The sequence below is a fragment of the Peromyscus californicus genome, unplaced genomic scaffold (genome assembly GCF_007827085.1).
Source record: "Peromyscus californicus insignis strain IS unplaced genomic scaffold, ASM782708v3 Scaffold_23__1_contigs__length_62951481, whole genome shotgun sequence".
In the NCBI taxonomy this organism is placed as follows: domain Eukaryota; kingdom Metazoa; phylum Chordata; class Mammalia; order Rodentia; family Cricetidae; genus Peromyscus; species Peromyscus californicus.
In genome coordinates, this window is record NW_026294534.1 from 17,132,835 (window position 1) to 17,277,013 (window position 144,179).

The following is a 144,179-nucleotide window of genomic DNA, read 5'->3' on the forward strand; positions in this document are numbered from 1 at the left end:
GTCTGAGTCAGGTCCAAACAGGAAGGCAGATGTGTGTAAGAGATGTCATATTTAGAAATTATAAGTGAGTCAGTAGTAAGACATACAAAGTTTTGTGTGAATGCATGGAGATAGCTTCTTTTTTGTTCCTACATCGCTCAACAGTAGCTACTGAAAGGATGTCATATTTATGATGGGGCATAACTGGATTAGTAAATGACTTCTTCCAAGGGTTTTACTAGTGCTACATTTGTATCTCAAAAAATAATCTGTAATAATCTGGACATGAGGTCAGTCATGAAGACTGGAAGTGGTAAGTCCACTTAGAAGAACGATGCACAGTGAGACCACAGATGTCAACCCATGAGGAGGACTCTGCACAATCAGACCACAGATATCAACCCATGAGGAGGACTCTGCACAATCAGACCACAGATGTCAACCCATGAGGAGGACTCTGGACAATCAGACCACAGATGTCAACCCATGAGGAGGACTCTGCACAGTCAGACCGCAGATGTCAACCCATGAGAAGAAAAAATGGTGAAAGATACTGTTACCTTTGTAAATAAAACTTTTGCAGAGAAAAACCAAATAAATCTCTCATTTATCCTTCAAAGTCCCCTCTTAATAAAATTTGTGTTTCTTTTTATACTTATTAGATATGCATTCAAGGAGGTTATGGCAGACTAATGATGAAGAGAAATCCCATCCCTTTATAGCCATACAGATGCAATCAATTTCATAGGTAGTCACCATATTTATTAAAGGGTGAATTTGTGTTTCTTAGAGATGACCACAAAGATGTACTCAAACCCAGAAACCAAGACCACCTTGCTGAGAAGACAGGTGAATTTGTGTTTCTTAGAGATGACCACAAATATGTACTCAAACCCAGAAACCAAGACCACCTCGATGAGAAGACAGGGATTAAAGACCTGGCAGTACTTTCCTGACTGGGCTGTCTCCGCCTTAGTGCTTCTTCATGGTAAAGACGGTCAGAATCCTTTTTGAGTCTGGTGTGACCGGCAGGTCCGAGGCTGAGCTGAGGATGAGTTAGAACAAAGGGGTGTGGGATTTAAGCAATGAAGTCATTCGATTCAGTGAGGTGTTCTGAAAGTGTGTGGGTTCTTTAGAACCTGAAGGAATGCTTAAAAAGCAACTTAGAGAGAGTGGAGAAGACAATCTAAACAGAAATACATGGGGGAAAGTGGTATGTATAAACGTAGTACAAGTATAGCCGTGCAAGAATATAGTGAAATGTTAACTGTGTGTCACGGATTTATTATGACTCGATATGGTTGAATGTCATATTAACATCTTGCTGTGGACGTCCTGTTTTCTATATTTTAAATTATTAACTATGTATTACAATTTACCATATCCTATTGTTGCTCTTCTTACCCTCTTTTCTAGATTTTTTTTAAAATAACTACTTTGGGGGGAAGTGTGGAGTCCAGGTTGATCTTGTGTGATACTTAAAATAGTTAGAGATTTTCAGGAAGTTGTCTAAAACCTTCTGCAAGGAGATGGGGCTGGCGAGGTGGCAGCACTTACTGCTCTTGGGGAAGACCCCAGTTTGGTCCCCAGCATCCACGTCATGGCTCACAACACCCAAGAGCACTTATGCACACAAGGTGCGTATTAACTTATGAAGGCACACACAGACACATACACATAATTAACCAATCCACACTTGAAAGCTTCTATAGGGAGAACCCACATGCTCTTCCTTCACTTTGTTTCTTCTTGTGATAAGACATAGATACACACAGCTGATACGTGTGTGTGTGTGTGTGTGTGTGTGTGTGTGTGTGTGTGTGTGTGTGTGTGTGTCAGGGAAAGGGTACTATGAAACTTAATCACAATTACTTTCATGTAACTATAATCACACCAAGAAGAACTGAACAATGAAAATCAAGCTTTTTGATCATTCACTTTACAAACATGCCTACCCTTCCCCCACCTCCTTAAACTTTCTCATCTAATCTCTTCCCCATACCAAGAATTTTTAATATGCAATTAAATTTATCAACATAATCATAGGTTAGGTTCTAACTTGGATATAATCTACTAAGTATGCGTTCCTTCATTTTTATTGTTGTTTTCGTCGTTTTATTCACTTTTATTAAAGTGTAGTCTTGTGAGAAAGATTTTCCCAGTTTGAGCAAACATTTATCTGTTAGATTTTTTTTTTTAAGTCATTTCCAGCTTTGGGCTGCTATGTGCTTGAGTGTTACAAACGCATGTGTGGTAGTTTGAATGAAAATGGTTCCCATGGACTCTTACGGAGTGGCACTATTGGAGATACGGCCTTGGTGGAGTAGGTGTGGCCTTGTTGGAGGAAGTGTGTCACTGGGGGGAGGGGGACTTTGAGGTTTCAGAAGCTCAAACCAGGCCTAGTGGCTCACTGTCTCTTTCTGCTGCCCTCAGACCCAGATGTAGAACTCTCAGCTACCTCTCCAGCACCATGTCTGCCTGCGTGTCGCCATGCTTCCTGCCATGATGATGATGGACTAACCCTCATTTTCCTTTATAAGAGTTGCTGTGGTCATGGTGTCCCTTCACAGTAATGGAATTCTAACTAAGACAGCATGTGTTACAATGTCTGTGTGAGTATAATTTTGATTGGGGGAGTGTCTCAGCTCTGGAGGGAAAGGTATCATGATTATTGGGAAGCCAGGCCATACCTAGAGCCAAAATAGGACAGCTCTGGAGGGCAGAGCCACGGTAGGACACCTCAGTCCTAAAAGGAGAGGTATCCTGACTTGTCAGGAAGTCAGGTGATACCTGAAGCTGGGGTGTAGTGGGGGATGGTCTCCCCGCAGGATAAAGCATTCCTGCTCCTCTCCTAGGAGAGAGCCCTTACAGCTGAGCTTTGCTTTGCCCCCACCCCCCTTAAGGGGGCTTCCCAGCAGAGCTCTGCTTCTTCTCTCTGCCCAAGACATTGCTTCTTCAGTTTCACTCTGCTAAAGGGGAAACCCCTGCAGACATGTAGCAATCTCTTCCGGCTCAGGTGAAAAGTTGTTACTTTTTGTGCTCCACCTTGCTCAGTCCTCTAAGAGATGGCTCAGCAAGGTTCTTCTGTTCAGCTCTGCCTTGCTCAGTCCTCTAAGGGACGACTCAGCAAGGTTTTTCTGGTCTTCTGGTCTTCTTTTCTGCTATGCCTTGTTCACCCTCCCCCCGCAAAGTGAATGTCTCAGCAAAGTTTTCTGCTCAGTCCCCTAAGGGTTGTCTCAGCAAGGTTCTTCTGTTCTGTGTCAGGCAAATGAAGATCTTCACCCAAGACCCTTTTGAGAAAGATATTTATTTGGGAAGGAGATTCCAGGAGAGTAACTGTCTCTGCCAGGGTGGGAAAGAACAGCTAACAGCTGAACAGGCAGAGGGGCTTATATAGAGCTTCTTAGGAGCGGAGTTTCTCCAGGGAGAAGATTTTCTGCCCAGGGATTGGTTAGTTTCAGTGGTCAGCAGCAGAGATGGATTTCAGGCCAAACTATGTTTCTTTCACTGAATCTGATTCTAGGGACAAAGTGTGTTTCTTTGGCACTGGTTTCAGGGTCAGGGCATGTTTCTTAGGTTCTGGGTTCAAGGCTAAAGTGTTTCTTTCTTTCACTGGCTCAGGTCTCAGATTCAGGATGGGTTTCTTTGACTAGTTCTGGTTTCAGGACCAGAGTGGGCTTTTTTCACTAGCTCTGATGGGTGTCTTTAGCTGGACCCCTTACCCTATAGGGGATAAATAGCCAAGAGTTATTTACTGATTCTGAAGGTCTTCTAAAGCAGCAAATTCCAAATAAAGTAAGGAAATTCAAACATAAAGACCATGCCAAAAACATCAGCAACTGTTGTACTCAGATAAGAGAAGTTTGGCAGCTCCATGAGACGGGTGGAAGCTGATTAGAGAAAGAGAAGGTTGGTGATGACCCCAAAGTCTGCCCTTGAGGACAACCTCAGCAAAGGTAAGCAGCCTGATTGGATGCAAATATTTGTGACCGAAGACATGCTGACATCTATCTGCACATGGTGCACACCATGACATACAGGCAGCCTTCAGTCTTAGTAGCTAAAATCACGTGAGCAGAGGCCAGCCGCCTCACAGAACCACAGCAGCATGAAATGTCAATATGTAATATACAAATACAGGGTACATTCACCAGTTCTAATTATATCATTTCCCCTTCTTTAGGGGTCATACACCCTCCTAAATTAGAAATTAAACCAGAAATGAAAGTGAAGAAATCTGAACATGGACAGAGAATTTGAATAGTTTATGCCTATGTCTAGGCATCATCTGCATACTATCCTCATGTGTATATGAAGGTGTTACTTAAATATGCTATGGGCTGACTCTAAATAAACCATCTGCTATATGCTCTGGTAGTATAGCTATCATGATGAATAGCCTTAATCATGTGTTTGAAGTCACCGTATGTTCCCATGGCTAAATCTGGATAACAGGAGTTAGTTATTCTTGAAATGGATTAATAATTCCTTAATAGGCTGATTATAAAGTGAAACTGCCAACAGTGAGAGAGACATAAAGTAAAGTCTACCTTGGGGCTGTATTCCAAAATACTATCAAATCATTCAAGCATTCTAAGTGGAATAATGATAGATTCTTCCCCTACAAAGATAGCTTGTGTATGGCTGAGGTTGGTGGGGGCGAGATCATTCATCTGGAAGCAGCGTGTTTATTTAGGAGAATTCCGTGTAGTTCAATGCAGAAACATCTATAGGCCGTGAACCAGAGAGCAGGAAGAAAGGCTGGAGTACTGAAGGTACCTGAAACTGAGGTAAAATACCGTTGTGCGTGGGGGTTTCTGATTTCGTTAGGTGGATAACTGGATGTGGAAGTTGATGGTTTTTAAATGACTGGGTAGCTGATGACAGTAGGTGATAGTATCAGGACACTAAGATTCATCCAGGGACTGAGAGATCTGATAAATTAAAGATGTGTTGAATTCCAGGTGTGTCTGAGAAGATTAGATGGCAAAAGGATATGGGAATGCTTGCTTGAGCTGAAATATAGAGGTGTATGGCCACATAAAGAGGAGCTTTCGGAAATAAACGAGGAAACAAGATTATCCCAGAGAAATATATAGAAAGAAAAAAATCCAAAGTGAAGACTGCAGGGAAAATGGAACTAAGATTATGATGACTAAGGAGTTAAACATAGAAATCACAGTGATTGTTCAAAATAAAATACAGTTCTAGAGGGGAAGACTCTTGGCATCCACAGAATCAAGAAGAGTAAGGAGAAGAAAGTGTGTTAGTGCTAGCATTGGTGAAGGAAGAATGTCCCAACATACTCACCCAGAAACCATTCCACTGCAAATGATTTCTCAGGAGGGATATGTCAAAGCCAGGAAGACCCGGGGTTACATAAAAATGAGGTTTGCACCAGAAAACCAGCAACAAACCTTGACAAAGTTTCAGGCCCCACACAGCTAAGATTGGAAGCCCCACGGGGGAGACTTGCCCCTCAGAGCGACACAGCTTAGGTTGGTGTTTGTCTGAGTTAAGTTTTCTGTTGCTGTGATACAACATGGTGACCCAAAGCAACTTGTGGGGAGAAGGGTTTATATCATACTTCCAAATAACAGCCCATCACGGAGGGAAATCAGGGCAGGAACTCAAACAGGAACTGATTCAGAAGCCATGGAGGGGTGCTGTTTACTGGCTTGCTCCCTATAGCTGCTCAGCCTGCTTTCTTACAGCACCCAGGAAGACCAGCCCAGGAGTGGCACCACCCATAGTGGACTGGGCACTCACGCATCAATTGTCAATCAAGAAAATGCATCCCAGGCCAATTTAGTGGGGACGTTTTCTCAATTGAGGTTCCCTCTTCCAAAATGATTCGAATTTGTGTCAAGCTGACATAAAATGAGCCATCCCAACACTACTAACTTCCTGAATAATTGGGTGGATGCCACCCCTCAGAAGGCCGTGTACCTTGTTCAAAACTGAGGCAGCCACTAAAGCGCTAGGACTTTGATGTGGCTTCGTCTTTCCATATGTCCCCATGAGGCAGAAATCTTCCTTTGTGGAAGATCTAAGGGTGCATTTTCCCATCAATAAAAAGACCTTTGCTAGAAGCTGGAAGAATCACCATGCCAGGGCTTAGGAAGAAAAGGGAGAGATATGCAGATGGAAGAGGTAGCCAGAATTTTCTTACAGGCCCAAAGAATGCAACTTAGAAAGGAAAAAAGTCTATTAGTGGTAAAGGTAGAAAAGAAGGAAGTGTCAGAAAATAATGTAAAAAGAAACTTCAATCAGTCTTAGAAGATATAATTATTAAATTCATAGATTGAAGGGGTTTTTTTAAATTACAAAGGCAAAGATATTATACCAAAAGATGAGAAGGTGGTAAGAGTGGCCACCCAAAGTCATTGATTATTCTCTGAGGTCTACAGAATGCAGGAAGGAAGGGAAAGACGTCGCTAATTACAGTGCAGGTTGCACGTGCCCAGACATCTTCCTGTGCTGTGTAGAGTGGCAGTTTGAACTGTATAGTAAGAGGATGGAATGTGTATTCAAGAGTGTTCTGGGAATAGTACATGCAGTGATCGTGATGCACAAGGAACACAGACTTGCCAAAGGCAGGAGAAGAAGAAACAGGGATGTGAGAGCAGATTGATCATCAAAGGGGAAGAGGTATATCTCTCCCTCCATCTCTGCATATTCCTGGTAGTAAACAGAGAAATAGAATGCTGATGCAGAGGTATGCTAGTGAATAGCCAACTTCATTTCCCCCCATGTATGTAAATAATGAGACTAAGAGAGTCTTGAAGATGAATAGTTATAAATCAATTTTATATCTTGCCTATGTAATTTCTCATTTGGTAAATAAGGAGAGAGACTTGGTTTTCTTTAAGCTGTGGTGAATGGCCACACACCCATGGGTTTGTGAACAGCACCAACTGGACTCAGTGGGTTATTATTTTTACAGACATGAAGGTGTTAGAGAGGTGGGGCGGATATGGGAGGAGTTGGGGGTGGGATTGGGAGGTGAATATAATCCAAATATACTGTACAACCTTCTCCGAGAATTAATAAACATTAGATATGTAGGTAGGTAGATGGATGGATGGATGGATGGATGGATGGATGGATGGATGGATGGATGGGTGGATGAATAGATGGATGGGTGGGTGGGTGGGTGGATGAATAGATGGATGGATGGATGGATAGATAGATAGATAGATAGATAGATAGATAGATAGATAGACAGACATACAAATAGGTGACAGACAGATAGCATGCAGCTTTCTTGAAATAAATTCTGAAAGAAAATTCCCTGGTACAAAAATAAATCATCAAAATTTGTCTAAGAAAGTAAGAGAAATTCTCAACAATGAAAAGTGAAGGGATAGAAGTCAAAATTATAAATAGCCATTCAATTTTGTGATGGTTTTAGAGATCCTGCCCATTATATTTTCATTTTCTTATAGAGTTATGAACATACAGGCAAAGTCAGATAATTTGTACATTAAAAGTATACATTTCAATTAGCTTTGACTTACATGTAACAATCTGAAATCACAATCAAAATGAAGATACCCTTCACTTCAAAAATTTCCTCAAACTTTTTATAATCCATCCCAAGCTCCAAGATCTATGTAACCAATCACTAACTGGTATAGTCTATGCTAGTACAGATAAATTTGTATACTTTATTTTTTAAATACAGATGTAATCATAATGAACATATTATATTATTTTCTTGTATAGCATTAAGTATTTTAAGATTCTTTATGTTTATATATCAAAATATTTTTCCTACTTATGGATAAATAATATTCCATTGTATGGATATACTACAGTCTGTTTATTCACTCATATATTTATAGATATTTATGTATGCCATTTTGACTATTATAAATAATGCTATATGGAAGTGTCATGCATCACTTGGTATTGCAATATGCTTTCTTTCCCATTAGGTAAATACTGAAGAGTAGAGAAAGCTGAATCATAAGATCAACATATGTTTAACTTCATGAGAAACTTCCAAATTATTTTCCCAAATATCTATGTACATGACTCATAGTTGTTCTGAATTTTAGCCAGGCGGCGGTGGTGCACGCCTTTAATCCCAGCACTCGGGAGGCAGAGGTATGTGGATTTCTGTGAGTTTGAGGCCAGCCTGGTCTACACAGTGAGTTCCAGGACAGCCAGAGCTGTTATAGAGAAACCTTGTCTCAAAAAACCAAAACAACAACAACAAAAAAGAAACAAAAAAAGTCACTTGTTATTGTGTAGTGTGTACTTGAACAAATGTGCCACAAACACGGAGAGGGCCACACATATAGTGACGGCCTCACACGTGGAGGTCGAAGGACAACCTGAGAGAGTCTATCCTGTCCTCCTTGTGAACCTGCCATCATCAGGTTTTTGTGACAAGCACTTTTGCCTGATAATCCATCTCACTGCCCTGCTTTTCCTCCTTTTTAACTTTAATGATGCTAAATGTTGAAATAATATCCTATTGTACTTTAATTTCACATTTGCGTAGTGGTGGTGGAAGGAGGGAAACCAACTCCCACAAGTTGTCCTCTGACCTCTACCCATATACCGTGGCATGCACACGTGCCTGTGTACACACAATAAATAAATGCAATTTTAAAAATAAACAAATAAATTAAACAGAGAGAGGCGGATCCGTCCTACAGCCAGTGGCATGCTGGGAAATATACAGCTGTCTCCACAGGGACAAAAGGAACACAATGTGTTTATCAGTTTCAGTAAAGAACAATGGATTGCAAGCCACTGGTTGATATTTGTAGAACTGGAAAAAGGAAATTCCAACACAAAGGCGGTGCAGTCACCTTCATCTCAAGGACAAAGATAAGATTACAATAAGATAATTAATAATCGTTACACCTTGAGTGTTGATTTTCACTTATCTCAACAATTTAAGTCAGTTTCACTGACTTGTGCAAGTTTGGAAACTTTGATGATTCATTTCACTGTACCGGTGTGCAATGCTCACAACACACCAGTGCCAAGGGACTTGGTAAGCAGCAGAGGTGGAGGAACTCAGTGTGGCCTGAGTTATATCAAGTTTGATGAACGGTAGTCACATCAAATAAGCCTTTGACTTTAGAAAAGCAGCCCTGGACTTTTCCCTGTATTTCCTGCGTGTATGTCTGTATGTCTGTGCGTCATGTGGCCTGGTGCCCATGGAGGCCAGAGAAGTGCATCAGAATCCCTGGAACTGGAGTTACAGACAGTTGTGGGTGCTGGGAATCGAACCTGCTCCTCTGGAAAAGCAGCAAGTGCTCTTAACTGCTGAGCCATCTCTCCAGCTCCTTTGAACAGAAAGCTTGGCACAGCTTAGCATTTATGAAGAAGAGAAGCAGTAGCCTAACAGGAACTGGGTTTGTTCTCATGTGAATACATGTCTGAGGTGGAGAGGTTAGAGGGAGACAAAAGAAGAGTCAGGCCATCCTATCTAGTGAGGAAACAGGGGTGGGAGACCCTGGGCCCTCGGGCAGTTAGGGCGCAGTGGGGTCTCCTCTGACAGCTTCCAGAGTGTCAGGTCCTAGTCTGCTCAGTACAGAGTGATCATTTCTGCAGACACAAGTAGAGGCAGATAAAATGTAATAGAACTGAAAATGCAGAGAAGACACCAGACCTAGGTTCATCCATTCAGGCATAGGTGATTTATTAGTTCATGGTTTCAAGTGCTCAGTCATCTTCGCAGAAGTAGAAGAGAAGCTGTGGGTTTGGAGTTGTTTTTTTGGTTTTTGTTTGTTTGTTTATTTTTTTGTTTTTTCCTCTTCTTTCTTCTTCCTTCTTTCTTCTTCTTCTTCTTCTTCTTCTTCTTCTTCTTCTTCTTCTTCTTCTTCTTCTTCTTCCTCTTCCTCTTCCTCTTCCTCTTCCTCTTCCTCTTCCTCTTCTTCATTTAAAGGCCGGTTTCTCATGGTCATTCCAGAGTGCCTTCTTTTAGGAAGCAACATTTGGACTGGCCGGACTGGCCAGAATGGAGCTGTGGGAGAAGCCAGATCACAAACAGTGAGCCAGTGGTGCTCAATTTCTTTTGCCTATTTCTAGCTCAAATGATTTTAAGGACACAGATAATTGAGGGGGAGAGATTAATAACAGATTAATTTAAGAAAAGAAAAATTACCTGATACCTCAACAGCAAATGCACTGAATTGTGTAATACAATTGACTTCTGAAGACACTCTACATGTTCAGTCACAGGAACTGAGTTAATAAGGAAGCACCTTGTACCTTCATCCAGTAACTGATGGATGTAGATGCAGAGATCCACAGCCAAGCACTGGGCCAAGTTCCAGGAGTCAAGTTGTAGAGGAAGGTCAAGATCATGATAGGGAAACCCACAGAGACAGCTGACCTGAAATAATGGGAGCTCACAGACTCTAGACTGACAGCTGGGGAGCTGCATGGGACAGAACTAGGCCCTCTGCATGTGGGTGACAGTTGTATAGCTTGGTCTGTTTGTGGACTCCCTAACAGTGGGACCAGGATCTGTCCCACAGGAGCTGGCTTTTTGGAACCTGTTCCCGATGGTGAGATGCCTTGCTCAGCCTTGGTGGAGTGGGGAGGAGCTTGGTCCTGCCTCAACTTGATATGCTTTGTTGACTCCCATGGGAGGCCTTACCCCTTCTGAGGAGTCAATGGGGGGTGGGGGATAGGAGGAGGGAACGGGAGGAGAGGTGGGAGGGGAAACTGTGGTTGGTATATAAAATAAATTTTAGAAAAATTAATAAAATAAAATGAGGGGGAAAAAGCACCTTGTACTTTATATTTTCAGACACAATTTTAATTAAAAGAAATAGAAAAGAACTAGTAATTCTATGTGGTTTTTATTCTTTTACATTAGATTAAATACCACTATGCATACATGTGCCTGTGTCCATATACAGGTGTAGACATCCATATGCAGAAAAGTTTTAATGCATAAGACTGATGTGTCAGGATAACAGTAATACTTTGATTTTGCAGACCTGTATACAACACACTGTTTCCATCCCATGTTCATGCTAAGGCTCCCCTGGTTTGTGAACACTGCTTTTACTTCACAGTGCCGATGCTAAGGTTCAGACGGATTTGTGCAACACTCAACTTTTGGAAATATGTCTTTTCCAACCCCATGCTGGCTTTTTCGTTGTCCTAATGGTCTGCTTCAATGGCTAGAAATTCTTGGTTGTCACGAAGTCACAGAGTTTCTTTTGTGGCTAACACATTTTGTATCTTTCTACTTGTAATGAAGACATCTCTCATGTTTTATTCTAGACGTTTTCTTCCCTACTTTCCACATTTATATCTAGAGTGCATCTGGTGGACATTTTGCCGGCTAGGTCTCTGAAGATGTGATCTCTGTGTGTGCGTGTATATGTGTGTTTGAGGTAATGCTAAAAACTTTCCAATACAATTATCCTTTCAAAAACATATTGAAACAATCATGCTTTTTCTATTGTACTGAAATGTCTCCTTTACTATAGAACAACCATATATAACAAGGTCCATGATCTTATTTTGTTTTTTATTATTTTTTACCGATAATTTACACAATGTATTCTGATCATAATTTCCCCTCCACCATCTCCTCCCCATCTCCCCACCCATGCAACTCCACGTCTTCTTTCCCTCTCTCTTTAGGCAAAGAGAGAGAGATTAAAAAAAACAGAATAAAACAAGAGAAAAAGCGCAGCACACACAAAACAATAAAAAAAAATCACAAAATCGGAAACCACAGTATATAAGCAAAAGACCAGTAAGGTTAAAAACAAAACTGCCCCCCAAAAAGCAATATAAAGCAAAAAAAAAAAAAAAAGTTTTTATATTTGTGGCACAGTGGCTGCACCTAACCCTACTGCTGCCTCGGCTGCTGACTGCATCTCCCAGCCACCACCTAGCTGCTGAAGCTGCAGCTGGAGGAGTCTTCATGCTAGCACCTTCAGTAAACAGTCCTGGCCAAGCTGGATTAAATCAGCTCCTGATTTCTCACCTTGCCCAAGTAGAGAAGCAAATTCAAGACGTAGGCATCGGTGAGGACTGCCTCAATAGAACTGCATGCACTCAGAGACTAGAGCCAACAGCCCACAAAGGGGACTTCAAGAAAGGAAGTTTTTGCCCAGGTGGTGGTGGCACACGCCTTTAATCCCAGCACTCGGGAGGCAGAGCCGGGCGGATCTTTGTGAGTTCGAGGCCAGCCTGGTCTACAGAGAGAGATCCAGGAAAGGCGCAAAGCTACACAGAGAAACCCTGTCTCAGGGGGGGAAAAAAAAGAAAAGAAAAGAAATTAAGTTTCTGTACAGCAGAGGAAACAGTTCATCTAATCAAGACAGCCTGCAGAACAGCAGGAAATCTTTGCCAACTAAACAATGGACAGGAAATTTCTTTCATAATTCGTGTTTTTTTCTTAAAGTAATGAAAGTAAATACATTCTTTTCCATCTCAAGACGTTATGACTGGCATGGTAGCATGTACCTGTAATCCTAGCACCCACGGGGCTAAGATGGAGTTATCATGAATTCATGACTGGCTGGAGCTACAAACTTGTTATTTGATTATGATAATGCTCTTGACATGGGGTTCAGCATCTTAAGGAATGTTTAAGTGTGGTATATGGTATTGTTTATCATGAGGCTGTGCTGTTACATGACTCTAGAATTTGTTAATCTTGAATGTTTGAGGCTTTATTTCTATTGACTACCAATGCTCCCATTTGCTCCTCGCCCTGAAATCACTACCACCTTCTAAAGCTGAATTCACTTCATTGATAAGAGCCTTCCGGACAGATGGGATACCTCACATGATAGGCATGTCTCTGATGATGATGCTGTTGAGCATTTTTCCATACACCTGCTGGCCATCTCCCTGTATTCTTTGCTTGAAGGGGTGTCGAAGGCTTCAGTCCTCAGTTTTTGCTTGAGTCCTTAAAGCATTAGCTATCAAGTTGGAAGCATGCCTTGTCTTTGTTTGCTTTGGATGGCTGGTTGAGGTTTCAGCCAAAGTTCTACCGAAGTAATTGACTTGCTTTGACAATCAAGTTATTCTCGCCATTAGCAGGAGCGCTGCTTCGGTGCTGCGCTATTGAATTGTTTTCTAGTTTTGGAATGAATAACTTATTCTAGTGCTTGATCTCCAAAACTGTTTTTCAATGTCTTTTCACTCTTATTTCCTTCTCTATACTGAAGACTTTTTTAATTTAATGTTGTGCCAACTCCTCCTTTTGCTGTCAGTACTTTCAATTCTAAAGGTATGAATGATCATTCCGCCAGACATGCAGACCTTGGCACAGGACTGCAAGAGCCATGGAGAACGAAGGGAATGGGACAAGAAAGCACGAGGGCAAGATAGCACCTCCAAGAGGCTGCTCAGTGGCCTCCCTACTCTAGCTAGACCCCACCTCCCATTTGGCATGATCTCCATGTCATCATATTATACATGCACCAGGGAGTAACTCCATCGATAGGATCCAATCAAAGCCCAGATTCTGGAAAGGAAGCCTTTGATACATGAAGAGAAGGGGACAATTTATGTTCACACTTTATCAGATGTCCAAGGACAGTTTTGAGAGAGAAGTCTTCAACAATAATCGCTTGCAATAACGAAGGAGGATTCCAAATAAAGCCTAAGAATATACATTAAGAAGAAAAAAACTAAGCATGCAGAGAACAGGATAAAACGAACTGATAAACACCACAGCAGACTAAATCAAACACAGAGCAACAACAACAACAAAGCATACATCCATCAGGAAAACAAAGAATTGGTTCTTTTACAAAGTAAATGAAGTAAATAAACTATCTAGACTAAGAATAAAGGAATAAGACTCAAGTGAAATCATAAGGGTAGGTGCTACCAACAAAGGCAAGTCATGGAACCAGCCTAGATGCCCAATGACAGATCAATGGATACCGAAACTGTGGTATAAACGGGACACTCGTGAGGAGGTAGCAGAATCAGGATTTGAGGTTGGGCTCCACTGTCTAAGTAGTTAGTTTGAGGCTAGCCTGGAATACATGAAAACCTGACTTTGAAAAAAGGAAAGGAAAACAAGAAGTGATTAATACTTTATTTAACCACGGAGAAGAGTAAGATAGAGAGCATTTGAAAAGGCCAGCGTCATTCCGGTGCCTCCATTAGTTTCTTTTCTGGTGGCTATGGTAAAATGCCACAACATAAGCAACTTGGGGAAGAATTCTTTAGCACACAGTTCTAAGTTCCAGTCCATCATAAGAGCAAAGTCAAGGCAGCAGAAATTTGAGACACATTTAATCATGTCCACAGCCAAGAGCAGAGAGAGAGTGAATGCATACACCCTTGTTCTCAGATCTTTCTGTACTCTTAGACAGATCAAGATCTCCTGACAGGGAATGGTACTCTTCACCACAGTGGGTGCATCTTCCAACCTCAATTAACATAATCAAGATAATCCTCCCCAGGCATGCCCATCGGCCATCCTGATCTAGATAATCCTTGTTGTGACTCCCTAACAATTAATATCATCATCGGGATCTTATTGCCTCATCCTGCCAAGGTATGTGCTACCATAGCTGACAAGGAGAGAGTTTAAATTGAAGATTTCAGATGTTGAGTAGAGATATGATAATTGGTTGATTGTTTTCACTATTTCATCCTGTGGGGCTAGAGACAGACATGTTTGGGGAAGGGCATGTATTTCGTCCAAATATTTTAATTTACTAACTTGAAGTACTTCTAATGTCCAGAAAATAAAAATAAAACCATTTTACATTCATAATTCATATCATTTCTCTTTTGATTTGAGTTATGTAATAATTTGTGTAAATTATATGAACTTTTCAAAGAATCATCTTTTGTCTTTGCTTACTCCTTCAGTTATTCCTCCTATGTGGATTTGTTTCTACTCTTCTTTCCATCCAGTATCTTTGAGTACAATTAGCTTGTCTTTTTCTGTGTTGTTAGGGTTTGCAGTAAGTACACATGCTTTATATAGCAATTTTATTAGGAAGAATTAAACATTCTTCCTAAATGGAAGTTTGTTATGACTCAAGAAGTTGTAAAGATTAAGATTTAAGATTCAGGAAGCAAACAACTTACAAGTCTTAGGAAGTCCCTAAAACTTACTGGACACAAAGACTCCTCCCTCCCCAAGGTTATATGAACAATAAGGACTGCTGAGGAAAGAGACTACCCAATTTAAGGATCTGCCTGCAAGTTATACATAGAGAAAAAGCCAGGGTTCCAACTTTCATTCGTCATGACCAATGTTGAAGTAAGCTTTTGGTGATACAACTAGCTAGCTGTCTTTGAGTCATTTCTCATCCTGTGATTAAACTTTTCATCCATATTCCTTTAAGTCACCCCAATAAACTCATTATTTCACCAAGTCAGGTGTCTGTAGTATCATTACTTTGGTCTGTCATTGGTTCCTTATGTGGGGTGAGCACACATGTAATCATGTCTCCCCCAACCCTCAAAAAATGTGTCATACACAATATATTTCCTTATAATTCAAATAAAGACATTTCTAATTTTTGTAGACTGTAAAACAGACTTTTAACAACAGGATGACAATGATAACTGCCAGTACATAATCATACATCTCTCCCAATTCTCCCAACTCAGTCATTGATGTCAAGCTTTACTGAATAAACCATCATACTATGTGACTTCATGCTACAGTGGTGAAGAACTTATAATAATCATAGGGTCTGCATTGAACAGTTTCCCCTCTTATATCCTGCCTATTGCTTTGTAAGGGGAATTTTTATAACTGATAGCCTGGGGGATGCCTAATTCATGCAATTGATTTATTTCTTCATAATCTGATATCTAACTCTACTTTCCTAGATGGATTAAGAGAACAAAACCAATAACAACTCCAAGGTCAATCTTGCTAACACCCATTTCTTTGAGATAATCTCAGACTATATGTGTAAAGGACATCTTTATCAGACATCTTTTTATGTGACAGTAAAATGTCACCAGAATATAGATCCTCCTTCCCTCTGCTAATAAATTCTTTCCTCTACCCACAATTGGTAGTCTCATGTATGCTACCACAGAAGTCCAACCATCATTCTTCTGGACAAATCAATGGGAGAGACCAGGATATCATGCAACCACATTTCACTGCTTACGATTATAAGATAATCTCTGATAACTGTACAGACTATCATAAAGAAATGTGTGGACTATAAACTAGCCATTTTCAGCAGCCCTAAAAGCTAATCACTACAGAATGATTAATTATATAGTTCCACACTTACCTTCCTCCAGTGGTGGTCAACTTGGTGTTATTCCTACTGTCTTCTGATGTAGATCTATAGAATTGATAAAGTCCATTTCAAACTAGAGAAAACTAAATCTTAAACATTAAATACAGAAATGGCTGTCCAAGGAAACAGCATGATTCATATACATGAAATGTCATTTTCCAGTGTGAACAGGCACTGTCTCTGCATGATTCTTCTCACATTAAACTAGTTCAAGTATTTACACTGTAAATCCACATCTCTACACTCAGAAAGATCATAGGACTACCTATGATTTCCCTGAGTTGGATTAAGGCAAAATGATTAGCAACATGCAAAAAAATCAAGTTAACCAAAGCCCATAAAGCTTTGATGTTTTTGTGAATCTGCCAAGATAAGTATGAATTTCAGAAAATCTCCAACAATCATATAATAAATAATAAACACTTTTGAGAATTTTTGGGTTTTGTGTCCATTTAAGCAGTATTTTGGATTTAAAAAATGATGTGAAATCACTTTTACTTTAGACACTAACAATGTTTATGTAGAGAAATGTGTGTTTCAACCAACTCACAAATGATATTGCACAACAAACAGCAAGCATTTCTTAAATGTTTCTGAAAGACAATATGTGTGTGTGTGTGTGTGTGTGTGTGTGTGTGTGTGTGTGTGTGTGTGTGTGTGTGTACCTGTTCATGTATGGGTACATATGTGTGGTGATGTCTTCTTTACTCATGCTGTAACTTTTGGGGGTTCAGGGGGGCAAACACAGAGTCTCTGAGCTCTCTGAACCTGGAACTCATTAATGCAGCCAGACTGCCTGGGCAGCACCCCAGGCTTCCGCCTGTCTCTGCCTCCCAGGTTGGGATTACAGGTACATGCCACAACACTCAGGTTTGTACGTGGGAACTAAGCATCTAAACTCAGGTTTGCATGGTTTCATGGTAAACATTTTTCTTATTGAACCGTTTCCCCAGCCCAGTGGTAAGCATTTCCATTTCTAGATACTACTTAATGATCATTTTTACTCTGTTTATTAAATAAATTTATAGTTCTAGAAAAAAAACTGGTATTTTTTCTTTTTCTTTTTAAATATGCTTTTTTCCTTATCATGAAAAATCCTTAGGTTGAATCTTCCTATCAATTCTCGAAAGGTAAAACCAGAGAAAAATATTATGGCAAAATACTATGAAATACACATGAGATTGTCAACATAATGGTAACTATTTCTGTAACTGGTCACATAATAGGGTGGTTTTACTTATTAAATTTATGTTCCTAAAGATTTGGGATATACTGGAAAGCCTTCTTTATTCCATGGTTATAGAGTTAATCAAAAATAACTACCAGTGTACAAAGGTTACATCATTTGATCAGGATATAGTTTTGCATGCAAAACTTGTAAGGTAAAACCAAGTTTTCTGAAATTAAGTGTCAATAAGCTGTCTCCTCTCTCTCAGTCTGATACTATTAAGTATTTGGCCAATTGCTGTGTGAGGAAGCAACACAAATGTTTAGGATAATAAATTTGGATTTTTTTATTTTGATATTACAGTTCTTCATGATGTAAGCCTACCTATGGACACATGACTAGTTGACAGGGTCAGTGACCGAAGAGGCTAGATTTGCCTCCAAGTGGCCTATGGCAGCACTCTCTCCTTCATGCTGGTACTAAACTGTGATTTTAGTGTTGGGAATGCACATGGAAATCAACCCAGTTTGCAAGGTGCCTCTCTTTGTATTGCCTTGCCTATAATCGCATTTTAAATAAAAACCAATAGTTTTGTCTTGACCCATTTAATATAATAGTAAATATATGTGCATATCTAACACATACCTGTCGCTGTCACTTCCTTCTCTGTAACATAGCTGTCTCAGTTTACTTTGCTTTATAATTACAGCTGTAATAATGATAACTGCAGGTAGCGATATATAGAAAATGAGCTGAAGCCGCTGTTTTGGAAGAAAACCAGAAGATTGTTGCATGAAGCTTTTACCTAGAATGGAAAACACCAGTTTTAAATTATGTCGAGATTTTGTTAACAAAATGGAAAAGATAGCATTACCAGAATTATTCCCCGATATTAAACACCTCATTCAAATATACTATAGTGTAACTGTAAAAAAAGAAAAACCATAAAATTGAATCAATGTATATAATGAAGTGTTAGTTCCTTTTTAAGTTATTTTTCCCTTTTGAGATTATAGTTATACCATTTCCTCTTCCCTTTCCTCCCTTCTAGCCCTCCCATATCCTCCTTGCTTTCTTACAAATCCATGCCCTCTTCTTTATTTACTATTATATAAGTGGGTGTATACATATACATGTCTATATACAATCTGTTAATTATTTTAATCTTTCAGCATGGTAATTTCTTAGATGATAAAACAATTACAAAGATTTATTTAATTCCTTTCTAGTTTATCAACCCACCCTGCCAACTTAAGGGACCTTGGCATCCACATAATAGTGTGAAGCAGTTTCACATCTATCAAGGGTGGGAAATCCATCACTATATCTTTGTACATTAACTGCTCATTCTGCTTATCCAAAGATGCCTGACAATTATAGGTTTGTTACTTGGAATAAGATGGTTGTTCTTCTAATGAATATTTAAGAATGTGGATGCAGACTCAGAGAACAGTAATAGTAAAGACTGGAGTAGTTGTCAGGGGCAGGCTAGAAAGTGCCTCAGTTGCCACGAAAGGACTGCTGGTGGGATTCCCAAGATTATCAAGACAAATAGTGCTTTTCACGTACGAGCTCCAATGGAAGCTGCCTTGCTAGGTCCAGATTTGCTCTCACCCATGCCTTTCCTTCTCTTCATGGTCTCCCCTTCTGAACTTCAGTCCCTCTCCTAGTTCATCACTGTGCTTAAGGATTTAGCTTTGGTTTCACGGGACAACAGTCCCTGAGGAACTCTACCTCTATATGAATCATAATTTAAATGTAGTTCATATTCAATTCAGGCAACATTCATATGCAACTTTGGACTTAGAATTGGTGCTGGAACTGGTGAAGATTTGGAGAACGAAGACAGAATGAATGTATTTACAGATGGAAAGAACATGAATTTGTAGGAGACTTGTGGTTTCATAATGTTATAGTTGATATTGACTCTTCCAAAATTCAAGTTTTAAGACTCAATGGCTGATGTAATGGTGTTTAGGAACTGGGACCTTGGAAGATTAATAAGGTTAAACAAGGCTGTATGTAGGAGTCCCAGTAGCCACATGATTCATGAACTTTCAAGAACTGCTGTTATCCACATAAGGCCTACACAAGATAGAATAAGTCGAAATGTTTCAAGGTAAAAATTTATTTTATGGCCAGGCCAAACTTGCAATCTCCTTGGAAATAGGGAAGACTAAAAGCAGGACATCTTTTTATAGTCAAGCTCAAGACTGAAGTATACAGCAAGTGATTACAAAAGCAGAATTTAGCCATATATTTTTGTGATCATGGGAAAAGTACCTGTTGTGGGTTTATGGTGAGCCAGTTCTCAGAACATACCATGAAACATTTTATGGTGAGCCAGTTCTTGGAACATACCATGAAACAATGGAAACAATTTGCCAAGTGTAAATCACAACAATATAGAGAAAGAACAAGTAAAAAGAAAAAAGCTGACCTTTAGCTTGGGACATGATTAGAAAAAAATACCATAGGGAACAATACAGAAATAAATCAAATTCTACCACTATGTTTAACTAGGAAAGGGAAGAAAATATGGAGTCAGCTGACCCTTAACAATATCTACAGAACATTCCATCACAACACCGAAGAATACACATTTGGCTCTGAAGTCCATGGAAGCTTTTCTAAAGTAGACTACATTCTGGGACATAAAACAAATCTTTAAAAATTTCAGAAAAATTACAAAAATTTCAAGTATTCCATCTGATCACAATGCAACAAAATTTAAAATCAACAATTAAATATCTACTAATTACACGAACCCATGGAGATTAAACAGCACATTGCTGAATGATGACTATATGTATCAAACAAGAAATTAAGAAAAAATACTATTTATGGAAATAAACCAAAAGAAGAATATGACACAACAAAACCTCAGGGACACTTTAAAGCTGCCATCGGGGAAAATTGATAACCCTAAGTTCCTAAATTTAAAAAATCAGAAAGAACACAAATAAATGAATTAATGGGGCAACTCAAGAATTTAGTAAAATAAAAGCAAATCCAAACTAAATCCAACAGATGGCGGGAAATAAAAAAAAATCAGAGCACAATTTAATAAAATAGAAACAAAGAAAACAATACAAAGAATCGAGGAGTCTGAGAGTAGCTTCTTTGACAAGACAAATAAGATTGACAGACACTTGGCCCAATTAACATAAGGAAGGAGGGAGGGAGGAAGGACTCAAATGAGCAGATTCACCAATGAGCAGGGGAAGATCGTGACAGACATCAAAGACTATAAGGGGATAGTTTTTAACCCTGTACTCCATTAAATCAGAAATTCTTGAAGAAAGTGATTACTGGATTCCATCCAGTCCGCCAAAAGTAAACCAAGAAGATTCAACAACCTAAATAGACCTCACAACAAATTAAGAGATTGAAGTGGTAATAAAAAGCATTCCAGCTTAAAACAAACAAACAAAAAAACTAGGCCAGATGGATTCACAGAAGAATTCTACCACCTTTGCAGGAAACACTAAAACGAGTGCCTTTTAAATTATTCAAGACATAGAATAGGCTGTCAAGTCCTTTATGCACATGCCAAGAAGTGGTATAGCTGGGTCATACAGAAGATTTAATTTTAGCTTTCATGTGTAAAGAAAAATGAAACCATGGACTTTGCAAGCAAATGGATGGAACCAGAAAATATCATACTGAGTGAGGGAACCCAGACCCAGAAACACAAACATTGTGTGTTCTTTCTCATCAGAGGACCCTAGCTCCAATCTTCAGATGTGAGTATATAGCCTGTCATAACTACAGAAACCAGTAAAGTAGAAGAGGACCATTGCCAGGATAGGGGGGTTGGAGAGAAACAGAAAAAGGAGTAGCCAGCTTCAAGTGATCTGATCAGGGAAATGAGAAAGGGAATTTTTCAGGAAGGGGAGAGGTAAATACAGAAGAAAGTGGGGAGAGAATAAAAGGGAATAGCAGGAAACACGTGATCTGATGGGGTCATAGGAAAGGAGGTCTCCAGGGAAGGGATAGGAACGTAAACACAGAAGAAAGAGGGTAAAATAACAACACGCATGTCTAAAAAATTCACAAGGAATCATACCACGAACTAGTTATCTAAAAATAACCCTATAATAAACAATTCTGCATATAAATATCCATACATAGTTTTAGTGAACTTTTTTCAAATGGGCTGACGATGCTCCCTACAAGAGCCAAAAACCACCTAACCCCGCCCCCCCCCAAAAAAAATCAATGACTGACATGGGAAGCCCTCTTTTGAGTTGTTTGGGCAAGGCTGTCCAAGAGACTCCCCAAATATACAACTTCTTGCTGCTGTCCTCAGTTACCACTGGTGGAAAGTAAGTCTCTAATGCTGAAGACACAGTGCACCTCAGAAGCAGGGCCCAGAGACCTCTGAACGGGAATTGATAAGAAAGCACCCTCATGGAGGACTAGTTTTCATAGTATCAGAAGGCAGCATGAAAGTATCTAAAGAAGGGAAGCAACCAACATCCTACCCAACTCTGATGCCTACGAACCACATCGACAACTGGCATAGCATGATAACCCTACAGGTGGCAACAGTGGCACACAGACCTTGGCAGCAGCCAACAGCTCTCTAATTGGACTTCAGACCTGCTTGGCAAGAAGGTGAGACAACGCCTGACACTGGACACCTAGCTGAGCCCTCAGTGCTAGCGAAGTCCTGGTTACTGGAGAAGAGACTACAACCACTAATTTACTACCTCCCTACCAACAACCTATGAACATCTGTCCTTCTACCACAGAGAAGTGCAGTCTTCAGCCCTCATCAAGGAAACTTCTCTTTGTAACAACCGGAGACTACTACAGAAAACCACAACCAATCAATATGCAGAATTGTGGGGCCCAGTCCAGTGGACACATCTACAAAACACTCCTATACCTAAGGCTCAGGGAACATTTCAGAAGAGGGGGTAGAAATATTTGTAATTTTTTCATTTATTTTACATACCAACCACAGTTTCCCCTCCCTCCCTTCTTTCCATTCCCTCCCCCACCTGCTGTCTACCCCACCCACCCACTCCTCCTTCATTCAGAAATGGGCAGGCCTCCCATGGGAGGCAACAAAGCATGGCAACATCAATTTGAGGCAGGACCAAGATTTTAAGAGCCAAAGGATCAGGGAGTTTGCTGTGAGATTGTGTCTTCTAGTAATATCAGAAGCCACAACCATAAAGTCTCACCAATACTACTGTCCAAACCTGAGCTGAACAAGGTTGACACCAACGGACGTGACAAAGTCAAGGGAGAAAAGTTTAGGAGATGTCAACTCTACACAAAGAACTCTAAACAACGGAGAAAAGCTGGGAGTGGGAGAAGTGGGGCCCCCAGGGAGGAACACAGCAATTGGTTATCAGCGCCAAATAATCAACTCTGAAAACATACAGATAGATAATATTATATGGACTGAGAAGTTTCTATTCAGGGGTGTGTGTCTCTGTGTGTGTGTGTTTGTGTGTGTGTGTGTGTGTGTGTGTGTGTGTGTGTGTATGTGTGTATGTGTGTGTGTGTGTGTGTGGTAACAATTAATAGAAGAATAGGCCATGAATTTGAACAAGAGTGCAGAGGGGTATATTGGAGGAGGAAAGTGAAAAGAGGCATAGTGAGATCGTATTATAATCTCAATAATTAAGAAAAAACAAAACAGTATTGTTATAATACCAAAACCAGGTAAACACAAACACACACAAAAAAGTCAACTACATGCCAGCATTCCTCATGAACATAGATGCGAAAAATCCTTGATTAAAATATGTGCAAGCAGCCGGGTGGTGGTGGTGCACGCCTTTAATCCCAGCACTCGGGAGGCAGAGCCAGGTGAATCTTTGTGAGTTCGAGTCCAGCCTGGTCTACAAAGTGAGATCCAGGACAGGCTCCAAAGCTACACAGAGAAATCCTGTCTCGAAAACAAACAAACAAACAAACAAAAAATATGTGCAAGCTGAATACAGGCCTATATCAAAAATATCATCTACCAAGATCAAATGGCTTTATCCTGGAGATACAGAGATGGTTTTACATACACAAGTCAATAAATAGGAGAAATCTTACAAATAGACTTTAAGACAAAAATCACATGATAATCTGAACAGATACAGGGGAAAGCCTTTGACAAAACTCAACATGCCTTCATGATAAAGTCCTTAAGACGGTAGAACTGCAGTGAGCATACCTCATCCTAATCAAGGCTCTACGTGACAAACCCATATCAACCATCAACCTAAATAGAGGAAAAACTCCTAGAAATACCATTAAAATCAAGATACACCTTGTCGACAAAGTGCTTGAAGCACTATCTAGAGCAATATAACAAGATAAAGAAATCAAAGGGTTACAGACAGGGAAAGAAGTCCAAGTATCCCTATTTGTAGATGATATGATATTATGCATAAAAGATCCCCAAAATTAAACCAGAGAATGTTTAGAAATGCCTAGAAATTTCAGCAGTGTAAGGATACATGATTAACCTACAAAAATCAGTAGCCCTTCCATATACAAACAAGACAGACTCGGAGAAAGAGATCATGGAAACACTCCTATTTAAAATAGCATCAGAAACAATACAGTATCTTACAATAAACCTAATCAGGTGGGAAAAAGACCTCTGCAATGGAACACTGAATCTCTTAAGAAAGAGACTGAGGAAGACTCCATGTCCTAGTTTGTTTCTATTGTGATTAAAAACTGTGAGCAAAAGCAACTAGGGGAAGATATGGTTTATTCAATCTTCTACTTTTGGGTAACAGTCCATAACAGAATAAAGTCAAGGCAGGAAAGTGGAGGCAGAAACTGAAGCAAAGACCATAGAGAAATGCTGCGCATAGGCTTTCCCTCATGGCTTCATCACCTTGCATTTATACACAACTCAGAGCCACAAGTCTAGAACTGGCCTAACCTGCAATTGGCTAAAGCCTCCAACATCAATCATTAATCAAGAAAATGTTTCCCCAAATTTAGTCTACAGGCAATTTTATGGAGGCAATTTCCCAATTTATGTTTCCTCTTCCCATATGACTCTATTTTGTAAGAAGTTGACATAAAAAAAAAAAAACCTAGCACATACTAGAAAATGGAAAGCCCTCTCATTCTCATGGATTGGTAGAATTAATATTGTGAAAGTGACCATGCTACCAAAAGCAATTTATGGATTCAGTACAATTTCAGTCAAAATCCCACACCGTTCTTTATAGAAATAGGGAGGAAATCCTAAAATTAAAAAATGATGAAGAAGAAGAAGAGGAGGAGGAGGAGGAGGAGGAGGAGGAGGAGGAAGAAGAAGAAGAAGAAGAAGAAGAAAGAGAGAGAAAGAGAAAGCAATTCCAAGCAAAAAATAATATAAGATGGATTTACCAATTCCAGATTTCAAGATATATTATAGAGTTACAGTAATAAAAACAGTCTGGTGCTGACACAAAAACAAGCATGTACACTAATGGAATAAAACAGAAGACCTGGACATAACTGCACACATCTACAGCCATATGATATTTGACAAGGATGCCAAAAACATACAGGAGAAAAGACATCTTCAACAAATGATACTGCAGAAACTGGATGCCCATACATACAAGACTGAAATTAAACCCATATCTGCTGCCCTGCATAAAACTCAACTCCAAGTGAATCAAAGCTTCAATGTGAAACCCCCAAAATACAAAAACTGCTAGGAGAAAACACAGGCAGCGTTCTACAAGGACACAGGAGTAGAGAAGGACCTCTGAAGAGACCTCTATCTGCCCAGGAATTAAGGCCAGCCAACAGTTACCAAGTGTGGTCTAATGAGACTAAAAGTTTCTGTAGTGCCAGACGGTAGTGACGCATGCCTTTGATCCCAGCACTCGGGAGGCAGAGCCAGACAGATCTCTGTGAGTTCAAGGCCAGCCTCGTCTACAGAGTGAGCTCCAGGACAGGCTCCAAAGTTATACAGAGAAACCCTGTCTCAAAAAAAAAAAAAAGCTTCCATAGAGCAAAGGAAACAACCAATCAAATGAAGAGTAAGAGAGAATCTTTGCCACTAGGAGAGAATCTGACAGAGGATTAACATCCAGAATATATAAAGAAAAAAAAAGAGAGTCAAAAAAACAAGTGACCCAATTAAAGGGGGAGGGGCTGTAGATCTGGACTCAGAGTTCTTAAAAGAAGATATAATAACAGCTATGATGCATCCCAAAGGATGTTCATTGTTCCTAGAAATTATGGGAAATGCAAATAAAAACAACTTTGGAATTCCATCTTATCCCAAGTCAGAATAGCTAAGATCAGCAAGAGTTTACAGCAAATGCTGGTAAGGATATGGTAAAAGGGAAACCCGCATTCATTCTTGGTGGGATGGCATGCTGGTGCTGCCACTATGTAACTCAATGTAAAGGAGTCTCAAAAAGCTAAAAATAAATCTGCCACCCGATGATTTTCCAATAAATCTTGTCTAATCAGGGAAAAAAGGTACAATCACATTCCCCATTTTAAAAACAAAAATTTATATCAGATAATACAATCACAAGGTTTCTGTGTCGGGCAATAATGACAGTTGTCTTGTTCATGTCCAGGAAGTCTATCTTCTGTTTCATATGGCAAGAAAGAAATCTTTACATTCCTTTACATATTCCCAGGATGCTAAGAGGGACCAAAATCTTCTGTTACAAAAACTCTATATCACACAGGAGTGAATGTGCTGTGTATCCAGCAGCTGGGATCTTGGTTTTCTATAGGAAGGCTTGAATAGTTTGAATGGAAGTCCCAAAACAAACAAGCAAACAAATAAACATACATTTCTACTGTCCCAGACATGTACAGGTAGGTGAGGAAAGCCTGTATTTGCTGAGAAAAGCCAGAGTTCTCTACTGTGTGTTCCCTATGGTTTTAGTAAAATATTTTATGGAAATTGAGGCAATACTTGAAATTCTACTTTGAATCTAGATCATTTTAGGTAAATGTACAATAATGGTTCTCAATATCTTTTTCAAAGATTCTTAGTGCCATTTCTTAGTGTTGCCCACCTTCCACCTTCCTTCCAGACCCTGTTATCTGTTATGCCCCACCTACCCCTTCATAAGCACCCATGTCCTGCGGTTCTCCTCTCTAGAGCTCCCCATCCACATGGTCCCTTTTGCTTTTCTGGTATCTGCAATTATTCCATGTCATATACACACATCTGAAGATCAGAGGTAAGAATAAGAAGAGACAACACGTGCTGTTTGTCTTTCGGGGCCTGGGCTACCTCACTTTGTGTGATATGTTTTAGCTCCATCCATTTGCCTGCGAATTTCATGATTTCATTTTTCTTTACAGTTGAATAGTATTCTATTGTGGATATGCATCATATTCTCAATATACATTCAGTGGCGGGAAGACACTTAGGTTGCTCTCATTTCCTAGCGATGGTGAAAAAATTAGCAACGAACGCAGCTGAGCAAGTATCTGTGGAGTAAAATTTTGAATCCTTTGGACCTATGCCAAGGAATGGTACAGCTGGGTACACTGGCTGATTCTGTGTGTCAGCTTGACACCAGCTAGAGTCATCAGAGAGGAGAGAACCACAGTTGAAGAAATGCCTCCATGAGATCCAGCTGTAAGGCATTTTCTCAGTTAGCAATCAATGGGGGAGGGTCCAGCCCATTATGGGTGGTGCCATTCTTGAGCTGGTGGTCCTGGGTTCTTTAAGACAGCAGGGTGAACAAGCCAGGGGAAGCAAGCCAGTAAGCAGCAGCCCTCGAGGGCGTCTGCAGCAGCTCCTGCCTCCAGGATCCTGCCCTGTTTGAATTCCTGTCCTGGCTTCCTTCACAATGATGGACTACAATGTGGAAGCGTAAGCCAAATAAACCCTTTCCTCCCCATCTTGCTTTTCGGTCACGGTGTTTCATCACCACAATAGAAACCCTAACTAAGACACTGGGTAATGTGGTAGATTCCCAAAATTTGAGGGTAAGTCCCTATTGCTAAAGGCCCCAGAGTCTTCAGATACAGGGCTTGGAGAAACAGAGCTGGATCCTATCCATAAGCCTCCTCCACAAGAGTTAGTTCCTATGGTACACCAAAGGAGCTATGCAAACTCCCAAAGGGAAAAAAAAAACAGTCAAGAGTTCTACCCAGCTGTGAAGCCTATGGACTATGACAATGACCAAACTAAATATCCCTGGAGGCACAAGAGTGGCACTTGCAGCTAGCACATAATCAACTGCTGTCTAACTAAACGAAATTCACGCCTGGAACTGTAACTCTACCCAACTGTCCATGGCTAGGGAGGCTCTGGAACCTACCTAGAGTGGAACCTACAACTACCGCTCGCTCAAACCAGTATAATCTCCAGCTGTGTCCTTAACACTTATCTTTATGTGCAAAGATAAGCAAAGCTCTCGCTCCTCATCAAAGAAGTTTCTTTTTGGAGTTTGGAGAGTATTATAGAAAGTCACACTGGTAAAAATGCAGAAAATAAACAACTCTGTGGTGTCCAGCCCCAACTGATAAATCTGTACTGCAATGCAGACTATTAACTGGTTCTTTGCTTTGTTTAAATGATTACATTCATTTGATTCAAAAGCAATCGATACAGAAAAATATATGCTTAAAAACATCTATTTTTATATATATTATAAGATAATATATATATTTCTATGTTATATTCTTTCTGAAAAGCTGGTCATTTTGTAACATCCACAGAGAAGTGCATTCAAGGCTTCCACAAGCCCCTTGTGAAATCCAAAGCGAAGGAGGCTAAAGCTTCCCGAAATGCCAGTTCTTTGGAGTGAGCTGGATACCATCTCTCGCTAAGGAACCCTTAGTTTTCTCAGTCTCATCCATGATTGTTTCATCTCAAGATACTACTCCAGCACAGCAGAAGGGAGATATCAAATAGAGGGTCCCTAGATATCACCTTTACAGCAGGAGAAAGTCACCCAATTTTTAAGACAATTGGAAGAAAAGGCAGCCTGGAAGATTGAAAAAAACAAAACAAAACAGAACAACCTATGTTATTCCAAACTAGGACTTTTGGAGACAATGCTATGCCAACAGCTAAAATCAGCTATTCATATTCTATGGAATAAATGAATTGCACATTAAAATTGCTGACACGGGGCACGATTTTACCTTAGTATGCAATATCAGCCCTGACAGAGAAAGAATCTAAGAAACTGTACGGTCCAATTTTTTTTTTGAATCTTATGAAAAGCCCCATTTGCTATATTAGTTACTGCACAATATAGATATGAACCTTGAGTTTATCCTCTTACATACTACATTTAGTCAATAAGATCTGAAGCACTCTAACCAGAAACAAAGTGGTGTCCGTCATCAATGCTTCCAAACTGTCCAATTTTTTTTTCACAGTTAGGAGGGACATATCCATTATCACAATGGCAATGATGAAAATTGTTGCAAGTCTGAAAAGATTCAAAAGAACAGTTGAGTTCCGAGAAGCACTGCCGTCCAGGAGACTGAGTTTACATAGACAACTCCACCCAACTTCCTCTTGTAATTGTCCATACTCTAGAGGGTACATCTAAGCTCCTGTGAGCAAGTCAGCTGTGTCTTTTTCTTTCTAATTTTTTTTTCAACTTCCCCACAACCATACCCAAGTGCCACAACTACCAATAACATCCAACTAATTGTCACTTAATACTTGCTAGCTTTGCAGGGCCACCCATTCTCCAGTAAGGCCAGCAATGACTTTCTAATAGCATTTGTTCACTGCCTTGTAAGCAGAGGGTTGCACAGTTCTATGGCCGCATAAGGATGCACTCCCTGTACATCCTCCAGTCCACACAGTCAGCAAACATTTTACATATCCACAACTATATTCTGTGGCTAGCTGGCAAGTTCCTTAAAAAAAGAAGGCTGGAGTTACATATTATAATAAATATGATAAATATAATAAATATAAATAATATTTATATGCAACATGATAAATGTAAATAATATAGAAATAAAATACATGTATATAATATATAAATAAAATATAAATTATTTATAAATTATAAATTTATAAATACATATCTGAATAAAATATATTACACTTATATGATATATGATTTATTGTGTCTATTATAAGATAAAATATGATATACTAGATACAAAACATAATAAATATGGTAAATATAATAAATATGGTAAATGACACTATACACAATAAAATGGCAAAAATCCAAATAAGTTTTAATGTCTTGCTTATTGGATTACTAAAGCCATATTGCCAAAATAAATACTTACCCCATGGCCAGAGCAATCTCTAGAAACATTGCAAATCGAAAAATCTGTGAGAAACCTTCTTTCCTTGCACACCGTCTCCATACAGTACTAAAGCAAAGCAGGGCAAAGATTAAAAAAAAAAATAAAGGCAGTCAAACCATGAAACTGAGAGCATGGACAAAACACAAGACACTTTTAGGAAAATCAAAATTCATATTACCTATAATTGGGATTCAAATCTATGAGACTATAGCCGAGAAAAAAGGTAATTTTTATTGAAATGAGTTTTGTGCCTGCAGACTGAAAATTGGCAAGGACTTTTGAGTCCCATTTTAAACCTTCTATCCTAAGGAGTCCCCTTGGAAAGATAAAGGAGTGATAGGAGATGATATAGTTTTGATCACAAGTGGAGAGAGGCTGTATGGCCTGAAGTGAGTGGAAGTTTACAGATAAATCATCTTTTTGATGAGTTATTACCAGAACTAACTAGCACATAAAACTGGCTTCAGAAGTGAAGTCATTGCTGATTTAAAGTTGTTTGTAGGCCTTTAAAAGTGACTTGCAGGGATGATATGGAGCCTGGAGCTAGAACATCCCTGGGGTGTTATAGGCACAACTGAAAAGGCCATTCTACTGGGAACTTGGAAACTCAGCACCCTGAAGGGAACATAGGCCATGGGGACCTGACTCACTAGGTTTTGAAAGACCACAGAGACTATTTCTGGGAACTTGACTACGAGCTGTTCCTGTGATAGTCTGGCAAATGTTTGAAATTTTTGGAAACTCCAATGAAGCTAAATTGTATAATACAAACGAGTTTGTTTGGTAGGGGACATGTCAGGCAAGGGCATTCAGGCTGTGTTATAGTTACTGTTTACTGTGCCCTGGTATAAGTGAGAGAGAGAACAAGCAGAGCTGGGAGACATGATGTTTGTCGGGGACAGTATGGGTTTAATGTTGTAGACAAAGGCAGTACTGAGGGAGCAACTGGAAGTCTTAAAGATTAGCATCATTAAGTAGAAATCTGCTCTAAACTGGTACAACAGGAAAGGTTTCCTGAGGGAAAGTCCTGGTCCTTCAAAATTTTGATCCTGTGAAAATCCAAATTCGTTTGAAAAGGAGAAAGCTTAAACGTAAGATGTGGAAGAGGGGACTTTCTCAGAAACACCCCAGGGCAGTGGTTCCCTCGGACCAGCACATGGAGGCCATGTATCTGTGTGTGGTCCAGGAAAGACAGACCGCATCTCAAGCTGGCAGCAAACCTTGATGGCATCATCCACGAGGTACTGTTTTCACAAGTGTAATGAGTGCAAGACAGAGGGGGTCAGATGTGTGAGCCCACAATGACCCCAGCTTGTACCCTGATTCCATCTTGACTAAAGGTCAGAGAGTTCAAGCTCGTCTTTGCCCCTTAGGCTGGATAACAGGATGTTTGGCCAAAGGCGTGGTTCCTGGGTGTCTTGAGAATTAAGGAGATGTTTATGCTTGTTTGTACCTTGAATCATGGTGTCCTTGAAGGGGGGAGGTCTTTTCCCCCCCCTTGCTTTGGGTACAAAAAGACTGTGAGAAATAAACCCAGGGCTACTGTGGTGTTGACTCAGAGCCTTCTCGAAGCTATCCTATGTCTCTGTCTTTTTCTTTTATGTCTACATCTCTATTTTTCCTATTATTTCTCAAGCCTCACTCACCTATTTGGGATTGCTCGACCTGCTCCATAGACAGAGAGGGCAGCTTATGGTAGGCAACATGAGCCATGATCAGATTTATTACAAGGAGGCATGGAGAGACCACTGCATGAGACTGTAAAGGCAAAGACTACGTTGCCATTAGATCGTGGGATAGAAGATATCCCAGAAAGTGGAGCATCCACTGATGAAAGCTACAGACGCAGATTGGAGCTGGCCCGAGAGAGAGACTATGTGTGCTACAGGCAACAGAGCTGGAGAATTGAGGGTACTAAGCACTTTAGATTTCGTTTGTTTCCATCACGAGTGCCAGATGCCCGGTATAGAGCTGCAAGAGTTAGTGTTTGCTGGATTTTTGTCTCTGTTTGGTTTAGAATTTCCCTTGCCATACCCCTATAAGTCATCTCTGGAATAAAATCTCTATGCCATTGTAAGTTGGAAGTATGTAACTTTTTTTTAATGTTACTAGGCTGATGGGCAGGTAAGACACTGCCTGCCCCAGGAGAGACTTCCACTCTTGAATAATGTTGGGACTGTAAAGACTATAGAGACCTTTGCAACTGGACTGAATGCATTTTGCATTTTAAAATGGTCATGAGCCAATGGGGAGGGGAGGGGGAAGTTGTGGCTCAAAAGTGACATGCTGGATGTGGAGTTGATAAGGGGTGGACTTTGCAGTACTTAATCTCCATTACCAACTTGATAGGCTATAGGGTCACAGAGGGGACGGGTCTCTGGGACTGCCCGGGAAGGAGTTTCTACATTGGGTTGAGTAGTAGACTGAATAAGAAGGAGAAAGGAAGTTGAAGCTAAGCATCCATTGCTCTCTGCTCCCTGGACAGTGGACATAATGTGACTAACTGTCCCCACGCCTCTTCCTCGCCATGATGGACTGTGTGAGCCAAAACTAAACCCTCCCTTACCTTGGCCCAGTCACATACATTGTCACAGCATGAAGAGAAGCAGCGGACACAAAGACTCACAGCAAGAACGCAAAGATGATTCATGAGACCCAGATCTGTAAGTGTGATCTACTACCCCAGCACAGTACAGCAACATTGAACGGGGGAAACACAAGACTAGAAAGGAAGTTCTGGAAGAGAACTCAAATAAACAACAGATCTTCATAACTTTAAAAAAAAATGTAGAAGGGACAACAAACCAACCTACAACTGGTAGGAAAATGGAACCAAAACCTTAGAGCACAGGGAAACAAATTAAGAGGACAGAAACAATGAAGTCAATAAAACCAAATACTGAGTTTCTTTGAAAGAGGCCAAACTTGACAAAGACTTCAGTTGCAAGTAGTGGTTTTTTTTAATTTTTGTTCAAGTATGTAAAATCAGAAATAAAAAATCAGAACATTACTGCTAATTGTACAGAAATAAGGATGAAGGGACCTTTTGCCAAACGAACTGGATCATGTTTGGAACAGACCAGTTTCCAGAAGCATAAACCCTGGTGTGAGTTGTTACCCTTTCAATCTTCAGCCTTACTCAGCAGCTCCTGTGTTAAAGGTTTCAGATGTCCACTGAAGAGTTTTGAGGAAAAGACTACATCTCAAGGGCTCTGTTCTTAGAATTGCATCAACCTATTCACAGATTCATAATTTGGTGGCTTTATTGGGCATTGGTAGAGACTAGAAGATGAGACCTCATTGAAGGAACCAGGTCACTGGAGGTACGACCTTAGCGGTCATACCTTGTTCCCAGTTCCATCGAAACTGCTTCCCAGATGGAAAGAGATTCCTCACAGTGAAAGTGCTGATCATAGGCAGAAACCTCAAAACTCAGGAAACAAACAAACAAATAAAAAAATCCTCTACCTGGAAGCTATTTTCCTCAGGTGACCACAAGTGACCAAAAGGGCCTGGTGCAACTATACAAGGAACACACGAGCAGGTGTGAACAGAGCCATGACCAGTAAGGATTCTGAATCAGTAACCAAATACACCTCTATCTAGAAAACCCATGAACCTGTGACCCTGCCTTCACAATAGATTCTAAATAGTTAGGAAGCACCACCAGCTCCCCTCCAAATTTTACTGCAAGTGGAAAGGTAGAACACTTTCTGATTTTGTGAAGCCATTGTTTGCCTGATGACGAAACCAAAATACAGACCAATATCTGTTTAAAAGATTAAAAAAAGATACAAAAAGGCTAAAACAAACAAAACCAGACAACAGCTTTCAACAACATATTCAAATGATGCAGCACAGTCAAATATAAGTTATTTCTAGACTACAAGGTGCTTTGATACGATAGAGAGAGAGAGAGAGAGAAAAAAAAAACACTCACCCAAGACAGGTCAGACCCCCATTTGAGAAAAAAAAAAAAAAAGCCTTCATAAGATCAGGCTGTGCACAAACCTGTTGGCCATTTTCTTAACTAGTGATTGATGGGGGAGGGCCCAGCCCATTGTGGGTGGGGCCACCCCTGGGCTGCTGGTCCTGGGTTCTGTAGGAAGGAAGGAATAGGGAGCCTGCAGTAAGCTACACTCCTCCATGGTCTCTGCATCAGCTGCTGCCTCCAGGTTCCTGCCCTGGTTGAGTGGCTTTCTTGGCTTCCCTCAGTGGACTGTGATCTACATAAGCCAAGTAAACCCTTTCCCCTCTAAGTCGCTGTGGTCCTGGCATTTCATCACAGCAAGAGAAACCCCAACTAAGACGTACATTGAAGACTTTCAAATATTTATTGGTCCTTTTTATCTCTTCTTTGGAAAGCCATCTATATAATTCATTAGCCCATTTATTGTTCTGATAATTTAGGGGTTTTGTTATTTAACTTTTGGAGTTCTTTATAGATTCTAATACCCCTAGGTCTATTCCTAAAGAATTCCCAAGTCACCATGACGTTGAGATACAGTCTTCACAAAAGTTAAGGGCTGTCTATTAGTTACTTTTCTACTGTTGTGATAAAACACCATAACAAAGGCAACTTACAAAAGAAAGTGCTGTTTGGGGGTTGTTTTGTTTTGACTCACAGTTCCAGAGAGATATATGTCTATTCCCATCATGGTGAAGAAGTACGGCAGTGGGCAGGCACAGTGACCAAACGAAGCTGAAAGCCTACCTCTTACACCACAAGCAGGAGGCAGGGACAGAAAACCTGAAAACAACACGTCTTTAAACTCTCCAAGGCCACCATCAGTGCCATATTTCCTTCAATAAGGCCACTCCTCCTCCTCCTCCTCCTCCTCCTCCTTCTCCTCCTCCTCTTCCTCCTCCTCCTCCCCAAACATCAGCAACAGCTAGGGACCAAGCATTCAAATGCCTGGGGCTGTAGGAAGACATAACATTCAAACTACCCCATGAACCAAAGCTACATGTCCATCAACAGATGAATGGAAGAAAATGTGGTACGTGGACACAATGGAATATTTCATTCAGTATCTAGGAGAATTAGAATGTGGTATTTGCAGGGGAAAAAAATGGATGGAATGAAAAGCATCATCATGCTAAGGAAAATGAACAAGAAAAGAAGCATCATACAATTTCTCTCATGTTCAGAATCTCGATTTAAATTCACACACATATGTATGTGCACATGTGTGTGTGTGTGTGTGTGTGTGTGTGTGTGTGTGTGTGTGTGTGTGTGTGTAGGAAATGGAAGTATAAAGAGGACTCTAGGAGGGAAGAAAGAGGTTGAAAGGTAGGGAACATCAGAGGAAGAGGAGACAGTGGAATGAACGTGGTCTAAATGCAAAGATGATCATTTGGGGAGGAAGAAGAGAAGCAGCAAAAGGCATGGGTAGTGCGGGGAGAGTGAATAGTGGCAAAGTATAGCAAAACATACTTATACAGACACCATCATTGAATCCATTGCTTTATGCACTGATTAAAAGTCCACTAAACATGCTACCAATACTCTATCAGGCAACACACAAAGGGGGCGGGGTGGTATCTGAACATAGTGGACCACACAAGCTATCAACATCCAAAACAGAAGAATTCCTAAGTTCAACAACAACCCCATTAAAAGTGGGCCAGTGGATTAAAATTGTATTTCCCCAGGTAAGATACACAAATGTGCAGTGAGCTCTGAAGAGAGGCCCCACGAGACCAACCACCAGTCAAACACAAACCAAGACAGCATCGCACATCCTCTAGGATGACTGATGATACCATGGAGGAACTGGAGGGTGTGCTCTTTCCTATTTGGGCTGTGGCTAAGATGCCTGACAAATAACTTAAAAGAAGAGAAAGTGTAACAGATATTGGGGTAAAAGTTGAAACATGAGAGAGGCAGAGCAGCAAGCCACTAATTCTTACCCCTATGAAATCCTCTACCAAAAGAGAGCAAGCTCCCCTCTCCACCCCGCCTTATCACTTCCTCTCTCTGCCCAGCTCTATCACTTCCTGTCTGTCTCTGCAGACCTCCAGACCTCTGTGGTTAACTCATGGCTAGCTCCTCCTTCTGATTTTCAGGCAAGCTTTATCACCACAAGAAAGTTGACTCCCAGTTTGAGGGGATACAATCCATCATGGCAGAGATGGCCCAGCAGCAGGAGGTAGCTGGTCACACTACTGCCATATTCAAGAAAAAAGAGAAAGGTGGAGTAGAGAGAAAGAGAGCAAGAGGCAGAAGAAAGGAATAGAGTGTTCGGTCTGGAATCCCAGCTTAGGAAATGGTCTCACTCACCTTCAGGGTATGTTTTTCTATCTCAATCATCTATTAGGGGACTCCTTACAAATATGCCAAAGACTTGTTTTTGAGGTGATTCTAAATGCTGTCAAATTGAAACCAATTTAATTATCACACACACACCACACACTATTTAAAATGTTGGTAGGAATACAAAATGCTCTAACTATAATGGATAACAGTATAGTAGTTATTCAAAATATTGAAAACAGAATTACCTTATAAGCCAGAAATTCTACTTTTAAGTATATACTCAAAGTAACTAAAATCAGGATCATGAACATTTTTGATCCTATAGCATTATTTACAGTAACTAACGTATAAAAATAGCCATGAGCTGAAGAATAGATAAACAACATGTGATATATACAAACAGCAAAACAGTACAGCCTTGAAAAAGAAATTGTAATTTCTGCTACAACGTGGTTGGTCCCCAAGGATCTCAGCTAAGCGAAACAGATCAAACAACAAGCCTTGACTGACTCCACATCTGTGCCCTATCTATGATGATCACAGAGCACAGAAAGGGGGCTCCAGAGACTGCAGAGGGGAACCAAGACTTGTCCCATAGGTAGAGTTTCAGGTCTACAAGATGAAAAGGCTACAGAGACACACAGTGGTGTGGTGGCTGCTCAACTTTGGGAGTGAACTTGATACCACTAAATTACACACATCTATTAAGATGGGAATCTTTGTTATGAGCATTTTACCACAACGAAGACACTGTAGAAAATACAGTGTCAAGATGAGTCAGACCACAACATAATCTTAAATCAATTTAAAGTATCTCAAATTACCATTTCAGGGCCACAGATAACTCCGTCTTCTACAAATGTTTCATCTCTTTCATTAAGGGAGGTATATGTTGTCATTGTCTTCTTGGGTATCCCATGACTTCTATACAGAGATATACATATGTCATCTCGTGCGTGTGTATAAACCGCAGACATGTTGGCGCTGAGGAATAAGTACTTGAATGGCCACGTGCAGACTAACTTCCCACACAAAACGTTTCTGGAAATTTAACAGGAAAGGTCTCTTAGCATTTATTTAAATAAGTAGCTGACAGCATGCCCTAGCAACTAAGGTTCCACACCAGGAAAATCAGCAACTGTAGCCCCTCCCTGCCCCCACACCTCCTCTACATTTTTATTTCTGTCTTAGCTCCCTACACATTGTGAAAACAGAATTTACTCTTCTTTAACTTAGTATACACCTAAGCTAAAAATAATGTCTTACTAATATAAATCCAGGTTGAATAATTTTTTTCCTCCATAAAAAATTAGCATAACATATGACTCTTTTTTTAGAATGAGGCAATGTAGAAGTAAAAAAGTTCATCATCATGAGAGCTCTTTTATGCTTTATTCTAGCTACTGGAATTTGGACTAATGGTCATTGATTATAAGTTTTAATAAGTAAAACAAGGAAACTTTTATTAGATACATTTTGTGAGGTATATCATGTTGATCATAAAATATATATATGTGTGTGTGTGTGTGAACTATTTAACACATTGCATAGTTCACCATAACTATTTATGGAAGTTGTTTCCGAGGTCACTGTAGCTTTAACATTTGAGGCACTGAACAAATGTTCCCATGGCAAGGGACAACAACCATTCAGTTGAGATCATGTGACAAAAGAAACCTGGCAAAGTACCCCCCTGAGGTTCACACAGGATACATTCTAGTATTTGAGAATCTACGTTATAAACAAAAGTATAATTGTCTAAACACATACTCCAATCTACAATATTGAGCAACACAGTTGCCAAATCTGTCACCTCTGGAATTCAACTCTTCAAAACACCAGAAGGGAGCCCCTCTCACACCTGGAGATAAAGACAAAAAGAACTGAGATAGGTTAAGAGTTCAGCTCATACTGCAGAACCGATAGAGCCAGACTGGAAACTGCAGTGTGACCCCTTAGCATCAGTACATTGTTGGTATTGAGATACTTACAAAGAGATATCTAGGTTCTATCACAGCCTAGGAGACTGACCAAAAAGGAAGGAAGGAAGGAGGGAGGGAGGGAGGGAGGGAGGGAGGGAGGCTTAGATGTTAACAGGCTTAGATGTTTCATATTTTCAGAGAGAGGGGCAGATGTGGTCCTCTCTATTCCCTTTGAATTGTTTTCTTTCTTAGTTCTTTATTTACTGGGAAAAGACAATTCATTCTCTAAAGTAGAGCCCAGTGCCCAGAGTGCGACCCAGGCTAAGCTTCCCTTCTACGCTCCCTGATAGATTCCTCATCCCCATGCCCTCGTGTCCTAGTGACCATAAAAGCAGCACTGGATTTTAAAAGTAGAAAGCACACTATCACTCATCTACATCAATCCACATATATATGAACAGACAGACAGACACCACACACATACAGAGGGGGGGAGGGAGAGGGAGAGGGAGAGAGAGAGATATGCCTAGTCTTAAAAAATAGCAAAATTTCAACTACCTGTACCAGATACCCCCAGTGCTTTGACTCGGAGGTTTAAGGGTGGGCTGCACTGTTCATGTCAGTCATCTGGATGAGAACTGAGATCTTTGCTTTCATTGCTATTCATTGACAAGTTCTCACACCTGCGGGAACTGATCTACGAGTATCGCCTCCAGAGGGACAGAATCCCCATGTGTAGATACACTTTTAAAGGGAATCCCTATGTAGATACACTCATAAAGGGAATCCCTGTGTAGACACACTCGTAAAGGGAATCTACTACTGTCTGCAGTTCTTTTCTTGAAAAGAGCCTTCTCTTTAACAAACAACAGCAATGAGCTTCTGTCTAGCCCATCCCAATTGAGCTGATGCTCTAAATCTAATTTAGACCCTACCCATTAGAATCTGAACCAAGATTAGATGACACAAAATTTAAAGGGATGGGCAAAAATTCAATAACCAAAGTAAATAACATCTTCGTGCATCTTTGTTTTCTTACAAAAGCTGGTAGCAATCCTCCTGCATCAGCCTCCTGAGTACTGGGATGACAGGCATAAGCCACAACACTGTTTACATTTTTTTTTGTTTTTGGTTTTTCGAGACAGGGTTTCTCTGTGTAGCTTTGCGCTTTTCCTGGAACTCACTTGGTAGACCAGGCTGGCCTCGAACTCACAGAGATCCGCCTGGCTCTGCCTCCCGAGTGCTGGGATTAAAGGCGTGCGCCACCACCGCCTGGCTACATTTTTTTAAAATCAAGATTAATACAATAAGCATTCATTACGAATGAATCACTGAGCTTTTTAGAGGGGAACAGCGTATTGGCTTTGTAGCATTGAGAACTGCCCAGTGTGGGGTCCCTGGCTGGACACCTTGCTCCACATCCCTGCCCCAGGATGCTCAGAGCAGTCAAACGCAAAATGCTCTAAATCGGTGATTCTCAACCTCCCTAATGATGCAACCCTTTAACACAGTTCCTCATGTCCTGGTGACCCCCTCAACCATAAAATTATTTTCCTTGCTACTTCATAACTGTAGTTTTGCTACTACTATGAATCGCAATGTAAACAGCTGTTTTCTGATGGCCTTAGGTGACCCCCGTGAAAGGGTCGGTAGACCGCTTCTACAGGGGTCGCGACCCACAGGTTGGGAACCCCTGTTTTAAGGCGCTTCATGAATCCCCCACAACCCTCACTTAGCACCTCAGCTTTCTCTTTGGTATCCTTTTCCTTTCAGGTTTTTGGGGCTGAGCGAAACAAGCCTGGCAGCATCGTCGTTTTCTTGGTGATCCGGCAGCTCTGATGCACCCACTCCTAAGTGCCCTGAGGTCAAGATTTTCTTCACTCCTCCCTCACCCAGATTGCCAGAGCTTCAGCCATCTAGTTTTCCTGGTGTCCTAGGGGCCGGGATTTGGGCTCCCCTGAAACGGCAGCTTTTGTATTTCTGCCTCAATTTTGTAAACTTTGGACTGAGGTCTACCTCAAATCTAAAAGTACGACTCAGGGAAGGAGACGAGAGTCCACTGCTGCCGCCAGGGGCATTTCTAGACAGACCCTCCTAGCTGTGCTCCTGAAGTTCCAGGATGCATCGCGCTGGCCCACAACTGCAGTCTCCTGCTGTAGGAATGTTCTCAGAAGAGGTCGGTAGAAGGATGCTCCGTGTTTGAGAGTGAAGTTGGCGGGAATGACAGTTCTTAGTTGGCTCTCGCTTTTTGCCTTGCCTGGAGGGGAGGTGGTGGCACACGCCTTTAATCCCCGCGCTCAGGAGGCAGAGGCAGGCAGATCTCTAAATTCAAGGCCAGCCTGGTCTACAGAGCTTGAGTTCCAAGACAGCCAGAGCTACACAGAGAAACCACGTCTCAGAAAACGAACAAACAAACAAACAAAAAGACTAGACAAGAGGCATTTACTCTGCGGGGTTTTTGTTGTTGTTTTGTTTTTGTTTTTGTTTTTTTTCGAGACAGGGTTTCTCTGTGTAGTTTTGGTGTCTGTCTTGGATCTCACGCTGTAGACCAGGCTGGCCTCGAACTCACAGAGATCCACCTGACTCTGCCTCCTGAGCGCTGGGGATTAAATGCATGCACCACCGCCACCCAGCCACTCTGCGGGCTTTCTATATAAATCTCTGTTCACTTCATTAGCAAATCAACCCTGTGAGTTAACAGGTAGGAATGTGCAGATTTTCCCCTTAGAGGAGGGGGCAGGTTTCTGCACTTAGTGACATGAATGAAGTCCCCTTCTAAATTTGGCCCTTTCAGGGGACTCAAAACTGAGGTGTAGAGCAAATAAAACTTTTAAAAAGCATCAATATGAACAACTGCTACGATGTCATGAATCTGATACAGGAAACAGGTAGAGATGAGCTGAGATGGTGCCCCTCCCACCCCCAAGACATGCATGCTTCTGTCACTGAACTGTCTAATGCAGCTCAACGTTTCAAAAGTCAATAAAACAAGCTCCGGGTGAAGGCAGTAGGCTTGCAAACACTGTCTCTGGTCTGAGGTTGAAACACATTGCAGCCTAGGCGGGTCTACATGTGCATAGCCTGAGCTGAGGCTACAAGAATAAATAACACACTCAAGAGCTGGAAACCTGTATGAATTCCATAATTAAAAATTAATTCAGGTGGTGGTGGTACGTGCCTTTAATACCAGCACTCGGGAGGCAGAGGCAGGTGGATCTCTGAGTTCAAAGTCAGCCTGGTCTACAGAGCAAGTTCCAGGACAGCCAGGACTACACAAAGAAAACCTGTCTTGAAAAAAAAAATTTATGGAAGCTGTCATATAGATACCAATCAAAAAAATGCGAGAATTCCCTATCCAATTACTTTTCCTTTTATTAATCAACTTACTGAACTGTTCATCCCAGCTGTTGCTATAATGTGTGACCCTATGTTTACTGTTTTAAAAGAATACTTGAAATCTCAGGCAGGGGCTGGAGAGGTGACTCAGTGGCTAAAAGCACTGACTGCTCTTGCAGAGGACCGAGATCAGTTCTTAGCTCCCACATGGAGGCACACAACTGCCTGCTACTCCAGCTCCAGGGGATCCTACCCCCTCTTCTGGTCTCTACAGGTACTGCACACATGTGGTGCAGACAACATGCAGGCACTCACATGAACAGATAAAATAAAAATGAATCAATCTCTAAGAAAAGGTTTTTGGTTTTGGTTTTGGTTTTGTTTTGTCTTGGGTATTAATATAGATGGCATAAGGGTATTGTGAGTCTCACATGTCACTGATGGGAATCACAGAACTGTACTTAACCCTGAGCTCCTCTAAAAAGCCTTCCCAAGATGTCCTCGTCATGTTTCTACAAAGATCAGTGATGCTATGGATGACTGACCGGTTATAGGCTTCCCTTACGCATCTGAAAACTAGAGTTTGGATCTCTGGAACCCACATAAAAATCTGGGCATGTAGTTTCAGTAATGGCAAGATGAAGGACAGAAACAGGCAGATCCCTGGAGTTCCCTAGCCAACCAGCCTGGCCTCTGTAACCAAGTCCCAGGTCATCCTTTTAGGATAAGAGTTCCATAACCTCATCACATTTTTGGCCAGAGACAAATAATTTGGGGGAATATGTTGATTTTTTTTTTCTAAGTCATGCCTTGATTGTCTCTTGCCTAAGGAGGACTCAGGATGAAACTTGTTCTCAGTTAACATGAACTTCGCCCTTACAGACACTCTATTTTTCCATGCAGCAAGTGAGCCAATACTCAAATACATAACTGAGTTGTCACCTGTCAGAGGACCCGTGGCTCATCAGCAGGCTCTTGAAGCCCCACTTTGCTCTCCTAGAAACCAAGCTTCCTTTAAATTTAACTAAGCCCTGTCACTACAGATCCTTTGTGATATTGTGGAAAATTGCGTTTCTACTGGCAAGTTCTTCCTTTCACAAACCGGGACTCAGCGTAACTCAGGGATCCTTTTTGTTGTCTCTTGGAAACAAGAAAATGAGTTTCCTTGAAAATTAATGATTCCCAAGCACGACTTTGGCCACTAATAAATGACGTGTTTTTGTCCTATAGAATTGAACAGTGGGCTTTGGGATAACTATATTTTAGAAGAACATTATGATCTTTACCTTTTCCAAGCAATTTCAGGCATTGTCGGTCAGTATATCGGCACTCCCCTTCGTAACAGAAGGCTTCACCCGAGTTGCAATATTCCCCATTACGTACGAAGGTGTCGGGCACACAAGAGGCATGGGTCCCATTACAGTACTCCGCAAAGTCACACTCATCGCGCTTTTTTCTACAAAGTGAGTTTATTGCTTTTATCTAGAAGAGAACAGAAGGGATTACTTCTAAGGATGCTTCTTCTCACCCCTCCCTCTCTCTCTGTCTCTCTCAAATTTCAGTTTCCATTCTTTTTTTAAGCTGCCAAGATCAAAAAGAAAAAAAAATCTCTGGATGCTTGTAAGAGAAACTTATGTTCAAATCCCATCACCTAAGGCCTCACATAGGATCATGTAGCAGAGGACACAGGAAAACCTGAAGGTTGTCTATTAAAAAATGTTTCCATAGCTGGAGTCAGGGGGGATGTGAATCATACCCATTATCCCAGGCTCAAGAAGATTTGTTCCTACACCTCTGACTATGTGTGGACATGGCTGGTGCGATCAAAAGTTCCCTTCAGGTCTAGCCATGACCAGTAATTTGGCTATCTTTAATGCTTGCCCTAGGTAGGACAGAGTCAGTGGACCAAAACTAACTTGATAGGAATAACTAAATCAATGCTGTGCCCATTTTTAAAGGATTTATTTATTTTACTATTTTGTGTGTGTGAGTATGTTGACTGTAAGTATGTATGTGCACTGTGTGCGTGTCTGGTGCCTTAAGAGGGCAGAAGAGGCACCAGGTTCCCTGGGACTGGAGTTACACATAGTTGTAAGCCAACATATGGGTGCTGGGCATCAAACTTGAGCCTTCCACGTGATAGCCAGTGCTCTTAACCACTGAGACATCTTTCCAGCCCTATGAGGTGATTTCTAATGAAGGGAAACTTCTCAATATGTACACAACAATACAGAAATTTTTACAAAGTTGACTTTCTAGACTGTATTTCATCACATCTTTTTTTTCTTAAGGTCTAAAGGAAAATAGTAAAACGAGTTAGAATCTGAGAGGAACAACAGAGACCTATGATAAACTTTTAAAAATGAAATTTTTAAAAATTCTAGAATTTAAACTTTTGAAACTTCTCGGATGGAAAGTACACTGGACAGGACCAGTAAAGCTGAAGGTGTGGCCGTGGAAGCCATTACAAGTGAAACAGAAAGTCAGTTTTTAACAGTTAGCAGAGAGGAGATGTTTTCACGTGCCCAATGGTGTGTATGTGACATTCTCAAAGGAGAGCACAAAGAGGTAATGACTGAAACAAGTGCTGGAAGACCTAATGGTTTAGTTTTCTTCAAATGTAAGAAAAACTGTAAGTTCAATGAATCTCAAGCAGAAGACACATGTAGAAAACCATACTGATATACACTGTCACCAAATTACTCAAAATCAGTGACAAAGAAAAACCTTGAGGCGGAAAGTAGAAGACGTTATATGCAAAATAACAAAAATAAGCATAGTCACAGATTTGTCATTAGAGACAGTCCAAGCAAGAAAACAGAATAGCAGTAACTTTAATGCACAGCAAGCAAAAATGTTTTATTTCAATATAGCAAGAGAAATATTTTTCCAAAAGAACAAAGATCAAGGGGGGTGGGAAGCAGCTCAGTCAGTCAGGGACTTGTCAAGCAAGCTTGCCAACCCGAGTTTCGATCCCAGCACCCACATAAAAGTCTGGAATCAGCAGCCTGTATTTGTAACCCCAGCTCTGGGGAAGTAGAGAACTGTGGAGCTTATCAACCTGCCTAACCAGCTCCCTGAGCTATAGGTTAAAAAAATAAGACAGAGAGAAATCAAGGAAGACACTACCAGCCTCTGGCCATACCCACATACCTGTGTCACACAGATGCGGGCCCCAAGAAAAAGTGAAAGCAAAATAAAGCCTGTTTTAGAGCTTCAAAATCTGAAACCCTTTAAGACCTGAAAGCCTAGACAACACACACATACACATACGTTATAATATGTACCACACATACTTGCATACACATGCACGTACACACATACCCAAAGTTGGAAGCAAGAAAAACAAATACCCAAATGTTATATTTGAATCAAATTATTCATCTAAACACAGCCATATAATAAGCAGACAGTCAGGCTGCATAGAAAGGAAGATCCTACTGAATGCTACTTAAAAGGAACCATTTGTATAAAGATAGTTTGAAATAAAATACTATGAAAGTAAAATAAAATGTCCAATGTACCACGCTTAATACATCACGCTAGCATTAATGATAAATTGGATAATGATAAAATGATAAAAATTGGAAGTGGTGATATCAGGAAAGGCAGATTTCAGAATAAGGAATATTGTTATAGATGAGAAGCTTATTTTGAAATTATTTAGGGAGCTAATGCAATGATGATAATAATAACAATGCAATATAATAACAACAACATGAACATTTATGCAGCAAGTAACAGAACTTCAAAACACATGAAATAAATATTAAAAATCTCCAATAAAGAGTAGGCAGATCCACAATTGACAGTTATTTCAAGGACTGATGTAGTAAGAATATAATCAATGTACCAGAACTAGTTAGCAAACAATTTTATCAAGACAAAAGACCTGTCCTTTCATAAAATGTCATTTCTTTCTTGCTCCAAATGAGAATGTTTTGGTAGGTATTTGGTAGGTAGCAGGAGGTCAAGGACTGTGCCACTGTGGGTACTGCTGCGGACATACCATAGCTTGCCCTTATATACACAGAACATCCAAGAGCACTTGCTACAGTCTCTCCAGATTCCCAAAGGAGATGCTACTGGTCTCTGTGTGGGTGCAGAACCGACCTCCATGGTTTGACAAGACCCAGACCCTTAAATGTCTGGATTTCACTTCTCCAGTCTTGCAATGGTTTTCCTAGATGAGACCCCAGATAAGAGGCAAGCTCTGCCATGGCATTTGGATTGGCAGAGGCTGTTCACGTTAGTATCGTTATCACAGGACTTGATGGGAGGAGGGCCAATTTTCTTACATGGAAGGATGTCGTAAGTAAACATGTCTTATGTAGCATCTGAGCAATACGGTTTGATGATTTAAGTAGGTCTGTATTTCCCTTCATATCTGTTGACACTGTTTTCGTGTCTGGGTGCTCTACTGTTGGATACATATGTACTCGCGATTTTATATCCTCTTGATGAATTATCTCCTTTAGTATTATATAACTACCTTCTTGTCTTATATGAAAGGTTTGTAGTTCTTTTGTGTGTGTGGGGGGTGGTATTTGTTTGTTTTACTTAAAGCCTCAGTAGTCTGGAATCTGGACCCAGTGGGGTCTTCCACATCAACCACTAATAAAAAAAAAGATGCCCTACAGTCAGATCTTCTGGATGCATTTTCTCAACTGAGGTTCCCTTTTTTTAGATAACTTTAGTTTGTGTCAAATTGACATAAAACTAGCCAACACCGTGTGTGTGTGTGTGTGTGTGTGTGTGTGTGTGTGTGTGTGTGTGTGTGTGTGTGTATGTGGGTGTGTGTGTGTGTGTGTGTGTGTGTGTGTGTGTGTGTGTGTGTGTTCCTCTAGGTAACCATGACTAATACAATCCCACACTCACTGACTTATAAGAGCACCATTTGCCTCAATCTTTGATTTTAGGCAGTTTACTTTGTTCAGCATTTTTTTTTCTTAAGATGTAAATGTTAATGGAGCTCTCTTCAAATAGTTTTAATACTAAGGCAGTGGACTACTGCAATGTCAACTGAGTACAGGCCAGCAAAGGACTTTCCCAAAAGACAGTAAACTGACTTGCACAGGTACAAGGAAGCCCTCTAACTTCTTACCCTCGTAGAAGCTACTCACAGAACATATGAATGAGAAAGACTTGCAGGGGCACATGTTGATCAGACATACGTGTTGGTGGTCATGGAGAAAACTTCAGAAAGCCAAGTTAGCAGAGAAGAAACATAAGAAGTGATACACAGGAGAGCACAGGAAGTGATAGATTACTGAATGGAGCCAAAGCGTGGAGTGGATACCGCTGCACCAGAGTATCATCGAATTGTCAGCCAGGAGTGGTAAGTGATGTTTTCCATCCCTTTGAACTATGTGTTTTATCTCATGAAAATAACTGCGAGGCTGTTACCAAATGTGGGTTTCCTCTTACCTTGCAATTTTGTGTACAGCACCCTCCAGAGCCACATACAGCACCGGGTTTTAGTCGGCATATCAGAGGGTCACAGCATGCTCTGTGTGTACAGTTCTGCGGAGAAGGAAATGCAAAGTCCCACTCAGTTCTGCATGGCCCGCGCAGCACCAAACGAAGCCGCAGCGCATCCTCTTGTAAACCTTATAGTTTTTCTTCTGTTTATAGCTTCAGTAACTCCACTCTCCTGGAAATACCATCTCATTCAGCAGTTTGTAGAGGCCTATTTCTCTCTACGTGGCGCAGTTTAAGAAGGACTGCCGTGAAACCACCCAGCAAAAACGTCACTCTTGTTCGTAACCACTCTCTTTAAACATTCCTGTATTCCGGGGTCTAGGCCAAGCCTCATCCATTGTACTGTTTACGTGTAAATCCCAACACCGAACAGCCTCAGTGTTGCTCAGGCACAGAGCCCACTGTCTGTGGACTTTGCTTGGCTCCTCTAGTTTGGTTTCCCAGAGAGAATAAAAAACTGGCAAATCTAGAGCTGCCCCACCCGGAAGATAATCCCTAGCCATGTGGAAAGGCTCAAATTCACTAGAGGCACATGTAGTTAATAATATTCTTGTCCAGTTCTGTATCTGCATGTGGCCAGTTACACGTGTCATGGGTCAATAGACAGACATTGCCATCATCACAGAAGCATCTCTCGACCTAGAAGACTCATATCATAAATAGATGCTTTATTTTGTCTAGCATTTTTAAGCTATGATTGGGTTGTATACTCTATTATTTCTTTTACTGTAATGAATAAGACTGATTATTAAATATTAAATGGTTATACCCCTGAAATAAAGCCAGACTTACCACACTAATACTTACTCATGTTCCTGTTACAATCTGCTTCTCAAAGACATTGGATTTGATATTGTCTTACTATACCCTTGAAGGTCTTGATGTTTACTATAAACTCTTAGGGGAAACACTGTCATATGCTCTACCCAGTCATAACTGTATTCAATTACATCACATTTGTCACCCGACACTGGTCACCTCAGGGTATTTATAGGAAGCTGTTCAGCCGTATGCAACAGATGAAGGTCTGTTTATGGCCTTGTTAATTGTCTCAAGGAGAATATTGAAGAGGATTGGCTTTAATGAATACAAGTCAACAGCTGCTAATATTCCAAAGGTGAAAATAAATGTTTAGCGTGGAAAAGGTTAGCAAACCACAGCTGAGTCACAAAACTGCATGGTATCTAATGACATACAAACGCGCATGTAAAGGGCAACGGTTGCTCTCTGGGAGGGAAAACTGGCCCTGTGGGTGTACAGTGGAGCATGTTGTACACCCCAATATCAACATTCACGATTGCGTCACCTCGCCTCAGCAGTTCCAGCTGGGGGCTGACAGCCTGGAGGGCTCTGGGAGTGCTATTGGTCTTCAGTCCATGTTGAAGCTGGGTTCCGATGCAGCCGCCCTGGTGGCAGCTGCGTGGACGCACTCAGCAGCAGAGGATGAAAGCAGGCGGGCAAACGCAGCACCCATTTGTCTCCTCCATAATGTAGACACTGCTTGCCATAAAGCTCCCTCTCAGAACTGCTTTTGCTACAACTTAGAGGTTCTGAGAAGTTTTCTTTTCTGCTCTCGTTCTTTCGTGTGTCCATTGACCCATTAGTCACTCTGGGGCATCTGCTTACTTTCATGTGTCTGGGATTGTTCCAGTATTTACATTGGGACGTTATTATAGTTATAGTTTAGTATTGTAGTTGGTCCATATATACAAGAATGTGTAGTCTACTGCTACTAGATAGGAAGGGGTGTGTGTGCGGGTGTGTGTGTGTGTGTGTGTGTGTGTGTGTGTGTGTGTGTGTGTGTGTGGTGTACGTGGTCTAAAGTGAAATTTGAACTACTTCATCACTTACTCTCTTAATAGTTTTCTGACGATTGAAAGTAGAAAACTGGAGTCTACTACTACATAATTATATATTTCTACCTTCATATCTATGTGTTCTGTGTATGTAGTTGCTCCAATGTTAAATAAATACATGCTTACAACCATTAAATACTCTCAGTGATTTGACACTTGAGTTTCTCGTGACAAAGCTTTGGACTTGGTCTTCTTTGAGAGGTATGGGCCATCACCACTCTTCTTGCGTGTTTGTATGGAGTACCCTTTAGTTCCTTCCCTTGAAGTGTGTATGTGTTCTTAACTCTAACTCCATTTTGAGTCGATTTTGTGTTGCTCATATGTAATGCGTTTAGGGGCAGCCACTATGGACTGGATAACTTATGAGGGAATAGATAGACTCTTACAGACAACTGGTCATAACATAAAGAATGAGTGAATGTGGGGTGCCCAACCTTGTAGATGTAACCAATCCTCTTATTAAATAAGAAACACAGAGCCGATTCAGAGAAGAAAGCCAATGGGTCAGAGTTAAGAGCCTCACCCTTCCTGCTTCAGTGATCCTCTTCAGCCAAGAGAGCTCTCCGAAAGGGGGCTACTTCCTGTCTGTTCGTCTTTATATAGACTGTCTGTTCTGCCTTCTTATTGGTTGTAAATCCAAACACATGACTGCCTTGTCACTGCCTTTATGTACAGCCCTCCAGGTCCTCTATGGTATTGAGATTAAAGGCGTGTGTCTCCAATGTTGGCTGTATCCTTGAACACACAGAGATCTACCTAGCTCTGTCTACCAAGTGCTGGGATTAAAGGCATGCGCTACCACCGCCACGCTCTTGCTATGGCTCTAATAGCTCTGACCCCTGGGCAACTTTATTTATTAACATACAATTAAAATCACATTTCAATACAAATAAAATACTACCATACAACCCTGGTTTGTATGTCTGCAGAGTAACTCCTGTACCTAGGGCTCAGGGAGCATTCTGAAAGAGGTGGCAGAAAGTTTGTAAGAACAAGAGGACCAGGGTGCTGTTAGTGTCTTCTAGACCTGACAGAGATACTATCCCATGATATCTTTCCTAGGCAACCTTTTCTCTAACAGATGACAAGCCCGCTGAAGTCCCTCTATTCTTTTTCCTCTGAGGCTTATTTTGATCTTATTCTCAGACTTTGTATCTTCTATAAGTGATAGGTAGGTTTTATTTTGGAATATGTGAATTAAGAACAATTTTCTCAGTGTATTGGGCAGGCACACATCCTACCACCTTATCTTAGTCTAGGTCTTGCCTTTTAGTGTCTTGTTAGTGTTCGTTGCAAAGAGCAGATTATGTTGACAGATTAAGACAGTTTAGTAATCAGTTTTCAGCTGGCACAGGCAATAGATAATGTCAGAAGGCACTAGTTATAGAAAGTTATCATTCAAAGAACCCATATGCTAACTCCCAAAAGGAAAATGGGGAAATTGAAGATTTTAGCTTCACAAAAGGGAAAAAGTCTACTTCAAATTGATTTGACTAAAAGATAAAGTCTTTTCTGCTTTCCTTCCTACTAAACTGAGAAGAGAGGGAGGACGAAAAGGACTACCCACCTGCGACGTGCCACAGTCACATTGCTCTTGACCTTCTATTATCCCATTGCCACATATTCGTCTCGGCTTGCGGCGAGCTCTTCTCTCCATAGGCCAGTCCCGGAGACATCCAAGGTTTTTGCTCATTGACAAAGATTTAAATTCATCCAAGCTACAAGTACTGAAATCCTTCACACCCCTAGAGTATCTAGAACATAACAATGTGCACGTGGTCAACATTGCTGCTACGTATTCCAGTTCCAACAACGTGGTATTTTGACAAAGATTTCAAGAGCGCCATCCTTCACAGAAAACATTAAGCACACTTCTAAATGCAGAGATTGGATTTGCTAAGATGTTTTCTCAGACTTTTTTATTTTTACCAAGAAAAGTAAAAACTAATGACACAATTCAAAAAAAAAAATTTTTGTCACATACTGTGCTTGTGTAGAATCTGGTGCAGGTGACCCCTCAGTACATGCAAGGTGCTGATCCAGGGTTCCTGACTTCCACTACCTAGATAGCAACATCATAGCTGCTAAAGTCTCTTCTCTCTCTCTCTCTCTCTCTCTCTCTCTCTCTCTCTCTCTCTCTCTCTCTCTCTGTACAGTGTGTATGTACAGTGTGTGTGTGTGTACAGTGTGTGCATTTGCACATGTGTTCCCTTATAAGTTTGGAGACTTTAAGCACAGGAACTGCTATTCATAATTCTCTTCCTAGTGCCAAATAATTTGAACTTCAAAATTTCAGCCTTAATCTTCAGTATATTTTAAAGTTATTTAATTCTATCCTATACTCTTTCTATAAACATCAGAATAAGCATATTAACTTGAACAATTAAACATTTTCAAATAGAAATCAGTCATACATAGCTTATCAAGACAATATGGCATACATTTATCATCCCTGCTTCTCCTCACCAAGTATAAGTTAATAATCATAAAATAAAGTGAGAAGAAGTCTGCAAAGCTGAGATATGAATTAACAAAAACCAACTCCCAGGACCAAAAGGACCACCTAGGGACTGGACATTTTCTATCTACCTGCCCTCAAAAACAGTGACTTGGGAATCATGACTTTAGAACTACAGACATCGGTAGGAAAAGATAGCTCGGGTAGGTTCCCTCCTCCCCATGATCAAATGGGAAACAGGAAAGTGGGTACCACCAGCCAGAGAAAGCAATTAAAATGCTGCTTCCATACTGTGACAGAAATAGAGATCAGTGCAGTTATTATATGTAACTACACGACACTCTCTCAAGTGTGTGTGTGGGGGGGGACCTACTGAGAGATCCAGAAAGCCTGCTGTGTATATAAACAAAGGAGATGGATCAGATGTCAAAGGGACACCTGGGTTCTCATGGTTACTGCAGCACTCTTCACAAATGCCATGATATGGGATCAACCCAAATGTTCATCACAAAATGAGGAGATAAAGAAAATGCATGTTTTTGCAACTACTCAGCCACAAAAAGTATATAACCCTCTCATTTGCAACGATGTGGGTGGACTTAGAGGACATTCAGCTAAGTGAAAGAATTCAGGGACAGGAAGAAAAATGTCACATCATCTGACTCCAAAGTAGGATTTAAAATCTTGAGCCCATATAAGTTGGCAGTGGAATAGTGGCTACCAGATGCCAAGGTGAGCAGGAAGAAGAAAATAGGAAGAGAGGTCAGTCTTGATGGAAGAAATAAGTTCTGCCTCCCAGGTACAACAGGGTGATTAGAGTTAGCATTAATATATTACATATCTCATGTAGTTTTTAACGTCATCACAGTAAAAAACCAAAATGTAAAATTATGGATATGCTCATTATTCAGAGTTAATCGATGTATAATATACTCATGAGTCAAAATTTCATAAAAGGTAAGTGCAGGTGGGGGCTATCAAGACACATGCACACAGTGAATGGGGCTTAAAATCCACATGTTCACTAAGGAAAACAGCATAAAAGCTCTTTAATTCAGTTAACAGATTCAGAAAGCCAGTCAAAAGCAAGAGGGAATGTGTGTGTTTGAGAAAGAAGGTGGTCTTACATTGCTTTGGACGTCATCAGGCAAACATCTCCCATACAATGGCAGGTGTCTGTGTTGTCGTAAGTCAAGCCCATACCAAGGCTCAGCAGCTGTGTGACAATGACACTGTATGACTCCAGTGACAAATCTTTTGGATACTAAACATGAACAAAAGGGAAAGGAGTTAACAAAGCTTCACTGGCTGCATTGAAAACTAGTTCTTGACACATTCAAGACACCTCTGTGGACGCAACTGCAGTAGTTATAGAAACGTTTTGATGAAAATTGCATTTATTAACACATTAGAGACACCTCCATGGATGCAACTGTAGTTAGTTACATAAACGTCTTGATAATGGGTTCATTAAACATGGATGGATCAGCGAAGTTTTACTTCCGAATGTTATTATTAAACGACAGCAACACAAGCTACCTTAGAAAAGTTGACACATGAAAACCATCTCCTTTTTCAGGCTTCTTTGCTTTACTTTCAACACAATGTCTTTAATCTATTTAATAATCAAATCTGCATTCCTCGATGGGTCCCAGACACTGAGATTTCCTGGTGTTAATGCCCTCTATGATGTCATTCTGTTGTTGACCTGCTATAGGGAATCGTTTATGAATAGCTTATGCAAAGACCGCCTTCTTGGATTCTCTGTCTTGACTATTTTAAGGAAATAGTAGCTATGTGGGGAGGGAGGGAGACCTTTGGAGAGGCCTCTGTGCATGAGGTTGGAAACATGTTTCCTGCACTGGGACAGCTGCCAGGTCCCTGAGCTGGGATTTTGAAAGCAACAACAGCTTTACGGGGTGTTTCTTGCCCACAAGCTAATTTCAAAAAACTAACTGGACCAGTCTCACAGATGCTTTTAAAGTGAGCATTATGACATTGTTTAAGATAGCACATTCGTTTAAATGTTTTAAATTTAATCATAAATTCTTATGTATCTGCTAGCTGTGGAGTCCAGTTTGTACCTGTGAGGACAGAATGAAGGGTGGGTGAGTTGAACAGCACTCAACAATAATGTCCATATTTATGCTCTTAATATCGTAAACAGAGCTTGCCCTCTAGGACTTGAAACAAGGAAGGGATTCCTTCTCTCACTACTACCTTCAATATACAGCACTGAAAATCTAGCAAGAGCTGTCTGTCAAGACAGGGAAAGAGCGGCCATGCAAGAAGAAAGGAAGAGGAAGTCACTGTATCCGCAAAAGGCATTCTCTCGTGCTCAGGAAGCCTACGGATCCCGCTGGAAGGAGGTCAGGACACAAGAACACAGTGAGCTTGAAGCAGTCAAAACTAGCACGATTTAGTAGCATTTACAATAATAAAACAGCAGATAAAACAAGAAAACAATGCTACTCATGACACTCAACCAACACAGAATGCTTCGACAGGGGCTTACTACACCCTAAGACATAGACTAAAGAAATTAAAAGTGACACAAATAATCTGAAAGCTATCCCAATCTCAGCTGTTAGAAGAGCAAAAATGGTTAAAATATCCACTTCATCTAAAGTTATATGCAGTTTTTTTAATCCCAATTAAATTCTTCACATAAGCAAAAGAGAATCCTAAAATCTGTACACTATTACAAGACCACAGACCATAACCATCTAAAGCATGAAGATCAAGACTGCTGTCATCATTTCTTCATTTAGTTATAATTCAGAGTTAAGTCAAACAAAACAAATGGTGCTTATACAAAACCAGACAGACAGACCGACAGAACTCAGCAGAGGGCCCTCACGTGAAACCATGCATATAAATAAGTTTCTGATTTCTTTTTTTACAATAATGGCAAGATATCACAGTGAGAAAAGAGCGGAGTCCTCATTGAAGGCTGTTGTGGATGCTGGAGATATTCATCATTCACAAAAGCCAACTTAGAATGGATGACAGACCTAATATTAGCACCTTGGAGTCAGCAGTGTGAAGGTTTCTGAACCTTGGCCTTTCCAAGGTTTTCTTGGCTCAGATGCCAAAAGCCCAGGTACCTGAGTGAAAAGCAAACATCAAACTAAAGCCCTTAAATAAGATAATTTTTTTTTTTACAGCCAATGAATCAATCAGCAAATCAAAAGGCAGCCTGTGGAAAGGAAGGAAGCTTAGAAAGTATGTGTTGTTAATCTCCAAACGTGCAAGGAACTCCCGTAACTCAATGGGAAAATTAACTAATATGCGACAAAAATGTAGACATGTGCCGAGACCCAAACTGACACTTCTTTAAGACATACAAATGACCAACAGTGTGAGGCCCTTGGCACGACCATTGAATGGGGAAATAGAAGTCAAAACTACAATGTCACATCATACCTAGGCCAAAAGTACTGACAAAAAAAAAATATAGAACCCAAAAGAAAATGACTAAAGCAGAACATAGGTCCAAAAGGGTGGACATTCTAAAGCTCTTGAACATCGGTAGATGCCTGCCAATCACAATGAAGACATTAAGCCAAGCCACAAAAAGAAAAGGCCTGATAGCTTAGCCAACAGTAAGCATGAGAGAAAAAAAAGATAGAAGAGAGAGAAAAGAAATAGATAGGTGCCACATTCTTCCACATCTGAGGAAGAGAGAATAGATTCCTTCATTGAGAAACTCACAGAGAAGGAAAGCAGTTTCCATCCTTTGGCTAAGGACAAAATTACTCTCAAAAAAAAAAAAAAAAGGTATCCAAGGAAGATACACATAAGTAAAAAAAAAAAAAAAAAAATGAAAACTGACAGAAGCCAGGAAGTCTGGATCAGGGTTTTCTAGTGTTGTCTAGATATAAAAGCCCTAAAAAAGACTCTAGAGAACAAGTCCTTGTGTTGAATCCAGAATGTTCCAGAAAGGGAGTCACCAATCGGGTATAAGTATGTTCAGACCAACAGGGTTTGTTCACATAAGATGGAAGCTGTTTCAGGAAAATTGGAAAATGCTGTGGACTTAATTATGAAGCATCACGATATCTAAGATATATCTAAGTTGATGTAAAATGTTCATAGCTTTAAATGCCTTCAGACAAATCCACCATCAAGGTTTAGAGACTAGGACCAGGAGACATAAAATTAGAGCAAAGTGATAAAAAAAAATTACCAATAAAATCAAACATTATTGAAACAAGTCAATCATATCTTAGTCACTTTAAAAAGGAAAAGAGCTAATAAACCCTAGGGAAACAACCCCGAAGTCAGGCCAAGGTGGAGGAAGGCAAGGGAAAATAATATCATGAGCAATTTGATTGTGCATATGAAACTGACACATCCTTTGAAAAACAATGTACCATCGCCCACACAACATGAGGCATCAAATCACCCATAACAGTAAACTGGATTGATTTCTTTAAAACTTTCCAACAAGGAAACTTCTTTAAATGGCTTTTAAAAGAACATTTAATGAAAAATAGTAACTATGTCAAAAATAAAGGAGGAGATGGGGTACTTTCTACTTCTATGATGGGTCTATAATTTGAATTAAAAAAAAATCTAGCAAAGAATTGTAAGACAAACAAATATGACCAGTAAGCACTTAAAAATTAACAAATGGAATTCACAAAGGCAAATGACAGTGCGCTTTTAAAGCAGCGGTACACAGTTCAGGTTGATGCAGTGAATGGTGACATTAGAGAGAGCCCAGGTTGGAGGTCTCCATCCAGTCCCTCCCCTCAGAGCTGGAGGAACACTGAAGAATCGGGGGAGGAGGAACTGTGGGAGCCAGAGGGGTAGAAGATACCAGGAGAGCACCACCACAGAATCAACTAAGCAGGGCTCATGGAGGCTCTCAGAGAATGAAGCAGCAATCACTGAGCATGCATGGGTCTGCGCTAGGTCCTTTGCTTATATGTTATGGTTACGGTGTTTTGGGGGGACCCCTAACAGTGGGAGTCAGGGTGTCTCTGACTCTTTTGCCTGCTCTTGGGACCCCTTTTCTCCTACTGGGTTCCCTCACCTAGCCTTAATGTGAGGGTTTGTGCTTGGTCTTATTCTAACTTGTTATAACGTATTGGGTTGATGTCCCTGGGAAGCCTGCTCTTTTCTGGAGGGAAACAGGGTTGGGGGATGTGATGGGGTGTGTGTGGATCTGGGGCAGATGGGAGGGGGGAGGGGAAGGAGTGGAAGGAGGGGAAGCTACAGTCGGGATGTAGTGTATGAGAGAAGAATAAACAAACAAACAAATAAATACAAGATTTTCTCCTCTGATAAAATATTTAGGAATTTTTGAAACATGGAAAAAAAAAGAGTGGGGGGAGAAAACTGGATAGCAATTGCATACCAGGGCAACAGCAGCATCATAATCCCCTCTGCACACCTCCCCTGGAGAGAGGGCTCCGATGGAAGCAGGCTGCTCCTCAAAGCTGTGAAATGAACATGAGTATATTGGAAAGCAGCGTCATTAATGTCAGGAGTTTTCATAGGATCAAACACTATCAAACACTTACTGTACTCTAAGCTCTACGCTGCTCAGGGTTGTACAATTTAAATCTATTCCCCAAAGCTTCAATATTAAGAATATTTCAATGTGTCAATTGTGAATTTCATAACTATCTAGGAATATATAAGCATAAGACCTAACCATCTTTTGAGAATGCCATTGCTCTAGTAATGGTGGTTTTCAGTCTGATTCCACATACTCTGTGTGTGTACATGTAAAACTTGGAGTATCTATTTAGATAGAAATCCCTAAAACTTCAATGTCATTTATTTATCACTAACAGTAAAATAGATCTTTATTTAAAGATTAAAATACTAACTAGGTGATTAATTAATTAGACAAGAAACAGGACTACAGAGATTCAGAACAGACATTTGTAGGCCAAAGCTGTTTGGTTAGTTTTCATACTCTCTAATTTTCCATTATTATTGAGGATTTTGTTCTGTTATGATAGGAAAATGGAGCCGCTGTGCCCAAAACATCAGCTGCAGCTACCAGTAGTCTATTACACATCACATCTTTGGCACTTCTGTGGTGTTTAATAAAAGCTGTACATTTTGCCTCACATTGGTCCTAAGGGAGAAAGACTTCATAGCTTCCATTTTGTTATAGTCATGCTATCCAAGAAATTAGAAAAGAATACATGTAAAACAAATCTGTGTTTTTCATAATTAATATGTCATTTGAGCTGTTCCTTCAATGTTAGTAGATACAGAATATACGCTTACACAAATAAGTATGAAATATGTGGTTTATGGTTCCGTTTCCAATTTAAAAATGCAATAAATAAATCTGAAGTCCTCTTTGGGAGAGAAATTATGTTTTCTTTTGACCAGATTTCAATGGAATTTATTAAAACAGTCAGTTTGAACTTGGAGAACATCTGGAAAGAAAAGATAAAAAGATAAAGGAATTTTGTATGACTTGGAGCATCCCTTGAAACACTTATTTAACCTGGTGTTTTGGTTACATAGTGTCTCAAAGAGCTCAGCAAAATTTAACTGGCATTGATTCATATCTGTATCAATCTTTTTACAGATTATATAAACAAGCTTGCTTTTGAAAACTCACAGTGTTAACAAGGCCGATAACCTGGATAACTTTCTGTGTCACAATTTTAGCATCAGAGCCCATGTAATCAAACTGGAAAAAAAAAAAAAGCAATTTTGAAAAAAAAGAATGGATCTAAATACACAAACACATGTTTTTAAACATACAAATGTGCTGTACTCTGAATAAGCAATAAGGCTGCATTCTAATTGAAATCCATAAAATCGATAATGATAAGTAAATAATTATTTTAAAATATCCAGTAACACGAATTTTAGTATCATTTAATACATGGTAGACCAGGAGCAAGATGGCGCCCTGATGACTCCACAGAGGGACCAGTGTCAACAGATGCGCACACCAGCCCACGTTCACAGTAGCTGAGGAAGCCAGGCATAACACCACAAGGGCTGGTAGCTGTAGAGCCATAAGAAATAAGTGGTAGAAATACTCAGGTTGCTGGAATGTGTGTCTGTAGAAGACCGGAAATGAGGTCTGTAGAAGAGTCATGCATGAGGCAACTGCAGAAGAGGCCTGGTGGGGAGGGGGGAGGGGGACGCTACAACGCATATGATATGAAAACACAAGGAAGGAATACTAGAGACAGAAAGATTCCAATGGGTAGAGGAAGAGTAGAGGAGGGGGCGAGAGGCAACCCAAGCCAAGGATGTTTTTAAAAGCACACAGAAAGCTACTAGCTTATCAGCTCAGCATTATAATTCCAGAAGAGCATGAACAGAGGTAACCTGCTAGTGTGGGTAATACCGCTCCCAGGAGCAATAGGCTTTGAAACAAAAACATTCCAATGTCAAATGCCGATACCTCTGGTGCCAGAGGCTCCCAAAACAAGACATGTGATTGCCATTTTTCTTGGTTGCCCATGAGAAATAGGTACTAAAACTCTACTGCTGAGAAGACCACATACTTTGGATACAGGACACAGAGAAATCAAGCTGGGACGGAACTGGAAGCTCACCATGCACTAGCTAGTCCCCACAGTGTCAGAAGGAACACTATGTAGGCTCCTGTGAGAGAAGTCTTCAGCCGTCTTACCCAGCGGGGGGCTCTAAGTGCTACAATACTGACCTGTCAGGCAAGACACGGCCAGTGGTACAGTAAGAAGAAAGGAGGGGGGGGGGGGGTCAACAGAAGTGGAAGGGAGGATGAGACAGGGTGATGGAGGCAGACATGGTCACAACACACTGTACACATCTAGGAGATTGTCAAACCAAACAACATATAAGAAGAATAGGACACACCAGCTTCTTATCCACGACAACATCCACCTCAATGTACTGTGGCGATAGCTTGATAAATGTAGTTTCCTGAAAAACACATAACGTGAGTCCTGAGAATCGTTTTTAAATGGTATCTCCTATTAAAATTATATTTATACATAAGATGAAAGGTATCTGCTACAAACTATGTAATAAGGCTGTTTTCAAACACGAAATTTCACCGCCATTCAGAGGACCTCCCAGCACAGAAGTGCTGTGGTTAAGGAGAACTTTCAGCTGGACATCTCCAGCTGGTCGAGAGCTCAGGCATCTTCCTTTTGTAATATTTGAAATGAAATTCTAGGCTTCTGACAAAAGCTTTGTTTTCCTTGATTCATCGGATAATTTCAAACTATCCATGTTGGAAGATATTTTTGCTAACAAGTGTGAGGAAGCTGATTTAGCTAACCATGTCCTTCAGAAAAAATACTACCAAAGTTGGCAGTTGATAGCATTCATTAAGAGCCAGGCATGCTACCACGCCAGCTTGTGGGTCTTGGCTAATGGAAAGGTCTATTTTACCTTATGGAAGCCACTGAAATTATCGGTTTTTGAGCTGTCATAAAAGAGTTAATACTTTCATCATCTAAACGACCTGAATAATTGAAGAAATATTCTGTGCCAATTATCTAAAAACACACCCATTTAAACTGTCCAGCCCTTTCAGTTCTATGTTCAAATCTCCCTGTTTCTGAGATTAATTACCTAAGTTTTTACTGAAATTGTATCTAATTGCAACTGTAACTCCTCTAGCTATTAAAAGATGACACAGGACCTTCATTGAAAAAAATAAAACCAAGTTAAGGTGTACTTTGAAAGCACTTTTCATTTCATAAAATTATACTAAATGAGTTGAGTGAACACTTACCTTCACATTGCTTCCAAACTGAAACTCTGAAACTTTATACCAATTGTCCTTCTCATTCTCTTCTAAGACAGGAATCCCCGGGTCTTCATTTGTGATCTCATAGATCACGTGCACAAATCCTGACATGGCTTCCACAGGTTCAATTCCATAGGAGGAATTTGGGAATTGTATTGTTCCCCTGAATGTTAGAACAATCAAAGAAAAGTCTGAAGTGATTCAACCAAATCTATAATATTCTAATGGCAAAGTTTGGCTGGGATTTTCTGAAGGCCAAAGTAATCTTTGTCTACTTTACCTGTATTTTCTTCAAGGTTATACCAGAACTAGATCACTGTGCTAGGGGATACATATGCCTGCCTATTACAGACATGTAAGAGATCAGGTACAGGCATGGATGTGTACGCTGAAACCACTAATATTCCTCTCTGGTGTACATGTGCTAGGTTGTAGTAGCTACAGACACTCTTTCTCTTAGTCTTGGGTCCTGCTGGTCATGTCTGTTAACTTGACACACACTTAGACTTAGAGGGGATCCTAACTAAGAAAATGCCTCCATCAGATTGGCCTGTAGACACATCTGTGGGGTGTTGTCTTGATTAATGACTGATGTGGGAGGGTCCAGCCTATTGCGAGCAGTGCTGTCACTGGGCAGGTGATCGCGGATCATATAAAAAAGGATATTGAGCCAGGCAGTGGTGGCGCACGCCTTTAATCCCAGCACTCGGGAGGCAGAGCCAGGCGGATCTCTGTGAGTTCAAGGCCAGCCTGGTCTACAGATCGAGATCCAGGACAGGCACCAAAACTACACAGAGAAACCCTGTCTCAAAAAACAAAAACAAGAAGGAAACAAAAAGAAAAAGAAGAAAAGAAAGAAAGCATATTGAACTGAGCAAGCCATGAGGAACAATCCTCTCTACATTAGTGCCTCTGAGTTCCTGTCCTGACTTCCCTGGATGATGGACTTGTAAACTATAAGATGAAATATTAAACCATTTCCTCCCCAAGTCGCTTTGGTCATGGTGTTATGTCACAGCAATGGAAACCCCAACTAACACAGATCCCTTATCTATGACACACCTGACTCTTCTCAAATACCTTGGTCCTAAAGTATTCGTGTGGATGAACTGAAGGAAATACAGGCCTGAAAATGGCCAATAAGCCATAAGGATCCACACATGGCCCCTCCCCAGGAACAGACTCACAGTCCTATTTTCTTAGCAATTTGGGTTTATTTCTCAGAGAATTTAAGAATGAAGGTGAATATAGAATGAGAAATATGGAGAATTAATTCATAGGATGGCATGATATAACGCTGGCAAATTTAGTCTCTGCCCCAGCTGTTTCAATGTCAGTGTGCCGGGAGCTAGAGTTGTCTGGGAAGAGAAACTTCAACTGAGAGAATGCCGCCATCAGATTGCCGATAGGCAAGTCTGTGGGGTATTTTCTGGATTAATGGGTGATGTGAATGGCCCAGGCTACAGTGGATGCTGCCACCCCTGGGCAGGTGGTCCTGAGTTGCATGATAAAGCAAACTGATCAAGTCACAGAAAATAAGTCAGTATTCCTCCATGGGCTTTGCTTTGGTTCCTGCCTCCAAGTGCCTGCCCTGACTTTCCTTAGTGATGGACTGTTACCTAGAAGTATAAGATGAAACACACCCTTTCCTCTCCAAGTTGCTTTTTGTCATAGTCTCTCTCACAGCAATATAAACCTAACTACGATAAGATCTTTAAATAATGTACAACCTGAGTCCTGAGCAAACGCTGAGTGTCACAAGAGAATTTGGAAAGCCGGCAATGTATCCACTATAAGTGCAACTTTCCTGAAAAAAAAAATTGTACAAACGAAAGCAGACAGTTAACTCATTTTTAAATATGCACCCAAGACATGTCATTCATATTTATTGTTTACCTATCTTAATACTTTGGCATGATAGTCAATTACCCAAGAAATTCGTATCAAGCAGAAAATAGCATCAGAGTATGTTATATAAGTCCAATGAATGTATAAAATAATACTAAAGTAATTGGAGATTATTCATTTTTAAAAAGAAAAACCCAAACAACAAATCTATATGGAAGAAACCTTAAGGCTTACCAGAAAAGACAAAGGTTGAGCGTGTCGGTTACCATGTTGGTCGAAAGTGTAAAGCACCGCAGTTGGAGCTATAACGGATCTATGCAAAAATCCCAAAAACATCTTCCAATGGAACAAATGTAAAAGACACCAGCCCTTATATGGAAATTAACTGGGTGCCTGTCAGCTTGCAGTATCCTATCGTCTAAACAGTTTCCTGTCACTGAACAGAGCCAACACTAACATGCAGTTAATGGGCAACTCGGAACAGTAGATAAGGCAAAGAGAAACGATGTAGGCTCTGCTGTCCAGGGCCTTCGGAATCTCTGTCATTCATTGACATCAGATTCTGTATTTGAATCTCTAAACTAGAATGTGGGACTAACACCAACTTTAAACGGTTCTCTTGGTCTCACTACAAATTTACGTTCAATCGGCTTGATAAATCCAAGTCCTTGTTGCTACTGCCTTCTTCCCCCTTCCCTGCCCCCCTCCACCCTCTTTAGCTTCTCCTCCTCCTTCCCCTCCTCCTCCTTCCCTGCCCCCTCCATCCTCTTCTTTCCCTCTTCCCCTCATCCTCCTGCTCTTCCTGCTCTTCCTTCTTGATACAACTATGTAGACACAACAACTGAACCCAAATTCATCGCAATCCTCCTGTCTCAATCTCCTAAGTGCTAGGTCTACAGTTCTTAATAACAGGGGTCGGAAATTTCTTCCATAATCTCCCACCCCAGTAAATATTAAAGAACTTGATACCATCCCGACCAGCCATGACACATACCCTCCATGTGGCTCCCACTCACATCTGCTGAGCCCACCTTACTCCTTTTCTTAATGTGGGATACTTTTTTATTTCAACAAAAGCCCTTACCCCTGTACCACAGATTCCATCCTGTGCGTGTACTAAGCTAAGAACCATTTCTCTCCTGCGACTTCTCTATCATGGTTCCATAAGCTTCTGACCCTTGTGCCATTAGAAAAGTTTTTTTTTAAGGGACCACCAGCCTAAACAGTTCTCACTTGGTGTCATGCTCCAGCACTGCTCTGTCCTGTTTTAATTATCAACAGATTTTTATTTTTATCAAAAGTGTCATCTAGACACACATCTTTCCCTTCTGGGTTTTTAACCACCCTTAAGGTTCTGTGGGAAACATCTAAAACTAGTTTTTCAAATCCAAAAGGCACATTCCTGACCATAACTGTACTGATTACCAGGTACTCTCTGAAACAAGGACCACTCCTTCCAATATCTACATTTATTGTACTTTCTCTTCTGCCTCTTGTCCTCCTCCTGTGCTTCTTTTCTTCAGCCTCATCTTCCATGTTAGCTACACACTTTCCCATGTCGCCCCAAAGTATTGATCTTTCCCAAGGCTTATAAACACTTTCTGTATATGTATTCATTAATAATAATAATAATAATTAACATGGCTACTGTTTACTATGAAGCCTATACATCTGTTGAACATCATCAGAGATTTAGCCTTATGTATACCTCTCCTGTGGGAAATACCACCTTGGACATAAGTACTCAGTCTTCCTACAACTATCTCCCTGGTTTATAATCATCACGTAAACCCACAACAATCTCCCCCATTTTCTTGAGCAACGGCTGAATTATCTGGGGTCTCTCGCCGTTTCTCGGTTGTTCTACTGATTCTATCTTGAGGTCTATGGAATCTGTCTCCTCATGATGTCACTGATGGCCCATCCTCATCAACCTCTTACACTGATCACCTGACCCATGTGAGCACAGTGCACGCACGTGTCCTTATACATTGTCCTTACACATCTTCTAGGATTTATCTCCTACTAACTTTTCCAAAACCCTTTATCTCTATCCTTTATCAAGTCACAACTTACCCCTATTCCAAAAAGCCTTCACTGACTTGCTAAGAACATTACTTATGCATTTATCATCATATTTTAACAAAATTCTGTTTCTGAGTGTTAGTGCCTCGGACTGTATCTTCCTGTGCTATAAATGCCCTGTGTATTTTGTTTTATGGCATCTTCTAATGGCCAGCATTCAATAGACATTAATACATTTGAACTGTAGCGATTATAATCCTAACTCTTACAATGAAAGTCAAAAGCTTGAAATCTGGAATAACAAATAATTACTTACTGTTTCTCAAGATGGGCAAAATATGGTTTTCCAGCTATTTTAATAAGATATGCAATCTGTAACAAGAATATTTTTTAAATGTCAGTCACATGCTAACTTATATGTTTGCTCCACTTTATGTTTTAAAGGAATAGCGAAATTAACAAAACTATGCAAGGGTCTTTTGGCTTCCCTTCCCATGTGGATTTCTGAGTCTTCAAGATTCTGAACTGAGAAGTAGGTGGGGAAGCTTAGCACCGGAGACGGACCTTCACAAAACTTCTGGGACAAACGTTTGCCTGGTGTTACCTGGCATCTTCTGACTTAGTCAAATACGATCAGTCTCCTCCAGACAGTGTGCTTCATCTCACCCTCTGTATCACAGCCTCACCCTAATCCTATGCTAGGGGGGCATTCTAGGTGCTTGCCACCTTTTTGGCACATGTGAGGTCCCATCCAGGAAGTTCCTATCCCACAATGCTCTGCTGCAGTGACGCACTTCTGGGCTCCACCAGCTCTACCTCTATCTACCCAGTTTCCGTCATGATGTGCACAACTTCACACGGGTAACATATAAAGATGGTGTTGCTATTACGTGATTTTCAGGGTCCTCTTCCATATCCGATGATGAAATCTTTTCGGGAATTGTTGTCTGTAGGATGGTTTTCTGAGGACCTAAAAATTAAAATAACTGCTACCATTTTGAGATCCATTTTTTTTAAAGTCTAATTGTGCATCTGTTTCTCTACATTAGTAGTTGTCTTGGGTGATTGATACATCATGTCCTTTCCCTTTTCCACTGCCTATTCAATTGTTGCTATTCCATTCTCCTTCTCTCCTCCTTCCTTCTCCCTCTCCCCTGCTCTCCCTTCCCACCGCCCTCCCTCCTCTCAATTCACAGCTAAACCACTTAAATACAGAGCTACAGTGATACGAAAAGCTTAGAAACATAGACTCATTAAGGGAGTACCATCCTGAAAGAGAGGATGGGTATTAAGAAAGCGAAAATCAGTTTTCTCTAATGGAATAGCACTGTGTATACCAACCACACTCCAGGGCAGCCCACGTGCACAGCATGATGTGTGTTTTAATTTGGCACTTTTTATCTTATTGGGCTTTTGTTTTGACTTTTTTGTGGGGGAGGGGGTTGAGTGAGACAAGGAAAGAATATGAAGTTGGGTAGTCAGGGAGATAAAGAGGACCTGGGGGAGAGGAAAGAATATGATCAAAATATGTTGTATGAAACATATTAACTAAATTTTTTAAAAAGAATTTATTCAAAAAGGGCAACAGTTGCTAAAAAAAAGGTTTTTTTAATAAACAGGGTTTTGTTGTTGTTGTTTTTTGTTTTGCATTGATTCGTTGAGTCTTGATTACCACTTACATAGTAACAGAATTGGGAAAGGGAGTATGACTCAATGTCATCCACATTACAGTTGAGGGGGGCAGGGGGGGCTTGGACCTGCCTCTACTAAATGTACCTCCCCCTGGGAATGGGAGGTGGGTTGGGAGGGGGAGCCTGGAGGGGCGGGAGGAGGGAAGAGGGGGGATCTTTGGTATGTAAAATGAATTTTTAAAAAAAATGATAATTTAAAAAAAAAAAAAGAAAGAGAAGAAAACCTGCCCCACTCCTGGGAATGCTTTGCAACCAAGGAGGAGCAAAGAGAAAGCAAAGCCAGGGTAATGTGCCAGCCTGGGGCTAGGTGGAGCCCGCCCTGCCCCTCAGACACCCTGGCCCCTCGGAAGCCGAGACTCTTGGATCTCTGGACTCACTCTGGCCGGCCTGCAGCCCACTAAGACCCGTAAACAGCACTAGAAGGAGGAACATGGCTCCCTGGATGGTCTGGAGCTGAGCTGAGGAGCATCGGCCTGGCCGGAGGGCAGGGCGTTGTAGCCAGTAATGACGGCTTGCGCCCCCGAACCCGCAGGGCTGTCTCCAAGGAAACCAGTGAGGAAAGGGCAGGAGAATGGGATGCAGGTAGGCTACCTGTGCCAACCATCCTCAGAACTGTGAAAGGAAGGCTGCTGTCTACAGTTTACTCTTCAGGCTACCGAGAGCTGGTTTTCTTTGTATCATTTATCATTCTTTTAAATTTCCACTTAACTGAGGAAAAGATACACGGAAGTGTTCAGGTTACTGATGGCAGCCACGGGTCCTCCATGATATTCTAGCATATTGCCCCAACAACTGAGCACAATAAAATGCTGTAAACATGGCTTTTCTTTTTTTGCAGCTGCGTGCCCAACACTCCCTAAAATACTCCTTGGTCAAAACTCCTTTCAAAACCGTCTCTACAGGATCTTATTGTCACGCACACTCCAAAGCCTGCAACCCTGGGTTTCTCGTTAATTAGTCTTTTAAAGGGGTGGGTAATATATAAGCGGAAGTAACTACAAAAGCCGGGAATGCAACCGCGGAGAAAGGAGAGGAAGAGCCCTAGAGAGGGAGATGGTGGGGCATAGATGCTTTGAAGGGAAGAAACGCAAAAAAAGTGGGGAGCTGGCAAGAAACTTAATCGAGGGAGGGAGAAATATAAACAACACAAAGAGTTTTTTTAAGCTACAGAAAACATTTTATAAGCTTACTTAAAATACATTTATTATTATGTATATGTGTATGTACATATATACATATATACGTATATATATATATATATATACATACATATTTTTTTTAAATTGGAGTTATGCCACACTGGGTGATAATGCTCTCCCCAAGAGATGCAGACAAGCTACCAAAAACCTCCTTTGTAGTTTTTTGTCAAAGCCCTTGGTTGCCTCGCAGAACTTGAAGGCAGGACCGTATTGCTGAAGACACCACACTTTGAACGCAAGACCTTGTGGAACCAAAGTAGAAGTGCCCCCTGGGAGCCTTTTCCCCGAGCGGGGCTCTCATAGTTTCTGAAGTTGCTGTGCAAGCTGCCAAAGGGGAAAAACAAGACACCCTCAAGTGCAAGCACGGCACTTTTATCTTGGGGTAACTGACAGTTGTCTAATAAGATGACTGAAGGCCCACTCAGTGGGGTGGGGGGCAGGGGGAAGGATTCAAGCTTGGTAAATTTGGTACAAACCTAGCCAAGTACCCATGGCAGAAGAGGTAGGTCATAGATTTTAGAGTAGAAGAACCTACTATTGCAATATTCCTAAACCAATATAATCTCTGCATCTAGACACTTATCTTGAGACCCACAGGAAAGTGCAGCTCCAGCCCCTCATCAAAGAAGCTTCATATTTTTGCAGCGGTTGGAGACTCTTACAGCGATCCATACCTGGTCGAAGTGCCCAGATGAAGTGGCCGTGGGGTGCTCAACCCCGACTGATAGATCTACGACACTCCCACCAGGGAAATCAGGAGAGAGGGGGCAGAAGATTTGTAAGAGCCAGAGGATCAGAACTCCTGATGGGAGATGGTGTCCTCTAGACATGACAGGTAAAGCTGTGCCCACAAAATCTTGGCGATATGGTGGTCTAACCAAGTCCTGAATATTGACAGCAGTCAACATGCCAGTGTTGGTGAAGGAAAAAATGTAAAAGGCCCCGCCCCTAGATGGTGAGCGCCAGGCAATCAATGGCTGCCAAGAGAAGGAAGAATCCATTTTCTAGAGAGACCAGCAAGTCATCCAGTTCCAAGTTCTGAGTCCTAAACACATGAGTGTGCAAGCAACACTAAATGGACCCTAGAGTTTGCATGCACATGCGTGTGTATGTTTGTGAGTGTTTATAAGAATAATATTAAAGAAGAGGTTATGAATCCAAGAGAAAACAGCAAGAACACTAGAGTGGGGGGGCAGAAACAGTGGAAATGCGTTAAGTACAGAACTCATGTAAGAAATTCTCAAAAAAAAAAAAAATTATGTACGAGAACCAAATAGTGATTTCCTGGTGTCCACAGGTACCCCCTTCTTTGTAGACCATAGCCCAAATCCTAAGTAGTATAAAGATCCAGCCACACTCTACATTAACTATAATTTTGTTGCAAAAGATAAAACATGTTTATAAATTTGCTTTGCAATTGCTTTGCCATGGTGAGAAACTTTGAGAAAGTGTAACAGGTAGCAGTTCACTTTTAAAAGGGACCAAGTAACAAAGTCGCACAGGATAGGAGGAGTAGACCGGACACAGCAGCTTGATGGGTTAGTAATTGGAGAGCTCAGGCTGACAAATAAGCCCAAAAGGAGCAGAGAAAGATAAAACAGGCATGTAAAGGGAAATCAAGGGGAAGAAACAGGTCTTAAATTCAGAGAAAGAGGCATGCCTTCCAACCTCCCTACATGTCTGTGCCTGAAAGGCGAGCTGCCTTGCATGGCATTCCTAACCATTGGAAGAACGTGACCTGTGCTGACCTAGTCAGATTCCTACATATATTCAAGTGTCTGATATTTCTAGCAGGACTGAAAAACTAATGTTCCGTGTGGGTGTCCATAAAATAAATCTCCAGGACACACGGACACTGAGCGATACTGCTGATGTACCTCGATTTCTGGCACGGCCTCTGTAACCGCAATTTTGAATGTGAAAGGCCCCTGTCCACAGTCTTGTGTTTGGAGTGTTTGCCCTTCAGCTGGTAGGGCTGTTTAAAGAGGCTGTGGACCTTTACGCAGTGGGGTCTATCCAAAGGAGGTGGATCATTAGGGGTGATCACTATGGTAGGCCTTTGAGCATTCTACCTGGCCCCTGATATTTCCTCTCTTTTCCCCTACTCCAGCAGTTCTCAACTTGTGGGTCATGACCCCCTGGGGGGGTCACATATGAGATCTTTACATTATGATTCGTAACGGTAGCAAAATTACAGTAATGAAGTAGCAACGAAATAATTTTCTGGTTGGGGAATAACCACAACATGAGGAGCTGTATTAAAGAATCACAGCATTAGGAAGGTTGATCATATGGTCTACTCTCTCCCGCCTCTCCCTCCCTCCAAGTCCATGGTGACATGAGCAGCTTCTACACACACTTGTGCTGTGAAAAGCAACCACCCCTCCGTGCAATCTAGCTATGATGGACCAATGCCTTCTGAAACCATGGTCCAAGATAAATCTTTCTCCTGAGTTGTTTCTTTGGGGTATTATCACATCAGAGCGGTACATATAACTAATAGACTCCCTACTATATCACACACACTGAAAACAATAAGTAATGGACATCATCAACAACATGATACTGCCTTTGGCCAAGGGATTCCTATAGTATGTTGGCAGCATTTTGAATGGCTAGTATGTGGTAATTGTGGCAGTTGTGAAATTAATGAGTGGCAGTTGTGAAATGTCTCTGCATTTATACATCCATAAAATAAAGAAAATGGAAACCTCTCACACTCACAGACAGGAGTATTTAGTATTGTTAAAATGGCAGTAATTGCCAGAAGTGTCCACTTTCTACTACAGTTTCCTGGTTGTTTTCTCTTTGTGTGGAGAAACTTACACAAATGAGATCGAATATGATGTTTATCTTCCTGTGTCGAGGTTACCTGGCTCAGAATGATTGTTTCCAGCTCTGTCCATTGGCCTTCCTATTTCATAATTTTGTTTTTCTTCATAGCTAAATAATATTTCACTGGGTAAGTGTACACATTTTCATTATCCATTCATCGGTTGATGGACATCTAGGCTGTCTCTGTTTCCTGGATATTATGACTAGAGCAGCAGTGAACATGGAAAATCAAGTGTTTTGCAGTAAGATATGAAGTTCTTTGGATACAGCTGGTATATTTGGGATCATATGGTAGAGCTATATTTTACATCCATAATAATTTCCATGTGACTGCGCCAGTTTGCATTCCCACCAGCATCAAATACATGTTCCCTCCCCCACGTCCAGATAAGCCTTTGTCATTTGTTTTTGGGTTTTAGCCATTCTGGCTGGAGTAAGAAGCAATCTCAAAGTATTTTTGAGATTTCCAAGTGATTAAGGATGCTGAACATTTGCTTAAATGCTTCTCAACCATATTTCGTCTTTTAAGACCTGTTTAGTTCTACTGGGTGGTGGTGGCACACGCCTTTAATCCCAGCACTCAGGAGGCAGAGGCAGGTGGATCTCTGTGAGTTCCAGGACAGTCAGGCCTGTTTCACAGAGAAACCCTGTCTCGGAAAAGAAACAAACAAACAAACCCAAGAACTGTTTAGTTCCATCACCAATTTGATTTTTTAATTGAGTTGTTTGTTTTTGTGGTATTTCCATCAATGATGCATTAAACAATAAAAACAGAGCAGCTTCCTCTTGGATTGGTTTGACCGAGAGAGCGCCTAAATTTGAATTTGAATTCTCTTCTCCCTGTGTCTTCCATCTGTCTTGAAAAAGGGGGACACTTATCACAACACTCCAAGGAGGTGTTCGACTTATTAGATGCAGCCCTGTTTCCCCGGGAGGTTACAGTCACCACCAATGGTCACCTAAAGCTGTCTCAGGGCCTACACCGGAAGAACTTTAAAATCACTCTACTAAATGTACCACCTGCAAAGGGAAAACCCCATTCAACTAGTTCAAAGAACATTTGTAGAGAGAGCAATCAATATCGGGGGCTGCTGTCTAGATAGCTCAGGGATTCAAAGTCTGTCAAATCCCCATAGTTATCACCTGCCTCTCTGTGGCACACAGAGTCTGAAAATGTCTAGAAGACAATGAGTAGATTTTTACCCACTCAACAGGAAGACTTAAAACCAGTTTGCTACTAGTATGGGTGGGTATCTTTACGGGATGGTGGGAGCACAGAAGATGATAAACGCCCTTTTGAATAGAATTCCAAATTCCCTGAAGAAAGTTATTGCTGTTAGCTTTGATGTGGCTAAAGATTACCCTACGAGCATTGGGAATGACTCTTTCCGAAGCTTTTCCTTAGAGATTATCCAGCTAGTATACCATATCTAGCCAGGTTCTAACAAGTTCAGAGGTCAGGAAGGCAGCCCCTGAAAGGAGAGAGGTGGGGGCTCCCCATTCTGTCCTGGAGATCTGGTCCTGGTCAAAGTCCTCAAGGAGACTCCCTTCTGAGCCTCAGTTGGCTGGGTTCCTATTCTGCCTTCTGTCTACCCCCATAGTCATAGTGGTAGCTAGCATGGATTCATGGCTAAAATTCTTCTGCCAGACCACCTCAGACCTGCAGAAAAGGGAAATCTTTTGGGGGGACTACCCTCTCATCTTGGCCCTAGCCCTGATAAGAGCACTTCTTTCAGTCCTTCCCTAGTGGAACTCTGGATTAGAAATAAAAATTGTCAAATTCCTGCCTGCTTTACCATCAATATAATGACTGCTCCTGGCCAGGAACTGTTGATGGACTAACTGCAAGGTCCCCTCTCAGGTAAAAATATCCGCATAGAGGGTTAATGAACCTAATGGGATATGTAACATCCATTGTAACATAAGGCAATGTCCTGCACCTGCGGGATTTGCATGGAGTTCCCTCGTAGACAAACCCAGCTGCTAGGTGTGACCAGGCCCACCTACCTCCCAAGTCAATCTTACTTTGCAGGCTGAACTGAGCAAGACCTAGTAGACCCGAAAAGGCTCTTCAGACTAGTCTCACCTTGAGGGCTGAGCAGTCCTGTGAGCCTCTGTGGCACATCTAGACTTTTGCTTACCTGGGAATAGCACCCACTATTCTTATCCTGTAGTGGGGTGTTTCCAGATTGTGGGTCCATCGCTTTGAACTCTCCTTAGGTCAGTTTTCCAACAGACCCAGTCTCTATGGTGGCTATCTCAGCACTGGCCCAGAGAGACAGTGGACCAAAGGCCCCCCCCCAAGTTGTAGCCGAATCTTGTAGTAGATGGGACTTACTAGAGTGAATTGGTGCAGGCCTAGGGATTGTAAGACAACTTAGAAGTAACATGTCAGGAGAAACACTCATTAAAAAAGGCCTTCCTCCCTGGTATAAGGCATATGAGTTGCCTGTTATTTTAGGAGGAGGGAAAAGGCTGGAATGTTGTAAAAGAAAATAAAATCCAGGAGTAGAGGAATAAAGAATGTATTTTTCAGGAACATGCCTCCATTACTACTTGAGAGAGATATTTTTGTACTGGGGCCCACCGAGATCTACTAAGAATCTTACTTCAAATGGGATCTGAGCTGTCCATGGGCCTGTGGCCTGTCCTCCTGAATGTGGAAACAAAGTCTAACCATACATTTACCACATGTGATCCCCTTCCTCTCTGGATAATAAGCCCTCAAGACTATAATATGGCATACTGTATTCTAACTGCCTGTGTTCCCTGACTGGGTGAAATCATTATGTCTCCAGTCACCAAATCCAGAATTAGGTACAGCTGTCCAGAATACTCACGTCTGTGGGAAACCGCTGGGCAATTTTATAAAACAGAACCCAGTGATAGGACTTCTCCCTCCTAGACTGTGAGAGAAGGGCCTTCGGCTTTGCCCCAATGAGAACGGGACCCTGACCTCACCCAGACTTGGTCCCTGGTGTCCACTCCCAGTCAGTACCGTCGGTACATGGGAAGTGAGTGTTTACTGTTGGGGGCAGGGAGATGAACAGCATTTACTATGACAGGCCCCTCGTGTGAGATTTCTAAGCATCGCCCTTGTGTTCCAGGGCTCCCTGTAAAGTTCAGCCTGTTCCAGTCCACCTTTCTGAATAAGACACGTTGATAGTGACGTGGAAGTGTGCTCTCTATTAACTTGGCTCCAGTGTTTCCCATGAGGGGATGGTAGAAGAGACAGGGTGGCTGACCCCTGAACGTGGGTGACAAATGAGTGGCTTTTCGACCCTTTGAGGACACTGCTTTACCATGGTGTACCCTTGGCAACAGACAAAGGCGATAAAGAAATGCCTCGTCGATGTTTATGACACATCCTGAGAGGGTTTTGAACACTTTTCTCGTGTGTTTGTCCTCCTCAGAGGAGGGCAAAACCGTACCAACTGTTTGTCAGATTTTGTTATAATTATTCCAATTACTCGTTTTTCTTCATAGCTACAGATGTTACCTGGTCTGCATTACACCTGGTCACCTCATGGCTCTATGGCATCCCGGGTCTACACAGCCAACTGAGTTCTAAAATAGCCCTCCCTCTTGATGGGCCTGAGAGAACTGCCCTTGGGCGTCCACCTCACTCACTCTGGTTGACGCCATAAAATACCCCCTTTTCACAGGAAGTAGCCAGGCCAATCGTCACCAGCATCCTCTCTGGCGGTTGGCGTTGATCTCTGAGGGGGTGAATGAAGGAGGATCAGGACTTTAGCCAGTCTAGAAAACAGAGACCGGGCCCTTAAGAAAGACTTCCACTTGCTGCTATACTACCTGCACCCCCATTGCAACTGTTCAAAATAGATGATGGAGGGGAGCGTGTGAACCCGAGCTCTCTGAAGGAACAATCAGGAGAGAAGGAAGTTCCTGAGGGCGGAGGGCTTCCTGAGTCCAAAATGTTTGACCCAGATAAACTGCTGAATGACAGAAGCCCAACCTCACGAGAACTGAAACCACGATAATAAGCACAGATTCTTTTGAAATTTGTATTAAAATGAAAAGGCCCTATAAACAAAATATCACTCTTAACTATTGGAGTTATCAATATTATTCTTGCCACTTACCAAGAGCCAACTGGGCTCCTCACCTCCCCTCTTAAGAAGCATGAGTCAGCTGGGTTGCCTCTCAGTCTTCCTTCGCAAACTTGCTTTGGCACGCTGCCTCATTCCCAAGCACACTGTGGGGTGACAGGTCAATGGGTAAGCGAAGCAGTCCTGAGTGTACACGCCAAGACCTTTGGAGTCTGGACCGCAGCCCATGGAACGGTACACTATGTACATTTACAGTAGCCCTTCCCATCTCCATTCACACGACCTGGATAACCCCTCACCGGCATGCCCAGAAACGTCTCCCTTCAGAGATTCTAGCTCTCTTCCAGTATGTCACACAGCACAGGACAGTCTGCAGCTTCAGCTACTATGGGTGAGGAGGCTTCTGGGCACCCACCATTCCTTTCAATGTCTCTAGGTTCCTGGCAACAGGATGGTCTGGCAAGGCAGTGTCTGAAGCTTGCCTTCCTAGGTGGATACCTGAAGCTGCACGTTTGGGCATTGATGAGAAGTGGGGTGCCTGTCTTGGTGACTCTTCACATCACTGTTACAAAATGTCCGACAAAAGTGGCACAAGGAGGCACTGATCTTGGCTCGCGGTTTGAGGGTGACAGCCCTTCCCAGTAGAGAAGCCACGGCACTGGCCCTGCAGTCAGGAAGCAGAGCAGTGAATCCCAGCCAGCTCTCACCTTGCTTCTTCCTCTCTAGCCAAGGTCAGGGCTAGGGTGCACACCCAGAAAGGCTCTAATTCAGGCAGTTGACCCAGAAGGCCAGGCTGCAAAGCCTAAGCGTTAAGGTGGTGGGGTGGAAGTTGTGGGAGGGGGGATGAGGGTCGCCAATTACAGACATGGAAGATACTGGAGGTAACAGGAAGAGCTCAGGGAGTTCGTGAAGAAGACACACAGTTGATACCACTGAATGCCTGGCCCCACCCCCGGGGGGCGGGGCACCGAGTGTGACCCAACTACAAGTGGGCTGAATACCAAGGCAGAGGAAACGGCACAGAAAAACAGACGAGCAAGCCTGCAAATTGGTCCACATTCCGTTTATTAGCTCCTTTAGCTGTGACCAAGGGAAGAACGTAGACTCTTCCATTTCTCAGTGAGACCCTGGGTGCTAGCCTCTTCCGGAAGGGATAGCTAATAACTGCAGAAGAGAACAAAACACAGTTCAGGGTAGTGGCTCCAAGCATAGCCACTTTTTCACAAAGTAAAAAAGGGGGGGGGGGCTGCCAAGAGCAAACCTGTGTGCCTGCACAAGGGGCTTCTCAAAGGATGCTTTCAATTCTGTATGTTCGTTACATTGTCTTGGCTTCAAGTAACTGACTTTCATCATTGTTTAGGATTTTTAATTTTTGAATAAGAAATAATTTAACTGAAAAGCATTTACAAATTTCACATTTTTCAGACATAACAAAATATTTATAGTACATTAATATATCTATTTTTTAAATTTAAATACCTATATTTTTTCCATCTCTTCTTGCTTGTTGTGTGGTAAAGCACGTTTTAACTATTTATTTATTTATTCTGTCGAAATAGGTTCTCGGGTAGTCCAGGATGAACTTGAACTCGTTAAGTAACTGAGGATGACCCAGAGCCTCTGCTCCTCCCTGCTTCCATGTCCCAAGTGTTGAGATTACAGACGTGCAGCACAATGAACAGCTGTCTCACTCTTTCTTATGATTAAAATATAATTACACAGTTTCCCTGCATTTCCTTTCCTTTCTCCAGCTCCTCTCATGTCAACCCCTTGCTCGCTCTCAAGCCCTGGCATCCTCTTTAATTATTAGTGCACTTAATAATTTAATTAATATTTATTAATCATCAATAATAGAGTAATAGTTTAATTAGTTATTACATACATATAAATATGTAAACACAGCCTGCTAAGTCTGTTCCGGGTTGCTTACATGCATATGCTATGAGGGATGACCACTTGGTGTTGTTCAACCTTACTCTTAAGAGAAGGTTGGGACCACTTAGCCACATTTTTTTTTTGAGAGAGAGAAAAAGAGTTAGTCATTTAGGCCAAGCTGACCTCTAACCCCGATATTCCCACCTCCTCATCCCAAATGCAGGGGTTACAGGCATATGCAATCACATCTGTATCCCAAATGAATTTTTTTACCTTTAAAATTCATAAACCATAAATACTGTGGCCAACCTTACAGATAAAAGAGTCTATAATAATTTTTGTTTTATAAACCCAATTTGTGGATCCTTAGATCTTCTTAGGCTCAATTTCTCAACTCCGTTCTAATGAGAAGAGCAAGTTCCAGAACACTTAGAACATTTCTAAACTGAATAGAAACATACTACATTATTTATATATCATTAGCAACAGCTACTTTAGATTTACATATTCGTTAGCAATAGCAACGTAAGGAAGTATAAGTAGTTCATTTATTGGTCTAGTATTTTAGCCATTCATCTAACTGATACTTAGGAATTAACCAACCATGGATTATTAATGTCACTTGAAGTGTGTTCATTTTAAGAAGCATTTTCTAACACACTCACCTGTTGGTAGGTGTTCCACTGCTTGTCTGGGATTTTGTTCTAAATAAATAAGAAAACACCCTTTAGGTCCACAGGATACAATCTGTGCAAATTGTATTATGTTTATTCTTATTGCAATCACTTCCTCTTTCCCTTCAAAGTTGTAGGTTAAAAAAAAAAAACCTTGCTGGCAAATTTCTTTTTGTATCGTTATGCCAAAAGTCAGAATCTTGAGCTGTTATTCCATTTTATAGCCACAGACTCCATATTTTTAATCAACCAAACGAAATAGTGAGAAAGAGAAAAGAATGGACATGACCTGAGAGTCCCAGAGAACACAATGGAGACACAAGACAGAGGCTCTTGTAATAGAGTGGTGGGATCTTATCAGTTCTGTCCCATCTTCTGCTTCTATTAGTACACATTTCCTACCACTTTGACCAGGAAATATCCCAAGTGACTGTGGAGAGCCCAGATCCAACCAATACACCTACAATGCAACCCCTAGATCGAAGACTCAGGGAAAATTGCAACAGGGGCAGAAGGAGGTTCAGGAATCCTGTTAGTGTCCCATAGACAAGACAGAGGGGAAAAAAATGCACCCATAAAATCTCAACAATACGGTAGTCTGCAAAAGCCTGGCATAATGACATCAGCTGATGTACCAAAACATACAGGGGAAATTCCACATGGTCCCACCCTATGAGGAAGAGCTACAAGTAGTCAATGGCCGTTGAGAGAGGCACAGTCAGTTTGCTCCAGGGACAAGCTCCTACTCCCACGCTCATTGTCCAATCCAAGGTGGTCAGCCATGAACAACTGTACATACAAAACAGCTGGACGGACTCAGTAGGTTATATATCCATGTATGTACATGTACATATATATACATACATACTAGACAATTAAAGATTCTTGACAATCAAATCATGAAGTTTGGGAAGGGGACAAAGGAGGAGCTGGAGAGGGAAAGAAGGGGCAGCAGTGATGTAGATGTAGTGCTCGTATATGAAGTTCTCTTAAAAAATAATAAAAATGAAACGGAATTCAAGAATGACTAATACCACAGAAAATGTGCACAGTTGTTGAGACGGAAAAGTACACAACCAAATGATGGATGGATCACCAAAGAAGTCATAAAAGAAAATGCAAGGATTCCTAGAAATGAATGAAAGTGAAAACACAACATTCCCAACTCTATACAGTGAAGGCAGTCCTAAGAGGAGAGTCTTCAGCTTTAAGAGCCTAGATCAAAAACATCTTGAAAACCCAAATAGATAACTTAATGGTATGCCTTAGGGCCTCAGAAAAAAGCAAGAACCAACCAGACCCCAAAATGTAGGAAAGGAGAAATAATAAAGACCAGAGCATGCATTAATGAAAGAGTTATTTTAAAAACAATAACAATAAAGCAAGAAGTTGGTTCTTTGAAAGATAAACAAGATTGGCAACCCTTTAACTCATGGTTCTTCCTAAGGCTGCGACTCTTTAACATAGTTCCTCTTGTTGGGTGACCCCAACCATAAAATCATTTTGTTGCCACTTTATAACTGTAATTTTGCTACTATTATGAATCATAATGTAAATATCTGATATCCAGGATATCTTCTACGTGACACCAAAGGGGTCATGACCCATAGGTTGAGAACTATTGCCTTAACCAAACCAACTAAAGAAAGAGGAAGCAAATTAGTAAAATCAGAGGTTACAAGTGAGCCATTATAATAGACATCAGTGCAATTCAGAAACCCATAAGGACACAAAAAATTCTAAATTAAAAAAATATTAAAAAGGTAAATGGATGATTTTTCTAGACTTATATGATGTACCAAAATTAAACCAAAATGGAAGAACTACTTTAAGCAGATACATAACCATCAATGAGCCTAAAGCAATTATAACAACTCTTCCAATTTAAGAAAAAAAAAGTCCAGACCCCAAAGGATTCACTGTAGATTTCTATCAGACCTTTAATAAAAAAAATTATCAACAGTAGTACTCAAATTATTACATAAAACAGAAAATGAAGGAATGCTGTAAGTTCATTTTATTAATCCAGGATTAGCCTGATACCAAAACCCAGATAAAGACACAAAAACAATAAAAAAAAGAAAAGTCTGATAGCCTTTATGAATATAGATGCAAAATTTCTCAAAAATATATTTGTAAACCAAATATTAAAGATCACATGAAAAGCATCATTCATCATGACCAATTTGGTTTTCTTTCAGAGATATAGAGATAGTTAACATAAATCAACCAATATAATTCATCACATAAATGAACTCAAATACTGAAATCACATGGTTAATTCAATAGGGGTAGAAAAGGACTTTGACAAAATCTGACTCCCTTCATTATAAAAGTCATAGAGAAGCTGGAGATGGAGAAGCATACCTAAACATAATAGAGTCTATATATGAAAAGCTCATAGTCAACATCACGATGAATGGAAAAAAGATCAAAGCATTTCCATAACATCAGGAACAAGACAAGGATGCCCATTCTCTTCATTCTATTCAGTAGAGTGCTTGGAAAGTCTTAGATAAATAAGACCATAAAAGGTATACAATGTGGCAGGGAACAATAAAAATAACCCTGTTTACAAACAATATGATTTCACGCATAAGAGACTCTGAAGAGTCCACCATAAAAGCTCTTAGAGCTGATACACACTTATAGCAAAATGGCAGGATAAAATTAACATACATTCATGCATCTGTAGCAGTGGCAAGCATACTGAAAAACAAATGCAGAGATTTCGTTCACAGTAGCCACAAAACAAATCTTGGAAAAAATCTAACCAAAGGGGGAAAGACCTCTAAAGTAAAAACTTTAAGAGACCTAGACAAAGAAAATGAAGATATTAAGAGATAGAAAGACCTCCCACACTCATGGATCCTGTGTTGGATAGTTTTATGCCAACTTGACACAAGCTAAAGTCATCTGAGAGGAGGGAACCTCAATTAAGAAAATGCCTCCATAAAGATTGGGCCATAGGCAAGCCTGTCGGACATTTTCTTAATTAGTGATTGATGAGGGAAGGTTCAACTCATTGTGGGTAGTACCATCCCTGGGCTGTGGTCCTGGGTTCTAAAAGAAATCAGACTGAGCAAGCCATGGAGAGAAAGCCAGTAAACTACACTCCTCCATGGCCTCTGCATCAGCTCCTGCCTCCAGGTTCCTAGTCTGCTTGAGTTCCTGTCTTGACTTCCTTCAGTGGTGGACAGCGATGAGGAAGTGTAAGCCAGATAAACCCTTTCCTCCTCAAGTTGCTTTGGTCATGGTGTTTCATCACAGGAATAGACACCCAAACTAAGACAGATCCCAATAACTATGAACATGGTCATCCTACCAGAAGTCATCCACAGACTCAATGCAATCCCAATCAAAATCCCAGGGCCATTGTTCACAGACATATAATAAATGATGCAGCACTTTGTATGGAAGAACAATAGACCAAAGACAGACGGAGCAATCCTGACTATAAAGAACACTATGGGACGTAACATCAGGCCTGATTTCAAGCTATACGTAGCACAATACTGTCACCAAAATAGATACGTAGATCAGTGGACTAGAATGGAAATCCAGATATAAGTCTACTTCTCGACAAAAATGCCAAAAACACACACTGAAGAAAATATCTATAAATAAAGAAAATATCTACAAATGGTACTGAGAAAATAGGACATCAACATGTGAACGGAAGTAAACATTTATCTCCTACCCTGCACAAAAAATAGATCAAGGACTTCAACAGACTACCAGAGAGTCTGAAACTGCTGAATGAAAAAGCAGGGAGCACAGTTGAAGACGGAGGTACAGGCAAGGACTTTCTGAATAAGATTCCCGTTATATAGGAATTAAGACCCAGCCTCTGACAAGAGGGGTCTCGTGAAACTGAAAAGCTTCTGTCCAGCACAGGAAACTGCTAACCAGGTAAGGAGGCGGCCCGCCGAATAGGAGGAAATCTTCACCAGCTAGGTATCTCACAGAGAATTCAAATACAAAACACACAAAGAACTCTGGAAGCTAAACATCAAGAAAATCAACCAGCCAATCAAACAGTGGTCATGGATCTGAACAGAGAATTCTCAAAAGAAAAAAAATACTAATTGCTAATAAACATTTTACAACTGTTCAACATCATTAAAATGAAAATTAAAACCATGTTGAGATACTACCTGACCCCAGTCAGAATGTCCGTCATCAAGAAAACAAATAACAAAAGCTGATGAAGAATTGGGGGAAGGGGAACACTTATACCAGGGCAGGAGTGTAATCTGAAGCAGCCACCGTGGAAATCAATGTGGAGGTTGTAAAGCATATAGAAATAGAACTACCATTTGACCCAACTGCACTATTCTTGGGCGTACAGCAATACTTGCCCATCCATGTTCACTGCTGCTCTATTCACAACACCCAGAAAATGGAATCAGCCTAGATGTTCATCAACAGATGAACGGATATTGAAAATGTGACCCATGTACAAAATGGATTTATATTCTTCTGTGTCTTAGTCAATGTTCTTTTGCTGTGAAGAGATGCCATGACCAAGGCAACTCTTATAAAGGGAAGCATTTGATTGGGGACTTACAGTTTCAGGGACTTAGTGCATTATCATCATGGCAGGAAGCGTGGTGGCAGGGAGCAGGGAGGTCTAGTGCTGGTGAAGTAACTAAGAGCTACATCCTGATCCATAGGGAGAGAGAGAGAGAGAGAGAGAGAGAGAGAGAGAGAGAGAGAGAGAGACTTTGGCCAACAAGGCCACAACTACTTCAACAAGGGCACACTTCCTAATCTTTCTCAAATAGTGCCACTTCCTGATGACTCAGCTTTCAAATATATGAGCCTATGGGGGCCCTTCTTATTCAAACCACCACATTCTGTAAGAAAATAAATTTATGAATTTTCAGGTAAATGGATGGAACTAAAATATATATATATTGAGTGAAGTAACCCAGACCCCCCCCAAAGAAAACTACTGAATGCTTTCTCTGTCATCCATTGATTCTAGCTTCAAATATCTATAATTTGTGTTTAACTTTTATGACCAGTAAAAACCAGGAACCTGAAAAAGGCCTACTTGTATGGAGGGTCTCTTAGGGAGAGGGGATGACAGAACATGGATGATTATCAAAACATAGACCTGGGACTTAAGTTTAAGCAGGATGGGGATTGGAAGATGAGGTGGGGAAGAGAAAGAAGGTTAACCAAAATCAAGTGTGTGGAAAAACCATACAATTAAAATACATAAATTAAAAAGGAGAGAAGTGGGTACCCCACATGTTAGATACTACTACAAGAAAGCCTTGGGTTATTAAACAAAAACCTCAGTACCGGTGCGAGATATACTTCCTTCTGAGTTGCTGGACAGAGATACCCAAGAGGCTTCCAAAAGGATGCAGGATATTATCATTCCACTAGGCCACCCACCAGAACTAAGTCATAAGACCATATTGCTAAAGACACCACATGCCTCGGTTGCAAGGTATAAAGAAATCAAAATGTGACTGAGCTGGACGCTTTCGTGGTGCCAGAAGGAGCTACACAGGCTACTGTGAACCCTACCAGTTACAGGGTCAAAGTTCCCGACAAAACGCACCTACTGGTGTAATAGTGGCGAGACTGTCAGAAAAGTAACCAACTACTCACTGCCTGCTTGGATTTGTGACCTGTTCCACCAAAGTCAAGTCACGCCTGGGACAATAAAACCAGTCAAAAGAAAATCATGTGAGGAGATCTTAGGCCGCTGGGCTCCAACTTACTGCTGTGTAGCTAAATTGTCACGGTTCCCAGCTACCGTCTCAGTATTTTTTCTTTTTTATTATACCCATAGATACATGTTACACCTGACTTCGATCAGAGAAGCCCCTCTTTGTAACGAATGATGGAAAACGCAGAAACACATGGCTGCTCAAGTGGCTGAGAAAGTGACAACTGAGTGTGCCGCCCTAAACAAGGCATTGGCATGACCCTTCTGGAACTCGGGGATCGTCTTAGAAGATTAGGTGGAAAGAACGTAAGAATGACAGGGAGAAAGGCAGAGGTTTGTTTACCTAAGCAGTATACTAATAACTCGGGGTTGATAACGTCTAAGTATTAGATGCCATTATGTTTCCTCATGCATCGCACATCTCTTCTGTTAGGACTCGGCATTGTATTCCTTAGATTTTTGCAGGCGGGAGGTTGGGGGAGGGATTAGAATTCCAATAAATTAGTAAATAAATGAAGGACTTATTAAAAGCAAAACTATGACATATTATTAGTCTGGTTTTTCATAGCCCTGGGATGTCTACAATTTCATTAAGATTTATAATTAAGTTATTGTTCATTTTCTACATCTTTCTTTATGCCACCTTTTAATGCACTCACCTGCTGGTGTAGGTGTGAGTATTGCTTTCTGATTTGGTTCTAGAAATAGAAAACAGCATGTTAATTGGTTAAATGTTAAGAGAAATGAAAATCTTAACTTTGTGAATAAAAAATTGGACTATTGTATAAGCAACAGGATCTCTTTTACAAGACCAGTTACCAATAAATAAAATAATATACAATGGGATCTGAATAAAGACGAGAATAAGTGTTTTTTAAATGGTAGTTGAAATGGAGCATAGAACCTTTTGTAAGGTAGGCAAGTGCTTGGACAACATGCTATATCCTCAGCCTCTCAAATGACATGTCAATCTTTACATACGTCAGCCACAGAAAAACACACATTTCAAGCCATGCAAAAAATGAGAACACAAAATTCCTAGGTTTGCTTTTTTACTTATCCCCACAGTTTTGGCAATGTGTGTGTGTGTGTGTGTGTGTGTGAGAGAGAGAGAGAGAGAGAGAGAGAGAGAGAGAGAGAGAGAGAGAGAGACAGACAGACAGACAGACAGACAGAAAGAGACAGAGACAGACAGAGACGGAGAGAGACAGAGACAGAGACAGAGAACGGACTGGAAGTGTAGGAGTCCAGGGAACCAAGTGGTCACAGACAAGGAAATCAGAACAGAGAGGAGATGCCCAAGAGAGCTACTGAGGTCAGTGTCAAACCAGTCCAGATCCCCAGCCCTTTTTGCTGTACTCTAAACACAGAACACATAACTCCATACACGTGGAGATAGCTCTTTAGCCAGAGTAAACATATTCACTCAGAACAAATACATGAGAATATTCTTTTGCTGACATGGGGACATTGAGTAAGTGATCATCTCACAACTCAGATGGACAGTCACATTCTTCTCGGGCACTGAGGTAGACAGAATGGTGTAAGGCTAGCACACCTTGCCTGTGACTACACACATACTGTTTAACAAAGACTGAGAACAATGATGCCTCACAGAAACAGCCTCAGCCCTCTTGGCCATAGGAAACTCAACCCAAATTCCATACATATCTAACTGTAAAATCTAAAGCTATGAAACATTCAGGAGAAATCTTTGTGAACTTAGGTTGGGCTCTTGTTTCCTATGTACAATACCCAAATCATGGCCTCTAAAAGAGCAAATTGGCCCATTGAATTTCATCAAGTTTAAAACGTACTTTCTGAATGATTGCTAAAGAGTTAGAAGACAAGCCTTGAATGGGGAAACACATTCACAAATGAAATACATGATGAAGGACTTACATCTGGAATATATAAAGAGCACTCAGACAAAAGACAATCTACTTCACAAATGACCTAAAGACAAGTAATTGAATAACAAAATGACAGATACCCTAGCTAAGATGGGCGCAGAATCTGAATAGCCATTTCTCCAAACAATACGTACAGATAATAAATAATGAAACAACCGTTAGCATCATTGCTTATGAGAAATGTGCAAATGAAACCATAATGTGACAAGGGTGTGTACTGTATGCTGCAGGGCACCACCTCCTGGCAAGGGTGCAGATGAAGCGGGTCTCACTGATGGCTGTGAGGCAAGAGGAAGACGATGATTCAGGGAACGGGTCTGACTCTTTCTTTAGAAGTTAAACATTTGCTACCATATTACCCAGCCACCCTACTCCTGGAAATAACCCAAATGACAGAGTATATATTCACACAGACATTCACACCTCAACATCCAGCTAAAATCCACCATCATTTTACTAAAAAGTTGTAAGTGACCTGAATATCCATCAATCCATGAGGAAAAGACCAAACAACAGATACAAGATTATAACGAGTGTCCAAATCATTGTGGTGAGTGAAATAAGTCACATAAAGACAAAGAACATAGTATGTGTTTCCACTTATACAAAAGTCTAGAACATGAAAAACAGCTTCTTTACAAAGTGAAACTGGGGAAAACCAGGTTGATACTTGTAGAAGGTTGCATTTAGATCCCTGCTTCTTACCTGGTACAGAAACCAACTCAAAACATATCAAAGACCTGTGCGTAAGACCTTAAGTTCTAAGACTGTTGGAGAAAAGAGCCATGGAAGGCCTTCAGGAAACCAGCTTCAAACATTTGCACAACACCTGCCTCTATCAAACTTTTCACAAGACCCATACAAGGCAAGCCAGGTGTGATGGATGGCACATGCCTTTAATCCCAGCACTCAGGAGGCAGAGGCAGATGGATCTCTGTGAGTTCGAGGCCAGCCTGGTTTACAAAGCGAGTCCCAGGACAACCAGGGCTGTTACACAGAGAAACCTTGTCTCAGGAAAAAAAAAAAAAAAAAAGGCTAATACAAGTCCTTCTCAAACTCTACCAAAATACTAAAGAAGGAAGAACACTTCCCAACTCATTTTACAAGAACAACATTATCCTGATACCAAACCTAGACAAACAAATGACAAGAAGAGAAAATTACAGACCAAAGTCACCGGCTACCATACATGCTACCATGAGAGCTAAGGGTGGTTCAGCAAGTGCAAGAAAAGTGTTTCACAAAATTCAACAACTGTTTATGATTTTAAAAAAAACTATTTCAGTGATTAAATATACAAGGGATGCTTCTCAACATAACAGAAGCCATACATTATAAGCCCACGGCTACATTATTATACTTGGTGTAAAGTTCTCATGTTTTTTATAAGACCAGGAAGAAAACAACAGTATCACTCTCCAAGATAATATAGCCCAGGGAGTTACTTGAGGAAGAGCAAACACATGGCACCCACATTCCAGATGAAGAAGGAAGTGACCTGTTACTGTATATTTCAAATGCCTAAATCCTTTACTGAAACAAGAACAGCTTGCATTAACTTGAAGTTTGGCATGGTGGGGTGGGCCATACCTATAACTCTAGCACTCAGGAGATGGAAGCAGGAAGGTCATGAATATGAAGCCACCCAGAGCTATATGGCAAAACCTTGTCTTTAAGAGAGAAAAAACTCTTAAGAACAAACTCAGTAAATTTGAAGAACACAAAAATCAGTTATAATTCTCTACTTAACTGTCTAAAAAGAAAGAAACTTATGAAAACAATCTCATCTATACAGCCTCAATAAAAAAAAAAATATCTAGTAATAAACTTAACTAGGAGTCTACACACCACTGAAAACAATAGAACAATGATAGAGTTAATGATACGAGTAAGAAGGAATCTATGCCAATGTGTGGATTAGAAGAACCAATACTGTTAAAATGTCCACACTAGGGTCAGGACAGGTGGCTCAACGTTAAAGAGCAGTGGCTGCTCTTCAGAAGACTCAAGTTTGGTTCCCAGCACCCACATGGCAGCTCACAACTGTCTGTAACACAGTCAAAAAAAAAAAATTCTCACAGTATTTTTCACAGACTCAAAAAACGAAAACCCTAATGTTCAGAGGCAACCACAAAAGACTCCAAATCACCAATGCAATCCCAGTTCAAATGCACGAGGCTAGAAGCATTCATTGTATTTCCTGATGTTGAGTTGACGGCACAAGGTGCGTTGTAAAAACTGGTGCACAGATCAATGGACCGGCGTAGAGGACAAAAAGAGACCCCCACGCAGTCAGCTGGCCTTAAACAAAGATGCCGAGCACACAGTGGGCAAGTGACAGTGTCCTTCCAGAAGTAGTGCTGGAAAACAGAATAACGAAGCACTTAACAATGAAACTGGACCCCCCCTCTTACACCACACAAAATTAACTCAAAATTGATTAAAAAGAAAAAAAAAACTTCACAAAGACCAGAAAGCTAAAACTCCCCCAAAGAAAGCCTGAGAGGGCCTCCATTTCACCTTAGACGTGGCAATCACCCACATAGAAGGAGCACAGTCCACAAACAAAGAGCCACACGAGCACTCCAAAGACTGGGAAAGCACTCATGTGATAAGGAATCAGTATCCAAACACAGATCCAAAGTACGCAAGGAATCCACGCTATTTAAGAGAAAAAAAATACCCAGTTAAAATCTGACTGAAGGCTCTATCCCAGAAGTTAGGAGGTAGAGGCAGTCAGATCTCTGTGACTTCGGAGGCTGACCTGATCTATATGAAGAGTTCCGGGCCAGCCAGGGTGGCATAGTGAGACACTGTTTCAAAATAAAATAAAATATGCCCAAAGGACTTGAACAAGTGTTTTTCTAAAGAAGTTGCACACATTTTCAGTAACAGAAAGCCACTTCTGTTAGGATGGCTAGAAAGAAAGTGAGAAGTTCAGAGTGGGAACGGTAGAGGGAGAAAAATGGAGTGCTTGTGAGGATGTAAATCAGCACATAGTACAGCTGTTGGGATTCTGCTGCCACGCCAGCTGCATGACCGCACATGCGCAGTTCAATCGCTAAGCAAGGGGTCTTGTGTCTTGTGTCATCAGTGTGCTATGTGATCGCACACTGGGCGCAGCGTGGTCACACAATCCGCGCATGTGTGGCATAGCTCCATAAGCCTACCTGCGCATGTGCGTGAGAATCTTTAAAAAAGCCAGACACAGACTCCTACTCAGACTCTTCCTCTCTCTCCTCTCTGTTCTCTCCTCCCCTACTATCTCTCTCTCTCTCTCTCTGCTCTCTGCACATACTTCTTCCCCAGGCCTGGTTCTTTTGTCTCCCCCAACTTCCTCCTAATAAAGCTCTGAGACTGGATTTTGTCGTGTCGCATGACCTTTTCGCCCGGTAACAGAACGGCTGCTCTGGAAAATGAAAAGCACAACTATCAACCATCCCATCCAGAAATCCCTACTTTGAGGCATTCTAAAAGAATTGAGATTGGGATCTCAAAGTGGCACCTACCTCCCTTGTTTATTAAAGTTTTGTTCACAAGAGCGGAATGCCAATGTGAGGCTCTCCGCCAGCTCAGGCAGAATGACACACAAACTGCAAGTCGGAGACAAACTTGAATTTGGGGCACCCTCTACTATGCGAACAGCCAACTACAGACAGAGAGGGGCTTAGTAAACTTGAACTTATGGTACCATTGAGTGCTCAAATGTAGAGCATGGCCCGCTTAAAAGTCTTTGGAAAACACGCCATAACCAAAACCAGGTTACAACATTCGGAATAAATATCTAACTGGATGTGCAGAGGATAGCACATATGAACAAGGGAGTGTCGGCAGCTTTCAGGGCAGCCTGGGGAGGTGGGCAGCTGCACCAATAAACATGAGGCCTTGAACTCAGATCCTCGACACCCACGTGGAAAGCGAGGCACATCTGTGACCTTGCTGCTGTCTGGGGCAGACACTGGAGGATGGCTTGGTTAACACAGTGGTGACTGTGTTGTATTACCCACATTCCCAAACCCATCATCTTTGAGAAAGTGCTCACTGACTAGAAAAACCCCCCACAGTTAGAGGAAATGTTGATATAGTGCCCAAAGTCCTAGGGAAACACAAAGCGTCATTACTTCTCCCGACTTCTTATGTAGCAAGGTCCTGTTGCTACTAAAACTTAGCTTCGGAACATAAATTCAATTTACTCGCTACTCAGGGATTCCTCTTCCTTGGAAAGCCACGGTTTCAAGCCTTTCCATACTGTGAGTACTAGGACTGCTGAGGTGAAAATAATTAAAACAATGTACAAACTTAGAAGCCACTTCTTTTCGGAGTTCTTAGAAGATCCTTCCATGGTCAGATCTAAAAATAAAAGGCATGTTCAACATTAACTGGTGCGATTTACTTTCAAATGACAACAAATTCATTAAAATAATTTTCTTTTTTCTTTTCAATCAAGGAGTATGGAAAACTAACTCTAGTATCACAATATTTGAAACTGTATCTAAAATCCTCATTAAAACGTAGAAACAAAGTTTCAGAGGCTTCTAGAGTATTCTACACACTCTGGCAATTACAGTAAAGCCCCATTGTAACCCTGTGAGTGCCTGAAATCCAGTGATCTGAAGCGCAGGTTGAGTACAATGAAACCACCAAACTTGGACTTGTTAGAGGGTTCTCCATAGATCTCACCATGCTTGTCTGTCACCCCCTTTGCAGGGAAGAGATGACAGGCTTCTCGCCCTTGGGCTGTATTTATCTATACGAGATTGTGGCGCTACCTGAAGGGGCGCCTGAGGGAAATTGAGAAGCTTGGCTCCAATCTGAAGTCCATCGCTTGTTGACAGTGCCTACCTGAGCCTGTCAGACCCTAAGAAGAAAGGATGTGGCTTTTGGGTGGGTAGGGAAATGGGGGGCAGGATCCAGGAGCTGGGGAAGGGGAAACCAACAGAATGCACTGTGTGAAAATAAAAACTTAAATTCTAGAGAGTCCCAGCCGGGTGTGTTAGAGCACATTTTTAATCCCAGCACTCAGGAAGCAAAGGCAGGTAGATCTCTGTGAGTTCGAGGCCAGCCTGGACTACAGAGTGAGTTTCAGGACAGCCAGGGCTGTTACACAGAGAAACTCTGTCTAGAAAAAAAACCAGAGAGAAAGGGAGAGTTCCAAAACTACTTCCAGACCTAATAGGTGCATCAAGGACGGGCACCAGAGGATGTCATGGTAGTGGCTCCTCTATTATCTCTTCAGGTGAAATTTACCATTTGTTTTGTGAAGTCTACAGACTGCGTCAAACCTTGTCCTCCATGTTGTTTCTCCTTTAACAGAAACATGGTGGCTGTACCAGATGCAGTAAACATTGCCTAGACCTGAGATCCCAAACACTTTGTAAAGGTGGGAAGGCAGATGGGAAACACCCCCAAATGACAGATACAGCAGCACAGAGAAACAGACAGCCCAGGACACGGGGTCTCATTTATTTGAGAAACGTCTAATTGCCATTTGTTTCCAAATTCTATTAGCCTCTTTTTGGGTGGCAAAATGTGGCTGCGTGTGAATGGAACTAGGTGATTTCATGACGTTTCCTCGATCGCTGTTTAAAGATATACTTACCGTTCTTGTTAAGCCACCAGGAAGACCGGACACTCGTGCTACAGTCTGGCGGGCCGAAGCCTTTGTTACAGTGACATTCACCAAGTGAATTGCATACCTAGGATCATTTTGAGATGTGTAAATCAGTTTTTAAGATTATGAAATTATGTGCTAGGCCATAATGGTTGCTTTTTTATCTTAGCTAAGTATGGTTATATTTATGCGATTTCAAGAGGGAATTCCACAAAGTGAATACTTGGTTCCATAGACTAAAACTCACGCATCAAAGGAAGAGATATTAAAAAGCTACATACAAAAGGAGACATACTTGGATCAAGAAACTATAACATGCCGTGGCAATGGCGGCACATGCCCAGCACTCGGGAGGCAGAGTCAGGCGGATCTCTGTGAGTTCGAGGCCAGCCTGGTCTACAGAGTGAGTTCCAGGACAGGCTCCAAAGCTACACAGAGAAACCCTGTCTCAAAAAAAAAAAAAGTTTAGAGAGCAGTTTCAGAAGCAGACAGACATCAACTCTAAATCTAGTGATGTGTTAGCGGCCACCAATCCCAAGGCTGACTGGCGTGCATCTTTTCCCTTCCTCGGATTCAGTGACTTCCTGTTGGCTGCTTCAGATATTGGCCTTCGCAAGCAAAGACCTAAACCTTCCCCAGGCTAATTGTGAAACATTTACTAGCAAAGACAGAAAACGTTCTTCATGTAACTCAGCTGGTGCCATCTTAACTGGATCTAAATTTCAACCTAAGAATAAGAACCTTGTTGAAAAAATAATCAGCAACTTCCACAATAATACATTTTCTAAATGCAAAGAAATTGAGATTTGGGGCAGGGAGCCAAATGAGAATCTTGGCAACGAAAGAAAAAAAATCAAATAAAAATTGCAGTGGAAAGCACTGTCAACAGACTAGTTCAAACAGAAAAACTAATGCCGTAGACTGAAGGCAGTCCCAAAGCGTCTACATTCAGAGAGCACAGTATGAGGCCTCTGATATGAACAACCGGGGGCCAGAAGAAGCTGAAGGTGCAGAAAGCCTGATCAACTAAATTACAGCAGAAAATTAGCCATACATAAAGAAGGGGTATGCAAAGGACATTTAGAGCCACAGACAGAGCCAGAAACAAAGCCTATCTGTGTACCATGCCAGTGGCAAGGCTGCGTAGACAGATACAAAAGATCCCTAAAGCTGAAGCCAGGTAGAATGGCACAGGCCTATAATCCTGGCGCTCAGAAGGCTGAGGAACAAGAGGTACGGGCTCCAGGCCAGCTCAGGCTACAAGCTAAGATCTGTCTCAAAGGAGGTCCAGTGAAGACTCTTTAATATCAAATGATGCAGGCTGGCTCATTGAATTTAATAAAAATAACTAAACAAGCGAACAGATGACTGTTCTCTGAGGATGGGGATGGTGGGAGGGGGGGATACCATTTGCCCTGATAAACACAGATTAGTAGAAAGGGAAGCATGGAAATGATGTAATGAGAAGGTGGAATGTGTAGTGCCATATATGTGTATGTGTGCTCTGTGTGTGTTCTGAATTATATATATATCCTAAATTATATATGTATAAAGGTGACCACAAGGCCAAATTAGAAGCAATAAAGGAAACAATTAGTCAAAAAGACATAGTGATTGTCAATACAAATGTGCACCCTATATCAGCTCTCCAGTTCTGTAAAAGAAAGATTAGTGCCTATAAAGGAATAGGTGGGTCAGATGTGATGATGATGATGATGATGAGTCTGAACACCCCACCCTTATCAACTTGCAGACAAAAAAAACCACAGAAAAATATCACTTCAGATTCAAACTTCACTATAGATCAAATTAACTCAGAAGACACACCAAACATTCAATCTGACAGAGAATTAACATTCTTCTCAGTGGATGGACAAACTTCCCCCCAAAAATCACACTTTGGCAAAAAAAAAAAAAAATCAAGTCTCAACAGATGTAAAAAATAATCATTTCTTTATCTTACTAGAGCAAACTGAGACTAAAACCAGAAAGAACGGCATGAGAGACCGCATGGGAAAGGCTTGAACATGAAGATTTAGCGACATTCTTTTATTTTTGCACTTTTGACCATTTTTCTATTTTTTTTGGGGGGGAGGGGAGCTGAGTACCGAACCCAGGGCCTTGTGCTTGCTAGGCAAGCGCTCTACCACTGAGCTAAATCCCCAACCCTAATTCTTTTTTTTTTTTTAGATTTATTTATTTATGATGTATACAGCATGTATGCCTGCAGGCCAGAAGAGGGCACCAAATCTCATTTCAGATGGTTGTGAGCCACCATGTGGTTGCTGGGAATTGAACTCAGGACCTCTGGAAGAGCAGTTAGTGCTCTTAACCTCTGAGCCATCTCTCCAGCTCCCATTTTTCTAATTCTTCGACAACTTCATACATGTATATAATGAGCTTGGGGCATTTTCACCCCCTATTACCCCTCTTTTCCCATCACCTACCCCACTTCTGCTGAAACACTTTCTTCCTTTCTCTTTTAATGTTTCCTTTGACCCACTGAGTTTCCTTGTGGTTGCTTGAGTGAGCATGAGTTGGGGGTTATTTCCTGGAGCGTGGGCAACGCATCAGTGGCCACACCACTGAAGAAAACTATTTGTCCTCCTCTACCCTCCGACTAACTGCCTGTAACCCCTCAATGAGAAGAGGGGCCTCACGAAGCCCTCCCCAGTGCACGATGAAGTGGTAACAAAATCCAGTTTTGAGCAGCCAACCGCAGCTGTGGTAAGAGCAATCGCTGTGTGGTGTCCAGAGAGTTATTTCACAGTCTTCTCCCCAATCTCTGATGTTCTTCCTACACCTCCTCCTCAATGTTATCTGAGTCTGTTGGGAGACGGGGGTGGGGTGGGGGGGTAGTGACGATACAGATGCCTTCTTCAGGGCCAAGCATCCTACAGTCTCTAATTCCCTGCACTCTGACCAATTATGAATCTCTGTCATAATCACTGCAAAAAAAAAAAAGAATCTTCTCATACTGAAGCTGACAGGAGCGTTGATCTCTGGGCACAAATGTGTAGAGGAATGTTGTGTCCATTTGGTAAAGTGACCATAGCAACTTCACCTTGGAGACCTATAAACTCACCAGGCACGGGCTCTTGGTCAGGTTGACAGTACCAGGTCTGAACTCCATCCTGTGGAGCAGGCCTCAAGTCCAGTCAGAAAGCAGCAGTTACCCCGTAATACTCAAGCGACTATTGCTCTAATAGGCATATCTTGACAAGCAGGTCATTTTTTATAGCCCACGGGGTACACACGTGGGTGGGACCACTGCTGAATTTTCTCCCTCAGCAGCTTGCCAGCACTTCCCAGCACTATGAAAGCTGGACAACGTGGAGAAAACGTCAGCTTCTCTTCATTTTGATTCCTCAATGCCTTGCAACCAAAGTGTGTGGTGACCTGCAACAGTAGTGTCCTATGTTCTTGGGCTGGTGGGCAACCAGGGATACCGACCATAGCCTGCAAGGTTTTGGGGGTGCTCTGGAAACTCCCTGAGAAACAGCTCACAGGGAGGTATCCCATACCTAGTACTAGGATTTTCATTTAATAACTTCTGGCCTCTTAGGAAAACATTGTCCATCTACCCAAGAAAACAGGCAGCAGGAAATACTGGCAAGGATGCAGAGTAGAACATGAGCCCTTCTACACGATTGCTAAGCAACTTTCATATTATCCAGCTGCATCACCTCTGGATGCACAGCTTCACAGAATCAAAGACAGCTTCCTATGGAGATAACTGCATGCTTATACTAACTGTAGTATAGTCACAACAGCCAAATTATGAAATTAGCCTCCATGAGTACCAGTGGATGAACAAGTAGAGAATTCCATCTATGTAGACTCTCAGTCAGAAAGAAGAATGAAACTATATCGTTTGTACAAAATGGATCGAACTGTGGGTTATCATGCTCTGTGAAACTAGCCAGCCTCAGAGGATGTACCCACTGCAGCAGGAGATCAATGATGACACTCAATTTTCTCCCTTGTCATCAGTCCCAGACCCCAACCTGTGGCATGGAGCCACCCACACTGGGGGTGGGGGGAGTATTCCTGCCTCAGTTAAAACTTTCTTCAAACACCTTCACAGATAAACCATGGTGTATCTCCAGGTGATTCCAGCTCTCCTCCAGCAGACAGTGAAGATTAACCATCACAAGTTCCCTTTTCTCGGCATTGGTGACAGCATTGGTTACTTTGGGCCTTTCTGAGGACAGCCATTCTTATTGGGGTGAGATTTCATATTGTTGTTTAGTTTTACATTTCCTTGATAACTAATGGCAGCGAGCATTTTTTTTTTTCAGACATTTGCTGGCTATTCGTATTGCTTCTTTGGAGAAGTATATGTTCAGAAACATTGTAAAGTCAGTAAAAGTTTTGGGGCTGCTGGTAGGAAAAAGAAGGGTGCCTAAGCCAAGCACAGAGTTTTGGAAGAGTGAACACTGCATGGTACAGTGATAATGTGTGCCATCACATGTGCATCAAAGCCCACAGGTGCAAGGCACTGAGTGTTTCTAAGATGCTAATGTTAAACACCAGACTTTGGGTGACAATAACCTGTTGAAGTCTATCACCAGTTATAATGAATACAGCACTGTGCTGTGTGACACTGACCATGGGGGGCAGGGGAGTTGAACTTGCCACTCAGCTTTTCTGTAAGCATAGAGATGGGCTTTCCTGTAAATACAAAGACGAATTTTCAAGAGAGAGGCAAAACCGACATTCTTATGAACCCACAGACTCACAAACAGGAGACTTAAATCCTTGTGGTGAACAGGCAGGCTACTTAGGTTCTTAAGGCCCTTGGAAAAGTGCCTCCACTGTTACAGGATTTTTTAACATCATCGTCAATTGAACTTAACCAAAAACATTTTCTAACACTAATTATAGAAGTTGAGTTTGAAGAAGCAAAGTGCTAGAGAGGTCCACAGAAATCCACAAAGATACCCCTACAATAGACTACTGGCAATGGTCAAGAGAAAGCCTGAACTGACCTACTCTGGTGATAGGATGGCCAAACACCCTAATTGTCGTGCTAGAAATCTCATCCAATGACTGAGGGAACCAGATGCAGAGATCCACGGCCAGGCCCCAGGTGGAGCTCCAGGAGACCAATTGGCAATAAAGAGGAGGGTTTGTATGAGTGAGAATTGTTGAGACCAAGATTGGAAAAAGCACAGGGACAAATAGCCAAACGAATGGAAATACATGAACTATGAACCAATGGCTGAGGGGTCCCCAACTGGATCAGGCCCTCTGGATAAGTGAGACAGTTGATTAGCTTGATCTGTTTGGGAGGCATCCAGGCAGTGGGACCTGGTCCTGTCCTCAGTGCATGAGTTGGCTGCTTGGAACCTGGGGCTTGTACAGGGACACTTGGCTCAGCCTGGGAGGAGGGCACTGGACCTGCCTGGACTGAATCTACCAGGTTGAACTCAATCCTCAGGGGAGTCTTTGCCCTGGAGGAGATGGGAATGGGGGGTGGGCTGGGGGGAAGGCAGAAGGGGGGAGAGCAAGGGAATCCGTGGCTGATATGTAAAATTAAATTAAATTATAAAATAAAAAAAAAAAGAAGTTGAGTTTGACTGCTCATTTCAGCTCCCAGGTGTCAATAGGCCTTGGCACACTGTGGACATCAAATGAGACCAATAAATTACTGATGCTGAGAAACACCCAGAAACATGTGGCTACTTACTCCATTTCCATTGCACTTGCTTGTACACCTGTGTGACTCATTCTTAAGAAATCTTGTTTCTACACATATACTATTTAAACAAATCTAAAGAAAATAGAAAGAAGTTTCCAATTCAGAGGGCTCCAGCCATCTTAGCACTGTAATTAGAAATTTAATATCAAAACCATAACTATTTGCTGCTACAAATTTGAGTCTAGTAATTTTACAGCATTCCTCAAATGTTGATGTCAAATTTTTGCTAGTTTAAAAAAATAATATAAAATAATAATATGTAATATACATATATATTGGTTTTTCATGACAGGGTTTCTCTGTGTAACAGCTCTGGCTGTCCTGGAACTCACTTTGTGGACTAGGCTGTCCTAGAACTCACAGAGATCTGCCTGTCTCTGCCTCCCAAGTGCTGGGATAAAAGGCATGTGCCACCACCGCCCGTAAAATGTTTTTTAAATTCTATTGAGATTTGATTTTTGACCAGTGTGATATTTAGGAATATGTTTGCTAATCACTTGAGTTTTTGGAGATTATCCAAAGTGGTCTAAAGACTTGGGGTGATAATGGTGTGTCACTGTAGGCTCATCGGTTGTAACAAAAGCACCATTGTGATGTGAGTGGCAGAGAGTTAAGATACAGGAAGAAGCATAAAAACCACACTTTTCCACTCAAAGGTTGCTAAGAATCTAAACCTAAAATATAAGGGCTAGTATTTTAAATCACTTTCATGTGGTCCAGTAAATAGGTAGCTTTAATAAAATATGACATGTTTCTACACAAACACAGATGTGGTCAGAAATTAAATGAGATTTTGAGGTAAATTCATTCCCTTTCTATTTTCTACAGGTTTGAGTTGGGGTCATGGATGCAAATTAAAAATATAATAATCAATTCTGGGCGGTGGTGGTGCACACCTTTAATCCCAGCACTCGGGAGGCAAAGGCAGGCAGATATCTGTGGGTTCACGGCCAGCCTGGGCTACAGAGTGAGTTCCAGGACAGGCTCCAAAGCTACCCAGAGAAACCCTGCCTCGAAAAACCAAAAAAAAAAGTGTGTGTGTGTGTGTGTGTGTGTGTGTGTGTGTGTGTGTGTGTATTTAGCCAAATTACACTTAGCTCAAACTATGTGCTAGGCACTGTTCTATCCATTTTATGCAATCTCCTTTAGTCTCCACCATAGCCCTCTAGAGTAAAAGCTGTTATTATCCCCAAAATTACTTATTCTAGAAACATCTCACGTTGTTCAGGTAACTGGTAATATGTTCCATAATGATTCTAAGCATCCTGACTTCAAGGGTAGCCTAATTCACTGAGCCACAAAGACTAAATGAATTCCTTCTCAGTGATTGTCCATGCTATAAAGTACTTAAGTACAATCTACTCCTAAACGTTCTTTTGTCTCTACTCAAGCCATCACTCATTATGCTGAAGTTCTAGAAGAATGAAACATTTATATTTCTCTATTACGAGCTAAACATGAGTTAAAATGCATTCATTTCTCCCTCCAAACGTTTAGGGTTACACAGAGCAAATCAAAATTAAATACTTTAATATGAAAATGCTAACCAAAATAATAAATGAACCTAGATTTTTAAGAAACTGGTTGTAAGTGACTTACCCTGTCAAGGTCACATACAGAGCCACTAATGACCTTGAGTGGATCTTCTCTGACACTCGATCCAAAGTCCACAGTGATACATACTTGGTCCCGTACAAAAGCATAAATCACAGAAGCGGTGCTGTTATTAGGTGGGTTATATGGAGTTTGTTTGGGGTAAGTACAAATTAATCTCCCACATATGAGATTTCTGAAAATATAAAAATGATTAGTACGCATTAGGTGGTTATTAGAAATGCTTTGTAATTGCTTTGATTAAAAATCATGACTATTTATGCCAACATAGAGAATATAATGTGTTTGTATAAATATTTAAGGGAGAAAGTTTAAACCCACTGATATAAAGTATTCATTATTACTCACAGTCTTTTGTTTATTCTGTGGATTGTATATTTACTGTCAGGTAACCAATTAGAGACAGAGAATAATGAATAAATTTGTTAGATGTACCCTCAAGGACCTTACTAACTGATTTGAAACATGCTTTTAAAAGTCTGACCATAAATAAAATAAGTCCCTATAGAAATTAGGGTGGTTTTCTAGCTTACCAGTTCCAGAAAGCTCTGTAGACAAAAAAAGAAAAGGGGAAGTGCTTAGTATGTCTTTCTGTATGCTGTGAATGTGATCCTCTGACTGATTAATAAATAAAACACTGATTGGCCAGTAGTCAGGCAGGAAGTATAGTACAGGCGGGATAAGCAGAGAGGAGACACTGCCAGCCGCAGCCGCCATGAGAAGCAAGATGTGAAGGCAGAACTGAGAAAAGGTACCAAGCCACATGGCTAAACATAAATAACAATTATGGGTTAGTTTAAATGTAAGAGCTAGCCAGTGGTAGGCCTGAGCTAATGGCCAAACAGTTTTAATTAATGTAAGCCTCTGTATGTTTACTTAGGACCACAGGGCCATGGGAGCCAGGCAGGACCAGAAAAACTTCAGCTATAGATATAAAGTATTCATTACTACCCACAGTCTTTTGTTTATTCTGTGGATTATATATTTACTGTCAAATAATCAATTAGAGACAGAGAATAATGAATAAATTTGTTAGATGTACCCTCAAGGACCTTATTAACTGATATGAAACATGATTTAAAAAATCTGACCATAATGCCATAAATAAAATAAGTCCCTATAGAAATTTAGGGTGGTTTTCTAGTTTATCAGTTCCAGAAAGCTCTGTAGACATTACAGAGCCAAAGCTTACAAGTTAGTTTTAATCAGGAAGCATAAACAAGCCAAGGCCATGGTGTGTTTAAGAACCTACAAATGGCAAGAGCATATGTGTGTGTGTGTGTGTGTGTGTGTGTGTGTGTGTGTGTGTGTGTATGCATCTGTGTGTGAGCATATGTATGTCTGTATGTGTATAGATATGCATAGGTGTGTGTGTGTGTGTGTGTGTGTGTGTGTGTGGTGTGTGTGTGTGTGTGTGTGTGTGTATGCATCTGTGTGTGAGCATATGTATGTCTGTATGTGTATAGATATGCATAGGTGTGTGTGTGTGTGTGTGTGTGTGTGTGTGTGTGTGTGTGTGGTGTGTGTGTGTGTGTGTGTGTGTGTGTGTGTGTGTGTGTGTGTGTGATGTGTGTGTGCTGCCAACTATTATTTAACCCAGGGTCTAGTACATAGCAGGATCTTAATAAATATTTTTACTAAACTCTTGAACAAAATATGAAAAGGCTCTCTCTGAGGATGCACAAGAAATTGAGCTTGATTTTATAATACACATGGAGTAGTAAAGCATCAGGGGGATCATTTTTATAAGAAAAAAAAACAGTAGCTTTGGAGGGAAAGGTTCTGTGGGCACTGTGAGTATGCTTTAGATTAGATTTGGGGGCTGAATGATCACCCACAGATAAAAGCTTTATATGGTATCTTGTAGCAGAACCATGTCCAGGCCTGGGCCTTCATTCAGGCTTCAGACCCACCGCCATGCAAATGGGGTACTTGGAGCAACTGGAATTCATGGTATATACTAAAGAGAAAAGCTAAATAAAAAAAAAAAGAATATAACTGGAATTCATGGTATATACTAAAGAGAAAAGCTCAATAAAAAAAGAATATAGCATAGAAAGTATCGCTGCTTGATGTAGCCCACCTCCATCCACAGAATATGTATCTGTTTTGCCGATCTTTACCACAGTTGCCAAACCGATCAGTTTGACCCTGGATTTCTTCATAGCAAGAAAATGGAGCATTCCGTGAACCTGTCAAAATTAGAAATACATTTAGATCAGAATATACATTTATGCTCCTCCATGTCCTCATACACCATATTTCCTTTACCTCTGTAGCCATTATTACCCAACTCAAAAGGTTTCCTAGTAAGCTGTAAGGACAGAGAAAGAACTGAGAGAAAGGTGGTGTTCATGACTCTAACTGGATGCTGCTTTGCTACCCTGTATTCATTTCTATAACACAAACTACAAGAGAAGGAAGAGTTGTAGATGTGTGTACAGAGGAGAGGGCTTTGTTCAAGAAAGCAACAAAAGGCACCATTATTTAATGGGAGGCAAGTCTTCCCAAATGACTCATTGCTGAAGGTGTTGCCCTGGGTATTGTATGAAATCATGGAAGTGTAACTGCATCATGAGTATCCTTACTCAGGGGACTAATCCACTGATAGATTGGTAACCTAGGGGGCATTAACAGGAGGTGCCAGAAAACAGGAGATGGGTTAGGTTCCAAAACATAGGAGGTAAGTTGGTTGGTTTTAATGTCAATGTGACAATACAGAGTAGTATGGAAACAGTGTCTCAGTGAAGAATTGTCTAGACCAGGTTGGCCTGTGGGCATGTCTGTGTGAGATTTGATGTGGGAAGACCCAGCCCACCATGGGTGGCGTTAGTCCCTAAGCTTGAGTCCCGAACTGTCTAAGTACAGAAACAGGACTAAGCAGAGGAAGCATGCATCACTCATTTTCTCTGCCCTTGACAGGAGATGTGATGTGACCAGCCAGCTGTCTCAATCGACTCACATTTTTCTGAAATGACAGGGTGTAACCTGGAATCAGAAACTCTCATAAATCCTTTCTCCCCCAAGTAGTTTTTAGTCAGGGTGTTTCATCTTAGCAACCGGAAAGAAAACTTGTAGAGAGAGGATGTTTTATACACCCTTTCCCAGTAGTATTAGAGACTCATTTTTAATCCAACTTAGTTTCCCAGAGTGAGACTGAGTCATTAAAAGGAAAGCATTTTGCAAATGGGAAGTCATTTGACAAATGTTGCCTTAACAATCTGGGGTGTTTACCAAGTCTCCTAAGGAATAGAAATTGCCTATTCAGGCATGAGATACTGTATTTCTAGTCTCTGTACTATATTATCAAGTCCTATGAAATGTAATCAAATAATGGATGCATTTTAATAGACTGCTACTCATAGAGGGTACCAGGACAATAAAACATTGCATAAATATTTCATTTACAAATAAATAAAATAAAATATTGGGCTATTATGGTCAACAATGAGGTAATGCTTCAAATATACCATGGAGCAGCAAAGGGCTTGACATTGCCTTCCCTGACAACTATCAGAGATAATTAAACACAGTAGGCCCTTCATCCCACTTCAGCTGAGATAAAGAGGCCAAAGAAATGTTAGCTTTCTTACCTGACATAGAACTGATCTTGCCTTTGACTAATAGGATTTTCAGCTTAATATCTCAAACCAAACTGTTTTATCCCTACACTCCTTACTTCATACCATTAGCTCGTCAGATGATGAGGCCAAACTTAGAAATGGTCCTTGAGTCCATTTCCCCCTCACCAGCTGCCTCCATCTCCTAATTGGAGTCTTCTTGACAATGCCTCATAAGTACAGCCTAAGTGTGGTCACATCTCATCTTTTCTACTGTATTAGTTTCCAGTGGTTCCCACCATGCTATCTACAATGACCTACAAAATACAACTACAATGATCTTTTTTCAACCAAAACCATAGTTTTGGTCTCTTACTTAAATATCTCAACTGGTTTATTATTACACTAAAAAAAAAAAAATCTGATCCCAATACACTACATTTCAGTCATACTCCCCACCAGGACTTACGTCAACAGTTCTCAACCTGTGTGTCACAACCATGGGAAAACACTATTTCTGACAGTCTTGGGAACAGAGACACCACAATGTAGCAAAATTACAGTTATGAAGCAGCAATAAAAATAAATGTATAGCTGGGATTCCCCAAGGTTGTCAGAAATATGTGTTTTCCAATGGTCATGACCCGCATCAGCATCCACACTCCATGGAGTGCTAAAACATTGGCTCTATTTTCTCTCGCTGGAATACTCTTTCCAAGCCATGTCTTGACTGGCTCCTTCTCACCGTTCCCATTTTTTTCTGAAGTTTCATTTCCTCAGACAAACATGCCTGGGCATTGCACCTGTGGCAGCAAGACTTAGTCTTGTCACCCTGCTTGTGGCTTTGCACTATTTGATCACTCAAATATTTTTGTTAACATAACTCATGCCATTATGCATTTTTTATTTGATTCATTTTTTTATTTGTCTATCCATAAATTTTTTTGTTTGTCTGATGCCCTGCCACATTGGAATTTAAGCTCCATAAGAATAGAAATCCTTATCTCAACATTGTTGTTCGCACCCAATTTTTGTCTACATTCTCAAAAGAAGGCTACTTCCACCCAATTAAGATGCTAAATAAATATTTACATAATTAATAAGGACCATAAATAATCAACTGGCACCAAACACTGGTTGGACTGTCAGCCATGTCCATTCTCTTTCATATGAATTTGACAATCAAAACCAGGACTTCAAATATGAACATATCTGTTCTATTAAAAACTATAGAGGCCTTTTTATTTTTGGTTGTAAGCCTAGCCTTTAATGACTGAGCCATCTCTCCAACCCTAGATGTGTTTTTTAAGCATAAAACGTGAAATAAACTCTTCATGGTCTTTCCACTAATTTTTCCAATTCATCCTACAGAAAGTCATTTTAGCCCACCTGAGGGGTTATTAAGCCAACAGCATTCAAAGACTTTGCAGAGGGAACCAAGGGAAAATTTCCATGGAAAGATAGGGGTTTCCCTTCATAGTAATCCAAAAAGTAACCAATAGTTTTCTAGTTGATCATCTGTCCGAACAATCATCTTGTGCAAAGTGATGGGTTGCGTTCCCCTACTCTTGGCTGTGCTGCAATCTGTCTTCTCTCCTTCATGCTTGATTGCTTAAATGTTTAGGTGTTCTGACACAAACTGCACATAAACTGACACTGTATCTTCTTGATAAGGTGACTTCTTTATCATTATACAATAAAAATGGCTTTCCCATCTCTTCCTATCAATGTATGGATAGACCCTTAAAACTGAAGTAAGTCTCTTGTGTAGAGCAAACTCCTATTCAGGATCTGGAGGACAAACAAAAAGCTACACCTTCCGTTGCCAGGGAGTTGGCTGGTTTTCTGGGAGCGTATTTCAAGTGCCCAAGATGTAGATATGTGTGCAATGGCTACAGAGCTGGGATCCATAGCTTACAGCAGGGCCCAAGGAAGCATTAGTCTTTATCTACAGTACTTGCCAAGTTTGAGGGATATACAATGTGGGGTCTAAAACACTAGCAAGGACGAAGAAGTTGCAGAACTGAGGTCTGTAGTATGGATCTGTGAGAGGACACATGGTTTCAGGGCCAGGGGTTCAGTTGGATCTGAAAGTGGTTGCCCCTCCGTTCTAGAAGCTGTGTGACAGGAGCTACTTCTTGGCAATGTAGAGAGAAGCACTATTGCATTTCCGTTTTCAGACAGGTTTGGAAAAGATGGCTGTTGGTGGCTGAACTGGCAAGAGGTCCGTCCCACTGGCTTCCAGAGAGAAAACCAATGGAAGTCATAAGTACTTTTAATATTGTTCAACATCACTAATCATCAAGCAAATATGAAAGAATAATCAAAGTGAAATATTGCCTCACAAATGTTGGAGTGAGTGTCGAAAAAGACAAAAGTTAACAAACATTCGTAAGCATGGTGGGGAATAGGAGTGCTCGGCCATTGGTGATAGGGATAGGAGCACTCAGCCATTGGCGACAGAAGTATAAGCTGGTATAGAATCTATTGAAAACAGTATGGAGCTTCTTTAAAAACTCAATACAGAATTATCTCAAGATTCAGAATCCCACCTTTGTGTACTCAAGGAAAATAAAAGCATTTTCTCAAAGAGACACATGCATTTCCAGGCTTGTTATTACATGCTTCACAACTGTCAAGATTTTGAAACAACCTAAAGGTTCATTAACAAATTAAAGAATAATGAATAGGTTAAGGATAATTTGTAAAAGATAGATATATATGAAAAATTTACCTTCTCCATATATCTTCTCACAGCGTTTATCCAGGTCAGGGCAGTCTCCATCAAAACAGATAAACCCACCTGCTTTGCAAACGTGCCCATTGTGTATAGTTACATCAGGTGGACAAGCTCCTGAGCTCCCATTGCAGACTTCCGCAATATCACAGTCTGGATGCTTTTGGGGCCTACATTCTTGGCCTTGTGCTGCAAACTAACAGGAAAAATATTTTATATATAACAATACTGTGTTCACAAGTATTTCAAACAATATTGATCATGTATGTGTTCTTTTGAATCTTTAGGGTGTTTCAGTCTCTTAGTATACATCACTGTGCTATTCATTTCAAAATAAATGGAATGTATGAAAAGGAAAGATAAGGTATAGATATATAAGCAATGGTATAACAAAAAAAAAGGTGATATGTGGTGAGCTGATGACTCAATGAGGAGAGTGCTTGCTGTAAAGCATAAAAATGAGTTCATATTCTCAGAACTCACACAAAAGCTGGGCATGGCAGTGTGCACCAGCACTCTTAGTGTGGGGGTGGGGGGGTCAAACAAGAAGATTCCAAGGTTCATGCACCAGTCAGTCTGGCTGAAATAGCAAGCTTCAAGCTGAGAAAGAGACACAGGTCAAAGGAAATAAGGTAGAGACACAATTGAGGAAAATCATCCTACTGTCTACATCTGGCTCCCACACAGGCCATGTCACCCTCACAGGCCATGTCACCCACACAGGCCCGTGTATGCACATGCGCGCACGCACGCACGCACGCACACACGCACATACTGAAGTTTTGTGCTTTCACTCAAGGGAGCAAGGACCACGGTTAGCCTCGGAAATCAGTCTTGTAGAGTGAAAATATTTTAGTTAAGTCAATTTCAAAAAAAATATAAATGTGTATACCACAGTTCACAATTGCGGAATACTTATCAATTCTGCTACAAATGTAAACAAATCACTGAGCAGAGTGTAGGGGGCAGGTGAATGGTCATTGAAGAAGCACTGAAGCATGGGAATTTTTGAGAAAGGAATCCAAGTATAACCTTTCTGTTCTCATGCTTCTTAGTCATTATTTTCATTTGACACTAAAAAAAAAAGGTCACAGAAGATAAATATAGCCATACTATGGGTTTCTAGAAAGAAACTGTAGCTGTGTCAGTTGAGAACAATGAAGAAAATAGCATGAATGGCAGGTAGTTCAATCGTGGTAGTCGCACATGGGAAACTCACTGTAACACACATGGGAAGACCTGGAAAGCAAAATGGATCAACCATCACCATGGGATCCTTTGGGAATAAAATTGTCCATGAATGAGAAGTCCATACTTCAGTTTAAAAAAAAAACATATAATTCTATTTGGAAAAATGTTAGCTGGCCCTGGTAGTACAGTCTTGTAATCCCAGGGTTTGGGGAGACTGAGGCAGAAGTATTGTAAATGCAAGGACAACCAGGGTTACAGAATGAGCTAAAGGAAAGTATGGGTCAAACAGAGAAAGTACCACACACACACACACACAAAAAACAGGGGCCACTCCAAGTTATTAAAGTAGTGATAGTAGACAGAGACTGTAATGTTGAAGAAAACGTCACAAAGTGAGAAATTGAATCCTCAATTTATTATCTTTTCTTTACTTAAAAGGTACTTTGCTACACAGAGAAACCCTGTCTCGAAAAACCAAAAAAAAAAAAAAAAAAAAAGGTACTTTGTTTTTGTAGAAGACTGTAGTCATAAGTCAATGCATCCTCTGTATAATTCAGCGTGTGCTTATAGAATGCTACTAAACTTAAATCTTACGTCACAGTCTTGGCAGCAGGTTTGTGAGGGAGACATGCTGTCACAAGCCTTCCCTTGTTTCAGAACACAAGTTGTCGGTTCACAACAGCTATCGGGCCCACATTGCTGCAAAGGAAGATACACAACAGTGACCAAGACTTGATAGAGAGCCATGATCTAGGAGACATTAACAATGGCAGTGTGCACAGATATTAGCATCCACAAACACTTACAAGGCTTAATGGGGTCTTGGTAGAGTAACTGATACCTACTTTCCCTCCCAATCCAATTAGAAGCCATAGAAAAATGCAGGAAATAACTTTTTACAGCAATTAGATACAACAGGAAAAAGAAGAACCACAAATCACTACAGAAGAAAACCAAAGAAATGAATCAAGAGCTTGGGAGGTGTTTTCCAGAAAAGACCGTGGTAATCACGATGACTTAAAAAGACAAGATAGTCCCCCTAACCCACTGCCATCTGCAACTCTTTAAGCTAGTTCCAGACCCACAGGATGCAAACCCTCTTTCTTTGTGATCCCCTTTGCCAGGCTTCTTTCCTTTCCCATTCCCCCTATGCTGCCTCTGTTTCCCCCTTGCATGTGGCCATCTCCAGCTGCATAGACCTGGGTCTGCTCAGGTGGCCTTTTAACCTGCTTTGTTCAAAAGCAGCTACCTTTGAATGTTGAGACACTTCTTCCTTCTCCCATCCTTCCCTCTTTCCATGGTCATCTTAGCACTCACAGGCCCACTTCCAGACCTATGGCTTCAGAGTAGATTTTGCCTGGTCCAGTTGACTTATCCACTGCCTTTACCTGGTCTAGCTCAGGTCATGTAGCTCCTGTATTGGACCAGTCTAAGAAAAGCCTGATTATCACATCAGAAAGACAACCATAGAAAGAAGTCGACATGCCCAGGTCAAACCACAAAAACAAAAACAACATGAATAGCCAAAACAGTTCCTAACATACCCAGTAGTCCTTAGAAGTGGTATCGATAAGAACTACCTAGATGAACCATGAGACACAGACATTAAAAGAATCGTATACCTTATCAAATAATTTAAAAATTTAAAGTAGACATGAACAATCACTTCACTGAACTCCAAGGGGATAACAAGAAGCCCTGAGTGATGCCCAAGAAAATACAAATACATAGCTGAATGAAATTAAGCTGAATGAATTTGAACACTGAATTCAATAAGGAGACAGAAACATTGAAAAGTCTACCCCCACCCATTGCAGCCCCAGTTGCAGGTCAGCAGGCAAGACTTCTGCAGGCAGGCCAGCCTACCACCACTCCCCATTGGCCCTTGTAATCTATGAGCCCCACTCCATCCCCTAGACCCATCCATCCCCCTGAGACCACAGCTCCTCCCTGAGACACAAACTCTGCCAGCTCCAATTGGACCAAGAGGTGAGAGACTGTTCTCCCAGCTGGTCATCCCAGTCTCTAGGCCCTAGGCCTCAAAGCACAACCCATGCTCCCCCAACCTCACTATTGCAGCCCCAGTTGCAGGCCAGTAGGCAAAACTCCTGTGGGCAGGCCTTTGCACCCCCGCATTGGATCCTGCAATCTATAAGTCCCACTCCATCCCCCAAACCTACCCATCGCCCGAGACCCCAGCAGCTCCCTGAGACAAAGACTGCCAGGCCTAATTAGACCAAGAAGGGATCCCTGAGACACAGACACCACTTGCACTAATTGGAGGAAGAGATAGATGAGTAGATGCCAGTGCAAGAACACATTCAACAATCTAAAGAGCAATATGGCACCACCAGAACCTAGCAGTTCTACAACAAGACCTGTACATCCCAATGCAGATGAAGCAGAAGAAAACAACCTTAAAAATAACTTTATGAAGATGATAGAGGCCTTTAGAGAGGAAATGAAAAATTCCCTTAAAGAAACTGAGGGAAAAAACAAACAAAAAATTGGAAGAAATCAATAAATCCCTCAAAGAAAGCCAAGAAAAAGCAATCAAACAGGTGAAGGAAAGAGTTCAAGACTTGAAAACTGAAATCAAGACAATAAAGAAAACACAAACTGAGGAAATGCTGGAAATGGAAAATCTGAGTAAACAAACAGGAACTACAGATGGAAGCATAACCAACAGAATGCAAGAAATGGAAGAGAGATTCTCTGGCATTGAAGATAAGATAGAGGAAATAGATTCATCAGTCAAAGAAAACATTAAAGCCAACAAAGTCATAGCACAAAACATCTGGGAAATCTGGAACATCACAAAAGACCAAACCTAAGAATAATAGGGATAGAAGAAGGAAAAGAATACCAATTCCAAGGCACAGAAAATATATTCAACAAAATTACAGAAGATAACTTTCCCATCCTAAAGAAGAAAATGCTTATGAAGATACAAGAAGCTTACACAACACTAACTAGACTAGATCCAAAAAAAAAGTCCCTTCACATATAATAATCAAACCACTAAACACAGAGAATAAAGAAAGAATGTTAAGAACTGCAAAGGAAAAAAGCCAAGTAACTTACAAAGGTAGAACCATCAGAATAACACCCAACTTCTCAATGGAGACTATGAAAGTCAGAAGGTCCTGGACAGATGTTATACAAACACAAAGAGACCACAGATACCAGCCCAGACTACCATGCCCAGCAAAACTTTAAATCACCATAGATGGAGTAAACAAGATATTCCATGACAAAACCAAATTTAAACAATATCTATCCACAAATTCAGCCCTACAGAAAGCACTGGAAGGAAAAATCCAACCTAAGGAAGTTAGATGCAGCCATGAAAACAGGCAATAGGTAATCCCACACCAACAAATCCCAAAGAAGGGAAACATACACACACTACCACCAAAAATAACAGGAATTAATAATCACTGGTTATTAATATCACTTAATATCAATGGACTCAATTCACCTATAAAAAGACACAAGCTAACAGAATGGATATGAAAACAGGATCCATCCTTCTGCTGCATGCAAGAAACACACCTCAACTTCAAAGACAGACATTACCTCAGAGTAAAGGGTTGGGAAAAGATTTTCCAGTCAAATGGACCTAAGAAGCAAGTTGGTATAGCTAGCCTCATATCTAACAAAATAGACTTCAAAACTAAAATTACTCAAAAGAGATCAAGAAGGATATTACATATTCATCACAGGAAAAATCCCTCAAGATGAAGCCTCAATTCTGAACATTTATGCCCCCAATACAAGGGCACCCACATTTGTTTAAAAAAAAAAAGAAATATTACTAAAGCTTAAATCACACATCAAACCCCACACTTAATAGTGGGAGACTTCAACACCCCACTCTCACCAATGGACAGGTCTGCCAGACAGAAACTAAACAGAGAAATAAGGGAATTAACAGGTGTTATGACTCAAATGGACTTAACAGACATCTATAGAACATTTCACCCAAATACAAAAGAATACCTTCTTCTCAGCACCTCATGGAACCTTCTCTAAAACTGACCATATACTCAGTCACAAAGCAAATCTCAACAGACACAAAAAAAAAATTGGAATAACCTCCTGTGTTTTATTGAATCATCATGGCTTAAAGTTAGAATTCAACAACAATTCAATTTACAGAAAGCCTACAAACTCATGGAAACTGAATAATGCTCAACTGAGACACCACTGGGTCAAGGAAGAAATAAAGAAAGAAATTAAAGACTTCCCAGAATTCAATGAAAATGAATTACAACATACCCAAACTTATGGGACACTATGAAAGCAGTACTAAGAGGAAAGTTCATAGCACTAGATACCTACATAAAGAAGTTGGAGAAATCTCACACTATTGACTTAACAGCATACCTGAAAGCTCTAGAACAAAAAGAAGCAAACTCACCCAGGAGGGACAGATGCCAGGAAATAATCATATTGAGGGTTGAAATCAATAAAATAGAAACAAAAAGAACAATACAAAGAATCAATGAAACAAAGAGTTGGTTCTTTGGGAAAATCAACAAGATAGACAAACCCTTATACAAAGTAACCAAAAGGCAAAGAGAGAACATCCAATTAACAAAATCAGAAATGAAAGGGAGACATAACAACAGACAACAAGGATATCCACAGAATCATCAGGTCATACTTCAAACACTTGTACTCCACAAAATTGGGAAATCTAAAAGAAATGGACAATTTTCTGGATAGGTACCACACACCAAAGTTAAATCAAGACCAGATAAACTATTTAAATAGAATAATAAACCCCAAGGAAATAGTCATTAAAAGTCTCCCAACCCAAAAAAAAAAAAAAGCCCAGGAATGAAATTACACCAAGTCAGCTATCAAGAAGAAAACTGAAAATGAAAACACAAACTCTTCAACCTTGGGACATAGTGAAGGCAGTTCTAAGAGGCAAGTTCATAGTGATAACAGCCTACACCAAAAATAACCAGAGAGAATGCATATTAATTAAACAACACAATAGAAGTTTCTAAAAAAAAAAACAACAAGAATAAATAAGAGCCAAAACAGTGAATGGGAAGAAATAAACTCAGGGTGAAATAGAAACCAATATAAAGAATAAGGAAACCTAACATTGGTTCTTTGTGAAAATCAACAAAATTGACAAACCTTTACCCAAATTAACAAAAACATGGAGAGAGATGATCCCAATTAATAAAATCAAACAAGGATGAAAATGGAAACATTACAACAGACACCAAGGAAATTCAGAGCACCATATGGAAGACATACTTTAAAAATATATATATTCCATCAAACTGAAAAACCTAAAAGAAATGGATGCATTCTTTGATATATACAACCTCCCGAGGTTAAATCAAGATGAAATAAGCAATGTAAGCAAACACCAAACCCCTAGTAAAATAGAATCAGTAATTAAAAATCTCCCAACCAAAAAAGCACTGGACCAGATAGATTTAGCACAGAATTCTACCAGACCTTCAAAGAAGATCTAATGCCAAGACTCCACAAAGTTTTTTGCAAAATAGAAACTGAAGGATTTTTTATAAGCTACTATTACCCTCATACCTAAACCATACAAAGACTCAAAAGAGAAGAAAATTATATACCAATGCCACACATTAAAATAGACACAAAATTTCCCAATAAAATACTTGTAAGCAGAATTCAAGAACACATCAAAAATATTATTTACCATGATCAAGTTGGCTTCATCCCAGAGATGCAGGAATTGTTCAACATACATAAATCAAAAAACTTAATCCACCTCACAGACAGACTGAAAGACAAAAATCACATGATCATCTCATTAGATGCAGAAAGGCCTTTGACAAAATCAAAAATCCCTTCCTGATAAAAGACCTGGAGAGACCATGGATAAAACTGGGAAAAAAAGACATCACCAACACATGGTCAAAGTGCTTGGCTGCATGCATAAGAATGCAAACAGAGCCACATTTATCACCCTGCACAAAACTCAACTCCAAATGGATCAAAGACCTCAACACAAGGCCAGATACACTGAATCTGACAGAAGAGAAAGCAAAGAATAGTCTTGAACTCGTTGGCACGGAAAAGACTTTTTGAATAGGACACAGAACTGATGCTAAGGACAAGAATTAATAAATAAGGACTTCATGAAACTGAAAAGCTTCTGTATGGCAAAAGACACCATCCTTTGGACAAAGTGGCAGGTAACAGAATGGGGGAAAAAATTAGTAACTGCACATTCAATAGAGGGCTGATATCTAAAACTTAAAAAGAACTCCAAAAAACTAGACATTAAGAAAACACATAACCCAACTGAAGAATAGGGTATAGTTCTAAACAGAGCTTTCAAAAGATGAAACACAAAGGGCTGAGAAGCACTTAAAAGAAATGTTTGACGCCCTTAGCCATCAGGGAAATGCAGATCAAAGATACTTTGAGATTTCATCATACACCAGTCAGAACAGCCAAAATCAAAACAAATGACAGCTCATGCTGGCAAGGATGTGGGGTAAGGAGCACACTCATCCATTGCTGGTGGGAGTGCAAATTTGTATAGCCACTATGGAAATTGGTGTGGCAGTTTTTCAAGAAGCTAGGAGTATATTTATCTAAAGATCCAGCTATATTACTCTTGGGCATACTACAGAGGCATTTGCTCAGTGATGTTCATTGCTGCTCTATTCCTAATAGTTAGAAAATATAAACAGCCTATATGTCCATCCATAGATGAATATATCAGGAAAATGTGGTGTGTTTACACAGTGAAATGTTACTATTAAAAAACCAAAATCATGAAATTTGCAGGTAAGTGGATGGAACTAAAAAAAAAAATCATCCTAAGTGAAGTAACACAGACTCAAAATGACAAATATATGTTTTCTCTCATATGCAGATGTTATCTTTTAAGCATTCAATAAGCATGATAGTATCTGAATAACCACAGAGGTTAGATATAAAGGAACAACACAGGGAGGGAATGATCTCCCACGGAAAGGGAAATAGAATATATAGTTAGAGAGAAATGGGGAGACTGGAATAGGAGGATTGTGGTGGTTTGAAAGAAAATAGCCCCCATAGGCTGATAGGGAGTGGCAATATTAGGAGGTGTGGCCTTATTGGAGGAGGTGTGTCGCTAGGGGATGGGCTTTGAGGTCTCCAAAGCTCAAGTAAGTTTACTTACTACTACCTGTGGATCAAGATATAGGACTCTCAGCTCCTTCTCCAGCACCATGTCTGCCTGCACGCCGCTATGTTTCCTGCCAAGAGGACTATGGACTAAGCCTCTGAGACTGTAAGCCAGCCCCAATTAATCCTTCTTTTATAAAAGTTGCAATGGCTGGTAGCACGCATCTTTAATCCCAGCACTCGGGAGGCAGAGCCAGGCAGATCTCGGTGAGTTCGAGGCCAGCCTGGTCTACAGAGTGAGATCCAGGATAGGCACCAAAAAAAAAAAAAAGAGTTGCGGTGGTTGTGGTGTCTCCGTGCAGCAATAACACTAACTAAGACAAATATTAAATGGGGAGGGGGATGCAACACTGAAGTAAGGAAACATGGGGAAGGACAGCTAACACTAAGGGCCATTTGAGGGGTCATATGGAAACCTACTACATTAGAGGTTTCTTAAAATACATACATATTTGAAATAAATCTAAGCAGAATCATCAAATAACGGAGGAGACAAAGCCCCAACTAGACATGCTTTAGAGCTAAGGGTAAAGGAGGGAATATGAAGGAAGACAAATAACAGGAAAGGCCTTCTGAAAAGCCATATGGAAACCTACTACTGTAGAAGTGTCCTAAATATATACATATATGAAAAGAATTTAAAGGGAGTCACCATGTAATAGGAAAGCCAGTGCCCCACCAACCCGACATCTTATGCCACTAAGTAAACTCACCCTTAGTAGGAATGAGTTACGTCTTACTGAGTCATTGGCCAAAGGGGTCCCAGGCTGTTAGTTGCTGTCCACCACCTAGTGGTAAGGCCCTCTTGCTGAAGACAAAACTTACGTCATTGGAGATGGAGAAACTGAGCTTGGGCTCAACTAGAAGTTTCATCCCTACGACAATCATTCATATGCTGGAAGGTGCTCCGAAAGCTATCATCAGCTACAAACCTTGTGACCCAGAACAGCAATGTGCCAGCCCGGTATACTGGCGCAGCAATGGCACAGACATTAAGAGAGTAACCACCCACGTTTTGATGGGATTATGGTCCACTCTATGGGATGGGACCCATACCAGACGCCGGAGACTCAATAGGTCACGGGCCACAGGGGACTATCTGCTGTGATAATTCTGCTTAAGGTACATAGCAATAAGATGACTTCTAACGGCATTTCTATACCCATAGATCAGTGCCTCACTCAGCACACATCAGAGGAGTTTCTTTTTGCAGTGGATGGCAATTAAACAGAGACCTGCAGCTGGATGATATACAGACAATAAGATACTTCAGGGCATTCATCCCTAAAACAGATGTTTCTTTATCCTCTTCTCAAGACTCTGGGGTATATACAGAAGGGGAGTCAGAAAGACTGTGAGAGCCTGAGGTGGTGGATAACGCCATGAAAACAGACACAACAAGGTGGATACGCACATGGACTCAGAGAGACTGTGACAGCATGCACAGGACCTGCACAGGTTCAAATGGGACAAAATCCCAGCATTGACAAGGAGAAGCGGACATGAAGCCCCAACCCTAACTAAGAAGATATCTGTAGTTAATATAGTATGTAATTGATAAGTTGATAAAACCAGTTTTCTCTTATGGAATATCACTAAATGTATCAACCACACTCCAGGAGTAGTTGTCCAACATGATATGGACTCGGTGGTTTGTTTGTTGGGGGGTTTTGTTTGTTTGTTTGGGGGGTGTGTATGTGTGTGTGTGCGTGTGCTTTTCAGTTTGTTTTGGTACTTTTTGTCTTACTGGTTTGTATGACTTGGTTTTTTCCCTTTTTGCTTTGTGAGAGAACATGAAATTGAGTGGCAGGAGGGTGGGGGTGGGGGTGGGGATGACCTAAAAGAAGATGTGGGGGCGGGAGGGGGTGGGGCGGGGGAGAGAAATAGCTTAATGGTGCAATTCAAAATCTGAGGAGGAAAAAAAACAAACAACAAACACAAACCAGTAGATGATAAGAAATAATAAAGACCACAGCAGAAACGAATGAAGCATAGACAAACGATATGAGGAGTCAATGGATCTGTAAGCTGGCTCTTTGAGATGATAAAGAAGACTGACAGATGCTTGGCCTACCTAGCCAAAAGAAAGGAAAAGAGGATCCAAACTGGCATTATCATAAATGAATAGGGAAACACTACGAAGAAATTCGGGGTATTATAAGAAAATACTTGAAAAACCTGTATTCTGTCAAGTTGGAAAATCTAAAAGAAGTGAATTCATTTATACATTCATTCAAATCACCAAAGTTACCCCCAAGAGATCAACAACCTAAACAGGCCCATAGCAAATGAGGGAATTAAAACACTTATAGATGGCCAGCCAAGTAAAAACAAAACAAAAAGAAAAAAGAAAAAGAAAAAAAGAAAGAAAAAAATCCAAGGCCCAGATGGAGCCACAGCAGAACCCAATCCGATTTTCAAAGATCTACAACCAATATTCCTTAAATTATTCAAAAAAATAGAAACATAAGGAGTATCTCCAAATTCATTCCGGTATTATTTTAATATCAAAACCAGGTAAAGATACATACACACACACACACACACACACACACACACACACACACACACACACACACACACATATACAAAGAAAAAAATTAAAAAGACAGACAAATATCCCTGATGAACACAGATGCGAAAATACTAGCAAACATGGACCAGGCACATACCAAGATCAGCCATTATGACCAAGCTCGCTTTATCCCAAAAATGCAGAGATGCTTCAGCATATGTAAGTCAATAAATGTAATCAATCATATAAATGCACTCAGTAGATGGAGAAAGAGACTTTGATAAAAATAAATCCAGCTGCCTTTTATGACAAAAGTCCTAGAGAGAAGAGGACTAGAGGGGACATCCCTCAACATAAAGGCTACGTAGGACAAACCCACAGCCAACCTCACCCTAAGTGGAGAAAACCTTGAAGCAATCCCGTTGAAATCAGGAATGAGACACGTTCTCCATTATCCCCACTCCCTTTCAATATAGTCCTTGAAGCGCTACCCGATGCAATAACTCAATAACATGAACTCATGGGATGCAGACAGAAAAAGAAGACATCAAATTATCCCTGCTGGCAAATGATACGATATTATACATAGGAGATCAGAAAATTCTACCAGAAAACTTCTAGAATCAATCAACAATTTCAACGAAATGGAAGGGTACAGTATTAACTTACAGAACTCGGGAGCTTTTCCACCCACCACCAACAAACCTCCTCAGAAAGAGCTCATGGGCACAATTCCATTTATAATAGCCTCAAAGACATAAAAGATCTTGGGATAAACCTGCCCAAGCAAATGAGACCTCGACAATGAAAACTTTCAAATCTCTGAAGAAAGATATTTAGGAAGACAGAAAACAGAAAGATCTCCCATGTTCATGTAGCTATATAATTAATATTGTGGACATGACCATCTTCCAAAAGCAGCTACATATTCAATGGGAATACCAATCAAAATACCCCCAAAATTCAACAACACTCCATAATGAAACAGAATTAACCAAAAATTCAATATAGGAAAAACATGTACCTCAAAAAGAAAAAGCCAGAGCCTCGACCACACTGAGTAGGAAAACCCTGAGGCATGCCTCTAGAACAACCAGAAGTCTGCCCACTCCACCACTTTTATTCAAATATATTTGAAGTCTTAGTCAGAATAGTAAGATAAGAGACACATTAAGAGCTTCCAGCCAGGTGACGGTGGAGCACGCCTTTAATTCCAGCACTCGGGAGGCAGAGACAGGCGGATCTCTGTGAGTTCGAGGCCAGCCTGGTCTACAGAATGAGTTCCAGGACAGGCACCAAAACTACACAGAGAAACCCTGTCTTGAAAAAAACAAAACCAAATAAACGAGAGAGAGAGAGAGAGAGAGAGAGAGAGAGAGAGAGAGAGAGAGAGTGCTTCCAAACAGGAAAGGAAGAAGTCAAAATACACATTTTTGTAAAACAAAAACATGGTTGGACATTTAGGAAAAGGAGCAAAAAGAACTCTACCAAAAAAAAACCCTGATAAATAAATATGCAAATATAAAACTCAGTGCTTTTTAGCATGTTTCAATTTTTGTGATTGATTACTCATTGTATGAATTACTACGTTACATAGGGCATTTTCACAGACATATGTATTGTACAGGGAGCATATTCCCTTCCACATCCACTACCTCCCCCTTCCTTGCTCTTCCCTTCTCCCATTGGTCTCCCTTTGCCTTCCATGTCATAGTTACAGACATGGTCATGTACTTATATAGGCTATAGGAACTACATATGAGAGAAAATGTGTTGTATTTGTCTTTCTGAGACTAGCTTAATTCACCTCCTATGATAATCTCCAGTCACATCCATTTTCTACAAATGATATAACTTCATTCATTGGCTTTTTTATATGCAAATAACAAGACACCTGCAGAAGAACTCACAATAGCAATCCCATTCACAATCTTACCAACAAACACACAGGAATAAATCTAATCAAGAAAGTGATTAAGGCACCAGAAAAAATGGAAAGGCATCCTACTTTCATAAGCTAGAATTAGGTAAATATGCTCACTCTAACCAAACTGAGGGAAAGCTTGCCATCCCTACCAAATTAACAATGACATTCTCCAGAGAAGTAGAAAAAAATCTAAATTATCAATAGTGCCACAGTAGACCATAAAAACCAAAGAAATTCTAAATAAAAAGAATGAAGCAGAAAGGCACCACCCGACCTGAGTACTAAATATACAGACGAGTTATAACACCAAAATGCTGTGGCACTTATAAAGAGAGCTGTGGAGAGTGGTGTGCAAATCAGAGAAGCCAGGGATAAACTTGAGTGTTACAGTCCATGACTTTTTGTAGGAGAGAGGAAGTATGCGAAATAAAGATGAAAACTACATGGCGTGACGCAATGGGGGAAAATATCAGAAATCCTGCACAGGGAGAGAGAGACGGAGGGGGGGGGAAGGAGGGAGGGAGAGGGAGAGGGGAGAGAAGGAAGGAAGGGGAAGGGAAGGAGGGAGGGAGGGGGAGAGAGAGGAAAAGAGGAAGCAGATTAGATTACACCAACCAGCTCAGCTGAGGTAATCTGACAGGACCTGTCTCGGGCTACCTGGAGATGGACACAAGGGGGAAAGCCCAACAGGGGCGTGAGAAGTCTCAGGAATGACGATCGGGGTCTGTATGTGATTGTAGCCATAGTCACTTCCATTTGCCAAGCTCATCATCCTGTCTGTGTAATTGGTCCCTTTTATTTTGTGGAGAGCACACCCCCGGTAAAATTGATTTTAAAAAGAAAACTTTTAAGAGTAATTTAACAACAAAGAAGGAGGACTTGTTCTACAAGATAGTAACAATCTCCTCCCCCCCCTTTTTTAATGGGATATGCAAACCAGTAATTCATGCCCATGTATATATTGTATTTAAAGGGATTTGCATTATCACTGCAGATACTGCATTACCCAGAAGCACTGTATTCTGGACTGTGTGCATTCACTGTTTTCAGGACTTTCCTGACACACAAATGATCAAAATTATCTGAAGTTCATTCCACAGTGTATGGCTGGTTCCCTCATCATACTGCTAATCCCATGGGAAAGCTATGTCCTAAAAATGATGGGTTGGATGGATGACAGATTAAATTCAAACATCTAGTTATGAAATTCATTATAGCAGTGCTCCACGCGGTACTCAGTTTAGACATATAACATTCCCGACAAAGAAAGGCTAAGACAATGAGTTTGTTATCCGTTTCTCTAGATTACATACTCACTTGTTGGGAGCCACAATCACAGATTTCATTTCCCTCCACTATTCCATTTCCACAGACGGGTCTTGGACTAGTTTGCATTTGTGGCTTATTCTGAAGGCATTTGGCACCCACATTAGATACAAAATGTTCAAAGTCACTCAAACTGCAATTGCTAAACACCTTCATACCTGTAGATTGCCTAAAAATGAATTCATATGCTGTTGTTAGCTGTATGCATCTCAAAGCATAACCCCATACCATACATTAGCTTCGTGATATTGTTTAATAGATGATAGCAAATGCTCCTAATAAGTGTTCATAATTATTCTGGGGGAGGTCATGTGATTTTATTCACTACAATACATTTTGTTACTTAAAAAAATAAGTACAAATCAATAGTAAAGGACGTGATTTTATAATAGATAAAGGACTTGATTTAGACACTACTCAAAAAAGAAAAGTCATGCCCAATTTTCTACTGTACACAGAGGAAGAAGAAAGACAGTTTCATCCATGAGAACAAATTAATGGATCGATTTTGTAAAAGGAAAGAGTCAACAGAGGAGATCCAGAAAAGAATCAATCATGTCCAACCAACAAACCTCTAAATAATACCAGAAGGGGTTTGGTTAATACCAAGCAGTTAGAACAGCATCCAAGAAAATCATCAGTAACAACAAACCCGTCAATAAGAACCTTAAATGCAAAGGACCTTGACTCACCCATTGAAAGATGCAGATGAACCATTAAAGACAACTATCCATTTTCCCTGAGAAACCAATATAACTAACAAAGACATCCATAAACTGAATTAAAGCCTAGAAATAATAGGACTATTATTTACATTTTATATATTATCACATTATATATCATAGGAAATAAAGAGGGCCATTAATAGAGAAGGTCATGTCTCAACTGGATAATGTGGAGAGAGTAGGAGACTTTGGAACACTCGTCCTAAATGGGATGTCTCCATCACACCCCTTCCCTTGGGGCTCAGGGGGCCATGTGAAAAGGGAGGCAGAAGGATTGTAGGAGCCAGATGTGGCGGGTGACTCTGAAGAAACAATGTTTTCCTGACACAGCAGTGCTCGTGCTCTTACGAACTCATAGAGACTGCGCTAACACAAACGAGGCCTGTGCAGGTTCAAGCTAGATAGGACCCCAGCACTGGGAGGGGGAAGCGGACACACAGTCCCACCACTAGGCAAGACAGTATCTGCAACTGATACCCACTAGCAAGGGGAAAACTGGGTTTCTCCAATGGAGCCTCACTGGGTGTATCAGCCATCCTCCAGGGCAAGCCCTGTTCCCAGAAGCAGGTAGCCAGCACAAAATGAACTCAGTGTAGCTTTGTCCTTTTTTTTTTCTTTACTGGTCTTTTTCTTAAGTAAAAGAATATCCATTTAAATACTAGCAAAGCAAATCCCAGAAGGTTCAACCTATTTTTCCAAAGTAACACAAGTACCACACATTTGATTTGAGCCTCCAGCTGACAGTCCTTGTTTGATTGGGAGTTTGTTGGGTTTTCTTTTCCAATATGAAACTAATCTAAAAGTAAACACAAAAGCTCTGCCTTTAAAAAAAAAAATCGACCATGCGTTATGGTCTTCAAACATATTTTAAAGGATCCTTACTGGAAAAAATAGATATATTTCACACAATACATATCTAAGGCACATTCCTTGACCTGTATATTGCACATTGAACTTGTCTGCCTTGACTGGAATTGTTAATAGTATTCCTCACATTCTACTGCTCTTATGTTTAAGTTGCAGGTACGTATTTTGTCATGAGCTTGATCTCCTTATAGACTGTAAGGAAACACTACACTTAACACAAAATAAACACAACTAACAAACATTTTTGGAAAACTTACACAGCTGTTGGAGTCATGATGCAGACGGTTTCTGGGCAGTGGCATTTCGCTGGGTCATCATATGATATTCCCAGACTGAGGCCCAGCATCTGGGTGACGACAACGGAAAAGGCCTCCAGCGTCATGTTCTTGGGATACTAAAGCGACAAAGGGGTCCAAAAGAGAAGACACCGCTGAATGATGATAAAAGGACTTTTCCAAGTTGGGGCCCTTTTATTTTGTATCAAACCCTTCACAGTAATGGACGTGATTCCTTGGATGGGTGAAAACCTGGAGTTCCTCTTAGGAAAGGTACTGATACAAGCATCTGGTCAGTGTCGAGCTCTGTTCATTTCCCATTTTTCAACTCTATTCTCTTCTATTGGTAATATTTATCTCTGTCTTAATTACAAAGGCATTATAAGTTTTTATATAAACTATATACATCCCTCCCACTTCTTAATCTTCAAGACTATCCTGGCTTTCCAAAAGTTAAATACAATTTGTAAAAAGCCTCATTCTTGGAGTGTGTCTCCCCAGTGACTCCCCCCCTCGCCCAGTGTCCTGCCTCAGCTGCACAGTCCTAGGTTCTCATCTAGGCCCGGCCAACAGACTGTAACAATAGTCACTCCTCCATCACTTCAGTGACAACATGTTGCACCCTCTTTTCGGATTGGATAAGAACATACCATTGTGATTCCTGCAGAGTATTGCTCAGTACACATCTTTCCAGGATACGTTGCTCCCACATAATTTGGGTAGTCGTTATAACTAAATACATAAACACACATTTGTAATTAATCCCAGTGAACAACTGACCTGTGAGGATTCTTGAAAATGTAAGGGTCCTAATTCAGAAAAAAATCCTACTCTGAAGCAAGTTGAGGTTCAGTGGTTAAATATGTCCCTAACTGTGGGACTTTGGAAGATTCTCAACGACACTGGACTCAATGCTCTGATCTATAAATCACACAAAGCACCCAGGTCTCCGCTGCCCTTGCTGTTCCCCTCACCTTTGGCTGAGACAAGCCACGTCACTGCTGATGTTTGGATCAAACACTTTTTCTCCAGTGGCAGCAACAAAACTCACTGCATGGAAAACAACGTGCCACCTTTTTTTTTTTTTTTTTTTTTTTTTTTTTTTTTTTTTTTGTAGAGAGTGTGACAGTGTCTTAGGGGAAGGACTTCATTACTTCTTAGCTCACCATTTTTACCCAGCTTGGAGAAAGAAGGAGCTTGAGGTCAGTGAGCCCACTATCCGATCTCACAAAAGTTCATGCGTGCGATGACTTCCGCAAGAAGGCTGAAGGGAGGTGCTTAGTGTATTTCACGCCACAAGAAGGCAAGAAAATGAAGGGAGTGGGGGGGAACCCGCAGCTGTTCTGCTGATGTGCCTAGGGCCAAGTACCACAACGCAGTGAAACAGAGACATACGACGGCTTTATAAAAGCTAAGAGGAAAACACACATCCTCTCGCCTCTCCAGTCACCATCAGCTGTGAGCCAAGAAGGGCTTTGTTCAACAGGTCAAAAGCATGAGGCCCGGTGCACTCACACGCACACACTCACATACACACACCAAACAAAAAACACACAGACACAAACTTGCTTAATACATGAGATTGGGGCAGGAAGAAGAAGGGGGTGAGGTGCGTATGTACACATGTGGAGGCCAGAGGTCAACCCTCAGAAGCCGGCCATTTTTTTTTTTTTTTCAGTCTCACTGGGACCTGGGGCTGGCTGACTAGGCTAGGCAGGCTGACCAGAAAGCTCTCATCAACACTGTCCCTGCCTTCCCGGCACTGAGGTTACAAGCGCCACCACACTTGGCTTTTCACATGGGCTCAAACTCAGGTTCCTCAGGCTTGCCCAGTAAGACTCCCCTGCCAAGAGCGGGCAGAAGGCACAGGCACCCAGATCCAAGAAGTTCAAAGGATTCTGAAATTGTACATTCCTGAGGTATAAATGTCAAGTCGGACTATCAAAAGTACGAAACAAAAAAAAGAGAATGTTCTTTAAAAGGCAGGAGAAAATGTCACTTAACATACAAAGGAATCTATCACACTAATGCCAGCCTCCTCATCAGACATATTACAAGCAGGCCAAATGAGAATGGGTAGTGAAAGAAAATGAATTCCCAACCAATAATGCTGTACCCCCAAAAACCTAACCTTCAGAATGAAGATAAGGAGTTCCTCCTAAGGGAAGCACAGACCGGGGCACTTCCCCATACCAGACTGACTGCCCCAGAAACACTCAAGGTGTCCTGCACCAGAGGAGGATGGATGAAGGTAAAATCCATCACAGAACATACAGGTACAGAACTCACAGAGGGGCAGACAGGGACCGCACACACTCCTGCCCCATCTCCAAACTCACAGGCTTGGCTCTGGTCTAGACGCTCCTGCACTGGCCCAACCTGAGGCAGGTTAGAATCTTTCATCAGACACATTACCATATTACCAAGGAAACAAGGCCACATAACCAATATTTGAAACAAAGCATTTTTTTCTGGCTTGCTTATTTGCTAAGGAGGAGTGTGTGTGTGTGTGTGTGTGTGTGTGTGTGTGTGTGTGTGTGTGTGTGTGTGTTCGTTATATATTATCAAATGCAAATTTATAAAACTTGATCAAATTCTATAGGGCTGCCTTTTAATTCTGCTGAGTGTTTCCTATGCAGAAGCTCTTTAGTTCCATGTAACCCCATTAATTTGGTCTGTTTCCAAGGCTGTGGTTGGTTGGTTGGTTTGGAGAAAGGGTTTCATGTAGCCCAGGCTGGCTTTGGACTCCCTATATAGCCGGGGATAATTCTGAACTTCCAATACCCCCATCTCTATCTCTCAAGTACTGGGAATACAGCACACACCACCACATCAGTTTATGTAGTGTTGAGGATTGCCAGCCTTATCAATTGATACTAAGCAAGTGCTTTACAACTATGTTGCATACTACTTCTGACATTCCATCAAAAATAAAAAATCCTACCTCTGAGCAACCTCACTGAGCTTCTCCCCCTCTTTCTGGCAGGTTTTTTTGTGTGTGTGTGCGGGGGGGGGGGGGGGGGGGGGGTTCGGTATCTTAGTCAGGGCTACTACTGTTGTGATGAAACACTATGACCAAAAGTAAGTTGGAGAGGAAAGGATTTATTTGGCTTACACTTCCACATCATAGTCCATCACTGAAGGAAGTCAGGACAGGAACTCAAACAGGGCAGAATCCTGGAGCAAAAGCTGCAGCAAAGGCTGTGGAAAGATGCTGCCTACTGGCTTGCTCATCATGCCTCGCTCAGCCTGCTTTCTAATAGAACCCAGAATCGCTAACCTATGGGTGGCTCCACCTACAATGGGCTGGGCCCTCTCAGAGCACTTAAGACAACGCCTACAGGCTTGCCTACAGCCAGATCTTATGGAAGCATTTTCCCAACTGAGGTTTCCTCCCTTCAAATGACTGTAACTTGTGTCAAGTTGACGTAAAACTAGCCAGCACATTCTGATGTTATATTTAAGTCCTTTTCAAAGACTATTTTTAACTGTATGAATGTGTATGTGGGGGGCGGGGATGAGGATGCCCTCTTGAGCGCAGATCCCCTCAGAAGCCAGAAGCATTGGATCCCCTGGAGCCACCAGACATGGCTGCTGGCACTGGAACCCAGTCACCCGGAAAGGCAGTTAAGTTCTCTGATGTTATCTGAATTTGTTTCCCATACGATAAGATAGAACAACCTCATTTCATTATTGGGAATACGGATATCCCGTTTTCTAATATCATTTATTAAGGAGAATGCCTTCCTCACAGTATGTTTTTCCCAACTTCGTCAACAGTCAGTTTGTTACGGATACGTGGCCTCTAGTTTTCTGTTGAGCCCTCGTCTAGGTATCAGAGTTACGCTGGCCTCGGAGTGAGTTTAGAAATAGTGCTTCCTCATTCAATCCTAAAAGGGATGGTTCCATCAATTTCCTCCCCTCGTGGCTCCGGAAACTTTGTGCAAGAGGAGGCAGACAGATGGTAAGAGCCAGAGGGGATGGGAGACCCCAAGGAAAAGATGCCTCCTAGACACAAGACTGATGCACATGTGATCTCAGAGACTGGGGCGGCACGCACAGAGCCTGTGCATGTCTAACCCAGATAAGGTCCCAGAGGGACATGGTTATAACTAATTTGATTATAATACACAGTTCCTACTTTTTGAGATTATAATTACAACATTTCTTTCCTCCCTCCACATACCCCTCTCCTTGCTCTCCTTCAAATTCATGATCTTTTTTCACTAATTGTTATTGCACACACACACACACACACACACATACACACACACACACGCACGCACACACACACATTCCTAAGTATAACCTGTTTAGTCATATGTTACTTGTCTGTATATTTTCAGAGCTGACTGGCACTGGACAATCGGCACTGGACAGACAATTGGTGTGCTCTTCCCTGGGAATGACCACCTCTCCAGCTCCCATCTTTCCTCATTTGCCTACACAGTTTTTTAGAGCTAAAACCAGTGCTTGGTTTTCCATTTGAAACAACAAGGCTGTCTTGAGTGTTAGTATGCTTTTAGTAATGCTTGCCAGAGACAACAGGCTTTCAGAAAAAAGTTTTGTTTTATCCTTTCACTAAACGAGAGCTTTAAAAATTGATGTTAGAGGAAATAAAAAGCATAACTGTGACTCCTACATTTCCCTTTGTGGCCATTAAGGTAAAACTAAACAAAACTTAGGCATACCTGCAAGGCCTAAAAATTTTAGTTTCAAATAGGTCTGACCTCTTGTTTCTACCACAGTTATTAGTTCTGTTTGCTACATGGGAAAAGACAGATCTGATTTTTAGGAATTCTGAATACTAGGTTGTTGTCTAATTTCTTCTGTAACACAAATTTTCCATTTACTTTTCCCAACTAAAATCCGGTATAATACCAAGATACTAGAACAGATCGACTCAACGTGGACAAATAAAAATTAATATTATTCCTATTTTATGTCACACAGAGAGGATTAAAATAAATCACATCAGAATGGTGAGTGGGTTTTGATGATGTGGTCCAGGAGTTCTCCCTCAATGGCTTCCCCAGCTAGTCTTCTCTCCTTCAGACTTCAGTCCTCCGCACTACTCAACCTCATCTAGGCCAGAGCCTAGGAAAGAGTCTTCCTGGCTGCAAGGGACTTTAAATGACGTTTGATAAATTCTATGTGGCTCCTACATGCACACACTGTGATGGCCCTGGGCGGAAGAAGCTATGACTATAAAGACTGACTGACAAGGAGATCACTGGAGTGCAGAGACCAGAGTGTTGCAAGTCCAGAGCCAAATTCTCTTAAGCTGATTTTAGCCTAGCTCTGGGTGTGGCCTGACATCTCTGTGACTGTTAGGTAAATATTGTAGGATGTACAAACAGACCCCTAGCGTCCACCTACCGAAAGGAAGAATGAAATCAGATCGCCTCTAAGGCCAATAGCTAAGGTTTCCCCTGGGCTGCAGTCTGCCCAGTTGCTGTGCCCAGCAATATCTTTGAAAGGTCCCTTGACTCATGACTTCCTTTGTTCTGTAATTGTTGACTTCATGAAATTGTTACATTAGAACATGGGATTTGGAGTAACCTGAATCTTTGTTCCCAGACCATGGCCACTCATTTTTTTTTTTTTTTTCTGAGGCAGGGTTTCTCTGTGTAGCCCTGGTTGTCCTGGATCTCGCTCCAGGACAGGCTGGCCTTGAACTCACAGAGATCCGCCTGGCTCTGCCTCCCGAGTGCTGGGATTAAAGGCGTGCACCACCGCCACTGCCTGGCCGCATCGGTGATTGTCCCTAGACACATGACTCGGGGTAAACTGTCCCCTCCTCAGTCAAGCAGCACACTTCTCTAGGGAAATTTGTTGATTTCAACTAAAGGGCCACAGTCATTGTTTATACTTGCTTATTTCCATTTCAAGATCTTTGGGTTTCTCATTTTGGGTACTAGCAAGTTACAGATTCTCTTTTTTCAACTATATCTGGATAAAAATCTGTCAGTTTTATTCATCACAAATAATCTACTTTTAGTTTATTAATTATCTGTATTGTTTCTCTCTTTTTTTTCTTGCTTACCTCTATTTTTGCTAACTTCTGCTTTTGTCTTCATTGTTTACTCTTAACTTGCTGGGGGGTTCTCTAACTTTTTAAATGAAAAAACCAATATGGGCATGTTTCCTCCTTTTTTGTTTTCTTTTTATTTATTCTTCTCTCATACAATACATCCTGACTACACCTCCCCCTACCTCCTGTCTCCCCCAGATCCACTGTCCCTCTTCAGAAAAGAGCAGGCCTCCCAGGGATATCAACCGAACACAGCATAGTAAGACACAATAAGGTATTTCCTTCTTTCTTTTTTTTTTTTTTTGGTTTTTCAAGACAGGGTTTCTCTGTGTAGCTTTGCGCCTTTCCTGGAACTCACTTGGTAGACCAGGCTGGCCTCGAACTCACAGAGATCCACTTGCCTCTGTCTCCCGAGTGCTGGGATTAAAGGCGTGCGCCACCACCGCCCGGCCTCCTTCTTTCTAATATGGGAATTCATGACTATGAAATTTCCTGAAACCACTATTTTATCTACATCTCACATTTTTACACTTTTTTTTCACTTTTAAATTATGTTTCTGTATCTATATATGTGTACAATGATTTCAGGTACCTATGGAGGCCAGAAGAGGGCATCAGATCCCAAGAAACTGGAGTCACAGGCAGTTGTAAGCCACCCAAAAGTGCAGAAAACTCAAGTCAGAACCTCTGCAAGAACAGTATGCACTCCCAACCTGAGTCCTCTAGCCACTCTCCTGCAAACTTTCATAGATGTGTTTAGTGCTGTCGCCTCTAAATACTTTCTAATGTGTTAATATGATTCTTTGAGTCACAGGTCATTTACATGTTTTCATTCCAAAGAAGAAATTTAAAAAACAATTTCTTACTGCTTTTAAACTAATTCTGTGGTTAAAGAATATATAGTAATAACTTGAGTCCTTTTTAGTTTATGGATATTTGTTTTATATCCAAAATGTTCACTGTGCACATGTATTTTGCTCAAGTATGTGTAATGTTCTATAAATGTCAGTTAGCTCAAGTCAGCTGATAATCATGTTCTAGTTTATGCGCTATATGTCTATTTAAAAAAGACTTGGAAATTTGCAACAGACCGTCAATCAGTTTTCTCTTTTTTCCTGTGAGTTTTGTCTATGTGTACTCGAACGCCCTGTAATTGGTGTCATAAATGCCCTGCACACCTGCCCTCTTACAACATTCACCTTTCATTATTATTTGGCATGGGCCTTAGTCAAATTCTTTTCTCTGGGATCTTCACCTCGTAACATAGCAGACCCAGCTTCTTCTGATGATGATTTCTTAACATGATTTTCATCATTTTTGCTTTCTTTAAAACTTGGTTTTATACAAGCGAACTATAACAAGTTCCTACTTTTTCAATTTGATACCACATGGGGTGGCTTACATGAGATGCTCCCCATAAGTCTTAGCACTCAAATACTCCATCCTTAGTTGGTGGCTGTTTGAGGAGGATTAGGATTAGAAGGTGTGGACTTGCTGGAAGAAGCATGTCACTGGGGGGAAGGGGGGCTTTGAGGTTTCAAAAGACTCATGCCATTCCCAGAGTGCCCTCTGCCACCTGCTTGTGGTTTGAGATGTGAGCTCTCATCTGTCCCTGCCGCCATGCCTTCCCTTCGCCATCATGGACTCTAACCCTCTAGAACTATAAACCCAATTAAATGCTCACAAGCTGCCTTGGTCATAGTGTTTTATCACAGCAATGGAAAAGAGACTAATACACACTGCAGTGTCTGTCTTCAAATTGCCCTGTTTCATCCAGATATAGTTAGTGTGACTATTGATAGTAGAGTTAGATCTGCCATCTGATTCCATTTATTTCACACTTGGATTGAGTGTGCCACTATGGCTCTATCTTCTTTTCCACAGTGGCCTTGAGCCTTGTACTAGTCATCTTTAACATTACTGTAGTCACTGTCTTCTCCTGCTCCTCAGGTGCAGTACCACAGAGGGAGAAGTCAAGAGCCCCGCTGGGTAGTACATAGGTTCTTCCCTGAAGTCAGCTGAGACCATTTAAGATAGGGACTTCCTGCTCTCTTAAGTGACGTTTCATCTTCCGTCCACATCACAGGCAGAAAAGCACAGGGCCATGCCATGGCTCAACTCTGCCCAACAGTAAGAAGCAAGACCACTGTTCACAGGCCGGCGCCTAGGGGTCAGTAACTAGCACCCTATTACTCCTCAGAAGGGTGGCATCAAGAGAGTCTGAATCAGAGCAAACTCCTGCCCCTCCCTCCAGAGCAGTAATCAAGAGTTGCCATGGAGACGAAGAAGGAAGCAGCAATAATACACCAACTGCCGACTAGAAAAACCCTGGATGCCACACTGCCTAGTGAGGAGATGGCAGCCGTGGGCACAGACTCAGAGAGAATAATCAGGCAGCCTGCTGAGAACGGCCGGAAGGGCATGCATCCACAACCCAGCTGAGAAAGACGGGAAGAAACAAGTTTTTCAAAGTGTATCGTCATATATCAACAAGTATGAAGACCGTTCAAGGAACCATAGTCTCATCTAATGGATAGAACAGGGTATTTAAAATAGACTGTGATAACTAACTGTATAGCCCCCAAATAATTTTAAATAGCAGTCTTGAGGAAATCTCATCAAACTTAAAAAAACAAGTCAGTATTCATTCTCATGGAGCATCTTAACAGAGACATTCCATTTTCTACAATCAAATAGAAATCCTTGAAACTACAAATTATAATAAATCAACGCCCTGGGGGGAATATATTGATTGCAGAATAGATCAAACAGAAGAAAATAAACTCAAAGCCCAAATGTTTTAAACTACAAACAAAAAGCAATGAAGAGCACATCAGGAAATTTTCTTTACACAGGAGTGGTCTCAACGCCAGGTTATTTTAAAGTGCGTTGATGAGAACAAAAGAGAAAAGAATGAAGAAAACTTTGGGAAATTTGGGACAGCATTAAAAGAATAAATATTGTGATTAGTGGGACTCAAAGGGGCCTTGAGAATTCCAAGGGGGTAGAAAGCTTATTCAAAAGAGGTAACCATTTTCTTTTTTAATCCCAAACTGAAACCACAAAAATCTAAGTAAACTAGAAGCCATGGGTTATCAGTCAGATTTGCACAACCAGTTCTCTACTAAGATACAGATCAATAGCTCTTTAAAGTTAAAGACAGAGCTGGGTGACGGTGGTTCACGCCTTTAATCCCAGCACTTGGGAGGCAGAGGCAGGTAGATCTCTGTGAGTTCAAGGCCAGCCTGGTCTACAGAGTGAGATCCAGGACAGGCTCCAAAACTACACAGAGAAACCCTGTCTTGAAAAACCAAACCAAAACAAAAAGTTAAAGACTAAGAGATGATTGTCAAAGCCGCAGGAGAAAAAAAACAAGAGTTGAGGGCACCCCTTTCTACTCACAGGTAACGTCTAAACAGAAACCTTACAGGCTAAAACCGGCCAACATCACCTAGCCATAGTGCTGGAGGAAAAACTGTGAATCAAAAAATACTATCCCTAGCAAAATTATGTTTTAGAGGTAAGAAATAAAGACATCCCCAGGTAAACAAAAACTGGGCAAGTTTACTAACAATGAACACGCCCTGATAAGAAATGCTTACGGGGATTTTTCAAGTTAAATGAAGGGGATGCTGGGCAAGAAGGAAACATCAAAATGTATAGAATTCACAGATAAGAGAGAGTGTCGAGTTCATGCAAAGTTCTGTAATATCACAAACATGGGACATAAACCTGCCATACATAACTTGGAGGCTAAAATAAAGCAAAAATAAAGACCATAATAATATATCCAGAGCTAGACAACATAGGAAGAGTAAAAGGGGAATTCAAAGTTAGAAACGGGGAAGAAACAGAGCAAGTGTCGGAGTTTTCTCTATTTTATTTTACTCTTCTACTTTTTTCTTCTGATACTAGATAGCCATTATTTCAAAGTTGCTTGCTATAATCAAAAGATGAATTTTGAAAGCCTATGGCAACCACAAAGCAAAAATGTGTAATAGACAAACTGAAAAAGCAAACAAGGAATCAAAGCACGTGACTAGAGGAAACAATGACTTACCCACAGAGTTAGGCTTTGGTCACTGACAACTGCCGTACATGTAAATGGCTCAGATTCTCAGAATTAAAAAATACGCAGTGATTGGATGAATTAAAATACAACACCCAACCCTGTGGAACTCTCTAGGAATTTATAGATGAAACTAAAGGAGTGCAATGTATGTAAATGGTTTTAAAAAAATACAAAATTAGCCACATACAAAATTTAGAAATCTCCACTCAACCACCTAACATCATACTTCAAAAAGCTAGAAAAACAACTCAAACAAAACCCAGACTTAATGGAAGGAAACAGAAAATTTTAAAAAAAAAAAAAAAACAGTAGAACTAAATGACATGAAGAAGCAAGAGCATAGACAAGAGCCAAATTCTAGAAACTGTCACTAAGAAACAGATAAATTATCATCAATGATTGTTTTTAAATTTTAACTAACCACTTATGATTAGGAAGAGAACCTGAAAAGTTTAAATAAACTGAGAAAAAAAATACTACCTAGAAGACAAAAAATGTAAACATCAGTTGAAAAGTACACTACCACCATCATTATAGAAACAAAGATGAATCTTTACAAAAACTTCACATGCAGAAAACAAGAAGTCATAAACAACATTAACAAACCAAACCTGGCCACATGAGACAGTATCAGTAGTCTAGATATCAAAAATATATATATATATATACATAACCCAAAGAAAAGTCATTTGGTAAAAGTTAACATGATTTTAAAACCTTACTTTAAAATGGGAGGCTAATTCCTGGATTTACTGAATGGCTTTTGCACCAGCTCCATTGCAAATAATTGTTCCTAATATTAGGAAATCAAGATTTCTCCTTTGAGATAAAAAAAAAAGACACAAAAATATTACCATCACTCCTGTGCACTACACTTGTAACTTTCAGATGACATGATTTTACATGCAAAATCGAAACACACTGGGACCAGGAGATGGCTCAGTGGATAAAAGGAGCTGACTTCTCAGCCTGAGCACCTGAGCTTTATCCCAGGAGGCCACACGATGGAAGGAAAAAGTAGACTTCTGAAAGTCTGCCTCTGACCTCCTCATGCACCCTGTGGAGTACACATACATGTACACACATACACATACACATACACACACACACACACACACACACACACACACACACACACACAAAGTCAATAAATAAGTGTGAAAAATTATTAAAACATCTTAACATCATTATTAATTTACTGAATATTAATAATGAGTTCATACCACACAGAAAACAAACTCTAAGGTAAGCCGTGCACTTCAGTTAATAGTAGTGTATCAATATTGCTTCGTTAGTTGTAAAAAGTACCACCCAATGCAAAAAATTAACAATACTAATGGAGCAGAAAAGGTGTGATGAGGGAGTGCCTGAAAATTATCCTCTATGCCTGTATCTGTAAGAAGAAAACTTGTAAAAAATAAATAAATAAAAGTCTGTGAATATAAAAAAATGAATTTAGGTAATTGTGTTTATAATTTCAAAAAATTCTTTCACAAAGCCAATAACAAAAAAAAATACTTTGGTACTTGTGGTGGTTTGAATAAGAATGGCCCCTCATAGGCTCCTGTATTTGAATGTTTAGTCACCAGGGAGCTGAACTATTTGAAAAGATTATAAGGATTAGGAGCTGAGGCCTTGCTGGAATTGATATGGCCTTATTGGAGGAAGTGTGTCACTAGGGGTGGGTTTTGGGTTTCATAAGCCCATGCCAAGCCCATTAGTATGTGCGCTCTCTCTCTCTCTCTCTCTCTCTCTCTCTCTCTCTCTCTCTCTCTCTCTCCCTGCTGCCTTCAGATCAGGATACAGTTCTCAGCTATTTCTCCAGCACCAGGTATGTCTGCATGCTGCCACGTTCCCCATTATGATTGATGATAATGAACTAAACCTCTGAAGCTGTAAGCCAGCCCCCAATTAAATTCTTTCTTTCATAGGAGTTGCCTTGGTATGATGTCTCTTCACAGCAACAGAAGATGAGTAAGACAGTACCTACAGAAATTAGCTACATTTCTGTACATCTCTAAAAAATATAGCAGAGCATTAAAAGTATTAACATTGGCAAAAATAATAAAAGACCTAGACATATAAATACCAGTTATCTGGAAGAGTTCCAGCAAAAAACTGTAAAAGTTTTCCAGTAGACTAGAAGAATAATTTGAAAACTGGAGGGATGTATCGATACTCACTGACTGGAATGTTCCATATAATAAAGATAAGCACAACATCAAAAACATCAGCCCTTCCCAAATGGACCAATCAAATTGCTTGAAGCCCTGTAAAAACTCTAAAAGGGTGTTTACAGGGCAAATGGGTGACAGAGTACTTGTCTATCCATGTGCCAGAAAATCAAACTGTATCCCTCTTTACACTATATCAAAATTAGTTGTGTTGCATAATATTTAGAGATAAATAACATGCATATAAAAACGCCTGTTGTATATTGCTAGCAATTCTATTACAAATGCAATGACAAATGCGTAACTGCCATTTATCATCTCTAAGCTAACATTTTAAAATAATGCCGAAAATCCATTCATATAAGTACTTATAAACAACTTCACACCCAGCCTCTGCCAACTGTATCATCAACATATAAACTTCACTAGATGAATCCTGGATCTTTCTTGGTGTTTAAAAGTCAGCTTTGTCACGACAGCGTGCAGGCTCTTGTTCAACTACTGATCTTAAGTGGCTGGGTGGTGGCGGCACACGCCTTCAATCCCAGCACTCAGAAGGCAGAGGCAGGCGGATCTCTGTGAGTTCGAGGCCAGCCTGGTCTACAGAGCAAGTTCCAGGAAAGGCTCCAAAGCTACACAGAGGAACCCTGTCTCAGAAAAAAAAAAAAAAAAGTCATAAAGTGAATGAAGCTCTATAAATTTCACCTTATTGTTTTACAAAATATTAATAAGCTCAGAAACAAATGCTATTCGTCCTTTTTCATTGTCTGACAATCAGAGAGCATAAGCCTTGGATGACGTGCCTGAGTAATCAGATGTGAATAACAGCTTCCTGAATTAAGCTACGTCCCGAGTTTTTTGTTTTCTTTATAGAGTATCAAACATGCTTACATGAATAAATATGCAACATCATGAGGTCTTAGGGTAAGATACGATTTCTTCCATTCTAAAAATCGATGCAGTAATTCATCTGCTTCACCAACTGTAGAAATCCTGTTTCTGTCTGACCATAGCTCCAATGATGACAACACAACAGTAACCTTGAGTTGGGAAAGCATCTAAAAACAGAAGAAATGAACAGACACAAAATTAGTCTGTCTTATTTTATAAATGCCCTACCCTAGAAAATATTTTGAATTTTTCACAACTCCATATTCTTTTTATATGAATGACTTAATTATTCAGAAATGCCACATCAAATTAGTGCAAATGATAATTTCAAAAATGAAAAATTTTGGCATAAAAAGGAAAATACTTACTGAATTTATAAGACTGATGATATCAATGATTTTATTTGTTACAATCATGCTGTCATAGCCCAGGTAATCAAACTAAAAGACAGAAATGATTTTATAGTCAAAATCCTATTTTATATGATGTTTTTGATATTTACAGCTACTAGCAGAAGTTTGAGGTGGATAAAGAATTCAGTGTTTCAAATAAGACACACAATTCCCAATGTGAGACTATTACAAAACACATATGTACATATCATACACATATACATACATACACACTCAATACAAGCAGGTGTATATGTAAGCACTGAAATATGGATTGACCCTGGATGACATCTGGTAGGCCCCATCATTTTAAACACCTCCTCTGGCCATTCCCAGAAGTGCAATAGATCAAGTATTGGCCTATTCTTCCTCAAATCATCTTATTTCTGACCTCGACTCTGGATTTTTGGCAAGCTCTACAATGTAAAGAATGGGACTACTAACACATCATTTCTGTTCTCTGTGATAGTTCACAAGGGTGATAATCAAATCTGGACCATCAGACTAAAACCTGGAAAACTGCATATATTCCTAAAAGCCATATGACTTGTTTATGGAAGCCAAGGATCTTGAGACACCTTCCTTTCAGAAAACAATGGCGTGGGACAGGCGTGGCACCAAATGCTTGCGTCTTACAGCATGCGCGGATACGCTAGCCACCGCGGCCAGCAAAAACTTACAGGATGTAACACTCTCTGGCTTCATAGCCATCCTCTTGCTCTACAGGCTTGCCAGAACTGTCTCCTATTGGGTGATCTCAACTATTTGGTTTTCAGTTAGCAAATTGCTACCCTGTCTACAATGGAAAGTGAGAAGATTCCCTCTAGCCAGGGGTAATCACACATTTACACAAAGTATTTAAGGACTGACACCAAAGTGCGTCAACATTTTGCAACTCTTTTTTTAAAGTGTTTTTTAGGTTTATTTATTTTATTATTTATGTGTATAAGTACACCACATGCATGCCTTGTGCCCTCAGGTCAGAATAGGGCATTGGATCCCCTGGGGTTAGAGTTATAGATAGTTGTGAGTCATCGTGTGGGTGCTGGGATTCAAACCTGGGGCCTCTGGAAGAGGAACAAGTGCTCTTAGTTGCTGATTCAACTCTCCAGTCCCACACCAAATACATAAGAGAAAAATCAAAGCACATACCAAGGCTTTGTCCACCACAATCGTCATCTCTAAATAGAGAGGAAACAATTGTTTTAAAGGTGATTCTGACTGGAAAGGAAGAAAAACACACAAGAGTTTACATTTTCATGAGGCATTATTTCCTTGGAGCTCTTTATTAAAGTGATTAGGGCAGCACTCACAGCAAGTACTAGCTAGGGAAGCTGACATGGAGTGCCTGAGTATTATAGCAAAGAACCTGGTACTAAGAACATTGGTTATGAAGTCAGCCAATTGATCCATAGCTTTCAACTTGTCAGCTCTTCATACACTAAAATTGGAATGAAACACCATGCTCTTTACACCATCTATTTGACCTGAATGTCAGAAGTGGATTAAACTTTTGCTTTAGAGGTTGCACAGATGTGCAAGGTATTCTGGTGGAAGCTCTGCCTCCGCCCCTGGCACCCTGGCATCCATATACCCAAAGAGTCTAGAACGTTTTGGGGGAAGCCCTACCTCTCTGCCAAGACCCTGCCCCTCAGAAGGTCTTGCCAAACACAACTCCTCCCCCAGAGATGCTCAAGACCACTTCCACAGGGTAAACTGCCTCCCAGAAAACAGACACGAGGCTTTCTAGTCTCTCATCCCTGTCTCCTCTCTGGGGGGGGGGGGGGGGGGGGGGGGGGGGGGGGGGGGGGGGCAGAGAATCGCCCAGGAACACTTTACCCATTAAACCGGGGCTTTTTCTAATTGGGTCTGATTTGGATTGCTGCACTGGCAAAGAGGCTTAGCAGGATGCAGAAACTTTTCGGAAGGCTAAGAAATGATGGCTGTGTTTTCGTTTCTTCCTGGAGCCACATGCTTTGCGATATGCCTGCAATGCCGGTCTTGTCTCCTGGTTCCTCATCAAAGCTGCTGGTCCACAGCTGCCTGCCGGGAAAACGCTACAGGACCAGTTCAGCCTGAGCCTCCTCTGACTGCCCCGAGTGTTCTTAGAGCACTATGTGCATCCTGCCAGCCCCCCATACAGCAAGAAACGTGGGGACATACTCTTACGGAAGGGAAGGGAAGGAGGCATTGCTTTAGAGGAAAAACAAAAAACAAAACAGCTACTAACTTTCAGTGAAATCCCATCATGGAACCCAGCTAACTGGCATCCAGGAGAATGGTGGTCTATGTTCTCTGTGTGGCTTATTGGTGCCAGAGATGGCAATGCTAAATTGTTCTCAAAGAATGGTAGCTATGTGTCTGAGATGTCCATTGCCTTCCTAAAGGGTTTGCACACAGAGTTGAGTAGACTTGTGGGAGGTATTTGTAAAAAAAAAAAAAAGCCATTTCAAAGTAAATACATTACCTGCTGTCTAGAACAGGAGATCAAAGGAAGGTTGTGGAACAATAAGGTAAAGAGGCTGAGAAGGAGGGCATAGGATGGGTAGAGAAAGAAAGACTTGGAAAAAAATCTCAGGCATACACACTGGAAAATATAGAAGATCACACATATGTCCAAGACTAGATACAAACTGTGAAAGACCTCAAAAAGATACTAAGCTTTCTTCCCTGGCAAACTTTGGGGCACCGTGCAAACAAGAGTGAAATCCAAGAAACAGTCACAAATAACCTGAATAAGCATTATGGACGTATCTATACACAGTCCTGTGGTGATATATCGTGTACCCTAATAAACTTGCCTGAGGATCAAAGGACAGAGCCAGCCACTAGATTAGACACAGAGGTCAGGCAGTGGGGATATACACCTTTAATCCCAGCACTTGAGATCTCATGTCCTTGTTTGGGAAGCACACAAGCCTTTAATCCCAGGAAGTAATATGGCAGGGCAGAGAAAGGTATATAAGGCATGGGGAAAGAGGAACTCACTCTCTTTAGGCTGAGGATTTTATAGAAGTAAGAACTAGTGGCTGGCTGCTCTGCTTCTCTGATCTTGCAGCTTTCACCCTGATATCTGACTCTGGGGTTTTGTTTTTTTGTTTGTTTGTTTTTTCTGTTATAAGACCATCTAAGATTCGAACAACACAGTCCCATCTCAAGAAATCACAAGAGCTCCTGGCCTCTTTCCCTCCCTTTTGGACTGACCATATCACAACCTCTATACCCAGGGGTTCACCGGCAATCCCACCTGGCCCCTAGATTGATGTAGGCTACTTGCATCCCTCGTTCCCAGCCTCACACAATTAGGGTAACTCCAAAGCCCTGTGGCTGCTTGCCAGGGAGCATCACATCCTTCAGCCCCATCCCACCCCTACCCACTGCCCCGTAGACATTCCCTAGTGTTCTACTGGATATTACTTCATCTGGCCGTGAGACCCAGACCAACCCACTCTGCCAGGGAAACTTACCCCAAGCCACTGTAGGAACCAGAAGGTAGCCAACAAGTAGAAAACCTGGGAGGGTAGCTTTATCCCTAAATACCAGACAAACAGGAAAAGACCATCCCCAAACCTGCTATAAGTTAGCCTCCTCCTAAGCACTGTAAACACCTCTTCTAAAAGAATAAAGGTGAGTTGAACTAAAATAAAAATCTTTTAATATATATGGATGAAATGTGGAAGAATTAGAACATTATGAAAACACTTAACCTTTTGAACAAAAAACTGAGCCAACAAACTAACTGCAGATGCCCAAATACTGCATGTCATGGTCATGTCAAAGGAGCAGAAAATGGCAGTTGACTTCAGGGTGTCAGCCCACCAGGAGGAAAGTCTCTGATGGGTGAATCTCGGACAGGTAAGGCCCCAGGACCACAGACCCAGAAACGTCTTTTGCTTCTGCTGTGCCTTCACATGTTTGCTGCTGCCATCTTTCTCTGGTATCTGGCATGGTGTGAATGGGTGTGGGAAGATCCCCACTGTTTGTAATGTAGTGTGTTTATCTCATGGAAACATCCTGTCCTACTGGGATTTTTGCCTATGGATTATTATGAAGATGATTTCTTCTTAAGCTGCATTGCCTAATTAATAATAATAACATTAGTTTAAATAGAGTTTGGATAATTAAAAACATAAACAAGTAAGTGTCACACCGCTAGAACATGTGAGTTTCTATTGAGGAGCCATATAGATTGTGGCTTAGGTTAATGATTAAGAAAAATAATTGAGTCCTAGTAACCCAGCTAGCTTAAATTCTTTTAACCTGAGTGTCTCTTTTCCTAGCTCCCTCAGATAGAAAAGTCTAGTATGTACCTACTCTGGATATACCTTTGAGCCCTGTGCTGCTGGAGGCTGGCCCCCCAAGGCAGTAGAAAACTACCAATGCAGAATAAAAAACAATACAAAAAATAGCATGTTTCCTCCAAAAAACATAAATCCCATAATAATGGCACCTAATGGAAATGACCTGGAAGACACCTCAAAGAATTCAAAAGAATGATTAGAACTGTGGTCAAGTAAATCAAAGAAGACAAAGAGATAGAAGAAATAAGGAAATCAATACACGATGCTAAAATAGACTTTGAATTTTTTTTAAAGAACACAGACTAACAGATTGGATCAGAAAATAGGATCCACCTTTTTGCTCCTTCCAAGAAACACACCTCATGATCAATGATAAGACATCACCTTAAGGTAAAAAGGATGGAACTAAGCAAATGGAGCTGAGAAACACACAGGCATAGTTATTCTGATAGCTGACAAACCAAAACCAGTCAGAAGAGGTAAGGATGGACACTTCATGCATGGGATAAACATATCACATCCCCTCTTCCCAAAGCTCAGAAGGATGGGCAGAAAGATGGTAAGAGCCAGAGTTGGTGGATGACTATAAGGAAATAGTTTTCTAAGCGCAACAGAGCAGTTGTACATAATGAACTCAGCAGTTGTACAAGACCTGGGTTAACACAAGTCAGGCAATATTCTGGGATAGAAGAGGGGTAGGCACACAAGCCTACCCTTAGCTGAGGAGCTATTTGCAATTGATAATTGCTGGGATAGTGTGGCAATGCAATATTCTGAAAATATCGTTTATATTTAAAGAGGTGGTAACTTTTCCTGGACCTCACAGTCAGAATTAATAATACACCTTGAAGTCACTTAAGACTGCTGTCCTGCTGTGTACTCAGCCTGTCTGTTTAACAATGTAACAGACATCCTTCCTTATCTTGTATTGCCCATGAAATCAACTTTTACAACCTAAGATAATGCATATATGCAATCTTGAGTTACGTACTCTTCTGTGCCCCATGACCCAGATAATGCATGTATATATCATTTGCTGAAGTCAGCAAATAGAGAAGTTGAAAGCAACTTCCTAAAATCTAAAATAGAAGCTGAAAACAACCAGTTATGGATAGCGGTTGATAAACCCTGTTGTCTGAGCCAGTCTGGATCAGTTGGAGCCAGTGACTTAATCCCCTACTAAAGGTTTCTATAAAGTATCCCATCTTTTCCCCATTGATGTTCTCTATGATGTTCAACAAACACAGAGTGACGTCCTTTGTTAGGGAGACACACACAGAAGGCAAGGGAAGCATGGAGCAGACAGAGAATTCAAATCTGGACTTGCTTGTGGTTAAACTCCAAGGGGAACATGCTTTTCTTTCTTTCCTTAATGCAAGACAGACACATTATTGGCAGCACAGAGGTAATCACTGATGTGTCTAATCTGTGCAGGAGAGGAGAAGTCAGTTTTCTTTAATGATGTGGCTACAGGTGGGTCACACTCTAGTGGAAGACCACATACCCAGGAGTATGTAGGAAGCACTAGATGGGTTTAAAAAAAAAAGTAAATGGGAAGAAAGGGAGGAGGATCTGGGAGGAGCTGGGGCTGTGTGGACATGATCAAATACATTGCATGAGATTCAAAATAATAAAAAAAATAGAATATAAAGAACAAAAATATTTTCAGGGTGTGTGGGGAGTGGGATTCCAGTTATTGAAGGAAATCTCTGTCAAACTGGCCGATGACCACTGAAGAGACAATACTTTGTACAGAAAAAGAAATCACTAAGCAAAGACTGCCACCCACCATCAGCAGCAATAGCAGCAGCCAACACTGGAAGGAGGAAGCAGAAGGGAAAACTGATGTACAGCATCACCTTAGAAAACTACTCAACCCAACCAACCCGCAACAGCAGCAACAGGTTATAACAAATGAAGGAGCAGCAGAGGAGGAAGATGCTTTAAGGAAGAGAGAAAATGGGGCAATGGTCTACATTTAAGAAGAGAGTATAAGGGAGGGGGGCTAATGGTTGAAATGGGGGACGGAGGGGGGAACCAATTGAGAAGGAAGTTGAATAACAGAGGTATCAAAGTGTCGTGGTGAAACTCATTGCTTTATCCTACCCAAAATGTATTCCACTTCCCAGGCCACCTTGACCCATACAGTCTGTGCTCTGCCTGCCCCTGCCTGCTGTGTCCACACCCGACACAGAGCCGTGGAAGAAGTCCACGAGCCCAGGTCTCATCGCAAAATACAACTCTGAAAGATCAAGAAAGTATGCTTCTCCCCAACCACCAGTCCTGTAGAAATGTTCTCCAGTGAGAATTGCCTAGATGAACCCCAAGACCTAAAATTTAGAAAGAACAATCATAAACTCCGATCACATGATTCAAGGGCCTTAAAAAGTTTCTTCTCTGTGTCTTAAAGAGAACAAACACCAAGTGGTGCCCAAGAAAACTACAAATCCAAGGCAGATGGAAATAACAAAAGCGATCCTGGATTTGGAAACAACTCAAAAGAGATAGAAACATTGAAGAGAACTCAAACTGAAATGAAGACGGAGTTGAAAAACTCAGTAAAGCAATCAGAAAACTCAGTGAAAAGCCCTATAGGTAGAATAGATCAAGTAGAGGACAGAATAAAAGGACTTAGAGACAACGTAGAGGAATTAGACCACACAAGCAAAAAGTAGGAAGTTGGGGTTTTTTTTTAAGCACAGAGAAGGATAATTTGATACCATCAAAAGACTAATCCTTTGAATTCTAGGAATAGATGAGGAAGAAGAATCCCAAGTGAACAGCACAAACCAGATCTTTTGACAAGGTCATAGAAGAAAACTTCTCCCAAACAAAGGAAAGACACACCCATACAAATACAAGAAGCATAAAGAGCACCTTATACACACAATAGGAAAAGAACTCAGCACGGCATATCATAGTGAAAACAATATGAACAAAGAAAGTATTGGAAGCTGCAAGAAAAAGACACAAGTTATTAAATAAAAGAAAACCCATCAGAATAGCTGATTTATACATGAAACTGAAAGAGGATCCTGTATGAATGCTCTCCATGCTTTAAAAGACCATGGATGCCATTTTAGACTACTCTTCATAGCAAAACTATCTGCATCATTGAAGGAGAAATCTTCCCATGATACAGAAAGATCAAAAGAGTCATGCTCACCAAACCACCCCTAAGCATACCCTGAAAGCAATACTTTCAACTAAAGAGAGGAACAGCCATAGCAGAAGACTGTAGGAAAAAAATGAAGCTATAATGACTAAAACACAAAATATGACTAAAAACACAACAACAACATAATGGTTGCAATCAATACACACTTTACAATAATAACATTAAATATTAATGGCCTCAACTCCCCAATCAAAAGACACAGGCTGGCTCAATGGATTAAGAAACAAAAATCCATCTATCTGTTGTCTACAAAAACACTCCTCTTGAGCCAGGCATAGTGGCAGAGGCCTTTAATCTCATCAGTAAACAACCAGAGGTAGGCAGATCTCTGTGATTTTGAAGCCACCCTGGTCTACATAGTGAGTTCCAGGACAGTCAGGGATATATATATACAGGCCATGTCTAAAAATGTCAGCAACAAAAATAAATAAGGGCTGGAGAGATGGCTCAGCCACTAAAGGCTATGCTCACAACCAAAACTATAAGAATATGGTTCCCCAAAAAAAAAAAAAAAAAAAAAAAAAACTCAAAACAGCCGGGCAGTGGTGGCGCACGCCTTTAATCCCAGCACTTGGGAGGCAGAGCCAGGCGGATCTCTGTGAGTTCGAGGCCAGCCTGGGCTACCAAGTGAGTTCCAGGAAAGGCGCAAAGCTACACAGAGAAACCCTGTCTCGAAAAACCAAAAAGAAAAAAAAAAGAATATGGTTCCCAGCACTCACGGCTGTCTCTCCAGCCACCAAAGAAAAACGATAGATAGATCAATTGATCGATAGATAGATAGATAGATAGATAGATAGATAGATAGATAGATAGATAGACAGACAGACTAAAAACTTGTGTTACCTTTAAAGATAGGTACCACTTTAAAATGGAAAGATAGAAAAAAATACTCCAAGCACATAATACCAGGTAGCAAGCAGATATCACTATCCTAGTATCTGACAACAAAATAGACTTCAAACTAAAGGACATCCATCCCAACATTATACTCCTAACCATATATGTATTCAACTCCAGTGTACACTTTTTCATAAAAAGTATAGGATTGGAACTAAAGATATAGATTAACTCCAGCAGTTAATAGCAGGCGATTTTACTACGTGTGCCAATGCTTCCAATACACAGATCTTCCAGACGAAAACAGAGAAACATCAGAATTAACAGATATCTAAAGAATATTCCACCCAAACACAAAAGAATTTACATTCTACTCAGCAGCACATGGGAGCTTTTAAACCATATACTAAGACGCGAAACAAATCAGAAGAAATTCAGAAAAACTGATATAAATTCTGTGCACCCCATCTGACCATAATACAGCAAAATTTAAGCTGATGAATAAATGATGAAAACGTGTTACACGTACTGTGGAATGCTAGTCGGTTATAAAGAAAACTGAAATTTGCAGTTAAATGAGTGGAACTAGGAAAGAGCATAGTGAGTGGGGTAACTCATAAGTGTGTATAGAACCTAGAGAAACTACAGAAGCCAGGAAAACTGAAAAGAGACCACGACAGGTAGGGGGAATGTAAGTGAGGGGATAGCAAGGTACAGGTGATATGAAGTGGCGGGTAGGGGAAGAGAGGCTCTTTAATGGAGAAGGGAGGGAGGAGGAAAAAATAACACGAAGGGTGTTTGAAAAGCCATAAGGAATCTCATTATTTTATATCAACCTAAAATTACGTATAGTATGTATAAGTGTAAGTATATACGTACATAGACAGAGCGCTTAAATACAGTTACGTCTCTTGGGCCAACAGTCCTCCCATCAAGAGTCATAGACTAGCAAAAATTCCAGCACCAAGCACAGGAAACCTCCCTTTGAACTGTTGGTCAGGGGAATTCAAGAGACTCCCGAAACAGTATAGGCTGTTGCCATTGTCCACGGGAACCTCCTAGAAGTTGAAGGTAAGTCACTGTTGCTGAAGACACCACACACTTAGGACACAGGACTTGGATGACTGGAGCTAGATCTGACCCAAAAGCCTCTTTCCTGAGGACTAGCTTAGTACCAGAAGGTGACGTGCTAGCTGCCAAGAGAGGAAAACCATCAATAGTCCTACCCAGTTATGGTGCCTATGAACCACAACAATGACCATCCTGGCAAGATAGCCGTGAAGACACAGTAGTGGCACTCATGTCTTGACAACAACCAACAGTTATCTAATTGGTCTTAAGGCCTGCTCAACAGGAGGGAGACATCGATTCTCTCCCACCTTATTATTGAAATGTCCCTAACAGAACTGTTGGACATACCCAGATTGTTCGGAACACACCCTGGACAAGGACATGGTTGTTCTTCCTAAGTGTAGCTCTGAGAAGCGGAACTGTGACCCCGGTCATGCTGACATAAATAACTGTGTTTGTACCAGAGCACAAGGTGGTGCAGGATGTTCCTGTGTATCCTCTCTGTCATGTATTAGCTAAGTAAACTAACTTTTATTATTTTATTATTATTTATTTCTTTATTAAATAAATAAACTTTTGAGGGAGGGTTTCTCACCAAACCTAGAGCTCATTGACTTGGCTAAGTCAGCTGGCCAGTGTACTCAGGGATCCACCTGTCTCCGCAGTGTTGGGGTTTCACACACACACTGCCATACCCTGCCTTTTCATGGGTTCAGGGGATCTGAACTCAGGCCTCGTGCTTGTAGAGAAGGCACTATCACCATGGAGCCACTTCCCTTATTTTCTCTGGTTCAGATACCCATATTGTAGCATCTTTGTCCTTGTAAGCCCTGATATATCAGGATGGCCACATGACAGATAGCAGGAAATGGAAAAGATGAAATGTGAAGGAGTTGCTTCCTTTCAGCATTGGGTCCAGGGTGACATGTTACGCCTGCTCATGTTAGGAGCCATATTTTTCCCACTATGATCCTATCTAGAAACTGAGGAGGTTGAGAAATACACTTCTGTTTCTTTTTAATAGCCAGCTAAAGTCTGGGGTTAAACTCACACAGACAGAAAGGACACACAGGAACATCCTGTACCACCTTGTGCTCTTCTGCAAACACAGTTATTTATGTCAGCATGACCTAGGTCACAATTCCACTTCTCCTTCAGAGCTACATTTATGAAGAACCAGGGTTCTTCAACAATGTCCAGGGTGTGCCCTCAACAATCTGGGTATGTCCAACATTTCTATCAGGGACATTTCAATTGTATACAAACTTAACTATGCTAATGTTGGTGCAAAACCACGCTTACCTCTAAAGGAATAAGAGGTGGTTTATTATAGAGTTATTTTGAGTGACTATGGCCCAGGAACACAGACTTAGGTTACCCCAAATTCTGTGTTCCCTCATGGAATCAGTTTTGTGAAGTTTAGAGTTACTCAGAACAAAGAAAATCATAAATCAAGGCAACTTTAAAATATATTGGTGAGTCCCTAAGAAAGGTGGGTACAGCAAGATGTTGAGTCGTGAGCTTTCCCATAGGCCCAACATGCTATCCGATGACATTCTTAGCCTTTGGATTGATGGGAGCTAATGGTCTGCTAAGTTAATAGATTCCAAAAGCTTTCTATCTGTCTACTAAGTCATAAGATGCTAATTCTGGCACTAGGGGGAAAGGAAGGGCTGTTCCCAGGGCTAGACCCAGCCTGAGACAACATAACTGGCCTTTGGACCCCAAACAGTCCAATCTCTCTACAGTGTTGAAATTCTTCTAAGAAGTCCCTCGTTCTCTGCAGACATTGCTTCTTTTCAGGTGCTTTTGTTCACTCTAATCAGGACATGGCAAAACAAACAAAAACCAAAACTAAGCAAAAAACAAATCTAAAATAAAGCAAGCCATACAAAGTAGGGTGATAGAATGTGGCCAGAAGGAAAAGACCACACCTGGCTTCAGGGCAATTGCAGGACAGGAAGAGACAGGGCTATCCATAAGGAATGGCCCTCCTGCAACCATACAACAGTCTCCCACACTATTTTAATGAATTAGAACTTTGAAAATGATACAGTACACAAAACTCACCTTTTCGTTGATAAGAATGTCGTAGTTCATCGGTATCTGTATGTTTCTGCTATTTGTGTTAAAAACTGTCAGGTCATCTTCCCCTTCATTCTCTAATTTATAAATAATGTGCTGTAATCTAACTGTAGATTCCAGGGGCTCAATTCCATAAGACACGTTTTCAAATTGCAGGATTCCTCTGCAACATTAAGGATGAAATTGTTAAGTACTTTTCATAAAATCTGTGTTGTGAAAAATCTGTTAGCATCCAATGAAACAATAAAAAATATAGAATGTTTTCAGTCCAGTATTTTGTTCCAAAAATTGTTTCAGAGATGGTTTTGAAAAGAAAAATAATTTCTCTAATATAAAACTCCATATGTCTTTTCTTTCTTTCCTTTTTTTTTTGTTTTTTTTTTTTTGTTGTTGTTGTTGTTGTTTGCTACAAGACTAACA

At 40.9% G+C, this 144,179-nt stretch overlaps 2 protein-coding genes across 2 annotated transcripts in view; both read right to left on the minus strand.

Moving 5' to 3' along the window:
* Nucleotides 1-951: 951 nt before the first annotated feature.
* LOC128119457 (disintegrin and metalloproteinase domain-containing protein 5-like) lies at nt 952-66,002 on the minus strand. The gene is made up of 21 exons (XM_052752844.1): nt 65,610-66,002; nt 64,432-64,511; nt 63,858-63,913; nt 61,751-61,829; nt 61,399-61,475; nt 59,654-59,831; nt 58,768-58,833; nt 57,530-57,601; nt 57,187-57,341; nt 56,300-56,381; nt 52,062-52,198; nt 50,044-50,230; nt 46,567-46,662; nt 42,426-42,621; nt 37,652-37,742; nt 36,706-36,922; nt 29,602-29,688; nt 28,664-28,775; nt 18,031-18,190; nt 16,209-16,262; nt 952-1,024 (listed from the first exon to the last, which is right to left on the minus strand). Exons 1-21 carry the CDS (start codon nt 65,662-65,664, stop codon nt 952-954), a joined length of 2,310 nt encoding a protein of 769 aa, XP_052608804.1. The 5' UTR covers nt 65,665-66,002.
* Nucleotides 66,003-74,416: 8,414 nt separating this feature from the next.
* Nucleotides 74,417-144,179, minus strand: part of LOC128119458 (disintegrin and metalloproteinase domain-containing protein 32-like) — an 87,374-nt gene continuing 17,611 nt past the window's right edge. The window contains exons 5-21 of the mRNA XM_052752845.1: nt 143,741-143,922; nt 133,440-133,504; nt 132,264-132,335; nt 131,896-132,062; nt 119,375-119,456; nt 118,707-118,843; nt 116,849-117,026; nt 104,499-104,603; nt 102,711-102,909; nt 98,500-98,608; nt 96,402-96,591; nt 94,791-94,874; nt 89,087-89,183; nt 87,681-87,837; nt 82,234-82,272; nt 75,877-75,915; nt 74,417-74,500 (exon numbers count right to left, since the gene is read on the minus strand). Coding sequence (XP_052608805.1) covers nt 74,494-74,500; nt 75,877-75,915; nt 82,234-82,272; nt 87,681-87,837; nt 89,087-89,183; nt 94,791-94,874; nt 96,402-96,591; nt 98,500-98,608; nt 102,711-102,909; nt 104,499-104,603; nt 116,849-117,026; nt 118,707-118,843; nt 119,375-119,456; nt 131,896-132,062; nt 132,264-132,335; nt 133,440-133,504; nt 143,741-143,922 — 1,909 coding nt within the window. The 3' untranslated portion in view covers nt 74,417-74,493. The remainder of the gene's footprint in view (nt 74,501-75,876; nt 75,916-82,233; nt 82,273-87,680; nt 87,838-89,086; nt 89,184-94,790; nt 94,875-96,401; nt 96,592-98,499; nt 98,609-102,710; nt 102,910-104,498; nt 104,604-116,848; nt 117,027-118,706; nt 118,844-119,374; nt 119,457-131,895; nt 132,063-132,263; nt 132,336-133,439; nt 133,505-143,740; nt 143,923-144,179) is intronic.

Excerpts from the sequence above, each read along its gene's own strand:
- LOC128119457 (XM_052752844.1), bottom strand. The coding sequence starts at position 65,664 with ATGTTCCTCCTTCTAGTGCTGTTTACGGGTCTTAGTGGGCTGCAGGCC. Across the intron at positions 59,832-61,398 it reads AGCGTTTGCTCAGGACTCAG|GGGAACAATACAATTCCCAA; the intron begins GTTGTACATTAT and ends TCTAACATTCAG. Across the intron at positions 37,743-42,425 it reads CCTGAAATTGCTTGGAAAAG|GTGTGAGAGGGGCTCCCTTC; the intron begins GTAAAGATCATA and ends CTTTATCTCCAG.